Raw genomic sequence first — 126959 nt, forward strand, 5'->3', positions numbered from 1 at the left:
ACCCATATTTGCACTTCCTTCAGGACAGAGCACAAACACGAGGGCGGAGGCAGCAGAGGGACTTCCTGGACCCATCTGAGGTGGCCAGTGGGGTTAACATGTTGTCTCCTCCCCTACGACCTGACACTGTTCCTCCTCCCATCCTCATTTACCCTGGTGTTTTTATTCCCATCATAGGAGAAAACATCAGACATAGATAATCGCCTGCCGAGATTCAGACTTCACTGATTCAAAGTAGTTTTCCCCAGTTCACCACACAGATACCCACAGATCCTCGAGGAGATAGAGCCTCAATGAAGGCATATTGATTAGAATAATAACAGGTTTATGTGTTTGTGTTTTGTATTGAAAGTAGCTGGAGATTAAACTAAATAAATGTATAATGCTGACTATTATATAACAATCCACACTGTCAATCGTTGGGTCTTTCTATACTTAATGCATATTTCTGTTTACCATTGGATGTAAAACAATTATCTGCAATAAATGAATAAAACTTGTGTGTTGTGATTTTACAGTGTATCTGTGCACATTTTGGGAAGAAATACTACCATTTAATTAATGAATATTAGATAATGGCATTTTAATGTGCAGCATGATTGTAGCTTCTCTGCTTCAGGAAAATGTGTATTGGTCTATTTGTTTTTCTGTGTTTACGCAAATCATTCCTGAGGAATGAGGGTGTTCCTTTGGTTTGGTGGTATGATATAATTAAAAAATCATTCTTCCTTTAATGACTACTGTAAAGTCTTGACAGAATATTGCCCTGGGTCTAAAATTCTGTTTTAGTAGTTGTTTACTGGGCTTATAGTTTTTTTCTTCAAATTACATTGGTTTGTCTGTATGTTATTTCCATTACTCTCTCATTCAACACTTTGGGGGATTTAATGTTGGAGTTTCTATTCTTCAAATATAGACAAGACTAAAGTAAATACCAGTATTGCCATGTAAATGTGTCAGCAAATGTAATGAATTATTATGGAGTGACACTTGGTTTATCCCACGCACCAAATCATGCATATAAGCATACCCCATTCATACAGTGTCTATTGTTCATTCATACATCCCATTTGATTCTATAGTTTTCTTATTAGTGCTGGATATACAGCAGGAACAGGAACTTTTAATTTGTATTCATTGGGACTGTATACCCCTTTTTATGCTGAAGAGGAGAGGATACTCAACCTAATCAAGGTAATGCTTAGAATAAAATTGATTTTCTACTAGTCTTTGCCATATACAGTCGTATGAAAAAGTTTGGGCACCCCTGACAATTTCCATGATTTCCATTTATGATGAAGGTATTTTGGACCATTCCTCCTTACAAAACATCTCCAGTTCAGTTAGGTTTGATGGTTGCCGAGCATGGACAGCCCACTTCAAATCATCCCACAGATTCTCAATGATATTCAGATCTGGGGACTGGGATGGCCATTCCAGAACATTGTACTTGTTCCTCTGCATAAATGCCAGGGTAGATTTTGAGCAGTGTTTTGAGTCGTTGTCTTGTTGAAATATCCAGCCCCGGCATAACTTCAACTTTGTGACTGATTCTTCAAAATTATTCCCAAGAATCTGCTGGTATTGAGTGGAATCCATGCGACCCTCAACTTTAACAAGATTCCCAGTACCGGCACTGGCCACACAGCATGATGGAACCCCCACCTAATTTTACTGTGGGTAGCAAGTGTTTTTCTTGGAACACTGTGTTCTTTTGCCGCCATGCATAATGTCCCTTGTTATGACCAAATAACTCAATCTTTGTTTCATCAGTCCACAGCACCTGATTCCAAAATGAAGCTGGCTTGTCCAAATGTGCGTCTGCATTCCTCAAGCGACTCTGTTTGTGGCGTGTGTGCAGGAAAGGCTTCTTCTGCATCACTCTCCCATACAGCTTCTCCTTGTGCAAAGTGCGCTGAATTGTTGAACGATGCACAGTGACACCATCTGCAGCAAGATGATGTTGAAGGTCTTTGGAGGTGGTCTGTGGGCTGTTTTTGACCGTTCTCACCATCCTTCGCCTTTGCCTCTCTGATATTTTACTTGGCCTGCCACTTCTGGCCTTAACCATAACTGTGCCTGTGGTCTTCCATTTCCTCACTATGTTCCTTACAGTGGACACTGACAGCTTAAATCTCTGCGATAGCTTTTTGTAGCCTTCCTCTAAACCATAATGTTGAACAATCTTTGTTTTCAGGTCATTTGAGAGTTGTTTTGAGGCCCCCATGTTGCCACTCTTCAGAGGAGAGTCAAAGAGAACAACAACTTGCAATTGGCCACCTTAAATACCTTTTCTCATGATTGGATGCACTTTTCTATGAAGTTCAAGGCTTAATGAGCTCACCAAACCAATTGTGTGTTCCAATGAATCAGTGCTAAGTAGTTACAGGTATTCAAATCAACAGAATGACTGCAGTGCCCACATTAATGCATAGCCTATTTTTCACATCTGATTTAATTTCATAACTTAATATTGCTACACTAAAAATCTTTGTCTGGACAATACCCCAGTACTCACCTTTTATTAGAAAATGAATGGCATGCCACTGTGATCATTTTCTGTGACGACAGAGTAAATTATTATGCAGCCTCAGAGGGGTGCCCAAACTTTTTCATACGACTGTAGTGTTGAATGGTCAAATGGTCCTGTGGTTTGGACAATCATATCACATGACCTGGATTTGAACCTTTATTTAAATATTTTTCAACAACCTGTCTCCTTTTATTTTTATGTCAGATGGTCCAGCTCCATTCCCAGATAATTGCTTTCATTTTTGGTGTAATTCTAATTCCTAGCTTAAAATAACAGTTCAAATCTAGGTCATGAGACATGACAGTTCAAAACACATGGCCCTATAGAATGAATTATGTTAAATTATAATGTATTCAATAATCCTTTGGTACTCAACATTGTTTGTCAAGTTAACTATGTTAAAAAAAGTTACATTTATTTTACTCTTTCAGAAATGAAGGAAAAGAAATTGGAGAATTTGAGGACCGCCTTCTATATTTTATTTGTGGCAACCATAGCATCTTCAAAACCAGTAAGAGTGCCCCTGCTGTTTTCCATCATCTTTATTCTGATAAATCTGTAATTATTATAATGTGCACAATGACAAAGTCAGTGAATAGACACTGTGTCAAAAGTGTGCTATTCTATGTTTCTACACTCAATTAGTATTTATATTTGTGAAACCAGGTCAGTCTACATGGATTCCAATTCAGAAGCATGATGGCTGACAGCCTGGAATCGTCTGAGTCCTCGGAGTCCAGCAAGTCTTCCTCAGAGAATGGTCAGCCAATGGTCGCTGGCACTAAGATCGCAATACCAGACACTCAGGAGGAGACAGACCCACCAGACAGTGAAGCTATAGCCTCTGAAACAGCCTCAGAAGTTGATGATGCTTTAATTGCTTCACAAACCACACTTCAAACGGATGCCTCATCAGCAGTGGCACTAAATGGGACAGACACTGAGGCTACCTCACAGCATCCAGTCATCGTCGCATTGACTGATTCTCCCAGTCTGACTTCTGATAATGTCACAACCCATATACGGTCTATGGTCACAACGGCTCTGCCATCAATCACTGACACAGCCACAATTCAAACATTCTATGTGGGCACAACTTCTCCCCCGGGCCCATACCACATACCCATTATGGAGCAGCCAACACCTCCACCAGTCTCCCCAATACCAAGCCTAACTCCCCAGCAGCTAGTTCCATTGAGTACCACTGATGACATAGCTGGTGTGCCAGGTTGTTTTACTGTAGTATACATAACCAGCCCTCATGCTCAGCCAGTTCCTGTTAGAGGTGATAACATTTAAAGCAGAGAGGAAATTATTATATCATTGATTAAAGTCAGACATAAAAGCTGGCTTCTTTTTTTCATTTGTCTTTATGAACATATGAGCACATTGCAGCCACATAGTGAGCTGGAGGGGCGCCTGTGCTGCAACTGGCTGAAGCGCTCATGAAAATGATTCACTATAATATTTTGCACTATATAAGTGATAAATATGTAGATATACTGTACTTTATATTGCTCAGTGTCTTCCATGAGTCAGTCTCACATGTATTTGCATTTTTTCCCATCTTTTATCTTTTGTGTGATTTATTTTGAAAGTCGACACAGATTGCATTAACACTGTCAACAACATTTTAGTCTATTTGTAAAAGAGGACCCACCATCTGTAAATAAATGCTCTTTAAACATTTAGAAAAAGGACGGAAGTCAGAAAGAGTACCTTTTCGTGTGCTGCAGGATATTTTGGGGCTTTTGATTATACTGCAAAACTTATTACAGGCGATTTGCAGATAATGCCAGCTGTTGGGCATTCTTTGTGACTCCCATTGTGTCCTCAGTTATCATTGAATGAATGAATGATGATACATTCCTGTTTTAATTTTGTACTGTAAAGCTTGTCTTGTATACAATTGAATGTCTGACCCAGAAAGACAGAGACCCTGGAGCAGATGGTGTTTAACTTCTGGTAAGAATGCAATGCAGTGAGTGAACAAGTGGGTGTTGTTGTTTTTTTCCGTATTACAGAGACACTGTTGTTGAGAGATACCAAAGCTCATGGCATGAAGTATGTTTGCCACCGCACAACACACATTGAACATTTACATGTGACACACAGACACAGAAAAATATTTTTGAAATAGCTTCACTACTTGGACCCCAAATAAACATTTAAAAGTTTTACTTTTTCATATTTCTACATGGAACGTATAGGAACCATAGACCAAGCTGGACCCTTAATGGTCAGCCTATCATACAAAAGGCAGCAGAAGGTAGCTAAATGCATCTGCTACGTTGTATAGATTATAACCTGCAACCAGGTTAGCCCCCTGTTGTCCTGAGATGATAACAGTCTGTAATCTGATGCATTGCGAATGTTAAGCTCTTGAGCCGCTTAAAACCACTTGTGGTGTAAAATTCATACTCATCTGATAATGTGGACAGAACACCATACTAACATTAATAGCCTGGTCAGAAATTACCTCTATTTTGTAGCACTTATTAGGCACTGTTTTTCAAAACGCCCAACTGAAATAAGTAAGTTGTGGTTGTCCTCATTGGGAATTGTATTCATTAACATTTATAAAATGTTGATTGACTTTTCAAAGCCTCTTATTAAAGTACCTGTGAAGATGTATGATATTCATAATTTGAATCTACTGTACATAGATTAAACACTCTTTACAATCCATTTAGAGGTCCTATTGAAATCCACGTAATGATACTGCTTGTGACTGAGTACTACACCCTAATAAGTCTTGATTTGTGTCTAATTACTATAATGACCAGGTCTGTCTAGTCAACAACAAACACTATTTCTGCATGTTCTTCACTTAAATACAAAAACATTGTAGTGAAAATAAAATAAACAAATGCTTGTTCCTAGGGATGAGGTCAATTATAGTTTGTCAGAACACTTTTAATCACATTTCAATTTAGATTGACCCGTCCCCGACCCTCGGTGCACTAGTTCATATAAACATGTTTTTTTGTGAAACACTAAAATAGTTCTCCTGAGCCTGGCAGCTCTATTCAAACATCAAGGCTATAACAAGTTCAGCTTAAGTCCTTAATTGCTTTAACCAATAGACTGGTATGGGAACAGAGGAGAAAAAAGGAAATACATTATATTGAAACTGGCCCAGTACAAGTGTTTGACTGGATCTGTGTGTAGACCTTTTAATCAGCAAGTCAATAATCTCATATCCTATAAGAGGATTCCTTTTCCAAGCCAAGTTATGTCAGACAATAAAATGGCTGTTGAGTTCTTTTATAGAATGAATATCTTCTCTACGATCACCATCACTATATTCTTGTCAGTGTTATTGTATATAATTGTTCTCCATGTGTAGTTGTAACATAATTAATGTAATTGAATATATTGTCAAAGTGAGCTTGTGGCCTTGATTCTAATAGGCTAAGAGAGACCACAGACACCTGTTGTCCACTCTGACAGGAAGCATGTTAACGTCTTAAAGTCCTTATCCTCTTTAAACACCCCCACACCCTCTTTGTTCTCCTGCAGCACAGAGGTCTCTGTGTCATTACAATCTGGCAATAAACAATTAACAATAACATTCAGACTATTTTCTGGAATTATGTGAAAACCAAAATGAATGTATTGTATCGCAAGAGAATACAAAAATCCCCTCGTTGGAGATTCATTAATTCAAATTCTTAATTTGAATAAGCCTAAGGAAACTATCACCTAATCTTTACATTCTTAAGAGACAATGGATTAGCCTACACCTAGATTACTCAATTGGAGCAGTGCTTGGCCAGCGTTCATGAACGCATGTGCTCAGCAGTATCAGTAATATGTAATACATACAGTGGGGAGAACAAGTATTTGATACACTGCCGATTTTCCTATTAACAAAGCATGTAGAGGTCTGTAATTTTTTATCATAGGTACACTTCAACTGTGAGAGACGGAATCTAAAACCAGAATCCAGAAAATCAAATTGTATGATTTTTAAGTAATTAATTTGCATACGAGATCATACGTTTCCTGTAGTTCTGGACCAGGTTTGCACACACTGCAGCAGGGACTTTGGCACACTCCTCTATTCAGACCTTCTCCAAAACCTTCAGGTTTCGGGGCTGTCGCTGGACAATACAGACTTTCAGCTCCCTCCAAAGATTTTCTATTGGGATCAGGTCTGGAGACTGGCTAGGCCACTCCAGGACCTTGAGATGCTTATTACGGAGCCACTCCTTAGTTGCCCTGGCTGTGTGTTTCGGGTCGTTGTCATGCTGGAAGACCCAGCTACGACCTATCTTCAATGCTCTTACTGAGGGAAGGAGGTTGTTGGCAAAGATCTCGCGATACATGGCCCCATCATCCTCCCCTCAATACGGTGCAGTCGTCCTGTCCCCTTTGCAGAAAAGCATCCCCAAAGAATGATGTTTCCACCTCCGTGCTTCACGGTTGGGATGGTGTTCTTGGGGTTGTACTCATCCTTCTTCTTCCTCCAAACACGGCGACTGGAGTTTAGACCAAAAAGCTCTATTTTTGTCTCATCAGAGACATGACCTTCTCCCATTCCTCCTCTGGATCATCCAGATGGTCATTGGCAAACTTCAGACGGGCCTGGACATGCGCTGGCTTGAGCAGGGGGACCTTGCGTGCGCTGCAGGATTTTAATCCATGACAGCGTAGTGTGTTCCTAATGGTTTTCTTTGAGACTGTGGTCCCAGCTCACTTCAGGTCATTGATCAGGTCCTGCCGTGTAGTTCTGGGCTGATCCCTCACCTTCCTCATGATCATTGATGCCCCACGAGGTGAGATCTTGCATGGAGCCCCAGACCGAGGGTGATTGACCGTCATCTTGAACTTCTTCCATTTTCTAATAAATACGCCAACAGTTGTTGCCTTCTCACCAAGCTGCTTGCCTATTGTCCTGTAGCCCATCCCAGCCGTGTGCAGGTCTACAATTTTATCGCTGATGTACTTACACAGCTCTCTGGTATTGGCCATTGTGGAGAGGTTGGAGTCTGTTTGATTGAGTGTGTGGACAGGTGTCTTTTATACAGGTAACGAGTTCAAACAGGTGCAGTTCACACAGGTAATGAGTGGAGAACAGGAGGGCTTCTTAAAGAAAAACTAACAGGTCTGTGAGAGACAGAATTTTTGCTGGTTGGTAGGTGATCAAATACTTATGTCATGCAATAAAATGCAAATTAATTACTTAAAAATCATACAATGTGATTTTCTGGATTTTTGTTTTAGATTCCGTCTCAACTCTCACAGTTGAAGTGTACCTATGATAAAAAAATGACAGACCTGTACATGCTTTGTAAGTAGGAAAACCTGTGAAATCGCCAGCGTATCAACATTTTTTTCTCCCCACTGGCCACTTTAAACTATGCCACTTTGTTTACATACCCTACATTACTCATCTCATATGTATATACTGTATTCGATACCATCTACTGCATCTTGCCTATGCCGTTCTGTACCATCACTCATTCATATATCTTTATGTACATATTCTTTATCCCTTTACACTTGTGTGTATAAGGTAGTAGTTTTGGAATTGTTAGGTTAGATTACTTGTTGTTTATTACTGCATTGTCGGAACTAGAAGCACAAGCATTTCTCTACACTCGCATTAACATCTGCTAAACATGTGTGTGACAAATAAAATGTGATTTGATTTGATCAGTCGACAAGGATGAGGTTGAGGTAACAGCAGTCCTTACTCTGCCCAAAACAACACTACAGCAAACCTTTGATGAATTCATGAAGGGGAGAGTTCATGTATCAGTTTGTCTTCATATACTCAGTTTGATGACACATACCGTATACAGACTTGTTTACAGACTCTAAGGAAGTGAGTTGATGAAGTGTGTTCCCTGACAGACATATTTGTATTTATTAGGGATCCCCACTCTTCCTGGGGTCCAAACACATTAAAGCACTTACATTACACACAGGGCCAGAGGAGCTTGGGAGGGGATAATGGTATGCAAATATTCTGTAAGCACATGGATCCTCTGTCAGCATCATTGATGGGGCCGAGGCACGCAATGCATCCTGCTAACATCCTCTGCATGTGCTTAATCAGAGGGGGGTATTAAAGTAGAACAGTAATGCTCACAGATTTCAATCTGCCGTCTGCTGTATAGCCCACGGAAGGCAACGACATGGGAAGCACCGGGAGGATGCTCAACCTTTGGAACAGGAGGCAGAGCCTCTTCCCTAACTACAAAGTCACCGGGCCTAGTGCTGAACTTAGAAGACCCTCAGAAGACAACACCCTTCCATTCACCAAGGACAGCTGTATAAAGGAGTGGAATTCCATGCAGGAACTGAGCAAGGACATTTATGACATCTACTCTGAGTATGAGGATGAGGAAGATGAGAAGCCTTTGGCTCTTCTTTCAAGGCTGGCTTCACCCACCAAGAATTACAATCTCAACATCAATGTTGGGGGGAAGTCCTATCAGATAGCTTACCGGTTGGCGGCCAGGTACCCCAAAACTAGGATAGGGCGGCTTGCCACCTATACAGACCACAACAAGAAACTGGACCTGTGTGACGATTACCAAGTCAAGAAAAATGAGTACTTCTTCGACAGGGACCCAGAGATTTTCAACAACATCTTCACCTTCTACAGAACTGGGGTGCTGTGGATAAAAGATGAGCTGTGTCCCAGAAACTTTCTGGAGGAGATCAACTACTGGGGCGTGAGGATCAAGAACACCCACCGCTGCTGCCGGATTTCCTTTGAGGAGCGACAGGACGAAATAAACGAGCAGCTGAACATCCAGAGAGAGCTGGAGGCCGAGGTGGAGATCGAGGAGAATGAGGAGCTGTTTCAGGACATGTTCATGGGCCATAACCGCAGAGTGATCTGGAACCTAATGGAAAAACCTTTCTCATCTGTCCCTGCCAAGCTCATGGCCTTGGTCTCCAGCCTGTTTGTCCTGGTATCCCTGGTGGCCATGACACTCAACACAGTAGAGGATATGCAGTACAAGACTCCCTCTGGCCAATTGAGCGGGAAGACCTACTGTGAATTTGTGGAGTCTCTGTGCATTGCGTTTTTCACCATGGAGTATCTGCTCAGGCTGGTGTCCACACCTGACCTCCAGACTTTCGCCAGGAGCATGCTCAACACGGTGGACCTGATCGCTATTCTACCTCAGTACCTGCAGCTGGCTTTGGAGTGCTTTGAAAACAATGACTATGTGAAGCACGAACACGACATGAGGACAGTTGGGCAGGTGGGGAAGCTGGGCCAGGTGTTGCGGATTATGAGGCTGATGCGTATATTTCGTATCTTGAAGCTGGCGCGCCACTCCACCGGACTGAGGGCGTTTGGCTTCACACTCCGCCAGTGCTACCAGCAGGTGGGCTGCCTCTTCCTCTTCATTGCCATGGGAATCTTCGCCTTCTCTGCCATGGTCTACACTGTGGAGCATGACGTGCCCCAAACCAACTTCACAAGCATCCCCCATGCATGGTGGTGGGCTGCTGTAAGTATATTAGTTCACAACAGGCCGTTAGGAGTTTTTAAAAAGTCAAACTTTCATTCTCTGTAGCTTTATATTCAGCTTTGTTTCTGGTGATCTTCCAGCGATGATGCAGGGAGGCTCAGGTCTGGCTTCAGGTCTGTAGTGTGTCTGATCTATGGCTCGCTCTGTAGTCACCTCATAATACTACCTACTGCACTGTGTACTAATGGCTGTCAGTGGCCACTAACTGAATGATAAGCTTAAACACTGATCAAAGTACCAGTAACTGTTTCATATGAACTGCATGGCCTGACATTATTTAAATGGATGGTTTATATGGTTCCTGGATAGTGTCTTAATACTATAATGCTATTACAGGGTGGACCTTAGGTCAGCGCACCTCCATTAGAATATGTGTATCTGTCCATGTCCATGCCTGTTCACATGAAGCATGCCGTATGTGCTTAATTATGATCAACACTCTGGACATAAAGTCAGGCCACTTGTAGGCCCTGTATATCTCTTTCTGAAAGGGTATGATATGAATTTCTTAAGTTGTGACTGAAGTGGGACAGATAACACTTTTACATTTTCACTGTGAAAGGGGTTCAAGTTCCATAACTCTTGTAATTTCTGCCCTCCAGGTGAGCATCTCCACCGTGGGCTATGGAGACATGTATCCAGAGACCATCCTGGGGCGTCTCTTTGCTTTCTTCTGTATTTCCTTTGGAATCATACTGAACGGACTGCCCATCTCCATCCTCTTCAACAAGTTCTCAGACTACTACGCCAAACTGAAATCCCACGAGTACACCGCAAACATGAAGAACCGGGGGAAAATTAGGTTTGCCAAAAGGACAGCAATGAAGATCTCACTTTGTTGTGGAGTTGGACACACTACATGATGCTACAGCTAACTGTTTAGGACTTTGTAAGACACAATATCTGCCTGATCTTTCTTACATTGGCAACATATATAGTATCGGGTTGAATAAAGTAATGTTAACTTTGAAATTGCTGAAAACCCATGCACCCTTTTGTCTTACCCATCATATATGCTTCTCCAGGGGTGGAAATGGGAGGAAGTCTGGGGGAATGGGGTTCTGGACGTGAAAACATTTTGCGATGTAAAATTTTGCATTTCACATTGAATTCATAGATTTTACATTGGAGGGCTCCAGGAGTGATTTTCTTTCTCCATTTCTACCCCTGCACTTCACACATATTACCAAATGAGAGTGCTTCTCCCGCAAAAGGTAGGCCTGTTAACAATACCATATAGACAGTGCATTGTCATAAGTGCATTGCCCTGTCAGGTCAAGTTGATTCTATTTGCTCCTTTTTTATATATTTTTATGCATTTAATGATTGAAACACTTTCTACTTTGCTTAATGTCCTTTATGTCACATGCTGCTTCTCTGTTTTAATTTGTATTTTTTGAACACTTGAATAACATGGAGCTTTAATGAGATTTGATTTTGCAATCATATCTTGTACGCTCAATAAAGAGAAATAATGCTACATGATTTTTGTATGTGCCGTTATATTACTGCTGCAGAGGCAAACATGGTCACTCACTAATAAAGCAATGATGTGTACAGGTTTTCTGGCAGGCTATTCCAGAGGCTGTGGGCATAATAACTAAAGAGAGGGGTTGTTGTAAATGTGTCCACACCTGACCTCCAGACTTTCGCCAGGAGCATGCTCAACACGGTGGACCTGATCGCTATTCTACCTCAGTACCTGCAGCTGGCTTTGGAGTGCTTTGAAAACAATGACTACGTGAAGCACAAACATGACATAAGGACAGTTGGGCAGGTGGGGAAGCTGGGCCAAGCCTAAAGGAAGAGAGAGGGGTTGTTGTAAATTGCTGTCATTCATGTGTCATGCCGAGCAAGAATGAGGCCAAATCCCAGATGGAAAAACTAAACAACATATTTGACCTACTGATTGTGAGAGAGAGTATGTTTTGCATCATTAAAATAGGCTTGGCATGTATGCTTTGGAATGTATGAACACGTTACCATGATGATAAGCTTTCTGTAGCAGCAAATACATTCACTACAGCAGGAGTAGATCCCATACTCTACTAATCTGTCTGATCCTGCCCAATTAGCCTGCTCCCTGTCTGAAGCAAAGACCCACAAAAGCTTGCAGCTGCTGGCATCTTGTGGTTAGTGTTGATAGAGCAGAAGGTGGTGACCGATTTTCATACGTCACACTTGATAATCTAGAACATTGAGCTAAATACTCGGTTATGAAATTGAGGATTATAAAATTTGATAAAATCAAGATATTTTTGTAATTTTATAAAACATATACATATACAAGTGAACTTGAAGGGGGGTTTCACTAGATATCACAGCCACAAAGTTAAAATGTCCATATCGTAAAGATTCATGACAACAAACATGAGGTTTTTGGTCTTAATGTAAGGTTAGGATTAGGCATAAAATTAGCAGTGTGGTTGAGGTTAGGATTAGGTTTAAAAATTGATTTTTAAAAAGAGACATTGTAGAAATAGAAATGTCCTTGACATTGTGGCTTTGATAACGCTATACGGGATCATTGGGACTGTTTCATTACAGTATTTTCAATGGTTTAATCCATGATTAAGGTTAGGTAAGGGTTATGGTTAAAGGGAGGGACATCCCAAGGATTCCAGATAGCGCTAACAAAATTAGACACCGGCAATTTCCCACAATCCTTTTCATCAGTAGAGTGACCTCTGGTGCTGTTGTTGTGCAAAAATTTCGGAGCAGGCTAACCAACACAAACCAGCAGCAATGGTCCCTCCAGTGGCAGTGTCACCGCTTATTAAGGTTTGTGGCAACACATTTGTGTAACATGCTGTTGAAAGTAGTTTTGTTTAAAAATAAATCGTGAATTGTTTCCTAATTTGCAGCGAATAAGTTGCATAACAATGCTGCATTGTCCAAGACCTCTGCCAAACTCAAGACAGCTGGCTAACTAACAACCTAGCTAGTGGAATAATGAATAACGTTAGCTAGCTACATTTTCAACACATAGCTATTACTTCCAAACCTGCAATCATTTGCGCATGTTATGCATCAGCTGACAGCTTTGACATTGCATGCAGATTGTTGTTGTGGACTACCAAGTGGCGCAGCGGTCTACCCTGGTTCGATTCCAGGCTGTATCACAACTGGCCGTGATTGGGAGGCCCATAAGGCGGTGCACAATTGGCCCTGCGTCGTTGGGATTTGGCCGGGGTAGGCCGTCATTGTAAATAAGAATTTGTTCTTAACTGGCTTGCCTAGTTAAATAAATGTGAAATAAAAAAGCCCGTGAATTAGCTAGCGTTTGTCTAATGTTAGCATTAAATAATTGCCTGAGTGATACTGTCTGATATGCGTAATTTGTTTCTCATTACAGACCGCAAGGTACTCAGCGTTGTTAGCTGGTATAGTATTTGGCAAGAGGAGATATGGTGAGTTGTGAACCTTGAATAAAGGTTTTGCATTGACTCTAACTGTGCAGACAGGCGGCATGCCGTATGGACGCCTCAGGTGGTGGCATACAGTACAAATGTCCTATACTGTGGCCACAGACTAACATTAGCTAAACTAGCAACCTTAACATTGAAGCCATGCAGACACTGACCTCCAACTTGTTGAAAACCTGCAATAACATAGGATTCTTCATAGTTCTAAACATAACATATGATGTTTGATTTTTTTTTCAAAAGTAATTCCATTTTAAGTTTTGATTTTAACACCCTCTAAATTAATTTCAGATGAACTAAAGCCTATTGCTGCAGAGGAACGAAGGATTGAGGAAGAGGAGAAGAAGGTTCGTGAAGAACAAGAGAAAATTGCCAAGGCGCTAGCAGAAGGTAAACGTCCATGTTTGTTTTTAAGAGTTTACTGGCAAATTTGCTCTCATGTTTGTTCTTTTAAGTAAACACATTTGTATGCTTAGATATATGTCCAATAGGTCTTTTGCATGTTCTATAGGAATAGCCTGAATAACAACATATGGCAGTAAAAACAGCTGCTTCATTTTATTAAACACTTGATTGTTTCTGTATAGAAACTTGACACCTACTTTTTTTCTGGTCTCTCACTACAGCCAGTGAAGAGTCGATTTTGAAATGAGCTGGCACTGGGAGAAGTTACTGTGAAGCTCTTCACACTGCTCCTGTATTTTTCCACTCTTATTTTCCTGGATATACTTGGTCCAAAACTCTCCAGCACAGTTATTTTACTGACGTGTGCACTCTAACCGATAAACCCTCACTTGGTCTGGAGACCAAATCTATTTTTTTGTAGTCATTTACATGGCATATAAAATAATGGCTTGCTATTTGGATTCAACTGTAATATCACAAATGCAGTATTGTAAGTAAAGTTAAATGTTTGTACCCTTGTTACACACCCTCATGACAATGTCATACATACTACTTGATAAATAAATGGTAAATATTTATTCTGTCTTTGAATCATCATTCTTTCATCCTTTCTCCATTTTCCTTGCACTTGCTTCAATAACTTATTTTTTTGTCACACTTCCTTTGTTTTTGAGTAATGGATATGCTATTATGGATCCCCCCCCCCCCCCCTAGTCTACACTATGAAGCGTCATTCATCAACCATCAACTCTAATATTTGTTCTTTCTAATCTTCTGGACATTAAAACTGAAGCTACATGAAACAAACATTATTACATGAAACAAGATCGTACTGTTCTGTGTCATGGCCATGCACGTAAATGGGACGACTGTGGTCTGCTGTCATGACTGGAGTGGAGCAGACCCTTGACCAGGCACTGTGTTGTCATGGCCGAAAGCCAAAGGTGCCAAGACGCAGTCATTCAAGCTCATCCCCAGGCAACAATGACAGAAGTGGTTAATAATATAAAAAGACAAAAGCTTTATTTGTCAACTATTTATATTATCTATAGTGTACAGTATATATTAGCAAGGGATGATCCAATGAATGGCCTTGCTCACTGAAATAATTTTCAGAAATGACACTTATGCACCCATTTCACCTGGCGTCAACCCTCTTGTAATGTGCTTCAGCGGTCTGTCCAAGAACATTTTGTCTGGGATTACAAACTGGTGCAACAGATCATGTTACTTAACCCAGGGGCATTAACAGTCCCACGTGGACTGTTAATTTCATAAAGCATGTATTCTTACAATTGAATAATTGTTTACTCTTCAACTGCCTGAACTTGATATCCAATCCCTAATTATTAATCATTGTTCAATGAATATGTTACCAACTGATAAGACATGCATGTAATTTATTTCCATTTAATTTCCATGTCACTAAAGAACTAATACCTTGGTGTTGCCATGCCCATATGTAAACAGTACTTTGGCTTGGCTAAGGTAAACTAATTCCCTAGATGTGCTTTCTCTGTGTTTAGACTAGAAAATACCCTTGCTACAATTACATAAAGCCATTTCATTGTGTATGGGAGAGTGCAACAGTTTTTGGGTAGGATTTTGTTAACTGGATTAGTAATAGATTAAGATTTAACCCTCCACTTAGGACCAAGATGTGAAAATAATCAGTGAGCTCGTCTGTGCCTTGTGTATATAAGGATCCTAGACAGAAGAGAAATGCATACCTGCAACTTCATTGAAGCTTAACCTCTTGCTTTGTTCCTGAAAAGGTACATTTTAGCTATTTTTCATGGGAATGTTAAAATGTTGCTGTGAATATGTTTATGTTATGGGCTTTTTATAAAAATGTAGTTACCAATTGAGAGGACCAGCTATTGTGCTTTATCAAAATATTGATTTGTTTTTATTACATATGAAGTTATACTTATGGAATTTCTCCTCTAGAAATGGACTTCCATATGCTGGCCCTTGTGGTGGTGCTCCTGGCGGGTCTGGAGCAGAGTTGGGCTGCCTCCTGTGTGGTGGACAGCTTCAATGTCAAGGAGGACTTTGACCCCAAGAGAGTGAGTAAAACAAACAGTCGTCTATAGAAGACCAAGCTGTCCTGCAAGGCCCTACATCTGTTTTTATGTGCTAGCGCCACAGTACACAGCTAGAAAAAAATTGTTGCAACACTCCTGCTCCAGTATGGAGGAAATAATAATTGCCTAGGCTACCTGCAAGGCTCTTCAACCAAACAGTTTATCTGTGTGTGCTCCAGTACGCAGGGAAGTGGTACGCTCTGCAGAAGAAGGACCCTGAGGGACTGTTCCTCCAGGACAACATCTCAGCTGAGTACACGATCGGTGACGACGGCTCCATGGTCGCCTCCTCCAAGGGACGTGTCACACTTTTTGGGTAAGAGCTGCCTGAAGGTTATTTCTGGTGAAATGGTAATAGTCTTAATAGTAGTCTTAAAAGTAGTAATAGTCTTAAATTGAACATGGCTTTCCGAATCTGTGTATAAGGGTCAAACTGAAAACCTTACATCTACTACATGTTTGTAACTTAAAGCCATTTTACATGAATACTGTATCTATGATAAGTTGATTGGAAATACTTTCCCCTATTTACAGATTCTGGGTTGTGTGCGCTGACATGGCTGCCCAGTACACTGTGCCAGACTCTGCCAACCCTGGAAAGATGTTCATGAACTACCAGGGCCTGGCCAGCTATCTGTCCAGCGGAGGTACGTCTACTAAATATACCGTTATACACAAATACACTACACAAATACACATATGCGCACGATACTCACAATACTCTCCTCTTCTCTCAGGTGACAACTACTGGGTGATTGACACCGACTATGACAACTATGCCATCACATATGCCTGCCGTACCCTGAAGGACGATGGAAGCTGTGAGGATGGATACTCCCTGATATTCTCCCGTAACCCCCGTGGCCTGCCACCAGCCATCCAGAGGAGCATTCGCGCCAAGCAGGAAGAGATCTGCATGGCCGGACAATTTGAGCCCGTGCTGCAGTCTGGTATGGGTTACATTTTTCATATTTTATTTATAAAGCCCTTACATCAACAATAGTTATGAAATGCTTTATAGTAATCCGGACTACACCATCAAAGAGGAAGGATCAGTGTTGTCTGCATTACTGTAAATGCTGAGTGCCGCCTTTACAAACATTCACTGAGAGTTACTTAGCTCATCTCCTACTCAACAAATATTTATTACCAGCATAAATGTGCTTTCTACAACTAAAGCAAATGTTTATTTTTGGGATGTCCAACAAATTTAGCATCCCAGTTGACCCTCTTCTGATTTTTCTCTGCTCAACAGGAGCTTGCTGAATGTCTACTATGAAGGAACTTGTGCTGCCAAGGGATCCCTACAACGTGCTGGCTTGGACAGAGATATTTACTGATGACTGAAGAGGGAAATCGCATAAGATTTTTTTTCTATAAATTATATTATGCCCCTCATGTACAGTACCAGTCAAAAGTTTGGACACCTACTTTATTTTCTACATTGTAGAAGACATCAAAACTATGAAATAGCACATATGGAATCATATAGTAACCAAAAAATGTTAAACAAATCAAAATATATTGAATGGAAAAGCATTCCAAGTGAAGCTGGTTGAGAGAATGCCAAGTGTGCAAAGCTGTCGAAGGTTAAATGTAGCAACTTTGAAGAATCTAAAATCTTTTGATTTGTTTAACACTTTTTTGGTTACTACATGATTCCATATGTGTTCTTTCATAGTTTGCCTTCACTATCATTCTACAATGTAAAAATTGAGTAGGTGTCAACATTTGACTGGTACTGTATATAAAAGTAATTGTACATTTGAGCATGACGCCTGCACCAATCCAATGGAGGTAGACTCTACATCACAGAAATACCTATATGAATATTAACACCACTATGTTATTGCTCCTTCACTGTTCATCAGTTTGTGTTGGCAACAATAGAGTTTAAAGAAACTTAGTTGGCTTGGTGAGTACATTGTCCAGGGGAAAAACATGAGCATTCTAATGTTATCACTGTCATGAGCATCATGAGCATTAAAAAAATATTCAAAATGGTAAAAGTTTTACTTATTGATTGTGAAATTACAAAATATTTGTATGGAAAAATTATTCCATGTAAACAAACATTTCAGACTAAGTCAATAATGCCGATTATATTTTCTGAAAGTAAACATTTTACAAAAAAAATATGCTTTTGTACAATCAGTCATGGTACCATGTAGGAAACACTAGTTAACTTCTAGTTTTCCTCTGAATATTTCTCAGTCAGTGAATATTCTCCAGTTCTTCCCCAGTAGTCCACAGCTCGTACTCTGTAGCTACCACTAACCTCCAGGTTTTCTGTAATCAAATGACACATTTTCAAATGTGAATCCACAATGCTTAATACAGGCCAACTATTGCATAAGATCACAAAAGACAGTTTGAACTTTCTAATCCATTTTTACCTGGTGAATATACATAGGACGTGAAAATGGTATCCCGGGTGTTTACCCTCTTGAATTCTTCCTGGTCTTTGGAGAACTCCACCTCAAATGTCTTAATGCACCTACAAATAAAATAAGACATGTCAACTCACCACTAAGTAGAAGAGCCCCCCCAAAAAAAGTACTTACTTGGAATTTACACAATCATCTTTCCACACAATCATAACTTGGCTTTTTGTGATGCTGATGAATCGCAATCCATTCACCTTATAGGAGATCAATAAAATACAGTTAGGGTATTGATGATTTAACAGGACAGTTTGAAAATACCATCCTAAGAAATGATAGACAAATTAATCACCAAGGTGTGGATAATACTGTCATCAAAGCCCATGTCAGCTGGTGGCACTGACCTGGTCTGGCGTGGCCTTGGGCTGGGCACACACATGTATGAGGAGGACAGAGGGCACATAGAGCTTGGCCCACATGGTCAGGATGCCTTCAGCAGGGAAGGGCAGAGGTCCATCCACCTGAGGATCCTAGGGTTAAATCAACAAACCATTCAGCTCAGCTACAATGGCTGTAGTTCATTCCATAAAAAAACTGACCATGTTCATACATTGCTGTCACTTAAAAATAAGAGGAATTTATGATGTGATTGACTGAAATACAAGCTTAGTTATTTGAGAGAAATGTTATTTTCATTTTCTTTGTACCTCAATGTTCCTCAGCTGTCTGAACTGCTCTGCTGTGGGGTAGTCTGGGCTGCCCATGCTCTGCCACAGCTGGGATGGGTTGGTCACATTGTTGTCCAGGTAATATGTTACATACACAAGTCCTAAAGTCAATCACAATTCATGAAACTGCTGAAGTCACTATTTTGCTCATCTACTAACACAGTTCAAATCCAATACTTACGGAACTGATAATACATTTTAATCCAACCGCAATTTTGTTTGCAACATCAAAGAAACATTTAAAGTTGATTATATACAGTGCTTTCAGAAAGTATTCAAACTCCTTGACTTTATCCACATTTTGTTACGTTACAGCCTTATTCTAAAATGTATTCAATTGTTTTTGTGTCAATATACATACTACCCCATAATGATAACACAAAATGTTTTTAGAAATGTTTGCTCATTTATTACAATTAAACTGAGACATCACATTTACATAAGTATTCAGACCCTTTACTCCACACCTTTGGCAGCGATTACAGCATTGAGACTTCTTGGGTATGACGCTACAAGCTTGGTACACTTGTATTTTGGGAGTTTCTCTGCAGATCCTCTCAATCTCTGTCAGGTTGGATGGGGAGCATTGCTGCACAGATATTTTCAGGTCTCTCCAGAGATGTTCGATCGGGTTAAAGTCCGGACTCTGGCTGGACCACAAGAACATTCAGAAACTTGTCCCGAAGCCACTCCCTGCATTGTCTTGGCTGTGTGCTTAGGGTCGTTGTCCTGTTGGAAGGTGAACCTTAGCCCCAGTCTGAGGTCCTGAGCACTCTGGAGCAGGTTTTCATCAAGGATCTCTCTGTACTTTGTTCCGTTTGTCTTTGCCTCGATCCTGACTAGTCTCCCAGTCCCTGCCACTGAAAAAGGTCCCTACAGCATGATGCCGCCACCACCATGCTTCACCGTAGGGATGGTGCCAGGTTTCCTCCAGAAATGGCAATTGGCATTTAGGCCAAAGAGTTGAATCTTGGTTTCATCAGACCAGAGAATCATGTTTCTCATGGTCTGAGAGTCTTTAGGTGTCTTTTGGAAAACTCAAAGCAGGCTGTCATGAGCCTTTTACTGAGAAGTGGTTTCCGTCTGGCCACTCTACCATAAAGCCTGATTGGTGGAGTGCTACACAGATGCTTGTCCTTCTGGAAGGTTCTCCCATCTCCACAGAGGAGCTCTGTCAAAGTGACCATTGGATTCTTCTTCACCTCCCTGACCAAGGCCTTTCTCCTCCGATTGCTCAGTTTGACCGGGCGGACAGCTCTAGGAAGAATCTTGGTGGTTTCAAACTTCTTCCGTTTAAGAATGATGGAGGCCACTGTTCTTGGGAACCTTCCATGCTGCAGACATTTTTTGGTACACCTCCCCAGATCTGTGCCGACACAATCCTATCTCGGAGCTCTGCGGAGAATTCCTTTGACATCATGGCTTTGTTTTGTGGAACCTTATATAGACAGATGTGTGCCTTTCCAAATCATGTTAAATAAATTGAATTTACCACAAGTGGACTCCAAGTTGTAAAAATGTCAAGGATGATCAATGGAAGCAGGATGCACCTAAGCTCAATTTCGAGTCTCATAGAAAAGTGTCTGATTTACATAAGTATTATGGTATGTTATTTTATTTTTATACATTTGCAAAGACTTCTAAAAATCTGTTTTCGCTTTGTCATTATGGGGTATTGTGTGTAGATTTAGGATTTTTTATTCAATCCATTTTAGAATAAGGCTGTAATGTAACTGGAAAAATGGAAGAGGTCTGAATTCTTTCTGAATGTACTCTACATATGAAGTAAAACTTAGTCCTGATTCAGACATCCGTCAACACCCACCTTGCTGTCCTGTGAATCCTTTGAGAGAGACCCTAATGAGGTCGGTGGTGGTAGATGTGCTGGTGTCATCGCTGTTATAGATCAGCACAGTGGCTTGCCAGCTGTCAGAGGTCCAGGACATGAGGGGGTCATGGGTGCTGGCAAGGATCCCCACGGTGTTGTTGTCGGTCCCCCCAACCTCCACAACCTCAGACAGTACTTGAGTCTCTCCTTTTTGCAAAACAATAATAAACATAATTTCATAAAGTTAGAACATCTGGGTAGACAGATTAAGTCCCACCTAAATTTGATGGGAAAAAGCAAGAACTGTTCTATACCTTATCACTACAAGAAAAGACAACAGCTATTGAAAATAACTACTTATTTATTATTATTTGTTTATGTGTAACTATTGTTTTTGTCACAATGCTTTGCTCTATCTTGGCCAGGTCGCAGTTGTAAATTAAAACTTCTTCTCAACTGGCCTACCTGGTTAAATAAAGGTGACGTAAATAAATAGAGCGAGCAGCCCCATGACGGTCACTACAGGAGAGAGCCTCACCTAGCAGAGCAAGCAGCCCCATGACGGTCAGTATAGGCTTCCGGAGCAGCTGGACATGGGGGGGCTGGGTGTTGTTGATCTGGAAACGGGCCGTCAGGGTGCGCTGGGTGAACGGATGAGGGTGGTAGCTGAGAAATGCATTGTCATTGCTTAGCAGGGTGTAGTTGATGGTGTTGTTCTGGTCAGACAACAGCAGGTCCTGGTGTTGGGAGATCACCTGGTGGACAGCAGGGTTCGGGTCAATTCCATTTCAATACAGTCAATTCAATAAGCACAGTATACTGAAATTCCAATTCCAATGTTCCTCAATGCATTTCAATGAGGAAAGTTTGGAATTTAAATGGAATTGACCCCAAACCTGATGGACATAGGAGATAACAATCAGGACAGATAACAGACAAGTCAGTTAACTGTTTCATACCTTGACCACCATGGCTGCATATGTCACATCAGCCCTCCACGCCAGAGGTTTGGACCAGCCCACTAATGGATCAGCCTCATCATTGTAAACTGGCAGAGTTTGGAAGAGAGGGAAATGCTCCTGGATCTCTCTCACTGTCTGGATCTCCTGTTCCATGATGGGTAACGAATAGCCTCCACCCTGAAAGAAAGCAAAACCTAAACTTGAACTGAGTCTCACAAGCCCAAGCCAGTTTTCATCCTGAAACTGAGTGCTTCACTTGTCAGGATTAGGCACTGTTCTCTTGTTAGGAGACTAGAGTCAGACAGAATAATTGTTAAAACATAGTAATGAAGGTGTGCAGTTTACACACACCACGGTCCCAGGCCCACCTTTTTGTGCAGGGCGATGTAGTCCAGCCGCACCCCTGTCTCCCCAGTGAAGAAATTGGTGCCATTGTAGCAGTGCTGCAGCATAGCCCAGCAGTAGGGGGAGTGTGGTGGGGTGTGGCAGGAGTCTCCTGGACCGCCCAAGCGCAGGGCCCTACTGGCAGCCCGCAGGCCCTCAGAACAGGCATCATAGTAGTTCAGGAACCCTGGAGGTGGAAGCAGACCAATAGCCTCTAGTAGGTGCTGAGATACAGACCACATACAAATTATTATTCATCAAATGAGATTATATTATGCTTTCTTTCAATTCCTTACAGAAAGTATGATGGTACAGGACTGATGCCACCTGTCGGAATATTTTTACGTTTTTATACCTTGGATAGACACAGTGACGTTGTCAAAGTCATGATTGTTCGGTTCATTCCATGTTTCAAAGTTCCACAGAGATACACTTCCCAAGCCATACTTCTCTGTAATTCAGGAGGAATAGTGTTAGTGAGTATACCATTTATATGATCCATAAGATTACATGGGTTACTGTGTGTTCACCTATCACTGAACAGTATACTCACCAATATACCTCTTTGCAATGAGATGCACCAGGTTTCTCCACTCCACCACCTGCATTTTGTCTTCAAAGTTGGTGAAGTAGTTGTTCACACTGCCCATCAATTCAAAACCTGGAACAAACAAGTAGAAAAAAACCTCAATATGAACCATAGTCAAAAAGAAAAATACTACTGAGAAAGCATATACTGAACAAAAATAAATGCAACATGTAAAGTTTTGGTTCCATGAGCTGAAATAAGATCCCAGACATTTTCCATACACACAAAACATTTATTTTTCTCAACTTTTTTTTTTTACATCCCTGTTAGTGAGCATTTATCTTTTGCCAAGATAATCCATCCCCCTGAATGGTATGGCATATCAAGAAACTGATTAAACAGCATGGTCATTACACAGGTGCATCTTGTGCTGGGGACAATAAAAGGCCACTCTAAAATGTGCAGTTTTGTCACAAAGTACAAGGCCACAGATGTCTCAAGTTGAGGGAGCATGCAATTGGTATGTCCACCAGATCTGCTGCAAGATAATTTCATGTTAATTTCTCTACCATATGCCGCCTCTAACGTCATTTTAGAGAATTTGGCAGTACGTCCAACCGGCCTCACAACTCCAGACCACTTGTAACCACGCCAGCCTAGGACCTCCACATCCAGCTTCTTCACTTGCGGGATCATCTGAGACCATCACCCGGGCAACTGAAGAATTTCTGCACAAGCTGTCAGGGAAGCTCATCTGCGTGCTCTTCATCCTTACCAGAGTGTTGACATGACTGCAAATCGGCGTCGTATCCAACTTCAGTGGGCAAATGCTCACCTTTGATGGCCGCTGGCACACTGGAGAAGTGTGCTCTTCACAGATGAATCCCGGTATCAACTGTACCGGGCAGATGGTAGACAACGTGTATTGTGCCGTGTGGACGGGCAGTTTGCTGATGTCAATGTTGTGAACAGAGTGCCCCTTGGTGGTGGGGTTATGGTATGGGCTGGCATAAGCTACGGACAACAAGCACAATTGCATTTTATCGATGGCAATTTGAATGGAAAGAGATACCGTGACGAGATCCTGAGGCCCATTGTCGTGCCATTCATCTGTTGCCATCATCTCATGTTTCAGCATGATAATGCATAATCCCATGTCACAAGGATCTGTACACAATTCCTGGAATATGAAAATGTCCCAGTTCTTCCGTGGCCTGCACACTCACAAGACATGTAAGCCATTGAGCATGTTTGGGATACTCTCTCACACATATACATATACACACACACACACATATACATATATATACATATATATATATACACATATATACATATATATATATACACATATATACATACATATATATATATATATATATATATATATATATATATATATATATATATATAGTGCCTTGCGAAAGTATTCGGCCCCCTTGAACTTTGCGACTTTTTGCCACATTTCAGGCTTCAAACATAAAGATATAAAACTGTTTTTTGTGAAGAATCAACAACAAGTGGGACACAATCATGAAGTGGAACGACATTTATTGGATATTTCAAACTTTTTTAACAAATCAAAAACTGAAAAATTGGGCGTGCAAAATTAGAGATACAGAGATACTGTTGTGAAGAAGTTTAAAGCCGGATTTGGATACAAAAAGATTTCCCAAGCTTTAAACATCCCAAGGAGCACTGTGCAAGTGATAATATTGAAATGGAAGGAGTATCAGACCACTGCAAATCTACCAAGACCTGGCCGTCCCTCTAAACTTTCAGCTCATACAAGGAGAAGACTGATCAGAGATGCAGCCAAGAGGCCCATGATCACTCTGGATGAACTGCAGAGATCTACAGCTGAGGTGGGAGACTCTGTCCATAGGACAACAATCAGTCAGTCGTATATTGCACAAATCTGGCCTTTGGATGGAAGGCCAGATATGGAAGAGTGGCAAGAAGAAAGCCATTTCTTAAAGATATCCATAAAAAGTGTTGTTTAAAGTTTGCCACAAGCCACCTGGGAGACACACCAAACATGTGGAAGAAGGTGCTCTGGTCAGATGAAACCAAAATTGAACTTTTTGGCAACAATGCAAAACGTTATGTTTGGCGTAAAAGCAACACAGCTGAACACACCATCCCCACTGTCAAACATGGTGGTGGCAGCATCATGGTTTGGGCCTGCTTTTCTTCAGCAGGGACAGGGAAGATGGTTAAAATTGATGGGAAGATGGATGGAGCCAAATACAGGACCATTCTGGAAGAAAACCTGATGGAGTCTGCAAAAGACCTGAGACTGGGACGGAGATTTGTCTTCCAACAAGACAATGATCCAAAACATAAAGCAAAATCTACAATGGAATGGCCAAGTCAAAGTCCAGACCCGAATCCAATCGAGAATCTGTGGAAAGAACTGAAAACTGCTGTTCACAAATGCTCTCCATCCAACCTCACTGAGCTCGAGCTGTTTTGCAAGGAGGAATGGGAAAAAATGTCAGTCTCTCGATGTGCAAAACTGATAGAGACATACCCCAAGCGACTTACAGCTGTAATCGCAGCAAAAGGTGACGCTACAAAGTATTAACTTAAGGGGGCTGAATAATTTTGCACACCCAATTTCTCAGTTTTTGATTTGTTAAAAAAGTTTGAAATATCCAATAAATGTCGTTCCACTTCATGATTGTGTCCCACAGTTTTATATCTTTGTTTGAAGCCTGAAATGTGGCAAAAGGTCGCAAAGTTCAAGGGGGCCGAATACTTTCACAAGGCACTGTGTGTGTGTGTGTGTGTGTGTGTGTGTGTGTGTGTGTGTGTGTGTGTGTGTGTGTGTGTATATATATATATATATATATATATATATATATATATACACACACACACACTTCTCAAAAAAATAAAGGGAACACTAAAATAACACATCCTAGATCTGAATGAATTAAATATTCTTATTAAATACTTTTTTCTTTACATAGTTGAATGTGCTGACAACAAAATCACTCGTGGGTAGCGGAATTACTTTGGCTTCCATCCAGGCCTGAGGACATCTTGGCTTAGATGAAAAATATGACGTATAGGAGTGGCTATAGAGTCAGCTACCATTCTCAATAGCTTTCCATCTAAGTTGTCAATGCCAGGAGGTTTGTCATTATTGATCGCTAACAATCGTTTTCCCACCTCTCCAACACTAACGTTACAAAATTTAAACTCGCAATGCTTTTCTTTCATTATTTGTTTTTTAATGCATGAATAAAATTGTTGACTGTTAGTTATTCAAAATTCAAAAGGCACTCGCACATCTGAGCAATCTCTTTTGCAGGTGCATGGCAACAGTTTAACAAGATGAAGGAGAAAGGAAACCGCACACTGCTCTTGATAGTATCACCGATCTTTAATAAGCTTACATATCGGCCTCACGGCCTTCGTCAGAGCTTTTGTGATTTTTAAAAAAATTTCACCCTTATGTAGACCTAGCCCCTCTCGAAGAAAGTGTATAAAGAAGATGTTTTAAACACATCTGTAAAACCACAATGAGGACATATCAAGTTTTCATTAATCATTGGGTACATCTTACGAAGAACATCAGAGTAATCTTAAACAGGGACATAATTAATGTTCAAATTCACAACATAACATAACTGACTGTTAGTTGTTGACATTTTCTGCCTAAGTTTGCCAACTTAAAACATATATACAGTGGGGAGAAGTATTTGATACACTGCCGATTCTGCAGGTTTTCCTACTTACAAAGCATGTAGAGTTCTGTAATTTTTATCATAGGTACACTTCAACTGTGAGAGACGGAATCTAAAACAAAAATCCAGAAAATCACATTGTATGATTTTTAAGTAATTAATTTGCATTTTATTGCATGACATAGGTATTTGCTACATCAGAAAAGCAGAACTTAATATTTGGTACAGAAACCTTTGATTGCAATTACAGAGATCATACGTTTCCTGTAGTTCTTGACCAGTTTTGCACACACTGCACCAGGGATTTTGGCCCACTCCTCCAGACAGACCTTCTCCAGATCCTTTAGGTTTCGGGCTGTTGCTGGGCAATACAGACTTTCAGCTCCCTCCAAATATTTACTATTGAGTTCAGGTCTGGAGACTGGCTAGGCCACTCCAGGACCTTGAGATGCTTCTTACGGAGCCACTCCTTAGTTGCCCTGGCTGTGTGTTTCAGGTAGTTGTCATGCTGGAAGACCCAGCCATGACCCATCTTCAATGCTCTTACTGAGGGAAGGAGGTTGTTGGCCAAGATCTCGCAATACATGGCCCCATCCATCCTCCCCTCAATACGGTGCAGTTGTCCTGTCTCCTTTGCAGAAAAGCATCCCCAAAGAATGATGTTTCCACCTCCATGCTTCACGGTTGGGATGGTGTTCTTGGGGTTGTACTCATCCTTCTTCTTCCTCCAAACACGGCGAGTGGAGTTTAGATCAAAAAGCTCTATTTTTGTCTCATCAGACCACATGACCTTCTCCCATTCCTCCTCTGGATCATCCAGATGGTCATTGGCAAACTTCAGACAGGCTTGGACATGCGCTGGCTTGAGCAGGGGGACCTTGCATGCGCTGCAGGATTTTAATCCATGACAGAATAGTGTGTTACTAATGGTTTTCTTTGAGGCTGTGGTCCCAGTTCTCTTCAGGTCATTGACCAGGTCCTGTCGTGTAGTTCTGGGCTGATCCCTCACCTTCCTCATGATCACCCCACGAGGTGAGATCTTGAATGGAGCCCCAGACAGAGGGTGATTGACCGTCATCTTGAACTTCTTCCATTTTCTAATATTTGCGCCAACAGTGGTTGCCTTGAGTTCAAACAGGTGCAGTTAATACAGGTAATGAGTGGAGAACAGGAGGGCTTCTTAAAGAAAAACTAACAGGTCTGTGAGAGCCGGAATTCTTACTGGTTGGTAGGTGATCAAATACTTATGTCATGCAATAAAATGCAAATTAATTACTTAAAAATCATACAATGTGATTTTCTGGATTTTTGTTTTAGATTCCGTCTCTCACAGTTGAAGTATACCTATGATAAAAATGACAGACCTCATGCTTTGTAAGTAGGAAAACCTGCAAAATCGGCAGTGTATCAAATACTTGTTCTCCCCACTGTATATATACTGTATTTCACCTTTATTTAACCAGGTATGCCAGTTGAGATCAAGTACTCATTTACAACTGCGACCTGGTCAAGATAAAGCAAAGCAGTAGGACAAAAACAACAACACAGAGTTACACATAAACAAACGTACAGTCAATAACACAATCGAAAAATCTATGTACAGTGTGTGCAAATGTAGAATATTAGGGAGGTAAGGCAATAAATAGGCCATAGAGGCGAAATAATTACAATTTAGCATTAACACTGGAGTGATAGATGTGCAGACGATGATGTGCAAGTAGAGATACTGGGGTGCAAAAGAGCAACAAGATAAATAACAATATGGGGATGAGGTAGTTGGGTGTGCTATTTACAGATTGGCTGTGTACAGGTACAGTGATTGGTAAACTGCTCTGCTTTGATGCTTAAAGTTAGTGAGGGAGATATAAGTCTCCAGCTTCATTAATTTTTGCAATTCGTTCCAGTCATTGGGAGCAGAGAACTGGAAGGAAAGGCGGCCAAAGGAAGTGTTGGCTTTGGTGATGGCCAGTGAAATACACTGCTCAAAAAAAGAAAGGGAACACTAAAATAACACATCCTAGATCTGAATGAATTAAATATTCTTATTAAATAAATTTTTCTTTACATAGTTGAATGTTGCTGACAACAAAATCACACAAAATGTTTAAATGGAAATCAAATGTATCAACCCATGGAGGTCTGGATTTGGAGTCACACTCAAAATTAAAGTGGAAAACCACACTACAGGCTGATCCAACTTTGATGTAATGTCCTTAAAACAAGTCAAAATGAGGCTCAGTAGTGTGTGTGTGGCCTCCACTTGCCTGTATGACCTCCCTACAACGCCTGGGCATGCTCCTGATGAGGTGGCGAATGGTCTCCTGAGGGATCTCCTCCCAGACCTGGACTAAAGCATCCGCCGAACTCCTGGACAGTCTGTGGTGCAACGTGGCGTTGGTGGATGGAGCGAGACATGATGTCCCAGATGTGCTCAATTGGATTCAGGTCTGGGGAACGGGCAGGCCAGTCCATAGCATCAATGCCTTCCTCTTGCAGGAACTGCTGACACACTCCAGCCACATGAGGTCTAGCATGGTCTTGCATTAGGAGGAACCCAGGGCCAACCGCACCAGCATATGGTCTCACAAGGGGTCTGAGAATCTCATCTCGGTACCTAATGGCAGTCAGGCTACCTCTGGCGAGCACATGGAGGGCTGTGCGGCCCCCCAAAGAAATGCCACCCCACACTATGACTGACCCAACGCCAAACCGGTCATGCTGGAGGATGTTGCAGGCAGCAGAACGTTCTCCACAGCGTCTCCAGACTCTGTCACGTCTGTCACGTGCACAGTGTGAACCTGCTTTCATCTGTGAAGAGCACATGGCGCCAGTGGCGAATTTGCCAATCTTGGTGTTCTCTGGCAAATGCCAAACGTCCTGCACGGTGTTGGGCTGTAAGCACAACCCCCACCTGTGGACGTCGGGCCCTCATACCATCCTCATGGAGTCTGTGTCTGACCGCTTGAGCAGACACATGCACATTTGTGGCCTGCTGGAGGTCATTTTGGCAGTGCTCCACCTGCTCCTCCTCGCACAAAGGCGGAGGTAGCGGTCCTGCTGCTGGGTTGTTGCCCTCCTACTGCCTCCTCCACATCTCCTGATGTACTGGCCTGTCTCCTGGTAGCGCCTCCATGCTCTGGACACTACGCTGACAGACACAGCAAACCTTCTTGCCACAGCTCGCATTGATGTGCCATCCTGGATGAGCTGCACTACCTGAGCCACTTGTGTGGGTTGTAGACTCCGTCTCATGCTACCACTAGAGTGAAAGCACCACCAGCATTCAAAAGTGACCAAAACATCAGCCAGGAAGCATAGGAACTGAGAAGTGGTCTGTGGTCACCACATGCAGAACCACTCCTTTATTGGGGGTGTCTTGCTAATTGCCTATAATTTCCACCTGTTGTCTATTCCATTTGCACAACAGCATGTGAAATTTGTCAATCAGTGTTGCTTCCTAAGTGGACAGTTTGATTTCACAGAAGTGTGATTGACTTGGAGTTACATTGTGTTGTTTAAGTGTTCCCTTTATTTTTTTGAGCAGTATATATATATATATATATATATATATATATATATATATATATATATATATATATATATATATATATATATATATATATATATATATATATTACATACATACATACATACATACATACATACACACACACACATATACACATATGTATACACACACACACATATATATACATACACACACACATTCATACACACACATACATACATACATACATATGCGTATGTACGTTTTTAGTAGCGTACAAGCAGGTCAGCCACCAGGGGGAGACTCGTTGAAGCCTGGTGACAGACGGAGTATACATCATGAGGCGATGGCTCCATCTGCTGGACGTGCCAGGTCTCGACGGGCTCTCCACCCAGGACTAATTGGGGCTGATTGGGGAGTTCTTGAGTAATCAAGGGCTGATTGCTAACCAGCTGTACAAGCCCCATAAAGCTGCCAGAAGTGCAGCACACAGGGGAGGACTGGAAGAAGTAAGGTGACTTCTGTGTAGTTGAAGACGGTATCCCGGAGAGGGTCTCATAGGGGAGAATTATCCTTTTCTTTTGATTTATTATTTAATAAACGCCCTTGAAACCGAGCTAATCATACTCTGTCCGTGTCTGATCTGTGTAAACGTCTTGACCCAACCTCCTGGTCTGCCACAAGATATATATATATATATACACAGTTGAAGTCAGAAGTTTACATACACTTAGGTTGGAGTTATTAAAACTCGTTTTTCAACCACTCCACAAATTTCTTGTTAAACTATAGTTTTGGCAAGTTAGTTAGGACATCTACTTTGCATAACGCAAGTCATTTTTCCAACAGTTGTTTACAGACAGATTATTTCACTTATAATTCACTGGATCACAATTTCAGTGGGTCAGAAGTTTACATACACTAAGTTGACTGTTCCTTTAAACAGCTTGGAAAATTACAGAAAACGATGTCATGGCTTTAGAAGCTTCTGATAGGCTAATTGACATTATTTGAGTCAATTGGAGGTGTACCTGTGGATGTATTTCAAGGCCTACCTTCAAACTCAGTGCCTCTTTGCTTGACATCATGGGAAAATAAAAATAAATCAGCCAAGACCTCAGAAAACAAGATCTAGACCTCCACAAGTCTGGTTCATCCTTGGGAGCAATTTCCAAATGCCTGAAGGTACCACGTTCATCTGTACAAACAATAGTAGGCAAGTATAAACACCATAGGACCATGCAGCTGTCATACCACTCAGGAAGGAGACACGTTCTGTCTCCTAGAGATGAACGTACTTTGGTGCAAAAAGTACAAATCAATCCCAGAACAACAGCAAAGGACCTTGTGAAGATGCTGGAGGAAACAGGTACAAATGTATCTATATCCACAGTAAAACGAGTCCTAAATCGACATAACCTGAAAGGCCGCTCAGCAAGGAAGAGCCACTGCTCCAAAACTGCAATAAAAAAGCCAGACTACGGTTTGCAACTGCACATGGGGACAAATATGGTACTTTTTGGAGAAATGTCCTCTGGTCTGATGAAACAAAAATAGAACTGTTTGGCCATAATGACCATCGTTATGTTTGGAGGAAAAAGGGGGAGGCTTGCAAGCCGAAGAACACCATCCTAACTGTGAAGCACGGGGGTGGCAGCATCATGCTGTGGGGGTCCTTTGCTGCAGGAGGGACTGGTGCACTTCACAAAATAGATGGCATCATGAGGACGGAAAATCATGTGGATATATTGAAGCAACATCTCAAGACATCAGGCAGGAAGTTAAAGCTTGGTCGCAAATGGGTCTTCCAAATGGACAATTACCCCAAGCATACTTCCAAAGTTGTGGCAAAATGGCTTAAGGACAACAAAGTCAAGGTATTGGAGTGGCCATCACAAATCCCATAGAAAACCTGTGGGCAGAACTGAAAAAGCGTATGCGAGCAAGGAGGCCTGCCAACCTGACTCAGTTACACCAACTCTGTCAGGAGGAATGGGACAAAATTCACCCAACTAATTGTGGGAAGCTTGTGGAAGGCTACCTGACACGTTTGACCCAAGTTAAACAATTCAAAGGCAATGCTACCAAATACTAATAGAGTGTATGTAAACTTCTGACCCACTGGGAATATGATGAAAGAAATAAAAGCTTAAATAAATCACTCTACTATTATTCTGACATTTCACAATCTTAAAATAGTGGTTATCCTAACTGACCTAAGACAGATCATTTTTACCTGGATTAAATGTCAGGAATTGTGAAACACTGAGTTAAATGTAGTTGGCTAAGGTGTATGCAAACTTCTGACTTCAACTATTATATATATATATACAGTGCCTTGCGAAAGTATTCGGCCCCCTTGAACTTTGCGACCTTTTGCCACATTTCAGGCTTCAAACATAAAGATATAAAACTGTATTTTTTTGTGAAGAATCAACAACAAGTGGGACACAATCATGAAGTGGAACGACATTTATTGGATATTTCAAACTTTTTTAACAAATCAAAAACTGAAAAATTGGGCATGCAAAATTATTCAGCCCCTTTACTTTCAGTGCAGCAAACTCTCTCCAGAAGTTCAGTGAGGATCTCTGAATGATCCAATGTTGACCTAAATGACTAATGACGATAAATACAATCCACCTGTGTGTAATCAAGTCTCCGTATAAATGCACCTGCACTGTGATAGTCTCAGAGGTCCGTTAAAAGTGCAGAGAGCATCATGAAGAACAAGGAACACACCAGGCAAGTCCGAGATACTGTTGTGAAGAAGTTTAAAGCCGGATTTGGATACAAAAGGATTTCCCAAGCTTTAAACATCCCAAGGAGCACTGTGCAAGCGATAAAATTGAAATGGAAGGAGTATCAGACCACTGCAAATCTACCAAGACCCGGCCGTCCCTCTAAACTTTCAGTTCATACAAGGAGAAGACTGATCAGAGATGCAGCCAAGAGGCCCATGGTCACTCTGGATGAACTGCAGAGATCTACAGCTGAGGTGGGAGACTCTGTCCATAGGACAACAATCAGTCGTATATTGCACAAATCTGGCCTTTATGGAAGAGTGGCAAGAAGAAAGCCATTTCTTAAAGATATCCATAAAAAGTGTTGTTTAAAGTTTGCCACAAGCCACCTGGGAGACACACCAAACATGTGGAAGAAGGTGCTCTGGTCAGATGAAACCAAAATTGAACTTTTTGGCAACAATGCAAAACGTTATGTTTGGCGTAAAAGCAACACAGCTGAACACACCATCCCCACTGTCAAACATGGTGGTGGCAGCATCATGGTTTGGGCCTGCTTTTCTTCAGCAGGGACAGGGAAGATGGTTAAAATTGATGGGAAGGTGGATGGAGCCAAATACAGGACCATTCTGGAAGAAAACCTGATGGAGTCTGCAAAAGACCTGAGACTGGGACAGAGATTTGTCTTCCAACAAGACAATGATCCAAAACATAAAGCAAAATCTACAATGGAATGGTTCAAAAATAAACATATCCAGGTGTTAGAATGGCCAAGTCAAAGTCCACTGAATCCAATCGAGAATCTGTGGAAAGAACTGAAAACTGCTGTTCACAAATGCTCTCCATCCAACCTCACTGAGCTCAAGCTGTTTTGCAAGGAGGAATGGGAAAAAATGTCAGTCTCTCGATGTGCAAAACTGATAGAGACATACCCCAAGCGACTTACAGCTGTAATCGCAGCAAAAGGTGGCGCTACAAAGTATTAACTTAAGGGGGCTGAATAATTTTGCACGCCCAATTTTTCAGTTTTTGATTTGTTAAAAAAGTTTGAAATATCCAATAAATGTCGTTCCACTTCATGATTGTGTCCCACTTGTTGTTGATTCTTCACAAAAAAATACAGTTTTATATCTTTATGTTTGAAGCCTGAAATGTGGGAAAAGGTCGCAAAGTTCAAGGGGGCCAAATACTTTCGCAAGGCACTGTATATATATATATAAAAGTCACCAGATCAGGTGGGTGAAAGTACTGTACCTGGGAGTAGTCCATTTATCCACAAGAGGTCAATCAGCTGGTCCAGTTGGCTAAAGTTGTACTGGAGTTCTCCTTTGTCAATGCTACAAAACAATACTTTGAATTAGATTAACGCGACATATCACAATGGGATATACAACATACAAAGGTCACTTAACATGTACATATTTGATTTACTAACCCACCTCAAGGCCCTAAAGCAGGCAACCCCATACTCACTGTGCTGTGATCAGCTCCAGCATCCAGTGGATCCGAACCTGCTGAATCCCCCCATGGGGGACTGAGCCCACGTAGGCCAGGTTCAGCTCCTGGTCCCTGCTCAGGTCATACTGGTTGGACTGGGTGTGTGGAAGAGGGGGGCTGGAGAGGGAAAGAAAGCATGTGTTTACAATTAACTGAGTAGTCGGGCAAATTGAGCCACCCATAGGGAATCCCTGTGTTTACCAAAGTCAATCAGATTTAAAAAACAGAAATACACCTTATGGAACAGCGGCCACTGTGAAGAGACACACATACACACGATAAAAACGCACTCTACACACAGATTTGGTATTGTAGATATGCGATAGTAGAGTAGTGGCCTGAGGGAACACAGTTAATGTGTTGTGAAAAGTGTTATAGTAATATTTTACATTTTTTACATTTTTTAGGACCCCCAGAAAGAGTAGCTGCTAATGGGGGTCCTAAATAAATACGAATACGAAATAGCCTATGACAAATAGTTTTTTTGCATGTGGTCCTGCCCTTATTTTAATAATAAGGTAGTTAAAACATTTTTTTTTGTTTTAACACTGTTGCAAAGTGGTCATTGACTAACAGAAAGTAGCCATGGAAGGTAGCATAGCCACAAAATATGACTCTAAAATAAATCAAAAAGGTGCATTATCCTACCAGAAACCAGTGCTCCTCCAGAAATGTTTCAGATGTCCTGATGGCTTTCCGACATCCACTGTGATCTCATATGAAGAGCCTACAGCATTGGGTATTGTCATCAACAATGCAAAGACAAACAAGTTTACAGGATGCATCAAACTGAACATGTTAGCAAGACAGCTAACTCAAGCTACTAACAAAAACGTAGATAAACATAGTCGCACAAGTAATGGCTGCAAATGTTATGACATGACTAGGACCTAGGCATCATCCTTGAAATAAAGGAGCATTTTAAATGATACATCTCAGTACTTCAACGATAGCTAGCTAAGTACAGTAGTTTGTTGTCATACGTCAACGTAACAGTTCCGCTCGCTCAGCTGATTGTGCCGACGTAAAACTCCAGCGACTTTTACTCTTGCCTACTACATTTCTTCGTAGCATAAAAAAATCTAACTCATGAAACAGTTTCCCAGCTTCATCTGGCACAAATTCTGGACGCTAAAGAGGTTGACATAAATCTTAATTTAGAGGATGGTGACATAAAACAGTTGGGAAGTACCTGTTACACCAAGATACCAATGTGGGGATGGTTTTTGCATGTTGTAAATTCCATCTTCATTAGACAAACTTATTTGTGGAGTTATAAATCTAAAGTTAATTAGAAATATAACAAGTCAACACAAGAACTCTGATAACACCCGTGTAGATGTGGAACAGTTTTAGTCTGAAATTTACATACACCTTAGCCAAATACATTTACACTCAGTTTCACAATTCCTGACATTTAATCCTAGTTAAAATTCCCTGTTTTTAGGTCAGTTAGGATCACCACTTTATTTTAAGAATGTGAAATGTCAGAATAATAGAGAGAATGCTTTATTTCAGCTGTTATTTATTCCATCACATTCCCAGTGAGTCAGAAGTTTACATACACTCAATTAGTATTTGGTAGCATTGCCTTTAAATTGTTTAACTTGGGTCAAACGTGTCAGGTAGCCTTCCACAACCTTCCCACACTAAGTTAGGTGAATTTTGGCCCATTCCTCCTGACAGAGCTGGTGTAACTGAGTCAGGTTGGCAAGGCCTCCTTGCTCGCACACGCCTTTTCAGTTCTGGCCACACATTTTCTATAGGATTGAGGTCAGGGCTTTGTGATGGACACTCCAATACCTTGACTTGTTGTTGTTGTCCTTAAGCCAATTTGCCAGAACTTTGGAAGTATGCTTGGGGTCATTGTCCATTTGGAAGACCCATTTATGACCAAGCTTTAACTTCCTGACTGATGTCTTGAGATGTTGCTTCAATATATCCACATACTTTTCATACCTCATGATGCCATCTATTTTGTGAAGTGACCCAGTCCCTCCTGCAGCAAAGCACCCCCACAGCATGATGCTGCCACCCCCGTGCTTCACGGTTGGGATGGTGTTCTTCGGGCTTGCAAGCCTCCCCCTTTTTCCTCCAAACAGAACGATGGTCATTATGGCCAAACAGTCCTATTTGTGTTTCATCAGACCAGAGGACATTTCTCCAAAAAGTACAATCTTTGTCCCCATGTGCAGTTGCAAGGCGTAGGGTTTGGAGCAGTGGCTTCTTCCTTGCGGAGTGGCCTTTCAGGTTACGTCGATATAGGACTCGTTTTACTGTGGATATAGATACTTTTGTACCTGTTTCCTCCAGCATCTTCACAAGGTCCTTTGCTGTTGTTCTGGGATTGATTTGTACTTTTTGCACCATAGTACGTTCATCTCTAGGAGACAGAACGCGTCGCCTTCCTGACCAGTATGACGGCTGCATGGTCCCATGGTGTTTATACTTGGGTACTATTGTTTGTACAGATGAACGTGGTACCTTCAGGCATTTGGAAATTGCTCCCAAGGATGAACCAGACTTGTGGTCTACATTTTTTTTGAGGTCTTGGCTGATTTCTTTTTATTTTCCCATGATGTCAAGCAAATAGGCAATAGGCAATAGGCAGGCCTTGAAATACATCCACAAGTACACCTCCAATTTACTCAAATGATGTCAATTAACCTATCAGAAGCTTCTAAAGCTATGACATCGTTTTCTGAAATGTTCCAAGCTGTTTAAAGGCACAGTCAACTTAGTGTATGTAAACTTCTGACCCACTGGAATTGTGAAACAGTGAATAATAAGTGAAATAATCTGTCTGTAAACAATTGTTGGAAAAATGACTTGTGTCATGCACAACCGACTTGCCAAAACTTTAGTTTGTTAACAAGAAATTTGTGGAGTGGTTGAAAAACGAGTTTTAATGACTCCAGCCTAAGTGTATGTAAACTTCCGACTTCATCTGTAGGTGTGTGCTATTTTGATTGGCTCAAAGGCCATACATTGTTTTGAAAATGGTAGAAGTGTATTGGTATATCAGAAATATAACTCCTCAGGAGTCTGCGAGAGAAACCTAAATACACATTCAAAGGTAAAAAAATAAATAAATAAAAAAGCTTTTGATATGAGGACCATTTATCAGTTTTTAATTACTTTTGATTTTATTATATGATTTATGCGTGGCATGCTTGATTTTGCTTTGTGATTGGAAATGCATTTAAATGCACAAGTTAGGTTAGCAAAACTAGTCATATCTGTGAATGAACAATCATTGTCTGACAGGTGAACGTCCGATGTGAATACCTTAATTTTGCTGCTTGGTTCTTTATACCTTTGTTTGGCAGTTCCAGTAAGTGAAAATATACATGATAACCAGATTGAATGTCTTTATTATATTAATCTGTATCCAAGTTTGAGCTATGAGGTAAACTGTGTTTTATTGCACTAGCGTGGCCAAATATTGGTTGTGTTTGAAGGATTTTACTTTAAGAACCGTTTTTGAAAAATATTGCTTTTCATGGCATTATATTTGGTTTTACATTCTCATTAGTGACCCCAACCCCTAACTATTGATGTTCCAGGATCTAAGTATTACACGGACACAGATGGGTGGGTCAGCAGTGAGGAACCATTGGAACCAACCCTCATACCCTAAGCCTATGTACACCATGGATAACCTCTATAACCGGTTTCCCAACAACTTGAATCCCTATTCCCTGAATCAATAGTATGTAAACAGATTCTCTGTATCTCCGACTATTGGAGTACAGCCTATCATAATCCTAGAGAGACCAGCCAGTACTCTAACCATAGTCTCTACTCCAGCACCAGCCACAGTGACCGAGTGCCAGATACAAGTTGATCTCCACTCGACTGAAACAGAACGCTCATTGCAGAAAACTAAAGTCCAGTAGCTATTATTTAGTAATGGTTCTAGTTAAAACATAAGACTTGTTTCTTGTTATGTATGACTTTATTTGATCTATGGAGCTGTAATAACTAATAATCAGAGGTTGAACTGATCAAGCGGTTGGGATTTATGTATTTCTTTCAAGGTATCCATACCTCATACACCTTTCAAATTCAGTGCTTTTAAAAGCATTATCAGTAATTACTTTTCTCTACTACTAAATCATGTTTAACTTTTTCATACATCATTAACATGTAACATGTTTGGCTATACTAATTGCATATCTTACCAGCTGTATAAAATAATCCGAGCCAACATGAAAACAAAATGTCCAACAAACTGCTCTTACATGGACAACATTTATTCAAAAAAGTAAAGAGAATCAAGGCCAGAAAGGAATTTAGACTTAAATTTACAATAAACTCCAAATGACATTGTTAAACAGCTATACACATCCATTTACACAACCTGTACATACATTTTTTTTTTTACCATAACATTTGCAATTAATGTCAAATAACTTAAATAGTATCTATTTAAAAGTGCAAATCTTTACTCATGAATTTGAAGAAGTCCATGAATAAGACCATGGCAATCCGGGTTGTGGAGTTCACATTTCTTGTACAACAAATAATATGTCAGAGTAGATAACTGTTCTCTTCCAAATCATGCGTGTTCTCCTCAGAATTAGAATTCCTCATCCTAATTCTACGGTTCTCTTGCTTTATCTGGAATATACCTCAGGCATGTAGTAAGGCAATTCAATAAGAGTTAAGAAAAACAATCCTATTAATAATATTGAGTAATCCATGTGGTACTAGTGTAATCTGCATCATTATAAATCACAAATCTCATAAACTATTCTACGGCTATACATTATGTATGTATGCATGTAAGGATGGTGGGCGGGGGGCAGTATTACAGGGGTTACAGACTGGTTGAGAACAACAGGGTAAAATAGGTGATTCTCCAAGTCACAAGGCATGATTAGGTGAGAATGGTAGCCAATTATTCTGACACTGCAGGGCAGATGAGAGAGTGAATCTCTACAACCCCCTCTCCAAGGGTAGCTAGTGGGGAACCCACACCCGATATTGGCCATACATGCGCCTGTCTATACATGCAGCCAATGCAAAGGAAACTGAAAGACTATCACCACAAGCAGGAGATAATATACAACAGTTCATTTCATATTATAAACTGGGTGATTCGGAGCCCCGAATGCTGATTGGCTGAAAGCGTGGTATATCAGACCGTATACCACGGGTATGACACATTTGTACTGCTTTAATTAGGTTGGTAACCAGTTTATAATAGCAATAAGGCACCTTGGGGGTTTGTGGTATATGGCAAATATACCACGGCTAAGGGCTGTATTCAGTCACTCTGCTTTGCATCATGCTTAAGAGTAACCCTTAGCCTAGGTATTTTGGCCATATGCCAAACCCCCTCGTGCCTTAGTGCTTAATTATAAACTGGGTAGTTTGAGCCCTGAATCCTGATTAGTTGAAAGTCATGGCATATCAGACCGTATACCACGGTTAAGATTAAAACATCATTTTTACTGTTCTAATTAGGTTGGTAACCAGTTTATAATAGCAATAAGGCACCTCTGGGTTTATGGCATATGGCCAATATACCACGGCTAAGGGCTGTATTCAGGCACTCTGCTTTGCGTTGTGCTTAAGAACAGGCCTTAACTGTGGTATATTGGACATATACCACACCTCCTCGGGCCTTATTGCATAAATATATTACAGTACATTTCATAATATATTACAGTATATTTAAAGTCATCTGTCCAGTTTACTGTTACTGGACAAGAAGAATGGAACTCAGTCTGAAAAAGGTTTAGGCATTACAATAATGTTGTGGGTCAGGAGAATATATATATGTGTGTGTGTGTGTGAGAGAGAGAGAGATTGATCTGGTGGCGCAGGACTAGGACTTCTGATCCTCTCCTGCAGCAGACGTGGCTGTGCTCTCCGGCTTAAGGATCTGATAGGTGATGAGATACTCTGGGTAGGCCTGCCAACAAACATGAGACAGTGAAGAGCAATAAGAGCAAATAATAAGTACTGGATTTCAAAGCAAATTTTCCATTGTGGATGCTTTAGTCCAGGTCTAGGCTCAAATCTGTGTCTGGGAAACCAGCCCCTAATTTGTAAAACTTCTGCCTGGACTTGCCTTTAAGGTGATAAATAAAATAGTATTCAATTTAAGTCTCACCTGCTCCCCTCTGTAGATTACGTACTCTGCGTAGGCCAGGCCGTTGACGCTGGGCCGACCAATCACAGAGTGGTGTCCAGGGGGGGCGTGGGCCATCTTCATGGCACTGAACTGGAGGAAGGACTTCCCCAGGGTCACACGGCAGAATAACATCTGCCTGGAAGTCACGGAGAACAGGGGTTAAATAATGGTTCAGTAATGAGGTTTCACAATTATCATAGCTCTGAAGAAAGCTGTGATTGATTGATGGATTAATTGATTGAGAGAGAGCCACTAGTTTGGCAACAGTCTATTCATGAGTAATAGCAGTAAACCCTCAATTCACCTAAATATGTGTTCTTTCCATCAATCATGTCTCACCTGTGGCACAGGTAACAGGAGCGGTCTTTGTGAGTGGGGCACCCGGTGCCACCCCCGATGCCATACACATACTGGTTACTCTTAGAGGAGTTCTCAGCAAAGTAGATCCCTGCTCCAAACATCCCTCCAATGTATGCATGCCGCTCGTCAAAGCCTTTGTGGATGATGGCATTTATGAACGGAGAACCTGGAGAACCAAAAGACATGAAACAAGAACAATGTGAAATACAATTGAAATTGATATTTGTAAAAATAAAAAAAATAATGACACAGGGTTAACATTTCTCTAGTGATAATCAGTTAAGACATTTTTGTTGTTGAAATAAGGAGCGTGGTTAAAAAAACTTTTTTTTTTTAAAGAACAGGTTGTAATATGATTATGGAATATGTCTTGTTACCATGGAAGAGCATGCGCTCATTGTGGTGGTTATGGTTCTCATCGGAGATCTCCTTCTGGCGGTGTGTGTATCGCTCTCGCAGCTTCTTATTGACCACCTTCTGGATCTGCATGGACACACAGACAGGAATCAACTATAGCCGCAATACTAATAACTTCTAATCTTCCTTCCTTTTCAAAAGATGGGATCAAAATTCCTGAAACCATTGTGCAGGGGTAGGCAACTAGATTCAGATGCTGATTTTTGTCGGAGTGGATGATCGGGGCCAGAACATAATTATAATAAATTTGTACAATGCAAACTGACCACAACTAAGTCCAAAAAGAGACAATTACATTAAAAACACGAACACGTCTCTTATTTTAACATAAAAAATAAAAAATGTATCCACTTGCAGGCAAGTTTTGGGACGCCTGCTGCCGACCCCTGCCATAGTGCATTCTTAACAACCTATAACTGATCGAGGATGGTATCAAATTGAAGATATGGGTATATTTCTAAAGCCAGCAGCATACCACCCTGCATACCACTGCTGGTTTGCTTCTGAAGCTAAGCAGGGTTGGTCCTGATCAGTTCCTGGATGGGAGACCAGATGCTGCTGGAAGTGGTGTTGGAGGGCTAATAGGAGGCACTCTTTCCTCTGGTCTAAAAAATTGATTGGGGACACTGCCCTGTGTAGGGTGCCGTCTTTCGGATGGGACGTTAACCGGGTGTCCTGACTCTCTGAGGTCATTAAAAGATCCCATGGCACTTATTGTAAGAGTAGGGGTGTTAACCCTGGTGTCCTGGCTAAATTCACAATCTGGCCCTCAAACCATCACGGTCACCTAAGAATCCCCAGTTTACAATTGGCTCATTCTTCCCCCTCCTCTCCCCTGTAACTATTCCCCAGGTCGTTGCTGTAAACGAGAACGTGTTCTCAGTCAACTTACCTGGTAAAATAACAGATATATAAAAAATATCTCAAAGAGATCCATCCTATGAGCAAATGTAGAGTAGATAGAGCGTGTAGTACTGTAATATGATGTAAAGCAGACCTTAATGATGTTGTATCTGCTGAACACCCCTCCTGCGTTGCCTCCATCCCGGTGTTCTCGGATGGTACTTTGCATCTGGAGCAGAGAGAAGAAAAACAAACATGAAATGTCTTAACAGTTTTTTTTTAATCACAGAATTATTAGATTTCTCCAAACATGGCACTCTTTCACCCCTGAGCGACAGTTGGTACAGAACCGTCACTCAGCTTCATTAGGATGCTGTGGATCAGTGTTGTCAAAGGCTCCGTTTTTATCAGCATTCAGACCAGAGTGTGATGAGGTCAACTCACAGAATCAAATAGAATACGTACGTACATATACATAATATTAGGAACACCTTCCTAATATTGAGTGGCACCCCCTTTTGCCCTCAGAACAGCCTCAATTTGTTGGAGCATGGACTCTACAAGGTGTCAAAAGCATTCCACAGAGATGCTGGCCGATGTTGACTCCAATGCTTCCCACTGTTGTGTCAAGTTCGCTGAATGTCCTTTGGGTGGTGGACCATTCTTGATACACACAGGAAACTGTTGAGCGTGAAAAACCCTGCAGTGTTGCAGTTCTTGACACACTCAAACCAGTGTGCCTGGCACCTACTACCATATGACGTTCAAATCTTTTGTCTTACCCATTCACCCTCTGAATGGCACACAAACACAATCCATGTCTTAATTGTCTCAGGGCTTGAAAATCCTTATTTAACCTGTCTCCTACCCTTCATCTGCACTGATTAAAGTGGATTTAACAAGTGACATCAATAATGAATCATAGCTTTCACCTGGATTCACCTGGTCAGTCTCATGGAAAGAGCAGGTGTTCCTAATGTTTTGTACACTCAGTGTATCTCTGTATGGGTGTACCCACCTCCTCCTCCACTGATTGTCCCTCCTTGTCATCAGGGGCAAGGTCAATGAGGACCGTGCCCTGGTTGGCACAGTGGAATGTTAGGTATGGGTTGGCACCTGGAGAACAAACAAATAACCTGTAAATAAACTTGGTTACATATTGGGTTGGCTTCCTACCTATACTTTCAGGGTGAGTTTCCCACACGTATATTAGGCCTAGTCCTGGACTAAAAATAACTTTCAATAGAGAATCTCCTTTCCAGGAATTGGAGGAATAGTCTAAGTATTTGAGGCAGCAATAAATGGGAAAAGCCACATCAGCTCCTCAGAGATTTTATGGGAATGTCCTGACCGATGTTCCCTCGCGCAGTAGCTCCGAGACTGCCGCACAAAAAAAATATCAGCCCACGGAGAGAAGTACAAGATTGAACTTCACTCAATTTTCTAGAGTTTTCTCTGTTAGTTAACACTATCAATGTTTTCCTTTACTGTGGCAATTATGATCAAATCAACACAATATTAGCCACTTTAAATGCAACATACCGCAACAAAACAAACTATGAGAGACTTTGTATGCAAAACTATGCAAGAAATGTTGTTGTAGGCAGAACGCATCGGAGTAGGATTCTATTGCATTGATGCACAAGACAGCCCGGTGCAGCGTAACCAATCAGAGCTGCAGTAGACCTATATGCAAATAGACCATTGCCATATATGGATCTGGACCATTTACAGCATGAGCTGTCGTGAGAAGATGTGCTTGCTTTGAGATCAAAGCAGGACCTGCATGTAGTCACGTGTGCACATTTTGTTCATATCTTTTGCTAGTTAGTGAGGGGAGTGATTTCTTCCTGCAAGAGCACAAAACTTGTGAAAAGCAAGTCAGGTAAAAAGCTTTTTTTTTATGTTAAGGGGCAGTGTTGTATTTTGAGACATGCTTGAATAAGTTAAGTAGCCAATAGGCAGAGGGTAGGTAGCATAATTTGTCTGATTCGCTGTAATAAAGGGTATGGGAATAATAATGCATTTTATTTTGTAAAGTGGTTTCTTGCATCAAACAACCTTTTCAGTCACCTCCTTGTCTGAAGGACAGGTGGATAAACAGGTTAATGTCAAGCACTGCAATTTCAAAAGTGTCATGGAATGTAGGCCTACATTGAACACTACATATTGACTGCTGGCTGAATGATAGAACAGCCATTTCCATGTTAAAATGTTATGGGGTGTATTTTCTCCATTGTTTGTCTCCACTCTGGTAGGCTTACATTATGATCAAATAGCCACAGTAGCCTACTTGGCCATTGTTAAAACTATAACTTAAAGCAGGTACAGCCTCAGTGTTCACAGTAAATGTGAGCTGGAAGTTGCACAGAATTTTCACAACGTTCAAGTTTGCGCTCAGCAAACCTGAAATGTATCTTTTGAGGGAATATCTTTTGAGGGAATATTGGTCCAGACCTTGTTGTCCTCCCAGCAGCCTCTCCACTCCCTTGATGAGTTTGTGTCGGTGGCCGTAGGCGTTGATCCCAATCTCCTTCAGCTCCTCATGACCCATGTCAGCCAGCACATCCAGAGAGATCTGGGAGAGAACAGGACATTCAGTACAGAGCAGGGATCCTAAACTGTGTCATGATAACAGCTACTTCAAGAGTGGGAAAAAGACATGAAAAGTCAGACTAATTAGATGCTCTATTAAATAAAGTTACGATATAGTATAAAACTCAATCATTAAAACACTCGCCTGTTCTCTCTCAAAGATGTCCCTCAGATGCTCCAGACCCAAGCTCTTCAAGAACTGACTGATGTTCATGTCCAACATTGCCACTGGAATACAAAGAGCAGATTCAATATGTGAAATGAATGGGCCACATTGAGTCATCTGTATTGACTTACATGCTGACCACATACATGTTATTCAATCATTTTATCCAAACTGCTCACACACACACACACACGTCTGCATAGCCACGAGCCAAAATAGAACTTAGTTCTATTTGAGACGCTTGATGCGCTGGAAGTCCCGCCTCTCCCATTTCCTCATTGGTTTTTAGGAGCATATATCCACATGGGTGATTGAAAGATGAACTGAGATTCACACTCCAGTCCAGTTGGTGGTGGTAATGCACCTTAAATTGGTTGCCAACCAATATAAAGTCAGAAGACTGAAGGAGGAGAGACTAGAAAACAAAAACTAGGCACACCAGTGCCTGGTCTAGTCAGCATGTTAGACTTCCACCAGTGAGTCAAAGCTGTTGACGGAGCTGTTGAATCTACAAGAATATCAAAACAGGTAGAATATCAGCTTCATGCTAAAACCCCGGCCCCAGTTTCGTTCCTGGCTCTCTCTCTACTCACATTCTCCCTCCTTCCTATCGGAGCCCGTGGCCCCGTCGGCCACCCCGGAGGTCCCTGCGGCTCCCAGCTCGTTGAGGGGCCCGGCCAGGTTGTCGATGCTGCTTGCTGCAGACAGGCAGGAGGGCGTGGAGGCCGGGGAGATGACCGAGCCGGCGCTGACCACTGTGGCCTGGGGCTTGAAGCAGCTGGGCAGGGCGTCTGGGGGCATGGCATCCATCAGCAGAGCCCGGATGTCATCAGCCTGAGAGGAGGGCATAATTAGATGGCAAAGCCATATGTGAGAGCTGGTTGTTCTAAAAGTTTCAGGCTGTGGACCCTAGTTTCTGCTAAGTATGTCAAAATATATAAAATGGGAAAAGTGGTAAGAATATATTATGGTATAGTGCATAAAGATGGCGTCCCCCATGTACTCATAACAAACGGCTCATTTGCCATGTTCACCGAAATGTATTGTTACTATTTTTTTTGTATGGACATTAGCACAGTATACAGTGAATTCAGATAGTATTCAGACCCCTTGACTTTTTCCACATTGGTACGTTACAGCCTTAATCTACATTTTTTAATCCTCAATCTACACATAATACCCCATAACGACAAAGCAAAACAGTTTTTTAGAAACGTCTGCAAATGTATAAAAATAAAATGAAAAAGTATTCAGACCCTTTACTCAGTATTTTGTTGAAGCACCTTTGGCAGCAATTATAGCCTCAAGTCTTGGGTATGACGCTAGAAGCTTGGCACACTTGTATTTGGGGAGTTTCTCCCATTCTTCTCAAGCTCGGTCAGGTTGGATGGGGAGTGTCGCTGCACAGCTATTTTCAGCTGGTCTCTCAAGAGATGTTCGATCGGGTTCAAGTCCGGGCTCTGGCTGGGCCACTCAAGGACAATCAGAGACTTGTCCCGAAGCCACCCCTGCATTGTCTTGACTGTGTGCTTAGGATCGTTGTCCTGTTGGAAGGTGAACCTTCACTCCAGTCTGAGGTCCTGAGCGCTCTGGAACAGGTTTTCATCAAGGATCGCTGTACTTTTCTCCGTTCATCTTTCCTTTGATCCTGACTAGTCTCCCAGTCCCTGCCGCTGAAAAACACCCCCACAGTATGATGCTGCCACCACCATGCTTCACCGTAGAGATGGTGCCAGGTTTCCTCCAGGATGATGCTTTGCATGCAGGCCAAAGAGTTCCATCTTGGTTTCATCAGACCAGAGAATCTTGTTTCTCATGGTCTGAGTGTCTTTCATTGCTTTTTGGAAAACTCCAAGCGGGCTGTCATGTGCTTTTTGCTGAGGAGTGGCTTCCATCTGGCCACTACCATAAAGGAATGATTGGTGCTGCAGAGATGGTTGTCCTTTTGGAAGGTTCACCCATCTTCACAGAGGAACTCTGGAGCTCTGTCAGAGTGACCATCAGGTTCTTGATCACCTCCCTGACCAAGGCCCTTTTCCCCTCGATTGCTCAGTTTGGCCGGGCGGCCAGCTCTAGGAAGAGTCTTAGTGCTTCCAAACTTCTTCCATTTAAGAATGATGGAGGGCACTGTGTTCTTGGGGACCTTTAATGCTGCAGAAATGTTTTGGTACCCTTCCCCAGATCGACACAGTCATGTCTCGGAGCTCTACGGACAATTCCTTTGACCTCATGGCTTGGTTTATGCTTTGACATGCACTGTCAACTGTGGGACCTTATATAGACAGGTGTGTGCCTTTCCAAATCATGTCCAATCAATTGAATTTACCACAGGTGGACTCCAATCAAGTTGTAGAAACATCAAGGATGATCAATGGAAACAGGATGCACCCAAGCTCAATTTCGAGTCTCATAGCAAAGGGTCTGAATACTTATGTATAAGTTATGTTTTTTATTTTTTAATACATTCTACAAACCTGTTTTTTCTTTGTCATTATGGGGTATTGTGTGCAGATTGATGAGGGGGAATAAGAATAAGAGAATAAGAATAAGAATAAGGCTGTTAACGTCATTTGTTTTTTGAAAGTCACAGGGTCTGAATACTTTCCGAATGCACTGTACATGATCCCAATTCTAGCTCCAAGACGGCGGCAATTAGAAAAAAGAGAAAAATTTGATGGTTCAATCTGCCTATAAAATCAGAACTACGTTGCACACCGTAGTTAAACTGTGGATAGTGTTCAAACGATGAAGTCATATCTGAATTCCTATCTTTACGCACCTTCGCCATTTGAGCAAATGTCTGCCAGTAACAGCAAAAAAACAACACTTAATTTTGTGGCATTGCTAGCTGCTCTAACAGTAAGAGATCAAGGCGTGTTACCGTGGCCAGGTCCAGTGCCGTCTGTCCCTCCTGATTCTTCATGGTGGGGTCTGCTCCGTGGGCCAGCAGGAGCGCACACAGCTGGGTCCGGCCCTTTTGAGCCGCCTCATGGAGGGGGGTGAAGGCCCACTTGTCTGTAGCATTCACACACGTGTTGAACTTTATCAGGAGTGCAGCAATGTCCACGTGCTGTAGGAGAGGAGAGACAGGAGAGGAGCAGAGGATAGGAGTAGCAGATGAGACAAAATTAATAACACGATATGACCAGAAACTGATGACATCCACACGGTTACATATCTTAAGCTTTCCACGAGGTCACTTTCATCACAGTGTGGGTGTTTTGTCCTTATATTTGCTGTGCGGATTTTCTATAAGGTTTTGTAACCCAAACAATATCTTCTAAGTCATCATCCAAGCTGTTACATAGCATAGGTATTTACAGTGCCTTGCGAAAGTATTCGGCCCCCTTGAACTTTGCGACCTTTTGCCACATTTCAGGCTTCAAACATAAATATATAAAACTGTATTTTTTTGTGAAGAATCAACAACAAGTGGGACACAATCATGAAGTGGAATGACATTTATTGGATATTTCAAACTTTTTTAACAAATCAAAAACTGAAAAATTGGGCGTGCAAAATTATTCAGCCCCCTTAAGTTAATACTTTGTAGCGCCACCTTTTGCTGCGATTACAGCTGTAAGTCGCTTGGGGTATGTCTCTATCAGTTTTGCACATCGAGAGACTGACATTTTTTCCCATTCCTCCTTGCAAAACAGCTCGAGCTCAGTGAGATTGGATGGAGAGCATTTGTGAACAGAAGTTTTCAGTTCTTTCCACAGATTCTCGATTGGATTCAGGTCTGGACTTTGACTTGGCCATTCTAACACCTGGATATGTTTATTTTTGAACCATTCCATTGTAGATTTTGCTTTATGTTTTGGATCATTGTCTTGTTGGAAGACAAATCTCCGTCCCAGTCTCAGGTCTTTTGCAGACTCCATCAGGTTTTCTTCCAGAATGGTCCTGTATTTGGCTCCATCCATCTTCCCATCAAATTTAACCATCTTCCCTGTCCCTGCTGAAGAAAAGCAGGCCCAAACCATGATGCTGCCACCACCATGTTTGACAGTGGGGATGGTGTGTTCAGGGTGATGAGCTGTGTTGCTTTTACGCCAAACATAACTGTCTCCCAGGTGGCTTGTGGCTTGTGGTAAACTTTAAACAACACTTTTTATGGATATCTCTAAGAAATGGCTTTCTTCTTGCCACTCTTCCATAAAGGCCAGATTTGTGCAATATACGACTGATTGTTGTCCTATTTACAGAGTCTCCCACCTCAGCTGTAGATCTCTGCAGTTTATCCAGAGTGATCATGGGCCTCTTGGCTGCATCTCTGATCAGTCTTCTCCTTGTATGAGCTGAAAGTTTAGAGGGACGGCCAGGTCTTGGTAGATTTGCAGTGGTCTGATACTCCTTCCATTTCAATATTATCGCTTGCACAGTGCTCCTTGGGATGTTTAAAGCTTGGGAAATCTTTTTGTATCCAAATCCGGCTTTAAACTTCTTCACAACAGTATCTCGGACCTGCCTGGTGTGTTCCTTGTTCTTCATGATGCTCTCTGCGCTTTTAACGGACCTCTGAGACTATCACAGTGCAGGTGCATTCATACGGAGACTTGATTACACACAGGTGGATTGTATTTATCATCATTAGTCATTTAGGTCAACATTGGATCATTCAGAGATCCTCACTGAACTTCTGGAGAGAGTTTGCTGCACTGAAAGTAAAGGGGCTGAATAATTTTGCACGCCCAATTTTTCAGTTTTTGATTTGTTAAAAAAAGTTTGAAATATCCAATAAATGTCGTTCCACTTCATGATTGTGTCCCACTTGTTGTTGATTCTTCACAAAAAAATACAGTTTTATTTCTTTATATTTGAAGCCTGAAATTTAGCTAAAGGTCGCAAAGTTCAAGGGGGCCGAATACTTTCACAAGGCACTGTATGTATTGTCTATGTTATAAAACCTTAGGTCAAACCATACAGCATGCACAATGTCTTCCACGGCCTGGCGTAATATTTGTGCCGACTCACCCCGTAGGAGGCAGCGTTGTGCAGGGGGATGAGGCCTCCTTTGTCCTGTGCGTTGACATCAGCCCCGTGCTCCAGGAGATACTCCGCCACCTCCAGGTTGTTGTAGCCAGCTACAGAGGTGGGAAACAAGACAGATGACAACATGAAACACGGCAGTCTACCTTACAAAAAAAGCATGAATGAATGAATGTAATGTGTAATAGTATAGCTCCAAATGATCAAAGTGTCCAGGGTTTGATGAGTTGCCTGTCATCCTTTTACGTAAGGGGATCCACTTCTGTTTGGGTAGTAAAAGTTTGTGTCTGGGTTCCACATTTGCCATTCAATAAATTGATTCCACTGCTTGCTATTCGAGGTTTAGGCTGGGTAACTGTAAAGCACTTTGTGACAACTGTTGATGTAAAAAGTGCTTTATAAAAATATGAAAATGGATTGATTGATTCCATGAATGGTAGGTACAGTACCTGCAAGGTGCAGGGGAGTGGAGTTGCGTCCCTGTGTGTCTCTACAATTGATGTTCTCTGGGCTGCAGAGTTTCTGGACGCGAGCCAGACAGCCCTTTTTAGCAGCATCCAGCAGGGCAGCGTCTCCTCTTAGCAGGTCCTGGATGTCCGTGTCTCCATCCTTCACCATGTCCAGAGGCATATTACCATCACGGTTCTTCTTGGTGGGGTCTGCTCCATGCTGGAGAAACACACACAAATACATAATCTTAAATGTACATTTAAAAAAATATGTTCTGTTAAATACTTTGTTCTGGCGCTGAAAATCTCTTTTACCTATACACATAGCTACACAGAGACATTTTGGTGCTTTGAGCAAAGTCTATAAAAAGCTATCACAATAAATACTTCCGTTTGCCTCAGTATATATAGCCTTATGCCTTTGCGACCTGATCATTTCTGAAGAGTTGATATGAAAGGCACAGCTAGACTAACCTTGAGCAGCAGTTTGCAGATCTCGTATTTGCCCTTGGCAGCAGCCTCGTGGAGAGGGGTGAATTTCCAGAGGTCAGCTACGTTCACCGATGCCCCATGTCTGACCAGCAGCTCAGCCACCTCATAGTGACCATAGGAGCAGGCGTTGTGGAGGGGCACCAGACCACTGCAGGACAGACAGAAGACTAGTTAAACAGGTAAAAGCACAGAGATCCTATAAAATATGTAATTCTATGACTAAAGTTTTCAAGTATTGTATTGAATGCAAAATGTAATCCAATGATAAAGAGGTAGTCAATGCAGAATGAAAGCAAATGTAAAGATATTTATTCAATACAAAGTGAAAGCCTTTTTGCTGACTATCTGAAGTGAAAGCAAAAGTCTCAGCAGAGACCTAAGGAAGACAGAGGTAGTAGGGTGGACTAGTAAGACAACACGGACCCTTTGTCTTTAGCGTGTACGTCAGCTCCATGATGTAGCAGGTCCTCCACCACGGCCACACGGTTGTAGCCTGCAGCAAAGTGCAGAGGGGTGGAGTGACGACCCTCCAGATCTCGACAGTTCACGTTCTGAGGAGTGCACAGTTGCTACAACACACAGACGTGACAACATAGACGGAATATCAAAGGTGACAGAGGAAGACATCTTGGATTCATGATGGTAGGGCGATGGTTGATGCATGTAACGTGATTGAATTCATGACCCCGAGACGATGTAGCTGATCAGCTTACCTGCACAGTGTCCAAATCTCCAGCCTTAGCGGCTTCCAGAAACCGGTAGTCCACGTCAGAGTTACGAGTTGGAACATTTTCTGTATGAAATGAACCAACATCATGAAATAAAACATACTGGGAAATTTGACAAAGCACTATGCAATATTTATGGGCAAAATAATCGATAATAATTTCTTTGTTATACATCCTGCAAACTTGCCATCACTGCATAGGCTAGATTTAAAGGCCATATGTATGTAATGCATCTTTCATCGAAGTTCATAAAACATCTTAGATGCACACAGGTACCATTGTCAACCCAAACGTAGAGAGTAGAATATAAAAAGAGAATCTTTGTATTTAACCCAAGACGCTCTACTACTGTACCATTGAGGATCTGCTGCACGGCCTCGTTGCCCATCTGTGAGGCAGTGAAGCCCTGCAGGGAGACGATGGCAGGGTCAGCCCCGTAGCTCAGCAGTAGTCTGCATGTCTGGATGTGGCCCGCCAGGGCTGCCCTGTGGAGGGCCGTCTGACCCAGGGTGTCCACCGCATTCACCTGGAGGGATGGAGGGGGTAGGGAGAAGGACAGAGGGAATAGTCAGTGACAAACAGCAACAGACTCAAAACTAAACGTGATACACTTAACTTCACCAACAAATATTTGATGGAATATCAGATATGGAGGCTGTGAGCCAGTGAGAGATATGACAAGATAAATTAAATGAAGTGGTATTTGTGAGACTGAAGAAGCCTGCAGTGTGTACCTTGGCTCCATGTTTCTGCAGCACCTCTAGGATGTCGTTGTGTGCTCTCTCAGACGCAACATGCAGGGCTGTCATGAAGCTACAGACAGAAGAGGAGACAGAGGTATCACTTTACTTGTGCTGGAATCAGCCTCAGAGGATTCTCATTCTGCAGTTTAACAAGCCAACATTCTCAATTGAAACCAATAGATGCCAAACTATTTTTGGCGGGGGGGGGGGGGGGGGGGGGCACCCCTCCGATACAATGTTATTGGAAACACGGACATGGTGTCTTACTCTTTGTTCTTCTCGTTGATGTTGGCACCTTTACGCAGCAGCAGCTCTGTCACCTGCTTCCGTTTGGGGTGAGGGGAGGCAACGGCACAGTGCTGAAACAGAAGGACAACACCTTCAATGAAATCACTGTGTGAATGCCTTCAGGTTGTGTGCTTGTTTTTATAGTGGTCATCCTAGGTCATGCATGTCACAAAGGGAGCAAGGTTCTGTATGTTACACAAATGTATTCTGACAGACATAGGATTACGTCCAAAATAGCACCCTATTCCCTATATAGAACACTACTTTTGATCACGGCCCATAACTTTTAATATAGGAAATAGGTTGCCATTTGTGACATCCATAGCTGTTGATTATGACGTAACGTTAGACGTCAGCACTGTGACATTGAGCATCAACCAGAAGGAACAGGGATGATCTCACCAGGGCTGTCTCATTTGTCTGTGGGTGTTTGAAGCTGATGATCTCCAGAGCCAGGGTCTTCTTCACCTTGGCCATGTCTGCCTCCCGAGCTGCCTGGAGCAGTGAATGACCTTTAAACTCATCTGGATGGCAGAAAGGAGATTGAATGAAAAAGGTTCAATTGAAATGTGAGAAAAGCCATGGGCCCACGCAGACATTCTCATCTGTATATAGTCTTTATGAATTGTGAGAGTAGTCTGTGCACAAGTGTTTATTTCATTATCAGGTATAAAAAGTGTGCACATGTATACAGTGCATTTGGAAGGTATTATGCCACAATCTACACACATTAACCCATAATGACAAAGGAAATCATCTGGATTTTATAAAAAATAAAAGAACTGAGGGCATCCCGAGTGGCGCAGTGGTCTAAGGCACTGGATCACAGTTGCTAGCTGTGCCACTAGAGATCCTGGTTCGAGTCCAGGCTCTGTCGCAGCTGCCACGACCAGGGGACCCATCGGGCGGCGCACATTGGCCCAGCATAGTCCGGGTTAGGGGAGGGTTTGGCCGGCAAGGATGTCCTCGTCCCATCGCGCTCTAGGTTCTCCTGTGGCGGGCCGTGCGCATGCACGCTGACACGGTCGCCAGGTGTGCGGTGTTTCCTCAGACACATTGGTGTGGCTGGCTTCCAGGTTAAGCGGGCATTGTGTCAAGAAGCAGTGCGGCTTGGTTGGGTTGTATTTCGGAGGATGCATGGCCTTCACCTCTCCCGAGTCCGTACGGGAGTTGCAGCGATGAGACAAGACTACCAATTGGATACCACGAAATTGGGGAGAAAAAAAAATGTTTTTATAAAGATTTGAAATATCACATCTACATAACCTCAGACCTTTTACTCAGTACTTTGTTTCAAGCACAATTGGCAGCGATTACAGCCTCGAGTCTTCTTGGGTATGACGCTACATGCTTGGCACACCTGTATTTGAGAATTTTCTCCCTTCTGTGCAGGTCCTCTCAAGCTCTGTCAGGTTGGACGGGGATCATTGATGCCCCACGAGGTGAGATCTTGCATGGAGCCCCAGACAGAGGGTGATTGACCGTCATCTTAAACTTCTTCCATTTTCTAATAATTGCGCCAACAGTTGTTGCCTTCTCACCAAGCTGCTTGCCTATTGTCCTGTAGCCCATCCCAGCCTTGTGCAGGCCTACAATTCTATCCCTGATGTCCTTACACAGCTCACTGGTCTTGACCATTGTGGAGAGGTTGGAGTCTGTTTGATTGAGTGTGTGGACAGGTGTCTTTTATACAGGTAACGAGTTCAAACAAGTGCAGTTAATACAGGTAATGAGTGGAGAACAGGAGGGCTTCTTAAAGAGAAACTAACAGGTCTGTGAGAGCCGGAATTCTTACTGGTTGGGAGGTGATCAAATACTTATGTCATGCAATAAAATGAAAAATAATTACTTAAAAATCATACAAAGTGATTTTCTGGATTTTTGTTTTAGATTCCGTCTCTCACAGTTGAAGTGTACCTATGATAAAAATGACAGACTACATGCTTTGTAAGTAGGAAAACCTGCAAAATCAGCAGTGTATCAAATACTTGTTCTCCCCACTGTAGGGGTCTGGTTAGACTGTAAACTCTCCTTCCAGACTCACATTAAGCATCTCCAATCCAAAATTAAATCTCGATTCGGCTTCCTATTTCGCAACAAAGCATCCTTCCCTCATGCTGCCAAACATACCCTCGTAAAACTGACCATCCTACCGATCCTTGACTTCGGCGATGTAATTTACAAAATAGCCTCCAACACTCTACTCAACAAATTGGATGCAGTCTATCACAGTGCCATCCGTTTTGTCACCAAAGCCCCATATATTACCCACCACTGCGACCTGTACGCTCTCGTTGCAAAACCCACTGGCTCCAGGTCATCTACAAGTCTCTGCTAGGTAAAGCCCCGCCTTATCTCAGCTCACTGGTCACCATAGCAGCACCTACCCGTAGCACGCGTTCCGGCAGGTATACCTCACTGGTCACCCCCAAAGCCAATTCTTCCTTTGGCCACCTCTCCTTCCAGTTCTCTGCTGCCAATGACTGGAACGAACTACAAAAATCACTGAAGCTGGAGACTCATATCTCCCTCACCAGCTGTCAGAGCAGCTCACAGATCACTGCACCTGTACATAGCCCATCTGTAAATAGCCCATCCAACTACCTCATCCCCATACTGTATTTATTTATTTATCTTGCTCCTTTGCACCTTCATCTTCTGCACATCTACCATTCCAGCGTTTAACTACTATAATGTAATTACTTCGCCATCATGGTCTATTTATTTCTTACCATCCGTATCCTACCTCATTTGAACACACTGTATATATACTTTTTTGACTGTATGTTTGTTTATTCCATGTGTAACTCTGTTACTGTGTGTGTCGAACGTCTTTGCTTTATCTTGTGTGTCGAACGTCTTTGCTTTATCTTGGCCAGGCCGCTGTTGTAAATGAGAACTTGTTCTCAACTAGCCTACCTGGTTAAATAAAGGTGATATAAAAAAATGTTGGTGTGCTGTACCTTTTATTCTCCTTGCATAGTGTTGTGTGTTCCTTACAAACAACTCAACTGTAGTTTAATCTGTCCACAGAATATTTTGCAAGTAGTGCTGTGGAACATCCAGGTGCACATTTGCAAACTTTAAATGTACAGCAATTTTTTGGACAGTAGTGGCTTCTTCTGTGCTGTCCTCCCATGGACACCATTCTTGTTTAGTGTTTTACGTATTGTAGACTCGTCAACAGAGATGTCAGCATGTTAGAGATTTCTGTAAGTCTTTAGCTTACACTCCAATTTTCTTCTTAACCTCATTGAGCTTTCTGTGCTGTGATCTTGCAGTCATCTTTACAGGACGGCCACTCCTAGGGAGAATAGCAACAGTGCTGAACTTCCTCCATTTATAGACCATTTGTCTTACCGTGGACTGATGAACATCAAGGCTTTTAGAGATACTTTTATAACCATTTCCAGCTTTATGCAAGTCAACAATACTTAATCTTATGTCTTCTGAGATCTCTTTTGTTCGAGGCATGGTTGACATCAGGCAATGCTTTTAATGAATAGTTTTTTTTTTTTTATAGGGCAAGGCAGCTCTAACCAACATCTCTTCCAATATCGTCTCATTGATTGGACTCCAGGTTAGCTGACCACTGACTCCAATTATCCAAAAGCTAAGTCATTAGCCTAGGGGTTCACATACTTTCCTCCAACCTACACTGTGAATGTTTAAATGATGTATTCAATATAGACAAGAAAAATAAACTAATAGCACACAAATTTGTGTAAGCACACTATGTTTGTCTATTGCTGTGACTTAGATGAAGATCAGATCAAATTTGATGACCAATTTATGCATAAATCCAGGTAATTCCAAAGGGTTCACATACATGCATACCGTGGCAAGAAAAAGTATGTATGCACGTATGTATGCACATGTGTTCTCTCCAGTCTCCCACTGAACTCACAGGTTAGTCTCTCTTTGAGTTCGGGGGTGGGGGCCATGTCCACGGCGCTCTTGCTGTGGCAGTTGAGAAGGGTGGGGTCGGCACCATGGCTCAGCAGCAGCGAACACACCTCCACACGGTTCTTAGATGCAGCCTCATGGAGAGGAGTGAACTGCCACAGGTCCATGGCATTCACACACGCTCCATGCTGTAGACAGACAGGAGAGTTTATTAATTGTTCTCCATCAATAAAACCAACATTCTACAATTGTCTAATTAAAAGGGGCATCAATGGCGGGTCAACAGAAATCAATTTTGTAAAATGAACTAGAATCTTTTAGAGCCCTTACCTTGAGCAGAAGCTCTGTGACCTCAAAGTGTCCATAGGAGCAGGCGTTGTGGAGAGGGACCAGGCCACTGCCAGAGAGATAGTCATTCAAATGAACAGTTCTTGTATTCTATGAATCTGTGGTTGAGACGCTTCTAAGCTGAGAATGGTCTCAGACGAAGAAACAGTGTAGGAAAACAGGCCTTCAATGGAACTGTATTGAGTTTGGTCTTACCCTTTGTCCTTGGCATGGACGTCTGCCCCGTGCTGCAACAGTAGCTGGACGATACGGACTCGGTTGTAGCCAGCCGCCAAGTGCAGTGGGGTGGACTGGAAGAAAAGGACATGTCATTAGACACACAGAGCTCAGAGTCAATGCACATCAGGACACACTGCCTTCAGAGAGCCAGAGAGAGTGAATGGCTGATTATGCTAGGAAGCAAATAGCATGGACGAGCGGTCTGAGTTCTCATTGCAGTTGAATGGTGGAAGGATGCAAGCTCAGAATGGTTCTTGAGTATTACACCCCAAAACAAAATCAACCTGTTCTCAACCGCCCTGTCTATGCAAGTCTGACAGAAGTCTCAGATGATCAATCTTAAAGGATATTTCTTAGGCCGCACACTAACGCTTGCTTACCTCCAACAAGTTATGAAAAATGGAAATCTGACTTGTCCCTCAACTACACCCCTTCCTTCCTAAACATAATATACAGGGGGCTAAAAAGATGGCTACGGTTTGAATCTACTGTTTATTCATAAAAATATGTTGTGTAGATCTGTTTGGCCATTCCAAATCACATGGTGCCTATGTGAGCCAAGCATAACAATGTTAGTGTACACAAAGCCGTGAAAAAGTTTTCAACCCAGGAGTTTAGCAACAGTTTACCTCACGGACAGAAAGGAAGAAACAGTAGCATTCATGCACTGGTAGGTATCAAGACAAAATAAGACCACTGAACAACTCAGACAGGACAGACGTAACAATATCATTCACGTTTGATGAAGGCAATCACACGGAAAGAAATTGAATAATACAAAAAGCATGAGCAGCAACGACGGCACAGCACTTAAAGATGAGGAATTATATGTTTTCTTCAACCAAGGAATATGACCCATTCAAGACGAGACAAGCGGACAGTGTCAAATCACAAACATACAATATAGTACAAGAATCAATTGACAAAATGCAGGTGCAGGCATCCAGACATGCACATGTGACCAAAACAGAAAAGTCACAGTCCTACAATAAATATATTGATTGAAGAGCAAGAAGTGATTGAAACTTAGCAGAGGTGGGAGTGTGTAAAGTAGTTAGGAGTGCAGAAAGGGGAGGGTGGCACCCTGGAAAAGCAGGCAATGTGGTATATTCGAGCTCCTTTCCAAAACCAACGAGCGAAGCGGGCCGTGGCCTCAGAACCACTTACTCACCTCCACCACACACACACACCAGACCTAGGTTCAAATAGTAGGTTGGCCCACCTGTCAGCATGTGATTGAGCCTTGCTGGAGTGCCTGATGGGCATGGTTTTGGTAGTCCACTTTGGGGACTACTCCATCTGTACCATCGCAGCAGGAAAGCTCAAATCAAGCACAGCTAATGTATTCGAAAGACAACAAATACTATTTAAACCTAGGTCTGGCACACATACACCCACCCACACACATATTCACAGGACAGGAGCATTGGGGTGGGAAATATGAACGTGACCAGTAGACCCATTTCCATGATGCGCAATTACAAGTGAGAGCCAGCGTATTGGTCAAATAAAACATGGATTAAAGAAAAAAAATACAAATCACAACAGTGCAACAATCAGGTGGCAGTTATCGAGAAACTTACCAGCATTTTTTGGGATGTTGACTGATCGACAATGTTGCCAGAGTCACAAAAAACAAAACAAAAAATTACAATTTTAGTATTTTTATTTCACAGAAAAAAATAATACTTTAAGCCTATCACCCTTTAAAGTGAAGTGAGAAACACACCGGAATTAACCATTCATATAAATTCAGTGACACCAGGTACAATGAGTACACAGCTTTAGGGAAATGTGACTACTCTCACTGTTGCGCCGTAATATTCTTAATAAGGCAGACAGGCTCCCTGGTTAGCCCCTCGGGAAAAGCCAAAGTGCTTATCCTACACCCACACAAGTCCTCAGACTGGCACAGGCACACGGAGGCGCAGGGAGTGAGTGCTTTGTTGTCACCACATTGTGCCCAAGAGTCTTCTTAACAAAATGGCCCATTCATACAAACCCAAACAAAACAGATGGAGGAGACGCAGTTATGATAACATTTAGTTGTTGTTGAGGATTTCCTAAATGTCAGTTAGGAACAAGGTAATGTGCTTGGAAAACATAAATGTCAAAGAATAATGAGTAGGATTTTAAAATATACACTTTAGGGACCAGGTTAGCCAGAGTGAATTATGATGACAGAAAAATACTGCTCATCCTAGCCAATAGACTCTAGATTATGCATTATTCAAAATGATGAAAAGGAGAAAGATATGGTTTCTTGCCAACTCAGAGATGGATTCTAGCATTTTGGCAATGACTTCTCTACTCATGAGAATGCATTGGGGGTGAAAAACTGAATAATTAAAACTACTGCCAAACAAGACGAGGCGTAAATACAATTACAAATTAGCAAAAACTATTACACAATTACTAATGCAAAGTAGAGCCTTGACTTTAAGTACACTTTCCTCAGACTGAAGTTAATTGTCAAGTCATGACACCCTGAGTAGAGAGAGGAAACACAATATTATCTGATCCAAACACTAAACTAATCAACAGCTAATAACAATGCAAAGATGAAAATAATCCTAAACAACCATCCTATTACCACAAAGCACTCATGACAGTAAGCCATGACCATGTTCACATGTGCAGTATTCTGGATAGTAGCTCATATCCCGCTAGAGGTCTTTTTCGGGATAAGCCGTGTACTTTCACCTTCAATATCCCACTCACGAGTATCCCTGTATCTATGAATGAACAAAATATTCATCATTTAAATGCATAGGGGTTAAATGAAATACTAACTGAAATATGGACATGGACTGTTGGACTATAACCTCACATGCAGCGTGATATCCTATTAACTCCTGCAGAATAATGTTTTTTTTTTAAATTTTTAACAACAAATGTTTATTTTGTCTCAAACAGGAAAATATGATTTCTTTCAGCATCTCGAGAAAATGCGAATGAGTGTGTCATCTTCGACACTTATGCAAGCAGACAGTATTTCAACCACATACAATTTGCACCCAAGACGAATTGAAGTCTTATCGGAAACGTGTTTCATAGTCCTCAGCTATACATTTCCTTATAACCGCTCAAACTGATGACATTAGGACATTTTGCACAAGACCAATCTTTAGTGTTTTGAAGTTATTGTCTTTTCTCCTCAGCTCCAAAACGAAACAGACAACTCAACCAATGTTAACCAGGTTACTAATGCATTCATTCTATCGATGTAAGACATTCTGGTGAGCACTACTTTATTTAGTCTTCTGGTGCAATACGTTGACAGAGAAGAAGCTGCATGTATCTAACTATAGTTGACAAACAAATGGCCTACCAAATGTTGAAAATTATAAGCAGAAACGTATAGGCTATATAGCCAGTAGGCTATATGGTCCAGTACAGAGTATCAGCCAAGTCAATTATGGAATTATGGTTGATCGAATTCCGCAGGTAGCCTACATTTTGAAGTGATTTGTTTGACAATGAGAAGAAAACATCGCCCAACACCCATGAAATGTGAAACTAAGCCTGCGCAGATTGTGAAAAACAACAGTAAATGGGATAAGATGTTTACATGCCACAGTATCCCACCTAAGATCAGCAAATCCCAAGCAACTTATCCAGGTTTCGCATAACCAGGATACAAGCCTTTTCAGGTTATTGTCAACGGGATATGATATTTATATGCGTCAACTCAAACAATACATGAGTATCCCGAATAATGAGATATTAGTGTGCATGTAAACGTGGTCAGTGAAAGATTCAATGCATTAAGCTAAAATTGAATTTACATAACATATACACGCTACAATCCATGTCTCCAACTCCGGTCCTCGAGTACCCCCAACAGCACATTTTTGAAAACTTGATTCAATTTGTCAAGGGCTTGATGATTAGTTGACAAGTAGTATCGGGTGTGCTTGTCCTGGGCCACAAATATGATTATTTTATTTTTTTACTGTTGGGAGTTCTAGAACCAGAATTGGGAATCACTGCACAACATCATGGTTTAACAACCCTGTCCTTACCCCACCCCCCAGATGTTTCACATTTTTGTTTTAACCCTAAACTGACACACCTGATTAAATTTGTTAAATAATCATCAAGCCTTTATCCCTAAACAGGTGTGCCAGTTTAGGGTTAAAACAAAACAACCCTGTGGAGAGGGTTGGGAAACTCTGCACTACATGATAGAATATTAATGATGTGATAAACATGACCAACTATTCAAAAACAAAGATCTGAGAGCTTCAAGCTAGTATATTCAAATAACAGCTTTGATAGGAAAATTTGATCGATATTGGCAACAACTTGGTTATAGCAAATGTTTGATGTGCAGAAGACCGAGGATCAGTGTTACTAGAATTAAGGGGTTACTGAGGGACCCAAATAAAAGTGCAAATATTTTCTACGAAAATCTGCAAAATCGATTTGGAGCAATAGCTGAACACTGAAGGAGTAGGAACAAAAATACTAATTATCCATATTCTATTAAACAGTTGTTTTTTACAAAAACATTGTACCAAAATGAAAACAGGGAATGGTTAAATAGGGTAACATACATTTATATACAATGAAAAGGATTACATTTCAACTACAATCACAGAAAATATTTGGTCAAAAATCAGAAAAACCTGTGTTGATATCACTGTTAAATCAGTACAGTATATAGAGAATATGGCCTGGGCAGATGTTGGTTCAAGTCAAAGCGTCCCCTGCCTAAATCCAATCCAATGACAAATCCTCTTCATAGTGTTCTATATATAATAATCCGCCTAGGATGAGATGGTGTTTTTAATCCCTACACAAGTGACTGTTTTGGAATGTAGGCTGAAAACACAGTCTCTCTCTAGACTTTTATTGCCATTGGTCACACCAATCTTTAGAACAAATCAAGCATATGCTACAATATTATACAACATTAATATAAAGTGTGGGCATGTAATGTTGTGGAGGCGATATCCTTCTTACCTTGCGGCCATCACTGGCATGGCAGTTGACATTTAGTGGGGTCAATAGTGCCATCAGCTTCTCTTCATTGCCACTCCTGTAGCAGACAGTTCATAAGAGAACAGAAGAGAGAGAAAATATTTTGTATTAGAAAATGATTAAAGATGTGCCAGGTAGCCTAATACTACAAACAGATCACTCCAATGAAACAAGTCGATAAAGATACTCACCTTGCCGCTTCCAAGAGTTCATCTTTCTTATACTCACCTGAATACAAAATATCAGGTTAGAACAGCACAGAGTTCCAAGTCAAGACAAGCCATGATTCAGATAAAAGGTTACAGTCCTGGGCCCAGTTTCCCAAAAGCATCTTATGGCTAAGTTAATCATTAGAATGATAGGATCCTATGGTTCCAATATTCATTTTGCCTTAAGATGCTTTTGGGAAAGCGGGCCCAGGTCGTTGCAGTCATGTAAAATACAATATACAACATAGGAACGTACCCAATGTAATGGGGGAGAGAACTGGCTGAAAGGGAGTAGTTGTATGAAACTCACCGGTGAGCACAGCCTTGGCGGAGGGGTCTGCCAGATCCAGAGCAGACTTGCCATCCGTATTACGGATGTTGGGATCAGCGCCATGCTGGAGAAGCACTGTGTGAAGGAGACATAGGAAACAGTGTCATTTTAATTCAATTATAGTCTTATACCTTGCACAGTTTACAGTATTTTAACATATCTATAGTAAATCACCTTAGTAAAGTCAATTCTACATCTGCATTGCTTGCTTTTGGGGGTTTTAGGCTGGGTTCTGTATAAGCACTTTGTGACATCTGCTGATGTAAATTTGATTGAATATTGTCAACATAACATTTCCTGGTCAAATTACCAGGGTTTAAGAGTGTTGAAAGACAAAACTGTATATTTGGGTGCAGTAACAAGGCACTGGGAGCGGCAATATTCCATGTGCAGGTATTTGAAATACAGGTATTCTTAAGTTTAGGATGTGCATGTCACCCTCCATCTTCAGACAATTTATTTTTGACATCCACCCTTACCGATGCACACGTCAATTTTGCCCTTGATGGCTGCCTCATGCAGAGGTGTGTAGTTCCAGTTGTCCCGTGCATTGGGGTCTGCACCTTGGCACAACAGTAGACTGACCACCTCAGCGTGGCCAAAGGAGCAGGCATTGTGCAGGGGGATGAGGCCACCATCGTCTCTGGCGTGCACATTAGCTCCAGTCTGTAAGAGGTGGTCAACCACATCCTTCCGGCCAAAACCTGACACAATGACAGACAAAACATGATCAGTGCATACATGGTGACAGTAATCCAGGCTGTATCACATACGGCCGTGATTGGGAGACCCATAGGGCGGCGCACAATTGGCCCAGCATTGTCCAGGTTTGGCAGTCATTGTAAATAAGAATTTGTCCTTAAACTGGCTTGCCTAGTTAAATAAAGGTTAAATTACCCCAAATGTAATGTCAGTTCTATGAAATTAAAAAAAAATAATAACAGAGCATAATATCAACAACCAAACTACTTTTTAGCAGTTCCTCTTGAACATGGTTTCCCAAACTCGATCCTGCGATCAAGGCACGTTTTGGTTTTTGACCTAACACCACATTACTGATTCAAATAATCAAAGCTTGAAGAGTTGGTTATTTGAGTCAGCTGTGTAATACTATTGCAAAAACGACGAGTGCACCCTGCATTGGCCCCAGGACAGAGTTTGGGAAACCCTGCTCTAGAATGCCAAAAAAGGTATGCATATTTTGGTTACAGCCCTGGAACAGAACGGATTCAACAAATCACCAACTATTGATTTAGTGAACCAGAGGTATGTTAGTGCTGGGTTGGAACCAAAAAGTACACACTCTGGGGGTTCACCACGGATTAGCTTGAGAAACACCCCAAAATGCACGTTTGTTTACGTTTAGCTAGTAACAACGAAGGCTGAGAGACTGAGGCCTTCTGTCCCTATCGGTCTGTGTGCCAAACTGTTTTTAGTATTAGCTAGTTAGCCAACTAAGCTAGCTGTTTTCGATGGGCCTTGATATTGGAAAAGTAGTTAGCTAACTAACAGAAGCAAATTAAATTAGCATTCGTAATTAGTTACAGTATAGTCGCTAACTAATAACTAGTTATCTATTCTCGTCGTGGCACACCAGCATTTTGATATTTTTCACAAGCACGATGTGACGTTTGAAAACACTCCAACCTGCCAGCTTGCGCTGACAACACAAAAACAAAGCTTGTTAACGCTAACTTAACTAACCAGCAGCGAAATGCAGAGGGGTAGATTTTCGTCCGGCCATGTCCTTCGCATTCACATTCACCGAGTCAACAAGTCTCTTCACCCGGGACACATCTCCATTCCGACAGGCCTCAAATAGCTCCCTGAAAGCTCCACCGATCCCACTACCGTCGCCAGGGGTCGTGCCTCCTGAACCCGGGCTCGAGACACTACTACTCCCCCCGCCGGAGGTTGTTGTGGTCGGACTTGTGCTGTTCCCACTGCTGAGGGCCGAGGTTTGAAGATCCGGGGAGGCCGAAGGATTCTCCATGCCCGTGCTGCATCCACGCTCACCATCCGGAGGCACTAACGTCGCTGTCACAAGATCAAGCGAGGGAGATCCCGGCGGACTTACCGAAAGAGAACCGTTTCGTGGCGGAGATAGCAGGTTGCCCTGTTGTTGCTGCGATGAGCGACGAGACACCGCCATTTTCGCAGCAGCTCTCAAGTCAGACTAGAGAGAAAGAGGCGAAGCGAGAATGATAAATCGGCCCAAAATCTGTCTTCTCCAGCAGGTGGCGTTTTTTTTCTCACAGAGTGAGGTGTTTGTGTGTGTGTAGGTACAGTGGCAAGAAAAAGTATGTGAACCCTTTGAAAATACCTGGATTTCTGCATAAATTGGTAATAAAATTTGATCTGATCTTCATCTAGGTCACAACAACAGACAAGCACAGCCTGCTTAAACGAGTAACACACAATTATACGTTTTGAAGTCTTTGTTGAACACACCATGTAAACATTCACAGTTCAGGGTGGGAAAAGCATGTGAACCCTTGGATTGAATAACTAGTTGACCCTCCTTTGGCAGCAATAACCACAGCGTCTCAAATCGTCTTGAGGTCAGGACTCGAACTGAGCCACTCCAGAAGGCGTATTTTCTTCTGTTGAAGCCGTTCTGTTGTTGATTTACTTCTGTGTTTTGGGTCGTTGTCCTGTTGCATCACCCAACATCTGTTGAGCTTCAACTTACTGCAAAATGTCTTGATAAACTTGGGAAACAATTTTTCTGTCAATGAAAGCTGTCCAGGCCCTGAGGCAGCCCCAAACCATGATGCTCCCTCCAGCATACTTTACAGTTGGGATGTTTTGCGAGGTGTTTTGTATGGAGGTCATTGGTAAAATTTTCTACCAATGTCAACTTCTGGAGATCAGTGCGGCAATGAGTTATGGTTCTGAACGGTCTGCAAGCGTTATCGCGCTAAAGAATCAGTTCAAATGAAGTATTGTGCTTTCCGACTGTGAGCCTTTTGGTCACTTTCTTTTTCTTGTTATCAACTGTAACATTATTATTACCACCACCATGTATGGGTACAATTCCAAACTTGATAATGATCAGTTACTTGAATCTTTGGAAAGTGTATTCTCTATTGGCCAACCAAGTTCCCTAATGCTTTACTTACAGTAGGTGGGGTTTTTAATATTTCTCCAAATAATTGAATTGATAGATGGCCTCCGGGACAGTCCACTTCCATGAATACAAGTTTGGGGCAGTTTATGGAAAGGTTTGATATTAGAGATATTTGGAGAGTAAAGTTTCCTAATGACAAGTCTTTCACTTGGAGTAATAAGGCACGCTCCAGACAATCACACAGATTTTTGGCTGGTGTCTAAATGTTTGGATAAACAGGGTATTTCTGTTAACATCCTTGCCACTCTCCTTACTGATCATAGAGCTATTTATATTGACATTAAACTTTTTCTCTGATAATGGCCTTGGCAGAGCATCCTACTGGAAGATTAATAGCTCTATAATATGGGAGTATTCTTGGCAAGACGAGGATAGCTGAAGAAGAAAGTGTTATTACAAAGATCACCTCTAGTTCAGGACAAATCTGTTCTGTTTGAGCTACAACACAAGTTGATGATATGTATAAACTGAAAGCAGAGGGAGCCTTTGTCAGATCTAGGAAGAAGTGGCTAGAGGGTGAACAAAATTCATAGTTTCATGTTAGAAAAATACCACAAGTAAATATTAATGGTCTCATCACATATGATCCCAAATTAATCTTTAACTTTAGTTGCAACTTCTACAGGAATTGATATAGTTCTAAGTATTGTGAGGTTTCCTCAACTCTTTTCTTTGGCTCTCTGGGGGATGTGAAATCAATTGGGGATGCTGAGAGGGAACAGTGTGATGATCCTATTATAGTTGAAGAGATCATTTCTTCTATTGAACACCTTAAAAATAATAAGTCTCCTGGGACTGATGGTATATCTGCTGAGTTTTACAAAACGTTTTCTCAACAGTTGGCCCATTTCTGTTGGTCTTTTCTGAAAGCATTGCAAATAATAGTTTCCCTCCCAGTTTGACTCAGTGTGATTACATTAATCCCTAAGCCCAAGAAAGACTTGTTTCTGCTCGATAATTGGCATCCAATCTGTCTTCTCAATAACAAACAAAAAATATTAGCCTCCAATACTGAAGGCAGCATTGGAATCAATTATAGAGCCGCCCAATTTGGCTTCATGAGGAATAGACATATCTAATAATATCCGACTGGTATTAAACCTTTATAGACTATTCTGATTTAAAACTTTCGAAGATAGTTTTTTTGTCGTCTTAGACTTTTATAAAGCCTTTGATACAGTGGAACATGAGTTTCTATTTCTCTCCCTTGAGAAATGTGGTTTGGGGGAATTATTTTGTAGTACTATTAAAACTCTTTATATGAATGGGAACAGTTCAACTAAATTAAAGCATGGCACCTCTCCTAGATTTGATTTGAAAAGAGGAATTAGGCAAGGTCGCCCAATTTCACCTTACCTCTTCCTGCTTGCAACCCAACTTCTTACAAGTTCTGTTAAATCCAGCAATATAGAAGGGATCTCTATTGATAATGCATGGCCCCACGATGCAAGGATCTGTACACAATTCCTGGAAGCTGAGCATGTCCCAGTTCTTCCATGGCCTGTATACTCACCAGATGTGTCACCCATTGAGCATTTTTGGGATGCTCTGGAACAACGTGTACGACAGCGTGTTCCAGTTCCCGCCAATATCCAGGAACTTCACACTGCCATTTGAAGAGGAGTGGGACAACATTCCACAATCAACAGCCCGATCAGGTACTTGAATTTTAGCAACCACGAAATGACGCCGCGATTTCTGCATAGTGCTTCTTTAAACGATCAACTGTGTACTCGTCATGCCGATTTGTTGCAAAACATTTGTCTGTTGCAACAAACCGTTTACTCCAAACGGAAAACATTTTGCAACAACAGTAGTTTATTGGACAAATTTAGGTAGGTCCCTGTGTTTTTCCGTTTCGTTCTTAAACGGTTTCCGCTGCAAGAGGTAATGAATATACCCCAGGCCTGTGCCTACACACCTACAGAGAAGGGACATCACAGCTAATGGACTATCAATACAGTTAAGTGGAAAGCTTTTTGATCACTTTGACATGCAGTACATTGTGGATGGCCCCACAAACATTCTGTAAAAAAACACACAAAAAAACAGGTTAAGAACTTTTCCCATCCACACAAATGTATCTGGAGCAACAAAACCAAACACAAAAACTACTATAGTTGGTTTTAAATTAAAATACTTCTGTCACACCTAGATCAAAAATATACTGATTTTTATTTTTTCAAATCAACATTTTATTGGTCGCACACATATTTAGCAGATGTTATTATGGGGTGTAGCAAAATGCTTGTGTTTCTAGCTTCAACAGTGCTTTGGTATTGAACAATACACACATCTAAAAGTAAAATAATGGAATTAAGAAATATATACATATTAGATTGAGCAATGTCGGCGTGGCATTGACTAAAATACAATAGAATACAGTATATACATATGAGATGAGTGAAGCAGTATGTAAACATTATTTAAACATTAATAATGGAACACTAGTCACTTTAGTAAAGTGGCCAGTAATTCCAAGTCTATGAATATGGGGCAGCAGCCTCTAAAGATGCAGGGTTGCGTAACGGGGTGGAAGCCGAATAGTGATGGCTATTTAAGTCTTATGGCCTTAAGGTAGAAGCTGTTATCCAGTCTCTCGGTCCCAGCTTTGATGCACTTGTACTGACCTCGCCTTTAAAATGTTTACAAACTGCTTTTCTCATCTCTTATGTGTATATACTGTATTCTATTTGGGTCTTTTATTAGGATCCCCATTAGCTGTTGCGAAAGCAGTAGCTACTCTTCCTGGGGTCCACACAAAACATGACAAAATATTAAAACAAGAACAGCTCAAGGACAGAACTACATCAATTTAAAAATGGCACACGTAGCCTACATATCAATACAAACAGAAACTATCTAGGTCAGTGGAGGCTGCTGAGGGGAGGTTGGCTCATAATGGCTGGAATTGAGCAAATGGAATGGCATCAAACCCATGGAAACCATATGTTTGATCTTATTCCACTCCAGCCATTACCACGAGCCCATCCTGCCCAATTAAGGTGCCACCAACCTCCTGTGATCTAGGACACATAGGGGGGAGGCGTTGCTGTGAGGTGTTGCTTTATGTTTTTTGAAACCAGGTTTGGTGTTCATTTGTGCAGTATGAGATGGGTGTTCCATGCAATAATGTCCCTATGTAATACTATACGCTTTCTTGAATTTGCTCAGGATTTGGGGACTGTGAAAAGACCCCAGTTGGCATGTCTGGTGGGGTGTGTGTCAGAGATGTATAAATGCAACAATTAACGATTTCTTTATGAATCTCGCTTTGTGCATGGGGGCATTGTCATGCTGAAACAGGAAAGGCCTTTCCCAAACGGTTGCCACAGTTGGAAGCACAGAATCGTCTAGAATGTCAGTGGTGTAAAGTACTTAAGTAAAAATACCCTGAAACTACTTAAGTAGTACTTTACTATTTATATTTTTGACAACTTTTACTTCACTACATTCCTAAAGAAAATAATGTACTTTTTACTAAATACGTTTTCCCTGACACCCAAAAGTACTTGTTTACATTTTGAATGCTTAACAGGACAGGAAAATTATCCAATTCACACACTTATCAAGAGAACATCCCCAATTACATTTATATTTGATACTTAAGTATATTTAACAAATTACTTTTAGACTTTTACTCAAGTAGTGTTTTACTGGAGGACTTTTACTTGAGTCATTTTCTATTAAGGTATATTTACTTTTAAAAGATGACGATTGGGTACTTTTTCCACCACTGGTCATCATTGCATTGCCTAGCCCAAACCGTGAAAAACAGCCCCAGACCATTAATCCTCCGCCACCAAACTTTACAGTTGGCACAATGCATTAGGGCAGATAGCGTTCTCCTGGCGTCTGCCAAACCACATTCGTCCGGCGGACTGCCAGATGGTGAAGCGTGATTCATCACTCCAGAGAACGCATCGGCACTGCTCCAGAGTCCAATGGTGATGAGCTTCACACCACCAGCTGACTCTTGGCATTGCGCATGGTGATCTTAGGCTTGTGTTGTTGTTTTTTTACACCTTTAACTAGGCAAGTAAGTTAAGAACAAATTATTATTTACAATGATGGCCTAGGAACAGCCTTGTTCAGGGGTAGAACAACAGATTTTTACCTTGTCAGCTCAGGGATTCAATCTAGCAACCTTTTGGTTACTGGCCCAACACTCTAACCACTAGGTTACCTACCTGTGGCTGTTTGGCCATGGAAACCCATTTCATGAAGCTCCCGACGAACAGTTCTTGTGCTGTCGTTGCTTCCAGAGGCAGTTTGGTACTTGGTAGTGAGTGTTGCAACAGAGGACAGACAATTTTTATGCACTTCAGCGGTCCCATTCTGTGCGCTTGTGTGGCCTACCACTTCGCACTGAGCTTGTTGCTCCTAAACGTTTCCACTTCAGAATAACAGCATTTACAGTTGACTGGGGCAGCTCTAGCAGGGCAGACATTTGACTGACTTCTTTGAAAGGTGGCATCCTATGACTGTGCCACATTGAAAGTCACTGTGCTCTTCAGTAAGGCCATTCGATTGACAATGTTTGTCTATGGAGATTGCATGGCTGTGTGCTCGATTTTATACACCTGTCAGCAATGGGTGTGGCTGAAATGGCCAAATCCACTCATTTGAATGGGTGTCCACATACTTTTCTATATATAGTGTATATTTAACTCTTACAAAATGTTAGCCATGTAAACACGAACCTCAGCGGCAGAGCTAAAGCGATACTTTCTTCATTCTCTTCTTAACTGCCATGGATAGTTGCAGGGGGAACGTTGGCATTTAGAATTTGCTCAGTTAAATCAAATCCATTTTTGCTCCATTAAGTAATCCAACAAAGTATACACCGCCATCTTATTTCTTATCTCATTGATCAGATGGGTCAGAGCAGTAGGTAGCCTAATGGCAGACTAGGTGAAAAAGTTGTCGACGTGCCCCTGATAAAGGCACTTATCCAGAGTGACTTAGAGGAGCAATTAGGGTTAAGAGCTTCTGCTGAATGACTAAAATGTAAAATGTGTCCATGTCATGTGCGTGTCTCAGAAATTAAGTGTTGCTTTGAATGACACCTGTTTCGATCAATGAGAGAAGACAGACTAATTGTTGGATTTTCACAACTCCAACATACCACCTGCAACTTGACAAGTTTCAGACACCAGTGCCTTCAGAGAACAACGAAAGTGTTGCTAAGTAAAGGTTGGTCAAAAACTTGCTGATTACAGCTAAACACAAGCCTCGTATCACTGATAAAATGGCGCCGGATGAAATGGCAGCAGTTTTAGGGGAACCCAACCAATTGTGCTATTATGTGTTTTTTTGTGTTATTTGTAACTTATTTTGTACATAATGTTTCTGCAACCATATCTTACGGCAAAAAAGAGCTTCTGGATATCAGGACAGCGATCACTCACCTTGGATTAGACAAACATTTTTTCATCAACAAGCAAGATGCACAGGACATTCTCCAAACACCCAACAGGGCAAACATCCAAGGTATTTGCAAGAGGAAGCAACACAGGTACAGAGGACAAAGAGCCGGATGCCTGGTCAGGACCCGTAAAAGGCGAGTGGGAAAGCTGCCGTTACCGTCAATACTACTCGCCAACGTGCAATCATTGGACAATAAACTAGACGAGGTACGATCACGAATATCCTACCAACGGGACATCAAAAATTGTAATATCCTATGTTTCACAGAATCGTGGCTGAATGACAACATGGATATTCAGCTGGTGGGATATACGCTGCACCAGCAAGATAGAACAGCACACTCCAGTAAAACGAGGGGGGGGGGGGCGGTCTGTGTATATTTGTAAACAACAACTGGTGCACGAAATCGAAGGAAGTCTCTAGATTTTGCTCGGCTGAAGTAGAGTATATTGTGATAAATTGCAGGCCACACTACTTGCCTAGAGAGTTATCAGCTATACTTTTCGTGGCTGTTTATTTACCACCACAGACAGATGCTGGCACTAAGACCGCACTCAGCCAGCTGTATAAGGAAATAAGCAAACAGGAAACCACTCACCCAGAGGCGGCGCTCCTAGTGGCCGGAGACTGTAATGCAGGGAAACTTAAATCAGTTCTACCAAATTTCCATCAACATATTAAATGTGCAACCAGAGGCAAAAAAATTCTAGATCACCTGTACTCCACACACAGAGACGCGTACAAAGCTCTCCCTCCATTTTGTAAATCCGACCACAACTCTATCCTCCTTATTCCTGCTTACAAGCAAAAATTAAAGCAGGAAGCACCAGTGACTCGGTCTATAAAAAAAAAAGTGGTCGGATGAAGCAGATACTAAACTACAGGACTGTTTTGCTGGCACAGACTGGAACATGTTCCGGGATTCTTCCGATGGCATTGAGGAGTACACCACATCAGTCACTGGCTTTATCAATAAGTGCATCAAGGACGTCGTTCCCACAGTGACTAAGTACATTCCCCAACCAGAAGCCATGGATTACAGGCAACATTCGCACTGAGCTAAAGGGTAGAGCTGCCGCTTTCAAGGTGCGGGACTCTAACCCGGAAGCTTACAAGAAATCCTGCTATGCCCTGCGACGAACCATCAAACAGGCAAAGCGTCAATTCAGGGCTAAGATTGAATCACACTACAACCGGCTCCGATGCTTGTCTTATGTGGCAGGGCTTGCAAACTATTAAACTACAAAAGGGAAGCACAGCCACGAGCTGCCCAGTGACCTGTCCTACCAGACAACCTAAATCACTTCTATGCTCTCTTTAAGGAAAGCAACACTGAGGCATGCATGAGAGCATCAGCTGTTCCGGACTGTTGATCACGCTCTCGTAGCCAACGTGAGTAAGACCTTTAAACAGGTCACCATACATAAGGCTGCAGGGCCAGACGGATTACCAGGACGTGTGCTCCGGGCATGTGCTGACCAACTGGCAGGTGTCTTCACTGACATTTTCAACATGTCCCTGATTGAGTCTGTAATAACATGTTTCAAGCAGACCACCATAGTCCCTGTGCCCAAGAACACAAAGGCAACCAGCCTAAATTACTACAGACCCGTAGCACTCACGTCCATAACCATGAAGTGCTTTGAAAGGCTGGTAATGGCTCACATCAACACCATTTTCCCAGAAACCAGAGACCCACTCCAATTTGCATACTGCGCAAACAGATTCACAGATGATTCAATCTCTATTGCACTCCACACTGCCCTTTCCCACCTGGACAAAAGGAACACTTATGTGAGAATGCTATTCATTGACTACAGCTCAGCGTTCAACACCATAGTACCCTCAAAGCTCATCACTAAGCTAAGGATCCTGGGACTAAACATCTCCCTCTGCAACTGGATCCTGGACTTCCTGACTGGCCGCACCCAGGTGGTGAGGGTAGGCAGCAACACATCTGCCATGCTGATCCTCAACACTGGAGCTCCCCAGGGGTGCGTGCTCAGTCCCCTCCTGTACTCCCTTTTCACCCACGACTGCATGGCCAGGCACGACTCCAACCCCATCTTTAAGTCTGCAGACGACACAACAGTGGTAGGCCTGATCACTGACAACGACAAGACAGCCTATGGGGAGGAGGTCAGAGACCTGGCCGGGTGGTGCCAGAATAACAACCTATCCCTCAACGTAACCAAGACTAAGGAGATGATGAGAATTGGGGTGTGCTCGGTCCTCCTTTTCCTGTAGTCCACAATCAACGGGGCTGTAGTAGAGCAGGTTGAGAGCTTCAAGTTCCTTGGTGTCCACATCACCAACAAACTAGAATGGTCCAAACACACCAAGACAAAGCCTATTCTCCGTCAGGAAACAAAAAAGATTTGGCATAGGTCCTGAGATCCTCAGAAGGTTCTACAGCTGCAACATCGAGAGCATGGTTGCATCACTGTCTGGTACAGCAATTGCTCGGCCTCTGACCACAAGGCACTACAGAGGGTAGTGCGTACGGCCCAGTACATCACTGGGGCTAAGCTGCCTGCCATCCAGGACCTCTACACCAGGCGGTGTCAGAGGAAGGCCCTAAAAATTGTAAAAGACCCCAGCCACCCCAGTCATAGACTGTCCTCTCTACTACCATATGGCAAGCGGTACCGGAGTGCCAAGTCTAGGACAAAAAGGCTTCTCAACAGTTTTTACCCCAAAGCCATAAGACTCCTGAACAGGTAATCAAATGGCTACCCGGACTATTTGCATTGTGTAACACAACTCCCCCACCGCAAACACACTTTTGACGCTGCTGCTACTCTCTGTTTATCATATATGCATAGTCACTTTAACTATACATTCATGTACATACTACCTCAATTGGGCCGACCAACCAGTGCTCCCGCACATTGGCTATCTGCATTGTGTCCCACCCACCACCCCCTCTTTTACGCTACCGCTACTCTCTGTTAATCATATATGCATAGTCACTTTAACCATATCTACATGTACATTGTACCTCAATCTGCCTGATTAACCGGTGTCTGTATGTAGCGTGTGTCTGTATGTGTCTTTTTTACTGTTGTTTTATTTCTTTACTTACCTATTGTTCACCTAACACCTTTTCTGCACTATTGGTTAGAGCCTGTAAATAAGCATTTCACTGTAAGCGAATTAAATTAATTAGCTAATGGTCATTTGATTTCATCGGCTAACATGAGTGATATGGATTCAAGAGAAGGGGGGGGGGGTGGGTCGGGGTCGGTCTATGTCAGGCAATGATTAATCTTACCAAGAGAAGACAATTTGAAATCTAATCCAAGTTAGAATCTGAAAGCATCCCCTTTCCTCATAATACATTTTTCCCCCTCTTTCTATTTTTCTTCTTTACGGTTTGCTCGGTTGAGACCTGTTCATTGTTGTGCAGACTGGTGTGCTCCTTCTAGGGGGGCTGAGGCTAAGGAGGAAGTAAAGCTTGCCTGTCAGCTAGATGGCCAGCTCTGAGTGGAAGTACTGGCCTGACAGATAGGCCAGTTTGAGGCCGTATTTGTACGGCACTGGCACCTGGATAGTCCAGGGCCAATTCCAGTACATGTGGCACATTTTGAAGGTCAGCCTGGAGTGAAACCCAGGGTTAGATTATGTTAATAATGACAGGCGACACATTCCACGCCACCTACCAACCTATAAAGTCAACAACTGAGGTATTATGATAACTAGTGGATACTATTTGGCCCTCACTGCAACCAGAGATTTATGGTGATGTTCAATGTATGTTTAACCTTACCTTTGAAAAGTGGTCTGGGGAGAGGTTTGCCGTGTTGTAGACTGATATGTAGTGTGTGGGCAAGCCACAGCCCTGTTGAATGTGATGAGCCATCAGGTAGAAGAAGTAAACCCTGGGGAGAGATATATATTTTGATAAATGAGGATGTGTTACAAAACTGATGACCTAAGCCTAATTCTGCCCATTTCTCCACTGAGAATGTACAGTCAGAGGGGTAGAAGTGGGTGTCTAAACAGCATTGGGCTTCATAATGACAGCGCCAGGAAGAACCAATCCCTGTTGGTGACGGTGTGGTCCAGGACAGTCCTGAGCGGAAGGTTGGCTGGATGCCCTTTCGGTCGGGAAATGGTTGCACCTGGTGAAACCCAGCAGCGTTGCAGTTCTTGACACAAACTGGTGCACCTGGCACCTACTACCATATCCCGTTCAAAGGCACTTAAATCTTGTCTTGCCCATTCACCCTCAATGGCATAAATACACAATCCATGTCTCAATTGTCTCAAGGATTAACAATCCTCCTTTAACCCATCTCCTCCCCTTCATCTACACTGATTGAAGTGGATTTAACAGGTGACATCAATAAGGATCATAGTTTTCACCTGGATTCACGTAGTCAGTCTGTCATGGAAAGAGCAGGTGTCCTTAATGTTGATACAGTGGGGCAAAAAAGTATTTAGTCAGCCACCAATTGTGCAAGTTCTCCCACTTAAAAAGATGAGAGGCCTGTAATTTTCATCATAGGTACACTTCAACAATGACAGACAAAATGAGGGAAAAAAAATCCAGAAAATCACATTGTAGGATTTTTTATGAATTTATTTGCAAATTATGGTGGAAAATAAGTTTCTCAATACTTTGTTATATACCCTTTGTTGGCAATGATAGAGGTCAAACGTTTTCTGTAAGTCTTCACAAGGTTTTCACACACTATTGCTGGTATTTTGGCCCATTCCTCCATGCAGATCTCCTCTAGAGCAGTGGTGTTTTGGGGCTGTTGCTGGGCAACACAGACTTTCAACTCCCTCCAAAGATTTTCTATGGGGTTGAGATCTGGAGACTGGCTAGGCCACTCCAGGACCTTGAAATGCTTCTTACGAAGCCACTCCTTCGTTGCCCGGGCGCTGTGTTTGGGATCATTGTCATGCTGAAAGACCCAGCCACGTTTCATCTTCAATGCCCTTGCTGATGGAAGGAGGTTTTCACTCAAAATCTCACGATACATGGTCCCATTCATTCTTTCCTTTACACGGATCAGTCGTCCTGGTCCTTTTGCAGAAGAACAGCCCCAAAGCATGATGTTTCCACCCCCATGCTTCACAGTAGGTATGGTGTTCTTTGGATGCAACTCAGCATTCTTTGTCCTCCAAACACGACGAGTTGAGTTTTTACCAAAAAGTTATATTTTGGTTTCATCTGACCATATGACATTCTCCCAATCTTCTTCTGGATCATCCAAATGCTCTCTAGCAAACTTCAGATGGGCCTGGACATGTACTGGCTTAAGCAGGGGGACACGTCTGGCACTGCAGGATTTGAGTCACTGGCGGCGTATTGTGTTGCTGATGGTAGGCTTTGTTACTTTGGTCCCAGCTCTCTGCAGGTCATTCACCCCCATGTGGTTCTGGGATTTTTGCTCACCGTTCTTGTGATCATTTTGACCTCACGGGGTGAGATCTTGCGTGGAGCCCCAGATCGAGGGAGATTATCAGTGGTCTTGTATGTCTTCCATTTCCTAATAATTGCTCCCACAGTTGATTTCTTCAAACCAAGCTGCTTACCTATTGCAGATTCAGTCTTCCCAGCCTGGTGCAGGTCTACAATTTTGTTTCTGGTGTCCTTTGACAGCTCTTTGGTCTTGGCCATAGTGGAGTTTGTAGTGTGACTGTTTGAGGTTGTGGACAGGTGTCTTTTATACTGATAACAAGTTCAAACAGGTGCCATTAATACAGGTAACAAGTGGAGGACAGAGGAGCCTCTTAAAGAACAAGTTACAGGTCTGTGAGAGCCAGAAGTCTTGCTTGTTTGTAGGTGACCAAATACTTATTTTCCACCATAATTTGCAAATAAATATGATGAACAGTAAAAAATAAATAAAATTAAATACAAAAAAAACACTATCTTGATTAGATAATTATTCAACCCCCTGACATGTTAGAATCACCTTTGGCGAATACAGCTGTTAGTCTTTCTGGGTAAGTCTCTAAGAACTTTGCACACTTGGATTGTACAATATTTGCACAATATTCTTATTTAAATTATTCAAGCTATGTCAAGTTGGTTGTTGATCATTGCTAGACAGCTATTTTTAAGCCTTGCCATAGATTTAAGCCAATTTAAGTCAACTGTAACTAGGCCGCTCAGGAACATTCAACATTGTCTTGGTAAGCAACTCCAGTGTATATTTGGCCTTGTGCTGTAGGTTATTGTCTTGCTGAAAGGTGAATGTCTCCCAGTGTCTGTTGGAAAGTAGACAACCCAGGTTTTTCTCTGGGATTTTGCCTGTGCTTTGCCCTATTCTATTTATTTTTTATCCTAAAAACTTCATAGTCCTTGCCGATGACAAGCATACCCATAACATGATTCAAGAACCACCATGCTTGAAAATATTAAGAGTTGTACTCTGCGACATGTTGTGGGATTTGCCCCAAACATAAACACTTTGTATTCAGGACATTTCTTTGCCATTGTTTTTGCAGTTATTGCAAACAGGATGCATCTTTTGGAATATTTTTTAATCTGTACAGGTTTCCTTATTTTAGGTTAGTATTGTGGAGTAAGTACAATATTGATCCATTTTTCCCTATCACAATCATTACAATGTAACTGTTTTAAAGTCACCATTGGCATAATGGTGAAATCCCTGACCGTTGTTCTTCCTCTCCATCAACCGAGTTAGGATGGACACCTGCATAGTTGTTGTGACTATTGATACACCATCCAAAGTATAATTAATAACTTACCCATGCTCAAAGGGATATTCAATGTTTTATTTTTATTTTACATCTACCAATAGGTGCCCTTTGCGAGGCACTGTAAATCCTCCCTTGTCTTTGTGGTTGAATCTGTTTGACATTCACTGCTAGACTGAGGGACACAACAGATGTGTGGGGTACAGTGATGAGGTAGTCATTCAAAAATCATGTTAAAACACTTATTACACAGTGAGTCCATGGAACTTATTAAGCACATTTTTACTCCTGAACTTATTTAAGCTTTCCATAACAAAGCGGTTGAATACTTATTAGACATCAGCTTTTTATTATTGTTTGTATTTGTAAACATTTCTAAAAACATAATTCCACCTAGATATTATGGGGAATTTTGTGTATGCCAGTGACACAGTCTCAATTGAATACATTTTAAATGCAGGCTGTAGTATAACATTTTTAAAAGTCAAGGGTGTGAATACTCTCTGAAAGGCATTTTTTACTGTCTCTGGTTTTGAACAAAAATGTATTGTTTTTCCATGCTGGAAGGCCTTTAGTAAGCTATGTTTAAAAATATCTATAATTGGCATCACATCTCTGTAGGGTCACCTCATATTAGCCTAGACTCAAAAATCGAATGTATTTAAAATGGTAACAATGTAGTATTTCTGCAGTGCAGCCAGCAGGCACACCCTGATCCCATTGATGACCTCCTCATTGGGCATCTGAAAGGTCACTGGTGTACCACCTGGTCAGCATGCTAGGGGAGGGGATGAATGGGTAGAAATGTCATAGGCAATATCCCAAAAACCACACTATTCCCTATATAGTGCACCCTATGGGCCCTGTTCAAAAGTAGTGCACTATATAGGGAATAGGGTGTCATTTGGGATACAACCATAATTATGTCAGAGCCATCAATAATCTGTTAATTGCAATTATTAGCCCTATTCAAACAGGATTCCGTTTACTAGGGGAGGTTGGGTAATATAGTTACATGCACAAGCACAAAACACCACATTGTAACTTTAGTCCCGTCACTTTAGTCCACGGCAGTAATTTTTACATGGCAGGAGTGTAACAATTCCAGACAGAAAACCTAATGTTTTTCAAAAAACTCATTTGTATTCAGGACAAAAAAGTTAATTGCTTTGCCATATTTTTCAGTATTACTTTAGTGCCTTGTTGCAAACCGGATGCATATTTTTGTACTTCCTTTTCACTCTGTAATTTAGGTTAGTATTGTGGAGTAACTACAATGAGGTTGATCCATCCTCAGTTTTCTTCTGTCACAGCCATTCATCTCTGTAACCATTGCCCATATGGTGAAATCCCTGAGCTGTTTCCTTCCTCTCCGGAAACTGAGTTAGGCAGTTTGTAATGACTGGGTGTATTGATACACCATCCAACGTGTAATTAATAACTTCACCTTAAAAGGGATATTCAATGTTTAATATGTTTTATTTTGACCCATCTACCAATAGGTGCCCTTCTTTGCAAGGCATTGGAAAACCTTCATGGTCGTTGTGGTTGAATCAGTTTTTGAAATTCATTGCTCGACTGAGCGACCTTACAAATATTTTGTGTGTGGGGTACAGAGATACTTATTGTTGCCATAAAGTGGTTGAATACATTTTAGCTTTATTTTTAATTAATTTGTAAAAAAAAATATATATAAAACAATTCCATTTGTGTAAGCCAGTGACAAAAAAAATCTAAATTTAATCAATTTTAAATTCAGGCTGTAACAACAATGTGGAAAAAGTTGGTGTGAATACTTTCTTTAGGCACTGTATCTAATTTACAGGCCAGTTTATTAGGTACTCCAATCTAGCACCGGGTCAGGCCCACTTTGCCTACAGAACAGCCTGACTACTTCAGGGCATGAAAACATCGCTCAATTAGTATCAAGGGACCTAACATGTGCCAGGAAAATATTCCCCACCCCATTACACCCAGCCTGTTCCATTGACACCAGACAGAATGGGGCCATGGACTCATGCTGCTTACGCCAAACTCTAACTCTGCTTTCAGCATGACGCAACAGGAACCAGGATTCTCGGTAAACCCTTGACGTTGTGCGTGAAAAGCTCAGGAAGCCGGCCGTTTGAGTTACTGGAAGCTGCATGCCTCCCACCAACGATCATACCACACTCAGTCACTTTATACTGTACAGCAAGCCACAGCCACATGACTCAGTCTGTTGGACCTAACCATTTTTGCAAATCTAATAAACTGAACACTGAGTGTACATAGATGTCCTAGCCTACCTCTTTCAGGTAATACATGCAATGCAGTATTAGCCTTTATATTTAGCTAATGAATGACGGGTTAATATGCATAAGCTTCTAACCTATAGCCTCTGCATTGTTCTCTTGCACAAAACGCAGCTGCTCTCCCCTGGCCACCCCTTTTAGCTGTTGTGGCGTCCCAGGAAAAGCTAGATTAGAATAACTTTTTTTGCATTTATTATACTAATAGACTATACGAAGAGGGATGCAAGCTTGCTCTTGTTGGTTGAATGTTAAATACAGCAGCCAAAATAATCTTAATGATTTGAAATATGAGTGTGCAATGGCGATAGCAGTTATTTATTCAGACCATAATCATTCAATCTTCGTGAAGAGATTTTTTCTAGTCCTATATTATTCTAGCATGTCATTACAATGAAGATAAGGACAAAACGTATTTAATGTAACTGTTGAAAGCGAGGAAGGAATGAGGTTACAATACGCACGTGGAACACAGGAAATATTATCAAAAAGGTAATGCGTCAGGCTACTAAGTCTAAAAATGTAAACCAGGCCCAAAATATAGTTCGCTAGCCTACAATTGTAACTTTGTAGGCCGCATAGCCTACACCAGCATCACGTGTTCTCTCCCAGCTTCATGGTTTGAATGAGGTGCGTAATTCCATACAATATATAGTACAGCAGGGATGGGAAATGTGGCCCGCAGCCCCCCTCTTAGGCCCGCAGATCAAATTACATTTCCAAAAACAAAAAAAAACAAACCTACTGTTGAGTAAGAATAGTAGAATACACAAGGTGCAATATCGAAATGTGGTAGTACATCAGCAGTTCCTGTTATGTCAGTCACTCATGTCAGCTAATATTTTTTAGATTTGGTAAGTTAGCCTAGCTGCCAGCTATAGAAACCTGTTGTAATCATGGTCAAAGTACCGACCTGGGCCCCCCCATTGATCATCAGATAATTTCACTCCACCCTATGGCAAAATGTGAGAATGCAGCAAACTTGCTTTATAACTGCAACATTTTCTCTACGCACCATGCCAAAATGTGTAGAATTGCACAAAAATAACTCGCACTACCGTTCAAATGTTTGGGGTCACATAGAAATGTCCTTTTTGAAAGAAAAGCTAATTCTTTGTCCATTAAAATCGATCAGAAATAGAGTGTAGACATTGTTAATGTTGTAAATTACTATTGTAGCTGGAAAAGGCTGATTTAAAAAATATATTTTTTATGGAATGTCCACATAGGCGTACAGAGGCCCATTATCAGTAACCATCAATCCTGTGTTCCAATGACATGTTGTTAGCTAATCCAAGTTTATCATTTTAAAAGGCTAATTGATCAATTTGAAAACCTTACAGTGAAATGCTTATTTACAGGCTCTAACCAATAGTGCAAAAAATGTGTTAGGTGAACAATAGGCAAGTAAAGAAATAAAACAACAGTAAAAAGACAGGCTATATACAGTAGCGAGGCTACATACAGACACTGGTTAGTCAGGTTGATTGAGGTACTATGTACATGTAGATATGGTTAAAGTGACTATGCATATATGATTAACAGAGAGTAGCGGTAGCGTAAAAGAGGGGGTGGTGGGTGGGACACAATGCAGATAGCCAATGTGCGGGAGCACTGGTTGGTCGGCCCAATTGAGGTAGTATGTACATGAATGTATAGTTAAAGTGACTATGCATATATGATAAACAGAGAGTAGCAGCAGCGTCAAAAGTGTGTTTGCGGTGGGGGAGTTGTGTTACACAATGCAAATAGTCCGGGTAGCCATTTGATTACCTGTTCAGGAGTCTTATGGCTTTGGGGTAAAAACTGTTGAGAAGCCTTTTTGTCCTAGACTTGGCACTCCGGTACCGCTTGCCATGTGGTAGTAGAGAGAACAGTCTATGACTGGGGTGGCTGGGGTCTTTTACAATTTGTAGGGCCTTCCTCAGACACCGCCTGGTGTAGAGGTCCTGGATGGCAGGCAGCTTAGCCCAAGTGATGTACTGGGCCGTACGCACTACCCTCTGTTTATGTCTCTGTGTCCATTATGTTATAAGTTATAGGTACTTTTGCAAGCCAATGCAAACTAGTGTTACCCATAAACTTCCAGTCATTGTGTTATCTAGAAGCATGCTAGTCCCGAAGTATCCCTTTAATGTAGTATCCCTTTAATCCAGACATTAATATGCTTTAGAATGATATATATATTGGAGTGACATAAGTCAATAGCCCTATTTGGACTAGGGTTGAATAATTTCCCAGTATTTTACAAATGTTCCATCCTAATAATAAATCCCTCTTCTCCCGGCACACTGAAAATGTAATTATGCTGTATTAAACTCTACTTGTTTTATATCATCCCATTCGCATGTCACCTTGGGTAAATGTTTGTTGTCCACTACAAAGTAAGGTTTTTGTGCGAAATAAACATTTTGGTTGAATGCATTCAGTTGTGCAACTAACTAGATATCCCCTTTCTCTCTTTGTAATTCTGACTTGCATGTCTCTCTGGATTCATCAACCCACTGTCTCCATCTGGTGGACACAATACATATCTACACCCAAACTTAGAATGGTCAACATCAGCCAATTTTTTTTTAATGTAACCTTTATTTAACTAGGCAAGTCAGTTAAGAACAAATTCTTATTTACAATGACAGTCTACCCCGGCCAAACCCGGACGACGCTGGGCAAATTGTGCGCCGTCCTATGTGACTCCTAATCACGGCTGGTTGTGATTCAGTGCCTTAGACGGCTGCACCACTCGGGAGTCCTACTTTACCAGTAAAGATTATAATACTAAACAGAGGGATGTTCACAGTCCACAGTTCTCCCCCCAGTTTGCAGTTCATCTGTAGCAGGATTTTCTGGGCATCGCTTCTCAGCTTTTGGGGCAGGGAGATGGCCCGGATGTTGATGGCCTACAAAGCCGAAGAGATTAAAATTATTTTTTTAATTAAACTTTTAAATGTATTTTAGATTAACCTTTGCGTTAGGCTAAACAAGCAATTGAATCCTTTTTGTGTGCTCATTTACAGGACACTAGCTCCTCTGCCTGCTCAGCAAAGCAGGTAGAATATGGCCCAGCAGTTCATGTGGATCTGATAGACAAACATAACAGGCCAGAGGAGAATATAGCAGTCAGATTCACTCTATGTAGTGAACTATTTTTGTCCAAAGCCAGACTGATTTCAGTTTATTTTTCTTCAATATTTTTTTTAAGTGGCTGCATAGAACACTAAATATCCTTACTTAGTCCCGAGTGGGACGTAAATATCCGTAATCAACCACAAAACAGACTGCAGCGGTCCAGCGCAGAGCTCACAGCCTACCTCAATGAAGATGACATCGGAGGAGACTATAACCTACTGGCAAGGTGGAGCGGATATTGTCACTTACCAGTCATGGCCAACTTCGCCCAAAAAAGACCTGTGTATCTGTGCAACAAGCACTCAGTCTGAACATGTTTTCTGTAAAGCAGGCAATATTGTCACTCCACTCCAAAGACTTCTTAAACCAAAAAAGGTTGTTTCTTGCCATAAACCTTTAGGTAGGTCTAAGACAACAACAATAACTAGACCCAATTGACCGCCTACCTGGCCTGCCGCATGAAAATGTAGGAAAGTGTTTTTATATCCATTGTGAATAGAGTTAAACTATAGTTCATCATAGTAAGCTATTTGAAAAAAGTGATTGGCCTTTTATAAACTGGGTGGTTCGAGCCGTGAAAGCTGATTGGCTGACAGCTGTGGTATATCACACAATATACTACAGGTATTACTTTTTTTTACTGTTCTAATTACATTGGTAACCAGTTTATAATAGCAATAAGGCACCTCTGGGGCTTGTGGTATATGGCCAATATACCACGGCTAAGGATTGTGTCCAGGCACTCCGCAATGCGTCGTGCATAAGAACAGCCCTTAGCCATGGTATATTGGCCATACACCACACCCCCTCGTGCCTTATTGCTTAAATAGGCCATGAGTTCTATGCGTCCATTTCTTTAGCCACCAATGGATCACAGTGTATCAATGTGTCCATATGGCAGAGGCTGGTGATCTCACACTAGTGGACATTTAACTTTAAGATTATAATTTGAATTCAGTTTTTATGATAATGATTGAGAAATTAAAATATTATTATTGAAACAAAACTTTTTCTCCAGGTAATAGGCCAAACAGAAACCCTGCTGACACATTTACTGAAAATATAGGCTATGACCATCTTTTGTGGCATCACGATTGATGATGGCTGTCAATTATCGTCGCTATTGTAACGGCATTCAGAGGTGGAAGAAGGATCGGACCAAAGCGCAGCGTGGTAAGTGTTCATGATGTAATATTTAATGAAACGAACTGAACACTGAAATACAAAACAATAAAATGAATGAACGAAAACCGAAACTGTACTGTGTGGACCAAACACCCACAACTCAAAAGTGAAACCCAGGCTACCGAAGTATGATTCTCAATCAGGAACAACGATTGACAGCTGCCTCCGATTGAGAACCATACTAGGCCAAACTCAAAACCCCAACATAGAAAAACACATAAGACTGCCCACCCAACTCACGCCCTGACCATACTAAAACAAAGACAAAACAAAGGAACTAAGGTCAGAACGTGACAGCTATAGGATGCAATCATAATGTCGCCCAAGCTATAGTAAGTTAGTCATTCCCCTGACATCAGTGGGCTGTACTTGACCCTTTGACCCGGTGACTCACAAAGCTGATTGAAGCATCCCTGACAACCTCCCTGACCAGCTGACATCAGCTTCGGTGACAAAGGACGCTGACTGTAGACAGACGGTCTCCAGGGGAAGAATTCTTCCTGTAACCTAGATGAACCAACAGAATAGTTCATAGTACTTTTTATAGTTACACAAAGAAAGGTATGTGAGCCTGTATGCATGGAACATCTCAAGGGGGGAGAAAGAAGAAGAAGAAAAAGTCCTTTTACAAGTGCTTGTAAAACCGGGGAGTAGTGGATACATACTCTGACCTCAATCAAAGTAGTAAGAGCACGTTAAATATTCTTTACCCTTGAGTCCGTTTAACTCGGCAGGAATTTTAGAAGACTTGAACTATTCTAACCCATTAGGAGCTGCCAGCAGGTCACTGCCAAATGTTTTTATTACAACTGAGATTTACTCTTGGGGGAATGTATTTTATTACTCAACTTTTAAAAGCAGCTTTGAGACAATTTATGGCATCCTCTTGTGGTTAAACTTTGAAGGAAAAGCCGTTTGTTCTAAGTTATTTTTCGAAAGCTAAACTTAGCTTCAACGTGGCCCCTGGGAGCTGTGTTGGTAGGCTTTCTGCACACAGGACGAGCCTAATAAACCTAAACATAGCGTTTGTAGAGGCCGACCGATATAGGATTTTTGGGTCCGATTAGCGATTTTAGGGAGGCAAAAGTTACCTATTACCAATATGTGGAATTAAAAATCAGAAATTTTTGTTCACATTGTGCCTCAAAAGGATTAACTGATACTCCAAATGATGATTTCTTAACTAAATATTACAATTTAAGAACATTTTATTTGTGGTTAACATGATCACCACCAAAAAGCAACTATATCCTCTATAAATACAAAACATATTAAAAAAAATAAAAAAATACCTTAAGTAAAACATACAGATTTGTCTATGGCAGTAGATAAGAATGCAGAAGTGTTTGTGCTGAAGCACTACAAGCACACTAATAAACAAGGGCTGAATGAATTAAACTTAGTCTCAAAGTAAATCTGAAACTGCACTTTTTATTAAAACACACATCACCACAACACTACATAACGAGATACCTAAGACGACAGCCTAGCATGGCAGCAACACGATAGCATGGCAGCAACACGACAGCAACATGATAGCATGGCAGCAACACATGACAGCATGGCCGCAACACATGACAGCATGGCCGCAACACATGACAGCATGGCCGCAACACATGAAAGCATGGCCGCAACACATGACAGCATGGCAGGAAACACATGACAGCATGGCAGGAAACACATGAAGAACATATCAAGAACGTTTTTCCCCATCTACGTAACATTGCAAAAATCTGAAACTTTCTGTCCAAAAATGATGCAGAAAAATGTATCCATGCTTTTGTCACTTCTAGGTTAGACTACTGCAATGCTCTACTTTCCGGCTACCCGGATAAAGCACTAAATAAACTTCAGTTAGTGCTAAATACGGCTGCTAGAATCCTGACTAGAACCAAAAAAATTGATCATATTACTCCAGTGCTAGCCTCCCTACACTGGCTTCCTGTCAAGGCAAGGGCTGATTTCAAGGTTTTACTGCTAACCTACAAAGCATTACATGGGCTTTCCCCTACCTATCTCTCTGATTTGGTCCTGCCGTACATACCTACACGTACACTACGGTCACAAGACGCAGGCCTCCTAATTGTTCCTAGAATTTCTAAGCAAACAGCTGGAGGCAGGGCTTTCTTCTATAGAGCTCCATTTTTATGGAATGGTCTGCCTACCCATGTGAGAGACGCAAACTCGGACTCAACCTTTAAGTCTTTACTGAAGACTCATCTCTTCAGTGAGTCATATGATTGAGTGTAGTCTGGCCCAGGAGTGTGAAGGTGAACAGAAAGGCTCTGGAGCAACGAACCGCCCTTGCTGTCTCTGCCTGGCCGGTTCCCCTCTTTCCACTGGGATTCTCTGCCTCTAACCCTATTACAGGGGCTGAGTCACTAGCTTACTGGGGCTCTTTCATACCGTCCCTAGGAGGGGTGCGTCACTTGAGTGGGTTGAGTCACTGATGTGATCCTCCTGTCTGGGTTGGCGCCCCCCCCCCCCCCTGGGTTGTGCCGTGGCGGAGATCTTTGTGGGCTATACTCGGCCTTGTCTCAGGATGGTAAGTTGGTGGTTGAAGATATCCCTCTAGTGGTGTGGGGGCTGTGCTTTGGCAAAGTGGGTGGGGTTATATCCTTCCTGTTTGGCCCTGTCCGGGGGTGTCATCGGATGGGGCCACAGTGTCTCCTGACCCCTCCTGTCTCAGCCTCCATTATCTATGCTGCAGTAGTAGCTAGGGTCAGTTTGTTATATCTGGAGTACTTCTCCTGTCCTATCCGGTGTCCTGTGTGAATTTAAGTATGCTCTCTCTAATTCTCTCTTTCTTTCTCTCTGAGGACCTGAGCCCTAGGACCATGCCTCAGGACTACCTGACATGATGACTACTTGCTGTCCCCAGTCCACCTGGCCGTGCTGCTGCTCCAGTTTCAACTGTTCTGCCTGTGATTATTATTATTTGACCATGCTGGTCATTTATGAACATTTGAACATCTTGGCCATGTTCTGTTATTATTAGAAATCTCAGAGACCAATTGGTAAACTCTGATTTACCACCCCAAGATATTCCTGAACAACGTCTATTTGCGCCCCTACTGGATGGAAATTACAAATGTAATGGCTGTGCTCAATGCAATGTCACTTATAAATGTAGATCCTTCAAACACCCACAAACAGGGAAATCGATCCCAATAAAAGGTGTTATTACGTGCTCCACTAAGGCAGTTATTTATCTTATAACTTGTCCTTGTGGTAAAAATTATGTAGGTAAAACAAAGCGCGAATTAAAAGTACGTATCTCAGAGCATCGTAGCACCATTAGGTGTAAAAACTTTACTTATCCAGTTGCGGCCCACTTCTTGGAGGCAGGCCACTCGATTTCGTCTCTGCTTATATTGGCATCGAACATGTCACCCTCCCTAGGAGAGGGGGTGACCTTGATAATTTATTGTTAAAATGAGAGGCTGCCTGGATCTTTAATTTAAAGACCCTTGCGCCCTTCGGTCTCAACGTAGACTTTGATCTGAAGCCATTCTTGTGATTATTGTGACTTTGCCATTGTAATTGTGTGTAAACTTGCATAGTCAAATTAATCTATGATCGTATGCTATCCATTTGTTTGTATGCTGTTCTTTGTATGACATTTTAATATTTGATTATTGACCAATGATATTAGGCCACTCCTGGCCATGATTACAGACACCTGTGTCTGAGTCATCCTGCAGTGTTTGTGATTATACCCTGATGAAGACAGCTTGGCTGTCAAAACGTTGGTATTACATTTTTGCATCTGAGCTCCAAGAGTGTGAGGCTCTCTTTTATTTTCCTGTTATAATCTCCACCTGGCACAGCCAGAAGAGGACTGGCCACCCCACATAGCCTGGTTCCTCTCTAGGTTTCTTCCTAGGTTTTGGCCTTTCTAGGGAGTTTTTCCTAGCCACCGTGCTTCTACACCTGCATTGCTTGCTGTTTGGGGTTTTAGGCTGGGTTTCTGTACAACACTTTGAGATATCAGCTGATGTACAAAGGGCTATATAAATCAATTTGATTTGATTTGATGACAGCATGGCAGCAACACATGACAGCATGGCCGCAACACACGACAGCATGGCAGCAACACATGACAGCATGGCCACAACACATGGCAGCATGGCAGCAACACATGGCAGCATGGCAGCAACACATGACAGCATGGCCGCAACACATGACAGCATGGCCGCAACACATGACAGCATGGCCGCAACACATGACAGCATGGCAGCAACACATGACAGCATGGCCGCAACACATGACAGCATGGCAGCAACACATGACAGCATGGCAGCAACACATGACAGCATGGCCACAGCACAAAACATGGTCAAAACATTATTGGGCACAGACAACATCAAAGGGTAAGAAGGTAGAGACAACAATACATCACATGAAGTAACCACAACTGTCAGGGATGTGTGTGCCTTGGGGAACTTTAACAGAATATGACTGGCAGAACGGGTGTTGTATGTGGAGGATAAGGGCTGCAGTAGACATCTCAGATAGGGGGGAATGAGGCCTAAGAGGGTTTAATAAATAAGCATCCACCAGTGGGTCTTGCGACGGGTATACAGAGATTACCAATTTACAGACGATTGTAGAGTGCAGTGATGGCCGAATGGTAAAGAACATCTAGCCGCTCGAGAGCACTCTTACCCGCTGATCTATAAATTACTTCTCCGTAATCTAGCATGGGTAGGATGGTCATCTGAATCAGTGTTAGTTTGGCAGCTGGGGTGAAAGAGGAGCGATTACGATAGAGGAAACCAAGTCTAGATTTAACTTTAGCCTGCAGCTTTGATATGTGTTGAGAGAAGGACAGTGTACCGTCTAGCCATACTCCCAAGTACTTGTATGAGGTGACTACCTCAAGCTCTATACCCTCAGTGGTAGTAATCACACCTGTGGGGAGATTCTTCTTACCAAACCATATGACCTTTGTTTTGGAGGTGTTCAAGGTTAAGGGCAGAGAAAGCTTGTTGGACACTGAGAAAGCTTTGCTGTAGAGCGTTTAACACACTCAGCTGGCCCCTCCCCAGATTTTAAGACTACACTACAGTGCTTTACAACAGTCAAATGTCATGTAAAGAAACAATTTATGACAACCGTGCAATGAGAGCTTGTTCATAGATAATTTTCAGGAGATTGTAAACTCCATTGGAATCGTTCCCATTGTGTATGTTCCCATGCATTGTCAATGGACCGCATGGTGCATTCTGGGCGATTCTAGGACAAGAAGAGCTGTCCTTCATGGGAATGTATGGGAGGAGTCAATTGTGTGCCAGCTCAAAAAAACAACATTAGCATGAATTTCGTCAACAAGTAAAAAGTAAATATTTTCAGAGATTTGAGACAATTAACTTGTTCTCTGTAATATCGCATAGCTTTGAAATTGTTACATCACGTACTTTCATGGAAAATAGGCTGGTTTCTCGATTCATACCCTGATTTTGAGGGATTGCTTGACGATAAGCTTAGCAACCACGTGACTCAGCATGACAACATGAACACTGTGCCAACTAACTAAGCCCACTAACATAATAGCCCTAGACAGTAACAGTGTTATTTTTGTATGAAGGATGAGTCAGTGTTGACTTTGGCGCCAGTCCAGTGTTTGCACATATGTAGCACAGATTGCTTGCTAGCTAGCTAGGCTAACTACCTTTCTGGCAAGATAGAGCTTAATTACATTGCTGGTTAGCTAACGTTAACTCACCCCATTCCGTACAAATGTGCGCAACCGCGACATTCAAACGAGGCTGCAAAGAAAAATTTATGGGACAGTGTTGACTTCAAAATCTGGGGTGTGAACTACATTTCTATTCAAGCGTTGATCGACATGGTAATGGCTCTATAGTTTTGGAGAAACGTTGAAAAAAACTGACCCTCCGTTACATCGTGACGTGTCATGTCGTAACGTACAGCACGCATAAAGAAACTATTTCTGTCTTACAATCTCTGTCCACCAGGTGTAGCACTTCTCATCGTTAAAAACAATAAATGGACAGTGACGGGGTAAGGGGGGATACCTAGTGTTTTTTTGCGTCATCATTGCATGCGATCATGACTCTCAAAGCCTCTGTTTACTTCTGAAGATCACTTTAGCAACGCCCTAAAACCCGATTCAAATTCGACACAAACCGTCAAATATGTATGTAATGACACATTATATAAACTCTTTATAGTGTTTTATTTACATTTTAGAGGCGAAAAGGTAATAAATTGGACAGATTGAGTGAAAGGCTGAATGATGTTCAATGAGCAGCTCAGAGCGCCCTCTTCAGGCAACCATTGAAACATTATAAAAAATAACTGCAAATGAGCACACGTATTTGTTAATTCTATGTACACAATATCGGTGCTTTAAATGGTGGAATAAAGACTGATACAAATGTTTCTGTGAAAGGCTAACATCTGCAGATAATATCAGTCGGGCTCTAATTAATTGTGCATTTAATTTAACACATGATTGACCTATTGCTGTCCATTTCACTTGATGGATTTCACAAACGACGATCCAGCATCCAAACATTTTTTAAGAGTAATGTGTGAGTGAGCATGTCTAATGATCTGTGTGGAGTCTCACCACCAGATAAATGACTGTTCATTTTATGTGTGACTTCAGCTACACAACAAATTTCCGTCAAATGTTGATTTTTTTAACTGTGCTGTGTGTATCCTCACCACCAGGATGTCTTGGCTGATCTCCAGCCCCCAGTGTGCCAACTCCATCTGGGCCTCTGGGTTGATGTTCTTCAGGAGCTGCTTCAGGGAGTGGGTGTGCTGCTCACTACTCACTCACATTGATGTGCATTGTCAGGTCCTGGGACGGTTAAACCGTCACTTTCATTCTATAACAATATAATTACTCTGACTTTGCCCTTCCCATTTAATCTCTGACGTGTCTGGGTTCAAATAGTATTTGTTTCCCCATCCCCAATACTTGGAGCACTACATTCAGCCTGTCTGGATTGCCAGCTGGGTTTATGGTGTACAATTTTTGGATTATTCAATTTATTTAATTGAGGCAGGAAAACTCAAGTAAGCACAACATTTGAAAGAAAACAATAGTAACCAGCTAATGTGTTATCAAATGCTGCGTTATCAAAATCACTGTGCTACCTTCATGGACTGTGGATGTCACAGAATGTAAATGTCACAGAAAACCCCCCAGGGAATAGAATGCATTGCTGACACAATGATTTTACCGTCATGGCTCGGAAGTCCGTTCTCATTTGGTCAGGGATTCCAGTCATGAAGGAGAGCTAAGGCAGAAGCAGGATCATGCCGGTTATGACTTGCTGTAAGATAAAATCAGTAAATTAAATAGAACGTATTGTATCTATATGGAGAAGAATGTCTCCAACTCCTCAATAGAAACTCAAAACGACTATTTATAAAGCATGTGTGATAGTAGAACATCAGTAAGAGCTATGAAAACAGAGTATGTTGAGATGAATCCCAACACTGACTCGCCCCATAACGTGGCCTTCTGTTTCAGGGTTGTTGGGTGTGTTAACGTCAGCAAACGTGTCCTGCGGAATATTTGTATCTTTCCCCCTTGCTTGGACCTCTTTTTGGGTGGATGGATAAGAATGGGTTGAGCCATATCTTTTATGGTGATGCCGTAGTTTTTGCTGTTCATATTACAGGAAAAAGGTTGTAATACACACATAGGAAATGCACTTGAATAACACACACGGCTCTGTTAAAAAACATAGATTAGTTGCCTGCTTGAGAATGAATGAATGGGCAACTTCAGACCCGGCCTTACCTGTAGTCGGCCATGTTGAAGGAATCTTTATCTTTGCATCTTATCATGCATATTTTAGAGTATTAGACAAGTTAGTCAGTGACGTAATGTAACCATTCTTCTAAGTGGTTAGGTTGAACTCACATGCAGTCAAGGACAGAGTCGTTTCATAGCACTTTGTGGGACACATCCACCTGGAGGTACAGGCTTCTGCCAGTGTGCATTCTGCACATTGAGTAACCTGGCCACACCTGCAGCCTAGAATATGAAGATGGAAACCAAGTGGCTTGAGTCAGCTGCTATTATCCTAGAGATTTCAGTTGGAGTATAATTTCTCAGTCTGTGGACAATTTGAATTCCTTCCCGATGTTCCCAAGTATGACTGCGCTTTTTGGAACATAATGATTCCTCCCCACATGCTTCAGTCCCAGGATCCTCATTAACCTTGACAACACACTGGGAGAGAACACTAATGTCTCGTCTAACCAGACAAATTTAACATTTGGTGTAGCCAGCCAGGCTTTTTTGGGGGGTTATATATTTGATTTGTAAAATTAGCTACTTCAGTGAAAAAGCTTTTTAGGATTTAGGGAGAAATTGACCGTTTTAAAAAGTCTGGCCTCATGTGTAAAACATTTGAGGCCTCCCAAGAAAGCAGTTTTTGCTTGAAGCTATCAAACGAGCACAACAGATGACTCCATGAAGAGAACAAGGGGAGATTAACTAAATTCAGATGACATGCACTTAGGGCAGGTTTTCCCCCAGAGAACGTCTCTCATAGGTAGACCACAGGCCTTTAAAAAAAAACACCTCCAATTTCTCAAAATGTAAAAAGGTCAATTGGTGGTGGACCATTAGCGGCTCATATTGCAGCACTGGGGTGTATTTTTTTTAGACCAAATGGAAGACAACATACTGTAAACAGGGAGGGACTACCTGAACCTGTCCAATAAGAACCATTGTTTTCTGTTGTAAAATGTTTTGCTATGATGTGCCCTAATGAAGGCTGCATTGTTATTTCTACAGCAGATATTTTTCACAGGACTGTTGCTCTTTTTTCCCCTAATACATGTACTTCCTTGAAAGTGACATGGTACTGAGACTGCCTCGTTTCTGCAGCCAATGGTGATATGGTTTGAGCCTATGTGCAATGTTGCTCCTTTAGTACCAATCTTTTGCAATGATTTACTGAAAAAGGAGAACATAACTGTTCAATGACTAGGTCTAACAGTCATAAAACACACAATTCATAATATAATGAGCTCCAACAGTAGTGGGACAGTGACACATTTGTTGTTGTTTTGGCTCTGTACTCCAGCACTTTGGAATTGAGGGTATTTTCATCCATATCGGGTGGACCGTTTTAGAAATGACAGCACTGTTTGTACATAGTACCCCCATTTTAGGGGACCAAAAGTATTGGGACAAATTCACTTATGTATATTATAGTAAAAAGTAAAGTATTTGGTCCCATCTTCATAGCACGGAATGACTACATCAAGTTTGTGACTACACATTTGTTGGATGCATTTGCCGTTTGTTTTGGTTGTGTTTCAGATTATTTTGTGCCCCGTTTTAATGAATGGTAAATAATGTAGTGTCATTTGGAACCACTTCTATTGTAAATAAGAATATAATGTTTCTAAACACTTCTACATTAATGTGGATGCTACCATGATTACAGATAATCCTGAATAATGATAAGGGAGAAAGTTAGACTCATAAACCTCGAAAATGCTAACCTCCCCAGTCATTGTAATGGTGCGAGGTTAGCATGTTTTGGGGATCTGATATTTGTGAGTCTCTGTTATGAGGTGTACACGAGGTGATGAAGTTACACTTGTATGCAATTTATTACTAAATGTTTGCCATAAGATATTTTATAAAGGCCTTCTGCCAGAAGTCAAAGAGCTCTGGGTGAGTTTTCTGTACAGCTGCCATTTTTCCCCTGTGCTTCCTACTAGCATTTTTTTCTCCTCTTCGGTTTTTCTCCCCTCTGCTCCATGTACACATGCTGCTCTTCCTTTAGAAAATGTATGCATTACACCTTTCTTTATTTTGCACAATTTCTCTTGTAAGTGTCCAATCACCAAAAACGACATTCGGTAGCTACTAGCCATGCTTGTTTAACTTTATGAGCTGGATTTGCCTGTCTTTGCAATTAGTTTGTTCGTTTTCACTCATTAGAATTGAGCTTTTAGTTTGTACTAATTTAGTTTGCATTCTGGTAATAGCATTCTGGTAATATAGGCTTTTCTTGCACTTTTAGCGCCCCCTTGTCTGCTATGCTGTTAATACCGTAAATTCCGGGATAAGAGAAGGACGGTATGCCAATATAGAAATCTGGATACCGCCCAAGCCTACCTTATAGTCCTTGGAACATTTCAAGTCCAAAGTGCTGGAGTAAAGAGCCAAAACAACAACAAGAAGGGTCACTGTCCCAATAGTTTTGGAGCTCACTGTATACAAATACATTTCTGCCTCATCATTTGATTGCCTTCAACAACAGTAAAGTCATTTATAGCAACAATAACAACATCATTTACTTCATAACAATATATGTTTTCAGAACATGGTTTGACCAATATTGGTATTTAGTACTTACCAGGTGGCCTCCATTTTAAGTTCTCCCTCAGTTGGACATCTACCTGGAGCCATGTGGGCCTCTTTGGGTGGGGAAGAGGGGAATCAGCAAAGACAGGATGGGGCCAGGAGGAAGAGCAGGGGCCACAGTGGGCCCCCTCCCAGTAACCAAGGGGGCATTGATGCTCGTCCCATTCCCATCATCTGAGATGGCAGACCTCGGCCAAGGAAGCTGCAGACAGAGACATACACATTACAAGTTCTTAGTTGATCAAAAACACCATCCACAACATAAGTGTGACAATATGTAGAAGAAAATAAAAAACGGAAAATATTTAAATATTTGTTTTTATATAACTAATAAGACCTATTATCTAATTAAATATTACTGCTTATCAATTTGTCTGAAGAGAATGGCTCTATTTGTATTGTCTGGCCTAGACAGTTCCTTGAATTATTATAGGGAATGAACCATGACAATGACAAATCACATTAGGGCTGCACAATTAATTGCAATATTGACATATGCAATACCCATATTGTAAGATATCTTTATCGCAATATTTTGAAACAGCCAAGCCTGGTCCTGGCCGTTCTGCGGCACTAAGCAAGGCAAAAAAATTGCCCTCCCATACCCCTGCAAATCTAGAATAGTCCCAGTAAGATAAATGAAAAAAATCTGAACCAATCATAGACGTTTATAATTTGGTTGAAAGCCGGTCCAGAATACATCCCCAAAAAATGACGACCAGTCTGGACGACACAAAAAAAGAGGGGCGGTCCGGACAGGATAAAAAAAGACGTCATTGATCACTGGGGTATAACCTACAATGTCAGCCTGCAATGAAATTGTATGAATGCCCATTCATGTGGTAGGCCTACTGTTTGTAAAACAGGCAGTTGCGTTGGCTTTATTAGTCCTGATTCCTGTGACTACTGGATTTGGCTATTTAACAATAGAACCACCTGGCCTTTCAGCATACAGTGCATTCAGAAAGGATTCAGACCTGCTGACTTTTTCCATATTTTGTAACGTTACAGCCTTATATAGCTGAAAATAGCTGTGCAGCAACGCTCCCCATCCAACCTGACCGAGCATGAGAGGATCTGCAGAGAAGAATGGGTGAAACTCGCCAAATACCAGTATGCCAAGCTTGTAGCGCCATACCTAAGAAGACTCAAGGCTGTAATCGCTGCCAAAGGTGCTTCAAGAAAGTACTGAGTAAAGGGAATATTTACAGTTGAAGTCGGAAGTTTACATACACTTAGGTTGGAGTCCTTAAAACTAATTTTTCAACGACTCCACAAATTTCTTGTTAACAAACTATAGTTTTGGCAAGGACACAAATATGACACAAGCAATTTTTCCAATAATTGTTTACAGACAGATTATTTCACTTACAATTCACTGTATCATAATTCCCGTGTGTCAGAAGTTTACATACACTAAGTTGACTGTACCTTGGAAAATTCCAGAAAATGATGTCATGGCTTTAGAAGCTTCTGATAGGCTAATTGACATAATTTGAGTCAATTGGAGGTGTACCTGTGGATGTATTATTCACCTCAAATCTGAAAACCACAATAGAAGCTAGCCAGTTTACTGGCTAACGTTAGTATTCAGCTAACCACTGTTGGTGGTCATGAGGTATCCTTTGGCTCGAAAAGCTATCGCCAGTTTTGTACAACGCAACTCAGACCAGAGCATACCGGACCTATTTTCTCTCCATATCCCCGGACTTCTACCGCAAGCTCTGGACATTTACACCTGGATCTTACAGCTAGCTAGCTGCTATGCGAGTGACAGTGACTATTGCGTACGTCGGTTCAGGAGCAAACATAAATTATTCCGGAGCTAGCCAGCTGAAGAGTTCCATCAGCCACTCCTGGGCTACAATCACCTATCCAGACCTGTTTTACTACCGACACGGAGCCCCACTGGGCCTTCACAACTGGACTACCGACGTTATCTGCCCGAGGGAGTTATCCAACTGTCCCCTCCGTCGCGACGTAACCTGAACGCCCATCTGTGGCCCGCTAATCGTTAGCTGTCTTATCGGCTGTTATCTGAATAGGTCTATGCAACAATTTTCTTGGGTCACTATAACTATATAAATTTTGCCAATTGGCTTGGTCCCCTCTACCATACGGAACCCCACTAATCTACTGACGGAAACGCACGAGGTGGCTAAAAACAGACCTCCATCCTCTGCTAGCTTGCTACCCATGGCCCGGCTAGCTGTCTGAATTGCCGTGACCCCAACCAACCTCACTACTCACTGGACCCTTATGATCACTCAACTAAGCATGCCTCTCCTTAATGTCAATATGCCTTGTCCAGTGCTGTTCTGGTTAGTGTTTATTGGCTTATTTCACTGTAGAGCCTCTAACCCTGCTCATTATACTTTATCCAACCTTTCAGTTCCACCACCCACACATGTGATGACATCACCTGGTTTCAATCATGTTTCTAGAGACAATATCTCTCTCATCATCACTCAATTACTAGGTTTACCTCCACTCTATTCACATCCTACCTGTTACTGTAATTTAATTATTCCAATATGTTTTCATTAATTGAATTTCCTTAATCTAATTTATGAGAATTTGTAAGATTCTTGTTTGCATAAAATAGACGGAGACCAGTCTTTTCAATAATAGGTAACAGAATTTATTCTCGGAGCGCGCTGCCACGTTACCACGAGCAACAGTTTATATACAATAACATGACGTCATTTCATTGCTTCTAAAAATGAATCTCCTCCTCCCGACCAGGTCAAAGGGAACTTTAAAAGTTCATTCTGAGTTCATTCTGACCACCTAGCACATACACAAGACACACAACACAACTGAATTAACTTTGGACTCCTCACCATTATCGATCACCACTTAGCTGACAGTTCTAATTAACAGAACCTAGGAATGCACTCACTGCCTTATCTAAAACACCCCAGAGCTCAGTTTCGTCGGTTCAACCATAGGTTAACTACCTTATCTGTTTACTTAATCCGCAAACCATTCCGTTCTTCCTAGTTGGAATGGTGTTCATTAACTTTAATTACTCCTTGTCCGTGTCACACAATCCCTTCTTATGAACTCATATTGTTAATCAGATATGCATGCTCATCAACCGATCACTGCCTGCACCTGCCCGCCCAGCATCACTACTCTGGACGGTTCTGACTTAGAATATGTGGACAACTACAAATACCTAGGTGTCTGGTTAGACTGTAAACTCTCCTTCCAGACTCACATCAAACATCTCCAATCCAAAGTTAAATCTAGAATTGGCTTCCTATTTCGCAACAAAGCATCCTTCACTCATGCTGCCAAACATACCCTCGTAAAACTGACCATCCTACCGATCCTCGACTTCGTCGATGTTATTTACAAAATAGCCTCCAATACCCTACTCAATAAATTGGATGCAGTCTATCACAGTGCCATCCGTTTTGTCACCAAAGCCCCATATACTACCCACCACTGCGACCTGTACGCTCTCGTTGGCTGGCCTTCGCTTCATATTCGTCACCAAACCCACTGTCTCCAGGTCATCTACAAGATCCTGCTAGGTAAAGTCCCCCCTTATCTCAGCTCGCTGGTCACCATAGCAGCACCCACCTGTAGCACGCGCTCCAGCAGGTATATCTCTCTGGTCACCCCCAAAATCAATTCTTCCTTTGGCCGCCTCTCCTTCCAGTTCTCTGCTGCCAGCTGTCAAACACATCTCCCTCACTAGCTTTAAGCACCAGCTGTCAGAACAGCTCACAGATTACTGCACCTGTACATAGCCCATCTATAATTTAGCCCAAACAACTACCTCTTCCCCTACTGGATTTAGTTATTTTGCTCCTTTGCACCCCATTATTTGTATTTCTCCTCTGCACATTCTTCCACTGCAAATATACCAGTCCAGTGTTTTACTTGCTATATTGTATTTACTTCGCCACTATGGCCTTTTTTTTGCCTTTACCTCCCTTATCTCACCTCATTTGTTCACATCGTATATAGACTTATTTTTCTACTGTATTATTGACTGTATGTTTGTTTTACTCCATGTGTAACTCTGTGTTGTTGTATGTGTCAAACTGCTTTGCTTTATCTTGGCCAGGTCGCAATTTTAAATGAGAACTTCTACTCAACTTGCCTACCTGGTTAAATAAAGGTGAAATAAAAATAAATAAAAAATCTATTTCATGGCCTACCTTCAAACTCAGTGCTGCTTTGCTTGACATCATGGGAAAATCCAAATTAATTAGCCAAAAAAATTTTACGCAAGTATAAACACCTTGGGATCACGCAGCCGTCATACCGCTCAGGAAGGAGACACGTTCTGTCTCCTAGAGATGAACGTACTTTGGTGCCGAAAGTGCAAATCAATCCCAGAACAACAGCAAAGAACCTTGTGAAGATGCTGGAGGAAACAGGTACAAAAGTATCTATATCCACAGTAAAACGAGTCCTATATCGACATAACCTGAAAAGCCGCTCAGCAAGGAGGAAGCCGCTGCTCCAAAACTGCCATACAAAAGCCAGACTACGGTTTGCAACTGCACATGGGGACAAAGATCTTACTTTTTGGAGAAATGTCCTCTGGTCTGATGAAACAAAAATATAATTGTTTGGCCTTAATGACCATCGTTATGTTTGGAGGAAAAAGGGGGAGGCTTGCAAGCCATCCCAACCGTGAAACATAGGGGTGGCAGCATCATGTTGTGGGGGTGCTTTGCTGCAGGAGGGACTGGTGCACTTCACAAAATAGATGGCATGATGAGGCAGAAACATTATGTGGATATATTGAAGCAACATCTTAAGACATCAGTCAGGAAGTTAAAGCTTGGTCACAAATGGGTCTTCCAAATGGACAATTACCCCAAGCATACTTCCAAAGTTGTGGCAAAATGGCTTAAGGACAACAAAGTCAAGTTATTGGAATGGCCATCACAAAGCCCTGACCTCAATCCTATAGAACATTTGTGGGCAGAACTGGAAAAGCGTGTGCGAGCAAGGAGGCCTACAAACCTGACTCAGTTACACCAGCTCTCAGGAGGAATGGGACAAAATTCACCCAACTTATTGTGGGAAGCTTGTGGAAGGCTACCTGAGACGTTTGACCCAAGTTAAACAATTTAAAGGCAATGCTACCAAATACTAATTGAGTGTATGTAAACTTCTGACCCACTGGGAATGTGAAATAAAAACGAAAGCAAATAAAAGCTGAAAAAAATTATTCTCTACTATTATTCTGACATTTCACATTCTTAAAATAAAGTGGTGATCCTAAATGACCTAAAACAGGGAATTTTTTATTATGATTAATTGTTAGGAATTGTGAAACTGAGTTTAAATGTATTTGGCTAAGATGTATGTAAACTTTCGACTTCAACTGAATGTCAATGTCATTTTTTTCTATTAAATACATTTACAAACATTTCTAAAAACCTGTTTTTGCTTCGTCATTATGGGGTATTGTGTGTAGATAGATGCGAGGGAACTATTCAATCAGTTTTAGAATAATGTTGTAACAAAATGTGGCAAAAGTCAAGGGGTCTGAATACTTTCTGAATGCACCCGCTAGAGGACATTGCCAGGCATCCTCTTTAGCATATGCATCTGCTGCATATCAACCTGCAAGGTGCGCAAACATGCTTGATAAATAAATGCTTGATAAATAGTGCATAAACTATTGTAAAGGATAAATTGCTTGAAGAAATATTCATGGAGATATATCAATAAAAAAAGTACAACAAAAGTTTTGTTTCGATAGAGTCAAGAATATGTTTTGTATAATTCTACAAAGTCCTACAAAAATGTAGGCCTATAGACAAAAATGTTAGTGTCATCCATTTGATCAACTTTATTTGTGGATTTGATTAATAGAATTATAATAATTCTAAAAAGTCCAGTTACAGCTTCTTTTGACAAAGTAGAAACTGAAATGATGACGATGATGACGATGATGACCATAATAATAATAGAACCAGCCAGATGCATAGGTGAAATTATTTGCAGTATTCCTAAACAAAAGCCCCAGTGCATTACCAATTGTAAAGGATGAATTGCATAAATAAATATTAATGGGAATATATTAAATGGCATGATATTAAAACAGTCATTTGTTGATTGTGTCAGACACTGTATTGTGCCCATATACCCATGCCTTTACACATTAATCAATTGCGTCTTCTCTTTATGCTTCGGGTCCACAGTCAGCACACAGCTGACTATGGAGCCCCACAAACAAAATGGCTTGCACTGCACACTTTTCATGGGCCTTGTTTTGTGTGCACCTGCCGACTTAACATTGTGTCTTATTTGTCCCAAGTAAGTGAGCTGTGGTGGTTGAGGAAGGAGGAGGGCAGGACCTGCTGCCTTGGCGGCCGGCTTGGCGGCTGTAGCTTCTTTCTTGGCGTTCATGTGGTTCTCACAAAGCTCACATGCCAGATCCAGTGGGATGCATGGTGCTGAGGATGCAAACACTCTTATTTAACATCTGTACACAGTGTTGCTTTAACACTCTCCATCACTGATGTGGAGTACAGCAGTGCTGGTATGTTGTTTTGCACAGAGGGGGGCAGCTCCTGCCTCTGTCCATTGTTCCGAGCAGGCTAGTCTTCTTTGCAATCAACTTGTCTGCCAGGGGAATTGATGTGAAGAAGTTGTCCATGGTCACATTTCTGCCTTTGCCCATGTAAGGCTCCACGAGTCTCAAAACCAGTCTCAGAAAGGTGCTCACCCGCTGGCCTGGTTTCATCTTTCCCCTGATACAGAAAAACATTGAGCAAGTACTTGGTTTCGACATCGGCGGCTAACCAAAACGTAACTGAAATCATTTATCAGTTTCTATCTGGCGACAGAATAACGTATTGTAATTTTACATTTATTATGTTTTGCCTTTATTTATTATGTTTCTATGTTTTTTCTTAGTAGCCAGAGCAATGCTGCCGCACGAGTGGTCATGAGAATAAGCTCAGGCTTTCTAGGTCCGTATCTTATAATTGGTTCAGCCTACGACTCTCATCTCCCCAAGGTGCCAGAATTAGTGATAACAGGTGTAGGAACTGTGCCTAACTTATTTCTGGTGCCGGCTCCTTTTTCACTAGTTCCGACTGCAAATTGTGGTGGACCCTGCTCGCAGTGCTAACTGTTAGGTTCTAATTATCAGAGTAAGAACTCAACGGACACTATGAAAGCTCAAACCAAGTTTATTCTTCCCAAAGGATCGAACAGCTGAACAGACAACATATTCTTCACACAAGCACTCACATTTAACCCTTTCTCCTATGCTGATTCTCCTCCTACACTGTGTCTCCTCCTACATATCTGAACAGCCAATGCATCTCTGTTGCTAGACAGAACCTTAGTGATATGTTCTTCCTCACTTCATCTGACCTGTCCTCTGCCCCAAAGTGCTCACTACTCCCCAACTCACGGCTGTCATGGTGACTGGTATCAGACTGTCTCTTCTCCCAGAGGATCCCTGATGGCTAACAACAACAACATATCCTGACAATGTAAACGTTATACATTAACCTCTCTCCCTCAGTGACATGAATAAGTATATTTAATATTCTCAGAACCCAACAGTATCAACCCGTAAGGCATACGGTCAAATTATTTGCTGCTGGTAAATGGGCATAACACACTCATCATTACACTATTGTCTTTCTAAATTAAAATCAACATTTTCACCCTCCTTATCATTGTTAGGCCTAATTTAAATTCAACTGTGAAGTAAGGTGCACAATTATCAGACATTTGTCATTAATTCAGCGAGGAGAGAGAGACGCATTAGCACCTGGCTCGGTACCAATGTCCTACAGCACATTGTCTTGGCGGATGAAGTTAGCAATAAGTGTGGGGGTGGAAAAAAAACTGGTAAAAAGACCAAATACTTTTCTGTTTGTGATTTAAAAATGAGCAGACATTTAGTAAATGTCAGGGATGGAGCAGGATTTATTTTTTTGGGCTGCTTTTTAATTGATTTACAAAATCAAATGGCTGGTAGTTGGCCTATGGAGGTTCTAGTGTTAAAGGGATACTTTGGGATTTTGGCAACGGTAAACATTTTATGTCTCTGTATCCAGTATGAAGGAAGTTTAGAGGTCATTTCACAAGCCAATGCTAACTAGAGTTAGCGCAATGACTGGGAGTCTATGGTATCTCCTAGCATGCTAGCAACTCCCTTCAAACTACACGCAGACATAAAAATGGTATCCACAAGTTCATCTGACTCTGGGGCGGTAGATGAAGGGCTTCATTGGCAAAATGCTGAAGTATCCCTTTAAGCTCTGAATATCAGCTATCCAACTTTATAAGGAGTTATGAGCCTATTTGTTCAATGACAATCAATGTGTTTACACAGCGGGAAATGCAGAAGTATTCTCCTTTCACTATGATCAGCTCGTTTGTACAGATACAAACTTGAAACCACTGATCATGACAATTTAGCCCATGGGGTGAAACTCTAGTACTGCAGTTGTGAGTAGCCTGACTGTCCATTCCATATTGCCTATTCTACTTTGACCTGTCCTGTTTTTAGGATATGGTGTTCGTAGGGCTGTCCGACAAAAAAGGTTGTCTGTTCTTTCAATATATTGACACATTCTATGTGTTTTAAACAACTCAATTATATTCACTGAGCTTATCTGATGCTTTAAAGCACACAGTTAGATTAAATAATTAAGACACACAAATGACTAGAAGGAGTCTGACCAGCAATTGATTTGATTGTGCCAGGCTGGGCTCAGACTTGCTGCGCTGTGTTAAAAAAAAAAAGAGTACTGAGTGACTGTGACTAGCACCCATTGTCTCTCTCTCCTCCCTGCTGCAGTGACCACCACAGAACAGTATTTATCGCGCTGTCCATGTTGCTGATGCTGCAATGTAATCACAGCCATTTCTGACTGAAAAGTTCTGTTACCGAAATCCCTCATTTGTTTAGGAAAAACATTCCCTATTCCCTCAACCCTTGCTCTCTTTACGTGACATGTATGCATCGCATGCATGTGACCAAAGACCTATTCGCACGGGACTAGTATTACTAGAGAACGTTGGTTATGTAATTATTATGATGATTCGGAAGGAATTAGTTTTTTCCAAACCCACGTAATTTTTTCCAATAAATTGAATGTTATGAAGGTTTTAGTTCTAGGGCGCGAAGATACAGTATTGCAACATGTCCAGGTGATGGGGCCACACTGATAACTCAAGTTTCTAAACCATACCATCTTTCCTATAGAGTCCTATATTTGATTGAGGAAGTGTCATTAGGATATATTTTAGCGAATGCCCCCCAGCATTAAGTTGTGAGCTAAACAGTGCAATTGCACTTGAAATGCATTTTAAGGCTATGGATGAGAAAGTTAACATATAATTTCCAAACATTTAGGTCAGGTGTATGCTACTGCTTTGTGATCTATTAACAGCAAACGTTGCATTAAATAGGCCCCCCAAAAATTACTGGTGCATTTGGCAATATTCAATTCATACTTACAAAAAATAGAAACAAAAGCATTCACTGCGAAAGTTGATAGGCAACATGTAGGCCATTAATTTATAACTTATGCGCAGCACTTAGTTCAATTTATCGAATCAGTTATTGTTTTTTTGCGCAAAAAGCGAGCAACACCTGTCAAAACTCAGACATTTCTCTCAAAACACAGGGATGTTGATTCACACGGGACTAGTGTTATCAGAGGACCTTGAAGTTGGCCAAAAAAACAGTAGGTTATTTTGTCTAGAATTGTTACTCTCCTGCCATTTAAAAACTACTGACATGGCAGATTCGGACGGGGCTAAAATTACAGATGTGGTGTTTTGTGGTCGTGCACATAATTACATTACCTGACTCTCCCAGTAAAGCTAATCCTGTCCGAATAGGGCCTGACCTATGTCAGATCTTAATCACATCAATATATTGGTTATAAACAAACTCTGAACACGTAACGCATGACGGCGAAAGATGACAGATGACATGACAAACAAACATTTAATTGGGGGAATATTTAAAGGTTGCTCAGGAGGCAAAGGAAAAGTCAGATGTGTGGAATAAATGTGACTTGTGGAAAATCCTGGAGATCAAGAAAAGGTAAGGAGCAAGTGCTGCATGTATATTATGAGTGCCAAACAGGTGCTGTATAGATTACAATTTTTATGAAATTTTGGAACAATGTAAACAACACTAAATAAAGTATAAGCCTACGAGAGTCTAACGTTTTTTTGTTAAGGCCTTTATTACAACAGTCACATTCCTTTGTGAAAGCAATTTCCGAAATTGAATGGTTTATTTGTTTAAGCTAATTATAATTTCAGACAATTTGGAGCAGTATAAACACTAAATAAAATATATCTAATAACAGAGAGGCTGTTACGTGTAAAGCCTTAATTACAGAAAAGCAAAGGTTAAGAAGGGCCAAATTTGTGAAATTGTTTACTTGATATGTCGTTGTGTGAGGCTTGGTGCTCACGGAATCAGTAGGCTAACAAACACTCAGACAGGCAACTGATGCAGGATCTGTCTTATGTCTGTAGAAGTATTGATGATGTATAAAGCCAGGCACATTTAACAGTTAGGCTATTGATTATAGACCTAATTAAGTTTTTCTTAGACAATAAGGCAAGAGCTGTTTTCTCATCTACTCATTCTGCTGCTGCCTCCGCCATTATGCACATTGCAACATTGTCTAGGAAAAGGCGCCAATTCAACAGCACACCGATGTGTTTCAGAGCCGGGGACAGCGACCACTATCCAACGAGGGAGAAAGCGCATCTGTTATAAAATATAATTTTTAATAGTGTTGCAGCATTGTTCTAATGTAATATAACCATATACAATTTCAGTAGCACATATCTTAGAATTATGGACTGTGTCATCCCCACGGCCCCCACAATGGACCAGTCCACTCAGACAGGCGTGAATCAGACAGGTGTCTTGTATGCCATATTATTATTTAAATGTTTTGCTACTGCCCGACGTAACTTCTTATGGCTGCAGGAGCAGTATTGAGTAGCTTGGATGAAAGGTGCCCAGAGTAAACAGTCTGCTCCTCAGTCCCAGTTGCAAATATATGCATATTATTAATAGTATCGGATAGAAAACACTCTGAAGTTTCTAAAACTGTTTGAATGATGTATGTGAGTATAACAGAACTCATATGGCAGGCAAAAACCTGAGAAGAAATCCAAACAGGAAGTGGGAAATCTGAGGTTGGTCGATTTTCAACCCAGACCCTATTGAATACACAGTGGGATATTGGTTATGTTGCAGAAACTTGTAGAAACTTGAATGAGGCTTCTACTGTATTGTGGGGCCGGATGAGAGCTCTTTGAGTCAGTGGTCTGGCAGAGAGCCAGGTCCTGGTCTTTGCATTTCACATGATAGCGACCTGCATTCCATGGCTTTTCTACAGACAATGGAATTCTCTGGTTGGAACGTTATTGAAGATTTATGATAAAAACGTCATAAAGATTGATTCTATACTTAGTTTGAAATGTTTCTACGACCTGTAATATAACTTTTTAAAGTTTTCGTCCGACGTTCGGCTGGACCTGCACAAGCGTTTGGATTTGTGTACTAAACGCCCTAACAAAAGTAGCTACTTGAACATAAATAATGGACATTATCGAACAAATCAAACATTTATTGTGGAACTAGGATTCCTGGGAGTGCATTCTGATGAAGATCAAAAAAGGTAAGTGAATATTTATAATGTTATTTCTGATTTCTGTTGACTCCAACATGGCGGATAATAAAAAAATAAAAATCTGAGCGCCGTTCTCAGATTATTGCATGGTTTACTTTTTCCATAGTTTAAAAAAAATCTGACCCAGCGGTTGCATTAAGGAGAGGTATATCTATATTTCCATGTCTAAAAATTGTATTTTCATCGACATTTATAATGAGTATTTCTGTAAAATGTTGTGGCTCTCTGCAATATCACCGAATATTTTTGGAACTAGTGAACGTAACGCGCCAATGTATACTGAGATTTTTTTTATATAAATATGAACTTTATCAAACAAAACATACATGTATTGTGTAACATGTCCTATGAGTCCTATGAGTGTCATCTGATGAAGATCATCAAAGGTTAGTGATTAATTTTATCTCTATTTGTGCTTTTTGTGACTCCTCTCTTTGGCTGGAAAAATGGCTGTGTTTTTCTGTGAGTTGGTGGTGACATAACATAATTGGTTGTGATGCCTTTGCTGTGAAGCCTATTTGAAATTTGAAACTGTGGTGGGATTAAAACGGTATAAGATACATGTACAGTGCCTTGCGAAAGTATTCGGCCCCCTTGAACTTTGCGACCTTTTGCCACATTTCAGGCTTCAAACATAAAGATATAAAACTGTATTTTTTTGTGAAGAATCAACAACAAGTGGGACACAATCATGAAGTGGAACGACATTTATTGGATATTTCAAACTTTTTTAACAAATCAAAAACTGAAAAATTGGGCGTGCAAAATTATTCAGCCCCTTTACTTTCAGTGCAGCAAACTCTCTCCAGAAGTTCAGTGAGGATCTCTGAATGATCCAATGTTGACCTAAATGACTAATGATCATAAATACAATCCACCTGTGTGTAATCAAGTCTCCGTATAAATGCACCTGCACTGTGATAGTCTCAGAGGTCCGTTAAAAGCGCAGAGAGCATCATGAAGAACAAGGAACTCACCAGGCAGGTCCGAGATACTGTTGTGAAGAAGTTTAAAGCCGGATTTGGATACAAAAAGATTTCCCAAGCTTTAAACATCCCAAGGAGCACTGTGCAAGCGATAATATTGAAATGGAAGGAGTATCAGACCACTGCAAATCTACCAAGACCTGGCCGTCCCTCTAAACTTTCAGCTCATACAAGGAGAAGACTGATCAGAGATGCAGCCAACAGGCCCATGATCACTCTGGATGAACTGCAGAGATCTACAGCTGAGGTGGGAGACTCTGTCCATATTACAACAATCAGTCGTATATTGCACAAATCTGGCCTTTATGGAAGAGTGGCAAGAAGAAAGCCATTTCTTAAAGATATCCATGAAAGTGTCGTTTAAAGTTTGCCACAAGCCACCTGGGAGACACACCAAACATGTGGAAGAAGGTGCTCTGGTCAGATGAAACCAAAATTGAACTTTTTGGCAACAATGCAAAACGTTATGTTTGGCGTAAAAGCAACACAGCTCATCACGCTGAACACACCATCCCCACTGTCAAACATGGTGGTGGCAGCATCATGGTTTGGGCCTGCTTTTCTTCAGCAGGGACAGGGAAGATGGTTAAAATTGATTGGAAGATGGATGGAGCCAAATACAGGACCATTCTGGAAGAACCTGATGGAGTCTGCAAAAGACCTGAGACTGGGACGGAGATTTGTCTTCCAACAAGACAATTATCCAAAACATAAAGCAAAATCTACAATGGAATGGTTCAAAAATAAACATATCCAGGTGTTAGAATGGCCAAGTCAAAGTCCAGACCTGAATCCAATCGAGAATCTGTGGAAAGAACTGAAAACTGCTGTTCACAAATGCTCTCCATCCAACCTCACTGAGCTCGAGCTGTTTTGCAAGGAGGAATGGGAAAAATGTCAGTCTCTCAATGTGCAAAACTGATAGAGACATACCCCAAGCGACTTACAGCTGTAATCGCAGCAAAAGGTGGCGCTACAAAGTATTAACTTAAGGGGGCTGAATAATTTTGCACGCCCAATTTTTCAGTTTTTGATTTGTTAAAAAAGTTTGAAATATCCAATAAATGTCGTTCCACTTCATGATTGTGTCCCACTTGTTGTTGATTCTTCACAAAAAAATACAGTTTTATATCTTTATGTTTGAAGCCTGAAATGTGGCAAAAGGTCGCAAAGTTCAAGGGGGCCGAATACTTTCGCAAGGCACTGTATGTTTGAGGAATTTTAAATATGAGATTTCTGTTGTTTTGAATTTGGCGCCCTGCACTTTCACTGGCTTTTGTCATATCGATCCCGTTAACGGGATTGCAGCCCTAAGAAGTTGTTCAAGAAATCTGCCGACAAACAGCCTATCTAATTGTTTCACTTGGGGTCAGCCCTAGGTGTTTGTTAACATTTTTTATTTGATTGGTTGCTATTTAGGTTAGGCTAAATGATCTGAGAAACGTGCATGATGTAAAAAGTGTCTTTCTTATTACATTGTCATACACTTTATCTCTAGTCTGTAGGCTACAGAAAAGGCCACATACTCTTTCGACCATATCCATTATCTGATACATTATTTACAGTGCATTCGGAAAGTTATCAGACCATAGCTGTTTGAATACCCATACTAACATACTGTATAATAAACTCAGTAAAAGAAACGTCCTCTCACTGTCAACTACGTTTATTTTCAGCAAACTTAATGTGTAAATGTTTGTATGAACACAATATTCAACTGAGACAAACTGAACAAATTCCACAGACATGTGACCAACAGAAACGGTATAAAGGGGGGTCAAAATCAAAAGTAACAGTCAGTATCTGGTGTGGCCACCAGCTGCATTAAGTACTGCAGTGCATCTCTTCCTCATGGACTGCACCATAATTTGCCACTTCTTGCTGTGCGATGTCACCCCACTCTTCCACCAAGGCACCTGCAAGTTCCCAGACATTTCTGGTGGGAATGGTCCTAGCCCTCACCTTTGGATCCAACAGGTCCCAGACGTGCTCAATGGGATTGAGATCCGGGCTCTTCGCTAGCCATGGCAGAACACTGACATTCCTGTCTTGCAGGAAATCACAAACAGAACAAGCAGTATGGCTGGTGGCATTGTCATGCTGGAGGGTCATGTCAGGATGAGCCTGCAGGAAGGGTACCACATGAGGGAGGAGGATGTCTTCCCTATAACGCACAGCGTTGAGATTGCCTGCAATGACAACAAGCTCAGTCTGATGATGCTGTGACACACCGCCCCAGACCATGACGGACCCTCCACCTCCAAATCGATCCCGCTCCAGACTACAGGCCTCGGTGTAACGCTCATTCCTTCGACGATAAACGCAAATCCGACCATCACCCCTGGTGAGACTGTTAGGTTCTTATTTTTCAAAGTAAATAACCCAAGGACACTAGAGAACCTTTAACCTCTTGAGTGTAGGGGGCAGTATTTTGATGTTTGGATGAAAAATGTACCCAAATGAAACTGCCTATTTCTCAGGTCCAGAATCTAGAATATGCATATAATTGTCAGATTAGGATAGAGAACACTAAAGTTTCCAAAACTGTCAAAATATTGTCTGTGAGTATAACAGAACTGATATTGCAGGCGAAAACCTGAGGAAAATCCAACCAGGAAGTGTTGTTTTTCCTGAAACCTCTCTGTTCATTGCATGCCTTCCCTCCATTTAAAGGGATATCAACCAGATTCATTTTCCTATGGCTTCCACATGGTGTGAACAGTCTTTAGACATAGTTTCAGGCTTTTATTCTGAAAAATGAGCGAGAAAGATCACATCGCGTCCTTGGATGGCTGGGTGCCAGCAGAGTTTTGCATGCGCAACAGCTTGGAGCAGACATTTTCTCTCTCACTCCTATTGAAAAAGCTACAGTCCGTTTAAAATATTATTGATTATTTATTGTAAAAACAACCTGAGGGAGGATTGATTATAAAAAACGTTTGACATATTTCTACGAACTTTACGGATACTAGTTGGAATTTTCGTCTGCCCCGTCGTGACCGCTCGAGCCTGTGGATTTCTGAACAAAACGCGCTAACCAAATGGAGGTATTTTGGATATAAAAATAATCTTTATCGAACTAAAGGAACATTTATTGTGTAACTGGGAGTCTCGTGAGTGCAAACATCCGAAGATCATCAAAGGTAAGCGATTCATTTTATTGCTTTTCTGACTTTCGTGACCAATCTACTTTGCTGCTAGCTGTTTGTAATGTTTTGTCTGCTGAGAGAGATGTCCTAACATAAACCCTTCGATAGCTTTCGCCAAAAAGCTTTTTTGAAATCTGACACGCCAGGTGGATTAACAACAAGTTAAGCTGTGTTTTGCTATATTGCCCTTGTGATTTCATGAAAATTTTATATTTTTAGTTATTTATTTTGAATTTGGCGCTCTGCAATTCAGCGGATGTTGACAAAAATGATCCCGCTAACGGGATGGGTGCGCCAAGAAGTTAACCAAGTTTAATTCTTCCCAAAGGTTCTGTACAGCTGTATTCAGACACCAAAACATTTCTCTCCATCACAGTTATATACATCCTACTTAAGACACACCTTCTCTCCAATCCTTACATCTTATGGTTCAACAGAAAGGAGGGTAACAGGATACCAAACCCTTATTACTCCCTTAAGGGAATCTGTGCTCCCCTCCTGACCTCAACCACTCCTTCATCTAATCCACAGATGTCCATCTGTCTCAACACGTTGCTCAGCTCCCGTCCCCCAACACATTCCAACAGAATCTGTCTTTCTACAGAGACCCAGTCTCTTTCACTCCTTAATATTCTATGCTTCTTCTCTATCATTTATTTAATATCTCAATGTTCAAAATGTTGAATCCAACAAGACAAAACCACGACTTGTCAGTGAAGAGCACTTTTTGCCAGTCCTGTCTGGTCCAGCAACGGTAGGTTTGTGTTTTGGTGTTTTTCAATCAGAAGAAAGGCCTCTTTAGCGTCCTAAGTTTTCAAAACTGTGACCTTAATTGCCTACCGTCTGTAAGCTGTTACTGTATTAACGACCGTTCCACAGGTGCATGTTCATTAATTGTTTATGGTTCATTGAACAAGCATGGGAAACAGTGTTTAAATCCTTTACAATGAAGATCTGTGAAGGTATTTGGATTTTTACGAATTATCTTTAAAAGACAGGGTCCTGAAAAACTGACATTTCTTTTTTTGCTGGGTTTACATACTATATAGTATTAGTTAATTTTAGTATACTGTAAACTAACGGTATCCTTTCAGTTGAGCATACTAGCACGTCGCCTGTCTACCGGAAGTTGATGCTTTTGCTATGCAACCTCTTGCTAACTATTTAGCATAAGAAGTTACTAGCTATACATTTTACGACTTCGAGTATGTTCGTAAATTCAATCTGGAGTGCGCTCTGGGCGTTCGTAAATTCAGAGCGTTTCACTCTCGGAGCGTTCAGAGCGCACACTGAACGCTCTGGCCCGAGGAGTAAGGTTGATTTGAGCGTTTTGACCTCACAACAGCAGTGAAGCACCCAAGCTAACTGGCTAACTTTGACTAGCTACTTTCAGATACAAATGAGAGAACACCTCACTCTGACCATTTTACTTGCCCTTGCAGAGCTGGTTAGGCTGTTTTCATGTTATCCAGAGCATTGGTTACTGTATGTGATGCTAGCAACAATTTAATTACTTAATTTAATTAATTACTCCGGCTATATTCAACGGGTGTTGAGCGTTCGTAAATTCATCAGTTATTCTGCGCTCTTTAGTACCACATCCAAAGTTTTGGCATACTAACTCTATCCTTACTATGACCAATAAGCATACCACATACTCAATTTATGTTGCGAATACTATGGTTAGTGTGGTTAGTAAGAGTATTTGAACACAGCTCATGACTTTTTCCACATTTTGTTACGTTACAGCCTTATTCTAAATTGATTAAATCGTTTTTCCCCCTCAATCTACACATAATACCCCATGATGACAAAGCAAAAACAAAAAACGTATGTAAATGTGATAAGTATTCAGATCCGTTACTCAGTACTTTGTTGAAGCACCTTTTGCAGCGATTACAGCCTCGAGTCTTATTGGGTATGATGCTACAAACTTGGCACACCTGTATTTGGGGAGTTTCTCCCATTCTTCTCTACAGATCCTCTCAAGCTCTGTCAGGTTGAATGGGGAGCGTCACTGTACAGCTATTTCAGGTCTCTCCAGAGATGTTCGATCGGGTTCAAGTCCGGGCTCTGGCTGTGCCACTCAAGGACATTCAAAGACTTGCCTCGAAGCCACTCCTGCGTTGTCTTGGCTGTGTGCTTAGGGTTGTTGTTCTGTTGGAAGGTGAACCTTTGCCCCAGTCTGAGGTCCTGAGCACTCTGGAGCAGGTTTTCATCAAGGATCTCTCTGTACTTTGTGCCGTTCATCTTTTGATCCTGGCTAGTCTCCCTTTCGCTGCCGCTGAAAAACATCCCCACAGCATGATGATGCCACCACCATGCTTCACCATAGTGATGGTGCAAGGTTTTCTCCAGATTTGTTGCTTGGCAGCCAGACCAAAGAGTTCAATCTTGGTTTCATCAGACCAGAGAATCTTGTTTCTCATGGTCTGAGAGTCCTTTAGGTGCCTTTTGGAAAACTCCAAGCAGGCTGTCATGTGCCTTTTACCGAGCAGTGACTTCCGTCTGGCCACTCTACCATAAAGGTGGTATCTGCAGAGATGGTTGTCCTTCTGGAAGGTTCTCCCATCTCCACAGAGGAACTATGGAGCTCTGTCAAGAGTGACCATCGGCCAGCTCTAGGAAGAGTTTTGTTGGTTACAAACTTCTACCATTTAAGAATGATGGAGGCCACAGTGTTCTTGGGGACCATTCAATGTTGCTGAAATCTTCCCTAGATCTGTGCCTTGACATTTCTATCTGAGCTCTACGGACAATTCCTTCGACCTGATGGCTTGGTTTTTGCTCTGACATGCACTGTCAACTGTGGTACCTTTTATATAGACAGACAGGTGTGTGCCTTTCCAAATCATGTCCAATCAATTGAATTGACCATAGGTGGACTCCAATCAAGTTGTAGAGAAACATCTCAAGGATGATCAATGGAAACAGGATGCACCTGAGATACATTTCAAGTCCCATAGCATAGGTTCTGAATACCTACGTAAATATGTAATTTTTTAGTTTTTGTATAAATCTGCAAAAATGTGTGTAGATTGATGAGGATTTTATTTAATCAATTTTAGAATATGGCTTTGATGTAGCAAAACGTAACAGACCTGACAGTGCATGAGGGGATCTGCAGAGAATAGGAGAAACTCCCCAAATACAGGTGTGCCAAGCATGTACCATACCCAAGAAGACTTGAGACTGTAATCGCTGCCAAAGCCACTTCACGTGGCTTTCAGTGGTGTGGGGGCTGTGCTTTGGCAAAGTGGGTGGGGTTATATCCTTCCTGTTTGGCCCTGTCCGGGGGTGTCATCGGATGGGGCCACAGTGTCTCCGACCCCTCCTGTCTCAGCCTCCAGTATTTATGCTGCAGTAGTTTGTGTCGGGGGGCTAGGGTCAGTTTGTTATATCTGGAGTACTTATCCTGTCCTATCCGGTGTCCTGTGTGAATTTAAGTATGCTCTCTCTACTTCTCTCTTTCTCTCTCTCGGAGAACCTGAGCCCTAAGACCATGCCTCAGGACTACCTGACATGATGACTCCTTGCTGTCCCCAGTCCACCTCCAGTTTCAACTGTTCTGCCTGTGATTATTATTATTTGACCATGCTGGTCATTTATGAACATTTTGGCCATGTTCTGTTATAATCTCCACCTGGCACAGCCAGAAGAGGACTGGCCACCCCACATAGCCTGGTTCCTCTCTAGGTTTCTTCCTAGGTTTTGGCCTTTCTAGGGAGTTTTTCCTAGCCACCGTGCTTCTACACCTGCATTGCTTGCTGTTTGGGGTTTTAGGCTGGGTTTCTGTACAGCACTTTGAGATATCAGCTGATGTACGAAGGGCTATATAAATACATTTGATTTGATTTGATTCAACAAAGTACTGAGTAAAGGGCCTGAATACTTATGCATATGTGATTTCACTTTTTTTTGCAAAAAACATATAAAAACAGTTTTTGCTTTGACATTATGGGGTATTGTCTGTAGATTGATGAAGGGGAAACAATTATTTAATTAATTTTAGAATAAGGCTGTAACGTAACAAAATGTGGAAAAAGTCAAAGGGTCTAAATACTTTCCTAAGGGACTGTATCTTGCAGCCCTAAGTCACATACACACGGAAGAGTGGGAAGTCTGATTTAACTTCACATAGACAAGGGATAATGAATTAATAAGGAGATGAGCATGTTATGATAAGGATATTTGAGTGGGATTCCTGTATATGCACAGCATGAATTATGAATTCTAGAAGCATTACTGCCAGGCCCAAAAATACCTTTGTCCCCAGGCTAAATAGAAGGGTTTGAGTTTACCATGTCATTCTCCTTCCTGCCTGCTGCCTCAGCCTATCATGTCCTCAGGGAACCCGTCTCTCCCCAGGCCAGCAACTGCCACTGCACCAGTAAGGGTTGTCTGTGGTTTGAGCTCTGCTCCAAAATCTCCGACAGCACCCCTTTCTGTGCCAAAAAGAACACCAGAGAAAAACACCAGGGGATTCAGTGGATTCATACCTCTCCTAATTCCTGTGGCCTCATTTGGTGCATAAGGAAATCAACCAAGCATACCAGTTTCCTAAATCTTTTAAAGCTGTAATTACGATTTGACTATGTTCCATTTTTACAGGAGTCTTCAGTACTTCTACTTATTGCGTACAAAAGATGGCTTAACTTTAGTGCATCAATATTTGACAGATTTCTAATATTAATGGATTTTGGAGGTCGGTTCGGTTTTGATTATTAAAAAATAAAAGTTTTCAATTTTGATATTGATTATTTGTGTTGATGCTCTAACACAGAATAAAACCATGAATAAAATCCCCATGATGGTAATGAATGCCCATTACTGCTTATCACTTACTAACCATAATTTATTCACAAAAACTTTACAAAAATATTTCAGTTGTGTATATTACATTGGTTTTATTTGATGACTATTATTTAATTCCAAGTCATCTCAATAGAGCTGCTGCCTATGCTGTAACTATTTTGTAGTTCTTCAAAGTAAATAAGGCATACCTCTTTGACTGCTGAATACCAATTATCAATCCCTTTGATCGTGTATTTTCAGGTAGAGAAGCAACAGCTGCTCTATTCCCCCTCACAATCATGCATTCTTGTCTCTTCTGTAGCAGGTGTTAAAGAAACACAGACCGGACAAGTAAATGTGCAATGGATTATGGTCATTGTAGTTAATTAACTCATTGTATGCACTAAATTATGTAGTATATTGGTCTGTTGGAAACTACAACTCCCTACTACATCGCACAGTTCAGGCTGGCTCTGAAATTGCGCACATTGAGCTCCACAGAAAAAAACTGAATGAAATGGAATTCATATAATTGATCCGATGTAGGTCAATTAGTTGTTTAAAAAACAAAAAATAGCCAACATTTTGGTTAATCATTCAGCACTAATTTGATCTCAAACTCAGTGGAAAACATGATCTTCCCAGTTAGTTTGATCCAGTATGCCTTCATCTCTAGCCAAGTGTCCCAAATGGCACCCTATTAGCTATGTAGGGCACTACCATTGGGCCCTGAAAATAAGTAGTGTACTACATTGGGAATGGGGTGCCATTTGGGACATAAACCTAGTCTTTCATAAAGTTATTATAACTCACCCACTGGCAGAGCTCCCTTATCCCAGGAGGTCTTTGAGGGTTCGATTCCAATGCCTCTGAACATGGACACCAGAGACGACTCCTGGTCTTGGATGGGCATGTCCACCTGCCAATTACAATATCGTTACAAGAGCTATGCGAGAGCCAAACCTGGGCTCAAATGGTAATTTAACAATTTTGAGCGGCCGGCAGGTATCCTAGAGCGTTGGGCCAGTAACCAAAAAGTTCACTGGTTCGAATCCCCGAATGGACTAGGTGAAAATTATGTTGGTGTGCCCTTGAGCAAAGCACTTAACCCTAATTGCTCTTGTAAGTCGCTCTGGATAAGAGCGTCTGCAAAATGTAAGTATGTAATCTGTCCTTGATTGAGCTTGCAATGAGTGAAATGGAACTAACTGAATAGTCCCATAAGCGCAAACCACCTTGAACCCTAGTTTGAGTTGGAGTTAGGAGAAAGACTTTACAAACCCTAAGTAACGCAACACAAACCTGCTTGATTACTTCTTCTACTTCAGGCCAGACTTGTGTGATAGACTGACCTGGAGGACCTTGACCAGTGAGGCTCCAAACCCCTCTTGCCACCCCTACCACCGACTAAGCTGGCGAAAGAAGCAGTCCTCTTGTGCGGCCAAGCCCACCATCTTCTGATGTGGGCATGAATATCCCCCTGGTGAAGCCAATGGAGGGCTCGCTCGCTGGGAAGGGCACTCCTCTCCCATACTGCATTAGCAGTGTATCACCAGGGTTGATGAAACTCCTGGCTCTTCCTGTTGCTGGCTTATCTGACAGAAGTCCTCCCTCCTGCTGCTGCAGGCAAGCCATGTGGGAGGCTTGGGAACGAGGCGTGTTTGGATCAATTCAAACTAGCTTCTCTCCCATTCAATGCTTGTGAGATGGAAAAGGACATATGGAAACTCGCTAAACCATGAGAATGCTCCAGATGGCAATATGCACATGTATTTTCTCATAATGAAAATACCTACTTTGCTAGTATCAAAACACGTATGGAAAATGTATTATGACGGGGGAAAAGACAGGAGGCGACTTGCTGGGTTTGCTCAACACCGAGGGCGCAACATTTGAGTTCACTCAGCAAGGCTCAGCCGCCAAGCCAATTCATGTCAGGGTAAAATTTGCAATATCGACGCCCGAAAAAGCAGCCGGTTGCCGCCAGTTAGCCGGCTAACTAGTTGCATGTGTTTTTCCACCCAAACATTCATTAGACTAGTAACGTAAACTTCTCAGACATGTTATACCAACATCAAAGGTTAACTCAATATTGCAATAGCAATTTCTAGTGTTTCAACAACAGCTAATGAATGCTAGCAGCAAGCGCGACTGCTTTTTCTTGCAAAAACATGCACCGGTGGGAACGCGAGAGATAATCATCAAATGCGCCGCTATTTCGTTGCGTGATACGTTCTTTACAATTCAAACAGAACGCCAAACCTTATTTTCATCAACTTTTGCTGTATTTAAAGGACTCGCATCTCGAAATGTGTACTGACCTGTCTGCCACTTGACAACTGTAGCAAAAATTACGGAATGTCTGGAAACACCCTGGTAAATTGAACAAATTTGTCTAAAGTGCATTGGTTCACGATAGCTGTCAATCTGGGGGAAATAATATTCAATCAAATATTTCAAATTGTAATATTTTACGACAGCATATATTTTCACAAATTACACTTTAAAAATGTTAGCAATCTATTGTAATGAAACAGCAGGGTGCAGGTCTCGAACCCTCAACCTAGCCCGAGGTCCGGCGCACTATCGACTGTGCCGCAAAAGCATGCTCCAGCGGCAGAGTCGATTTCCGTGCTTAATACAATAGTATGTGAAAAGACAGGACAGGAACACATCAGTCTCCAATGCACCATCTGACAAGTTGTTCTTTCTCTCTGTGTTTTCTCTCACTGACACAATCACACATAAAGCCATAATGTATACTATTAAATAATAATCAGTCCTTAATACAAAGAATTAAAGGTCGACCGATTAATCGGAATGGCCGATTAATTAGGGCAGATTTCAAGTTTTCATAACAATCGGAAATCGGTATTTTTGGGCGCCGATTTGCCCATTTTTATTTGATTAAAAAAATTAAAAATAAACTTTTTTTAACTAGGCAAGTCAGTTATGAACACATTCTTATTTTCAATGACGGCCTAGGAAAGGTGGGTTAACTGCCTTGTTCAGGGGCAGAACGACAGATTTTCACCTTATCAGCTCCGGGATCTTGCAACCTTACAGTTAACTAGTCCTATATCTGTTCTTAGTTCTACATTTTTTGAAAGGGGCATGCTTATGATGGTGAGGAAATTACTGTTAAAGAACGACCAGTCATCCTCGACTGACGGGATGAGGTCAATATCCTTCCAGGATACCCGGGCCAGGTCGATTAGTCCAGTTAATTACTACCTTCAAAGAGATGAGGCTGTCACACAGCTGCCAACCTCTGAATATAACTTTTATAATTTCTCTGATTATTGGCATTTGTAATCATCATAATCTTTTGATTATTTCATGTCCCAGAACCGAGTCCTCGACCAGATAATGTCGGGATTAAGGTCACAGTAATCAATAATCCTCAATTTACCACCAACCAAACGAGATAAACAATGTTTATTTTCATCTCTCCTAGAATAAGCCTGCATTATCAGAAACTGTCCCATAGAATGTACTACACTTCATGACCAAAAGTACAGTTGAAGTCAGAAGTTTACATACTTAGGTTGGAGTCAGTAAAACTCATTTTTCAACCACTCCACAAATTTCTTGTTAACGCATTATAGTTTTGGCAAACATCTACTTTGTGTATGACACAAGTAATTTTCCCCAAAATTGTTTACAGACTGCCAATCCAAAATGGTATAGCAGTCAGACGTCTTTGTCCTTCGTATTGTCGTGTCCCATGCATATATCTTTTTATATATTTTTCTTCGCATAACTTTTTTTTCTTTTTTCTAAACTCTCAAGACTCTCCTGCAACCCGCCTCACCCAATGTGGTGTGGATCTGTTTTTTGTAAAGTATTTTAATTGACCTCGAATCCGGAATCCCCCAAAAGAAGCTAGCCAGCTCACTAGCTACTAGCTACTAGTAGTCAGCTAACCACTGCTAGTGGTCACCAGCTAACCTTTAGCTCGGAAAGCTCTCGCCAGTTTGTACAACGCGACTCAAACCAGAGCATACCGGACCTAATTTCTCTCCATATCCCCGGATTCCTACCGCAAGCTCTGGACATTTTCACCTGGATCATCGCAGCTAGCTGCTATCCGAGTGAATTCTCCGGCTAACGTCGGTCCCGAAGTAAGCACAAATTAGCCTGGAGCTAGCCCATGCTAGGCCCTGTCTCCCGGCTAGGTAAAGAGGCCCATCAGCCACTCGTAGGCTACAATACCCGGACCCCTTCTACTGCTGGTACGGGGCACGGAACCCAGCTGATCCTTCACGACTAGACTACGACGTAATCTGCTCGAGGGGGTACTCAACTGGCCTCTACATCGCGACGTCCCCTGAACGCCCATCTGCTATCCGTGGCCTGCTAGCTACTAGCTGCAACCCGCTAGCTGCTATCCGTGGCCCGCTAGCTGTCTAGAGCATATTGGACTGTTAGCTGTATATAGATCTATCAGCCAATTTCTTGGGCCACTATACCTATCTTGCCAATTGGACCTGGACCCCTCTGCTACTCAGAACCCTACTAATCCATCACGACTGGTCTATCGACATCACTGTGCGCTGAGGCTAAAACAGACTTTCCTCCATCGAGACATCCCTCTAAGTCCCTCTGCTAGCTTGCTATCACCGGCCTGCTAGCTGTCTGAATCGCCGTGTCTCCAGCCAGCCCAACCACTCACCGGACCCCTATTGATCACCAGGCTACGCATGCCTATCAATATGCTTTGTCCATTACTGTCCTGGTTAGTGATTACTGTCTTGTTTTACTGTAGAGCCTCTAGCCCTGCTTAATATGCCTTACCCCACCATTTAGTTCCACCTTCCACATATGCGGTGACATTACTTGGTTTAAACGTCTCTAGAGACAATATCTCTCTTATCAATACTCAATGCCTAGGTTTACCTCCAATGTACTCACATCCTACCATACCTTTGTCTGTACATTATGCCTTGAATCTATTCTATCGTGGCCAGAAACCTGCTCCTTTTACCCTCTGTTCTGAATGTAATAGACGACCAGTTCTGATAGCCTTTAGCCGTACCCTTATCCTACTCCTCCTCTGTTCCTCTGGTGATGTGCCTAGCTCCACTCCTATTCCCCAGGTGCTCTCATTTGTTGACTTCTGGTTTCATGCATGTTAACATTAGAAGCCTCCTCTCTAAGTTTGTTTTATTCACTGCTTTAGCACACTGCCAACCCGGATGTCCTAGCTGTGTCTGATTCCTGGCTTAGGAAGACCACCAAAAACCCTGAAATTTCCATCCCTAACTATAACATTTTCCGACAAGATGAAACTGCCAAAAGGGGTGGGGTTGCAATCTACTGCAGTGATAGCCTGCAGAGTTCTGTCTTACTATCCAGGTCTGTACCCAAACAATTCGAGCTTCTACTTTTAAAAATCCACCTTTCCAGAAACAAGTCCAGACCACACTCTGCCACCTGCTGTGCCCTGGACACCATATGTGAATTGATTGTCCCCCATCTATCTTCAGAGCTCGTGCTGCTAGGTGACCTAAACTGTGACATGCTTAACACCCCGGTCATCCTGCAATCTAAGCTTGATGCCCTCAATCTCACAAAAAGGATCAATGAACCCACCAGGTACAACCCCAAATCCATAAACACGGGCACCCTCATAGATATCATCCTAACCAACTTTCCCTCCAAATACACCTCTGCTGTTTTCAACCAAGATCTCAGCGATCACTGCCTTATTGCCTGCACCCGTAATGGGTCTGCGGTCAAACGACCACCCCCATCACTGTCAAACGCTCCCTAAATCCCTTCCGCGAGCAGGCCTTTCTAATCGACCTGGCCCGGGTATCCTGGAAGGATATTGACCTCATCCCGTCAGTCGAGGATGCCTTGTCATTCTTTAAATTGCCTTCTTCACCATCTTAAATAAGCATTCCCCATTCAAAAAAATGTAGAACCAGGTAACAGATATTGCCATTGGTTCTCTCCAGACCTGACTGCCCTCGACCAGCACAAAAACATCCCGTGGCGTTCTGCATTAGCATCGAATAGCCCCCGTGATATGTAACTTTTCAGGGAAGTTAGGAACTAATATATACAGGCAGTTAGGAAAGCTAAGGCCAGGTTTTTCAAGCAGAATTTTTCATCCTGTAGCACAGACTCCAAAAAGTTTTGGGATACTGTAAAGTCCATGGAGAATAAGACCACCTCCTACCAGCTGCCCACTGCACTGAGGCTAGGAAACACTGTCACCACTGATAAATCCACTATAATTGAGAATTTCAATAAGCATTTTTCTACGGCTGACCATGCTTTCTCCCTGGCTACCCCTACCCCGATCAACAGCCCTCCACCCCCACAGCAACTCGCCCAAGCCTCCCCATTTCTCCTTCACCCAAATCCAGATAGCTGATGTTCTGAAAGAGCCGCAAAATCTGGACCCCTACAAATCAGCCGGGCTAGACAATCTGCACCCTCTCTTTCTAAATTGATCTGCCGAAATTGTTGCAACCCCTATTACTAGCCTGTTCAACCTCTCTTTCGTATCGTCTGAGATTCCCATAGATTGGAAAGCTGCCGCGGTCATCCCCCTCTTCAAAGGGGGAGACCATCTAGACCCAAACTGCTACAGACCTATATCTATCCTGCCCTGCCTTTCTAAGGTATTTGAATGCCAAGTTAACAAACAGTTTACCGACCATTTCGATTCCCACCGTACCTTCTCCGCTATGAAATCTGGTCTCAGAGCTGGTCATGGGTGCACCTCAGCCACGCTCAAGGTCCTAAACGATATCATGACCGCCATCGATAAGAGACATTACTGTGCAGCCGTATTCATCGACCTGGCTAAGGCTTTCGACTCTGTCAATCACAACATTCTTATTGGCAGACTCAACAGCTTTGGTTTCTCAAATGATTGCCTTGCCTGGTTCACCAACTACTTCTCTGATAGAGTTCAGTGTGTCAAATCGGAGGCCCTGTTGTCTGGACCTCTGGCAGTCTCTTTGGGGGTGCCACAGGGTTCAATTCTCGGGCCGACTCTCTTCTCTGTATACGTCAATGATGTCGCTCTTGCTGCTGGTGATTGTTTGATCCACCTCTACGCAGACGACAGCATTCTATATACTTCTGGCCCTTCTTTGGACACTGTGTTAACTAACCTCCAGATGAGCTTCAATGCCATACAACTCTCCTTCCGTGGCCTCCAACTGCTCTTAAATGCAAGTAAAACTAAATGCATGCTCTTCAACCGATCGCTGCCCACACCCGCCCGCCCGTCCAGCATAACTACTCTGTACGGTTCTGATTTAAAATATGTGGACAACTACAAATACCTAGGTGTCTGGTTAGACTGTAAACTCTCCTTCCAGACTCACAATAAGCATCTCCAATCCAAAATTAAATCTAGAATTGGCTTCCTATTTCGCAACAAAGCATCCTTCACTCATGCTGCCAAACATACCCTCGTAAAACTGACCATCCTACCGATCCTCGACTTCGGCGATGTCATTTACAAAATAGCCTCCAACACTCTACTCAACAAATTGGATGAAGTCTATCACAGTGCCATCCGTTTTGTCACCAAAGTTACCCACTAATGCGACCTGTACGCTCTCGTTGGCTGGCCCTTGCTTCATACCCGTCGCCAAATCCACTGGCTACAGGTCATCTACAAGTCTCGGCTAGGTAAAGCCCCGCCTTATCTCAGCTCACTGGTCACCATAGGAGCACCCACCCGTAGCACGCACTCCAGCAGGTATATCTTACTGGTCACCCTCAAAGCCAATTCTTCCTTTAGCCACCTCTCCTTCCAGTTCTCTGCTGCCAATGACTGGAATGAACTGCTGGAGACTGATGGAGACTGATATCTCCCTCACAAGCTTTAAGCACCAGCTGTCAGAGCAGGTCACAGATCACTGCACCTGTACATAGCCCATCTGTAAATAGCCCATCCAACTACCTCATACCCATACTGTATTAATTTATTTATCTTGCTCCTTTGCACCCCAGTATCGCTAATACCATTTCATATTTTTATCAAGAGTAATAGTTTGTATATTACATTCATGCAAATCATGAATCCTTAAAAAAATATATTTATTACTTTCTAAGTAGACTTTATATTTCCATGTTAATACATGGGTAGCTATAAGAAAGAACCCCCATTCAGATGGGACGCAATCGGGCGATGTAGGCTTGTACACAAATCGCCCAACCTACACACACACACACACACACACACACACACACAATCCTGCATCAGGCAGGATTTAGGCTACTAACTGCCGAGCCAGTTGTAGCTCAATCTTGGGTGCAGTGATCACATTACCGCACTGACTGACTGTCTGGAGGCTCATTGATTTAACGTTACATTAGCAACATGCTATACTGGCAAAGTTATGAATGATATAGCTGTTGGCTATATTAGCCACAACTTACCGTTCTTTGTGCAGCTTCAAATGTTGAACAAATTTGGAAGTTGTTGCACCTCCATCTGTCATTTTCTTTGTTCATGTTTTGCAAGTTGCAATCTGTTTTTTGTTGATAGAGAGAAGTCTTTATATCCGAAAAATAATAATTTGGGGTATCATCTTTCCAAGGGCTCCATCTGATTTCACTCGACGACGTTCCTCTGCACTGCCACATGCAACTTTTTCTCAGCTGGAACAATTTGATTGGCTGCTGTCCGATTCAATCTGTAATCCGCTAAATTAAGAGTTGATGCGCTTACGAGCCTTCTGCTGCCTACCACTGCTCAGTCAGACTGCTCTATCAAATCGTAGACTTAATTATAATATAATAACACACAGAAATACGAGCCTTATGTCATTAATATGGTCAAATCCGGAAACTATCATTTCGAAAACAAAACGTTTATTATTTCAGTGAAATACGGAACCGTTCTGTATTTTATCTAACGGGTGGCATTCATAAGTCGAAATATTGCTGTTACATTGCACAACCTTCAATTGTCACCAATCCCGTTTCCTGAGTCTGTTTTTTGCCTATGTTCTGTCCTGGAGAGTTTTTCCGGCGTCCTGGAACGCACCCTGTCTGGTTGCCGGGCAATGTAGCCAGTTGGGGTTTCTGATTACCCGCACCTGTATCCCATCAGCTATCTGCACACCTGGACCTGATCATCATCTCTCCTCTTCATAAGCCCGGACCTGACATCCATTCCCTGCCGGATCGTTAGCCATGAACAGTATGTTGTGCCAGAGTATCAGCCTCAAGTTGGATAGAAGTTGTTTTGTTGTTTGTTACGTATTGCTTGCCTTGAACTTACCTCTGTTTGTTCTGTCTTCAGTTACTCACCCGGATCATTTACCCCATTCCCGCCTGGTCGTCAGAAGATTCCGCTTCCCCTTTGGATCCACCTATTTACTCCCATCAACTCATCACCGCTACCCGCTACACCACCTGGATATATCTACCCATTCACTTGTAAATAAATACTCACCTTTTTCCTACTCTCCTTGTCCTGGTCTGCTTCTGGGTTCGACTTTGAAGAACCGTGACATCAATGTTATGTCATAATTACGTAAAATTCTGGCAAATTAGTTTGCAATGAGCCAGGCGGCCCAAACTGCTGCATATACCCTGACTCTGTTGCACAGAACGCAAGATAAGTGACACAATTTCCCTAGTTAAAATAAATTCATGTTAACAGGCAATATTAACTAAATATGCAGGTTTAAAAATATATACTTGTATATTGATTTTAAGAAAGGCGTTGATGTTTATGGTTAGGTACACATTGGTGCAACGACAGTGCTTTTTCGCGAATGTGCTTGTTAAATCACCCATTTGGCGAAGTAGGCTGTGATTCAATGATAAATTAACAGGCACCGCATCAATTATATGCAACGCACGACAAGCTAGATAAACTAGTAATATCAACCATGTGTAGTTAACTAGTGATTATGTTAAGATTATTTTTTTTATAAGATACGTTTAATGCTAGCTAGCACCTTACCTTAGCTCCTTGCTGCACTCTCATAACAGTCAGCTTGCCACGCAGTCTCCTCGTGGAGTGCAGGGTAATCGGCCATGATCAGTGTCCAAAAATGCAGATTACAGATTGTTATGAAAACTTAAAATCGGCCCTGATTAATCGGCCATTCCGATGAATCAGTCGATCTCTAGTTGGAACATTGCAGTGTAGACTTGCTTCCATTCAGCCACAACAGCATTAGTGAGGTTGGGCGATTAGGCCTGGCTTGCGTTCCAATTAATCTCAAAGGTGTTAGATGGGGTTGAGGTCAGTGCTCTGTGCAGGTCTGTCAAGTTCTTCCACACCGATCTCAACAAACCCTTTCTGTATGGACCTAGTTTTGTGTATGAGGGCACTGTCATGCTGAAACAGGAAAGGACTTTCTCCAAACTGTTGCCACTGTCGGGGTAGGTTCCTTGTCCCTTGTCAATCATTGGCTTATTGGTGAAATCGGCAGTCAGACAATATCTTTAAGTAAATCAATCATTCATTTATTAATGCAATTGCAGACAGAAGTTGACAACGGGAACATAGCACGCATGTTTCCGAGTAGGTTCTGCACCCCACCTAAGGGCGCAGCTGATTTTATACACTCGTGGTATGATACCTAGTGGTATGATCACCTACGTCAATGTATGTGTGTATCAATAAGCTGAGGTTACCTTATAAGACAACCTAGTACAGTAGCTTCTCTGAATGTATTAGCATGGTCTACTGTCACACAAGATCAAAATGCCAAAACCAGACAGTGGTTACTTCTCTATCTATTTTCGGTCTGACTCAGACCTAGCCTGCAAGCACACTTTCGCAACAGCCAGGGCTTAACCACAGAGACTAATATAGATAGCTTATGCAACCTATAGTGGCATAGTTTTTAGAAACATAGCAACAGTATCTTATTATAAAGCCTGCAGCAAAACATATGAATCTTAAGGTCCCCTTAATCAATAATGAGGAGGGTCTTTGGGACCCACCCCCTACACCACAAAGTTGGAAGCACATAATCATCTAGAATGTCATTGTATGCTGTAGCATTAAGATGTCCCTTCTCTGGAACTAAGGGGCCTAACCAGAACCATTAAAAACAGTCCTAGACCATTATACCTCCTCCACCAAAACTTTACAGTTGGCACTATGCATTGGGGCATGTAGCATTCTCCTGGCATCTGCCTAACCCAGATTCGTCCATCGGACTGCTAGAGAACGAAGCGTGATTCATCACTCCAGGGAACTCTTTTTCACTGCTCCAGAGTCCAATAGTCCAATGGCGGATAGCTTTACACCACTCCAGCAGACACTTGGCATTGTGCATGGTGATATTAGGCTTGTGTGTGGCTGCTTGGCCATGGAAACTCATTTCATAAAGCTCCCGACGAACAGTTATTGTGCTGACATTGCTTCCAGAGGCAGTTTGGACCTCAGTAGTGAGTGTTGCAACCGAGGACAGATAATTTTTACGCGCTACGTGCTTCAGCACTCGGTTGTCCCGTTCTGTGAGCTCGTGTGGCTTACCACTTCGTGACTGAGCCGTTGTTGCTCCTAGACATTTCCAAGTCAAAATAAGAGCACTTAACATTTAACCGGGGCAGCTCTAGCATGGCAGAAATTTGACGAACTGACTTGTTAAGTGGCATCTTATGACTAGGCCACGTTGAAAGTCACTGAGCGCTTCAGTAAGGCCATTCTACTGCCAATGTTTGACTGTGCAGATTGCATGGCTTTGTGCTCGATTTTATACA

At 41.8% G+C, this 126959-nt stretch overlaps 5 protein-coding genes and 1 pseudogene across 6 annotated transcripts; 3 read left to right on the forward strand and 3 right to left on the reverse strand.

The window, feature by feature from the left end:
* Positions 1-1036: 1036 nt before the first annotated feature.
* Positions 1037-5221, forward strand: LOC110536640 (uncharacterized). Its single transcript, XM_090189149.1, has 3 exons — positions 1037-1194; positions 2965-3044; positions 3200-5221. Exons 2-3 carry the CDS (start codon positions 2967-2969, stop codon positions 3830-3832), a joined length of 711 nt encoding a protein of 236 aa, XP_090045275.1. The 5' UTR covers positions 1037-1194; positions 2965-2966; the 3' UTR covers positions 3833-5221.
* Positions 5222-8574: 3353 nt separating this feature from the next.
* On the forward strand, positions 8575-11515 carry LOC110536215 (potassium voltage-gated channel subfamily V member 2-like). The gene is made up of 2 exons (XM_021621847.3): positions 8575-10014; positions 10638-11515. Exons 1-2 carry the CDS (start codon positions 8680-8682, stop codon positions 10896-10898), a joined length of 1596 nt encoding a protein of 531 aa, XP_021477522.2. The 5' UTR covers positions 8575-8679; the 3' UTR covers positions 10899-11515.
* Positions 11516-12527: 1012 nt separating this feature from the next.
* Positions 12528-19014, forward strand: LOC110536217 (purpurin). Its single transcript, XM_036936103.2, has 8 exons — positions 12528-12816; positions 13391-13445; positions 13752-13850; positions 14087-15934; positions 16132-16268; positions 16487-16599; positions 16690-16902; positions 17208-19014. The coding sequence occupies exons 4-8, from the start codon at positions 15818-15820 to the stop codon at positions 17216-17218; spliced, it is 591 nt and encodes a 196-aa protein (XP_036791998.1). The 5' UTR covers positions 12528-12816; positions 13391-13445; positions 13752-13850; positions 14087-15817; the 3' UTR covers positions 17219-19014.
* On the reverse strand, positions 17947-35245 carry idua (alpha-L-iduronidase). Its single transcript, XM_021621848.3, has 14 exons — positions 34860-35245; positions 34188-34328; positions 33969-34051; positions 22792-22899; positions 22594-22689; positions 22223-22425; positions 21852-22031; positions 21431-21647; positions 20890-21099; positions 19044-19165; positions 18741-18866; positions 18517-18593; positions 18349-18449; positions 17947-18241 (listed from the first exon to the last, which is right to left on the reverse strand). Exons 1-14 carry the CDS (start codon positions 35006-35008, stop codon positions 18141-18143), a joined length of 1914 nt encoding a protein of 637 aa, XP_021477523.3. The 5' UTR covers positions 35009-35245; the 3' UTR covers positions 17947-18140.
* Positions 35246-38451: 3206 nt separating this feature from the next.
* Positions 38452-66678, reverse strand: LOC110536219 (poly [ADP-ribose] polymerase tankyrase-1). 2 transcript variants are annotated; one of them, XM_021621851.3, is made up of 28 exons: positions 64133-66678; positions 62908-63132; positions 62408-62503; positions 62080-62116; positions 61871-61946; positions 58486-58506; positions 56879-56973; positions 56666-56732; positions 56337-56523; positions 52832-52953; positions 52409-52500; positions 52133-52211; positions 51753-51924; positions 51384-51463; positions 51094-51239; positions 50653-50818; positions 50179-50398; positions 49715-49824; positions 47619-47807; positions 45331-45571; positions 44717-44799; positions 44434-44554; positions 42995-43092; positions 42131-42205; positions 41094-41199; positions 40696-40882; positions 40336-40492; positions 38452-40134 (listed from the first exon to the last, which is right to left on the reverse strand). In XM_021621851.3, exons 1-28 carry the CDS (start codon positions 64578-64580, stop codon positions 40048-40050), a joined length of 3783 nt encoding a protein of 1260 aa, XP_021477526.3. In that variant the 5' UTR covers positions 64581-66678; the 3' UTR covers positions 38452-40047. The 2 variants fall into 2 exon arrangements, with proteins under 2 accessions (XP_021477526.3, XP_021477529.3); XM_021621854.3 differs by lacking the exon at positions 58486-58506.
* Positions 66679-82995: 16317 nt separating this feature from the next.
* LOC110535092 (piwi-like protein 2) lies at positions 82996-92077 on the reverse strand (annotated as a pseudogene).
* Between the last annotated feature and the right edge of the window lie 34882 nt (positions 92078-126959).

This window comes from Oncorhynchus mykiss, chromosome 11 (assembly GCF_057628025.1).
Source record: "Oncorhynchus mykiss isolate SJ-2025 chromosome 11, ASM5762802v1, whole genome shotgun sequence".
NCBI classification, from domain to species: Eukaryota; Metazoa; Chordata; class Actinopteri; order Salmoniformes; family Salmonidae; genus Oncorhynchus; species Oncorhynchus mykiss.

Coding starts and splice junctions, on each gene's coding strand:
- LOC110536219 (XM_021621851.3), bottom strand. CDS start 64,580: ATGGCGGTGTCTCGTCGCTCATCGCAGCAACAACAGGGCAACCTGCTA. Junction 47,808..49,714: donor ACAACGCTGCCTCCTACGGG/GTGAGTCGGCAC, acceptor CCTCTCCTACAG/CACGTGGACATTGCTGCACT. Junction 40,493..40,695: donor TCCTGTTACCTGTGCCACAG/GTGAGACATGAT, acceptor CGTGACTTCCAG/GCAGATGTTATTCTGCCGTG.
- idua (XM_021621848.3), bottom strand. CDS start 35,008: ATGTTCAGTTTGATGCATCCTGTAAACTTGTTTGTCTTTGCATTGTTG. Junction 34,052..34,187: donor CTGGAGCTGATCACAGCACA/GTGAGTATGGGG, acceptor ATTGTTTTGTAG/CATTGACAAAGGAGAACTCC. Junction 21,100..21,430: donor GGGGCTGCTTGCTCTGCTAG/GTGAGGCTCTCT, acceptor TTTTGCAAAAAG/GAGAGACTCAAGTACTGTCT.
- LOC110536217 (XM_036936103.2), top strand. CDS start 15,818: ATGGACTTCCATATGCTGGCCCTTGTGGTGGTGCTCCTGGCGGGTCTG. Junction 15,935..16,131: donor AGGACTTTGACCCCAAGAGA/GTGAGTAAAACA, acceptor TGTGTGCTCCAG/TACGCAGGGAAGTGGTACGC. Junction 16,269..16,486: donor GGACGTGTCACACTTTTTGG/GTAAGAGCTGCC, acceptor CCCTATTTACAG/ATTCTGGGTTGTGTGCGCTG.
- LOC110536215 (XM_021621847.3), top strand. CDS start 8,680: ATGGGAAGCACCGGGAGGATGCTCAACCTTTGGAACAGGAGGCAGAGC. Junction 10,015..10,637: donor ATGCATGGTGGTGGGCTGCT/GTAAGTATATTA, acceptor TCTGCCCTCCAG/GTGAGCATCTCCACCGTGGG.
- LOC110536640 (XM_090189149.1), top strand. CDS start 2,967: ATGAAGGAAAAGAAATTGGAGAATTTGAGGACCGCCTTCTATATTTTA. Junction 3,045..3,199: donor CCATAGCATCTTCAAAACCA/GTAAGAGTGCCC, acceptor TTGTGAAACCAG/GTCAGTCTACATGGATTCCA.